The 144,179-nt window shown below is 38.4% G+C and overlaps 1 protein-coding gene across 1 annotated transcript; it reads left to right on the forward strand.

Moving 5' to 3' along the window:
• The first annotated feature begins 36,194 nt into the window (after nucleotides 1–36,194).
• On the forward strand, nucleotides 36,195–77,375 carry LOC148479279 (extracellular calcium-sensing receptor-like). Its single transcript, XM_088454695.1, has 2 exons — nucleotides 36,195–36,491; nucleotides 76,548–77,375. Exons 1-2 carry the CDS (start codon nucleotides 36,195–36,197, stop codon nucleotides 77,373–77,375), a joined length of 1,125 nt encoding a protein of 374 aa, XP_088310821.1.
• The last annotated feature ends 66,804 nt before the right edge of the window (nucleotides 77,376–144,179 follow it).

The raw sequence follows: 144,179 nt of genomic DNA on the forward strand, positions 1-144,179 counted from the left end.
CTTACCAAGAATTGCAAAAACAAAACAAGAGGTTCAATCAATTGACTGTAAATCAACTTGTGAGGCTGATTTGCACAGGAGCCACAAGAAAAAGGATAAACCGCGCTAATATAAAAATAGAAATTATTTAATAATTGGGTAGTAAATAAAGTCAAGACTTCAATAGGTAAATATCAAAATAAATGCATAAATAACAAATACATACAACAAATAAGGACAATGGTAGAAAGAATGAAATAATAATAATAATAATAATAATAATAATAATAATAATAATAATAATATTAATAAAACATAATAAAAATAAAAATAAAATAAATGGTTGGAATAATACAATGAAAAAGAAACACTTTGTGATGATTAAGTTCCAATACAATGATTATCACTGATGAATGGGAGCAGATGTATGGCCCAAATCTAAGGTTGGTTTGTAGTGTACACTGAAATGTAGCAGTAGACAAATAGAAGCAGCGCTCTGTAATATATGAATATTAGAATGTCACATTCGCAATAGAAGTGTCCATTAGTAGCAGTGATACCTGTATTGATAAATTGTATCCATTTTACTTCCAAAGTGACGTGGTATAAGGCTCTGTCCTTTGTAAGAAAAATCTCTGTGCCTGTCTATTACCAGGACACTCCAGGACACTCCAGAAAAAGTCCCAAGAATGGGATGAAAAGCGTTGCCGTTCCCTATTACTTTGCCCGGTCATTGTCGCTGTTGCCACCAGCTACCTCTGTGCACCTGCCGCCTCCCTCCACATTTGTTTGGTGGATTACCTACAAGTCATGGCCGTGCCTTACACACCTTGGTTTCCACCTTCAGTATTCCTCCAGGCATCCTATCACGAGCTGCTCTCTCACATACCAGTGAGTATACCAGAACTAGAGCCGGTCATCTCATGGCATTTAACTCAATGGTTGTATGCCATGAACAAAATTGTGGGGTACATAATCACATTCCCCAACCATAGACTGCACCCACATTCGGATCAGATCACCTCACATTAAGATATGGGTGTCAAACTTGACTCATGATACCTCTGTTGACACCACAAAGCGCTACTCATGCACACATTGGCACCCACAAAGTCATCGAGGGGACATTTGGGGTGCTCAAGAGCCGGTTGCATTGTTTGGACCGGTCATATGGAGTCCATATTTTTGATGCCTGGAAAGTAGGAGACCTAATCTAGACATGCTGCATGCTCCATAACATCGGCCTAGGTCAAGGGAATGATGACCTTGGGGACATTGAATCAGATAGTAGAGGAGCCAAATCCTATCCCATCAGAGGACGTGGGAACTACAGAGGTGGGGAATGAAATCTGCAGGAGAATAATTCACCAGAATTTCTATAGTAAGTGCGTATTTACTTAAATATCAATATAGGAACATATGATTATTAGTGCATATTAATAAGTACTACTTTTAAAATATACTTTCATTATAGGATAATTTTGAGAAGAGCCTTGAGATGTACTGGCATACGTTTTGTGGTCACTGAAAGTTTGGTAAGTGCTTTTAACGCAAAAAGCAAACTACTGTACATATGTGTTGTGTTTTGTGTAATATTTGTGCAACCAACTACTCTTTAGTACTTAGGGCCTGATTCAGCACAGATCACATGGGTGCGTTCGCATGCACCCGCTAGCTGCAAAAATATGCTAATGAATGCAATTATACGGCAACTGCAGCATTATACCAAGATGCCCATTACTGTATAAAGCTGCCCACTTCCCATGACATGCATCCACAAGTCAGTGAAAACATCAGTAACATTTAGTAACATCGGAACCATATGCACAGTTGTGGTTGACCTGAACCTACCTCACAAACTGCTAATCTTCCTGTCGCCATTTAGACCTCTGCCAGCATATGCAATTGCAGGGACTTAATTATGCATGCCCCTGTAATGGCGTTCAAACACACAGGCACGTCTGCATTCTGCCGACCTCCTCCCCCTCTCCACCCGCAAACGTTCAATTCATGTCAATTCGCTATGAGATGGGACTGCGTGCTCACTGCGATCACTTCCCAAATGCAATGGCTGGTTCATGCACTGCAATGCATATGCATGCACAAAGCACAAACATTGACCGGCTGCATTTAAAGGAAGCCGTGTGATCCAACCTGTATAAGGTCCTTATAACATAATCACTTTTAAAACATAATAAAAGAATATCAATGTTAACCCTTTTTGTATTTTTGATAGCCCACAATATACTGTTATTAATCTGTTTAAAAAAGCACATAACATAGATTTATTTTTTTTACTGTGACAAGCAATGTCTTTAGAAACATGTGACATTCAAAATATTTGTGTCAGCCACATAACTATAACAATTGATGACATACAATTTTACATATGTTTTTGTCCCAGAGGCTGCACACCCTACCTTGATCTTTACCTAGACCACCAGGAGTATGCAGTCTATGCTGGGAGGGCATACTAGGTGTGTCAGATACTGAGGATGGTGGCACACTGCTTACTGTGGATACCGATGGTGCTTTCAATGCAGCTCTTTGACCAACTAATTCATGATGTAATGTACATTTACAAGAGTTTCAATTTGTGCTTTAACAATTTGAGTGAGCTCAAGCAGGCACAAATCTATATTAATGGCCATTCTAATCCTAATAACCTGAGCTACTCTGTTGGCATTTGAGATTCTACATAGTTGATGGCTAATGCTATCCATTTGTTCCATCTGCTTTTTCATAAATGCCACTTTTGTATTTTGGAATGTGACAATTCCTCCACAGTTGGTGTATTCTATGGTGTGGGTGTGAGCTGTGGTGATGTGTGTTGTAATTACTGATTGCCACAGTTACCACATCCCTAATGTCTACTGCAGGCAGCACAGGATCCACAGGCTATATTATGATGTCCTATTGATCAGGGTCATCAGCATGGACAACTGGTGTTGGTGTAGCTGGTTTTGGTGGACGTGGCTGTGATTGAAATATATTAAAAGATTTCATATGAAATCATAATTAAAAAAAACATTTAACTGTGCCCAATATTTAAACCCATTATATCCTGGCTAAACCACAAATGTTTTCATAAAGAATTGGCAAAAGTGTGTGGCAAAAGTACAAAAGTGTGTGACAAAAGTACAAAAGTACATTAAATATTTTGCCTATATATCTTTGGTATTATTTAGGCCACATTATATGGTGTTACAGTTATGTGAATATATGTCATGATACTACCCTCATTACTGTTAAGTGACATAAGGAATGTATTTCTGTTGCATTCTAATCTACAAACTATATTTTAGTGCTCCCAATTTTTTTCTGAATGAGCCAGCAACCTCTTCAAACAATGAGAAAAAAAACATTTCTGGCGCTGAACTCAATAGTCCAATATAATAAAAAAGACTGCTACAGATATCAAACCCTGTGTTAGTTTGAAGAAAAGATCAGAAAGAAAAAAAGTGGGGAATCTGCACTCTTTATATATCTATATATACTGGTTAACTAATAAATGAATAATAACACAAGCAGATGGTAAATATTATTTTATGATTGGTGAAATCATTCACAGAATCTTGTGTGTTATATTCATTTTTGTTTTTTTATTTATATATTTAGTGTTATTGTTGTGTATTTTAATATGTATTAAATTTAATATTGATTCATGCTCTTATTTACCATCTGCTTGTGTTATTATTCATTTATTAGTTAACCAGTATATATACATAACTAAAGACAGCGCAGATTCCCCACTTTTTTTCTCTTCAAACAATACCTCACAAACATGCCGTGACATTGCAAACCAAAGTCAATGGTGAAAGATTGTAAGAATATGCTAAGATATGTTGTTTAACAACAGCAGGAGATGTTCATATTGGTGAGGCCTGGTATATTTGCAGCACAAACTGAATTTATTAGTTACAGATAATGTGGTGTTAAAATTGTTTAGATACTAAACTGATAGGTCCTGGGTTGGAGGTATGTCTGTGTCCTCTATGTGAGCCCCTGGGAGGACTTCAGGTGGAATGATCTGTTTGAGTTATTCTACATATGATGTAAAGTTGGTGGGTATTTGTCTGCCACCCCCTGTCCTGTTGGCCTGTTTCTGTTCATCTGCAAAATTCTGCTTTAATACATGCTTTACATTGTTAAATATTTTCTTAACATTGGCAAAATCATGCTAGATTGAGCTTACTATGTCAATGATATCCTCCCACATCTGTTTCCTGTGGGCCAGGGGAGTGCATTGTGCCTGGTCCCTTAAAAAGAGGTGGGAGAACTCTCGCCATTGCACACACTAGTACAAAATTCTCCTCATAGGTTATGCTGACATTTCTGCCAGTGCAGGTTTTCCCTGGCAATTGTGCATCAGCTTCTTCCTCCTCGTCCTCCTCCTCCACATCATCCTCCTCCTATATGACCACATCCACCTCCTGCACTTCACTATCACCCTCATCCTCCTAACTGCAAGGGTGACCCACAACATCCAACCTTCTCCCCCTGCTCCTCTCTGCTGCCTACCTACAGTAATGTCCTGGAAGACATGCTGCTGGCCTCAAACACACTTTGTCCTATCTCTCTAAGGGGTAAATATACTAAGATTCGTGTTGGTCCTGATTTGCATTTTCAGGTGACAGTAAATTCCCGATTTGCAAAAGAATGATATTATCATTAAAGTTGGGTGATTTGTGTTAGTTCTGGTGTTGAAATCGCATGGTTTAATGCTGCAAATTTGTCCGTTTTGAACAATAGAAATTATATCACCATCGGCTCAATTTGGAGGTACTTTTCACTTATTTTATCCAAATCGGGAATTTACCATTATTCATTTTGCTAAAGTCTGCCATTTTACCCTCAAATTGGGAACTCAATAGAAGTTTTCAATGCACCATCTCCTGAGCTGCGAGTTGACATTCAACATGCACAAATCCAAGTGATGTGTGAATTTTTATTAATGGGAAGTGTGTTATAAGGGTTAATTTAAAAATAAAATTACATAGGGTCCCCCCCAAAAGCCTAACAAGCCCCGTAATTGTCAGGCTGTCCTGGTACCTAAAATTATGGGGAACAAAATGAGTAGGGTACCACCATAATTAAGGTACCAGCACCAATCTGCAGGGCCAGTCCTGGTTTTATTATATGGGAAAAAATTGCATAGAGGTCCCCCTATAATTAAAAGCAGCACCGGACCCTTTCTTGTGGGGGGCTGATGCCACAGCCAGGGGAGCCCTTTCAACAGCCCCCAGCCGCAGCATCAGTCCTGACCGCTAGTCAGCCCAGGCCAGGGACCCCTGGGGAGTTGTAGACCCACCTAATAAAGGGGTCCCCTTCTCCAGGGCACAGCTGGCCTAGGCTGATTGCCCTTGGATATCTGTGCCACCCCTCGTTGGTGGGTGGTGGGTTGATAGTGAATGTGGTGTGTAAAATAAGAGAAGTATCAAAATTGTCTTTACAATCAAACTGCAGGTCAAATCAACCACAAGTTTGAGCATGCAGGACCTGTATTACCTGTAGTTCACCTGTAAAGAAATGTTTAAAAAAAACACAAAACACACACACCATGAAAGTACAGATTTATTACATACATATACACACATACTCACCTACATTACCAGGAAAGGTCCCCTTGTCCAAAGTAGGCATCCAAGGTCTTCTTAAAACAAAAAAATTAAAATCCCGATCCACGCAACAGATACCAACCAGGATGGTTGATATCTTCCAAATGAAATGCTCAGATGTAACTTCTGCCTTTATAGAGCCATATCTGAGTGTTCATTGGCTGAGAGAGGCGAGCCCCCACCTATCTCAACCAATGAACGGCTCCTCCATTGAAGTCAATGGAGAGCCTCAGGTTTTTAAACTTTATTCTGCAGTTCCCACCATGGACTTCAATGGAGCCAATGAATGCTCAGATACAGCTCTATAAAGGCAAAAGCCACATCTGAGCATTTCATTGGGAAATAACAACCAGCCTGGTTGTTATCTGTTGCGTGGTTTGTGATTTTTGTTTTTTTGTTTTAAGAAGACCTTGTATGCCTACTTTGGACAAGGGGACCACTCCTGGTAATGTATGTTACTATGTATGTTTGTGTATGTATGTAATAAAACTGTACTTTCACGGTGTGTGTGTGTTGATAAAACAGGAATATGTGGACGTACATATTCATTTAGCAATTAATTTCTTTATGCATGCTTATGTTACTTTATTTTCCTGCACTGAAATTTAGAGAATTTAGAAATGTTTGAGAATATATATATATGTTGTGCAAGTTGTGGAAGGCCACACTTGTCGAATGGCCTCAGACCTAGAGAGGATAAGGCCTACCCTTTCCTCCTGAAAGTAAGCAAGTGTGTGTCTGATGCAGCAGCCATCTTGTTTTATATTTTAGCTAAAAGCATGTTAAATGATGTATTAACAAGTGTGTAGAGATTAGTGTTTTATTCTTCTGCAGGTGCGATTAATTGTGGAGATATGTGTAGGTTAAACTGCTATATACATTGTTTTAGGAAAAAGAATAATAGATTTAAAATATAAGTTTTAACACACACAGAACAGCTGAAAGTAGCAGGTCTCAGCTTTTATATAAACAAATGACCTAACTAACATAGTATTTCACTGCAATATGCAGAAATGAAGGCTAAATGTCGGATTTTTACATGAGACCATGTCTGATGCTTACATGGGAACAGAAAGATAACATGGAATTTTGTCAATATTATGTCTAATGCAGATGACCAATGAGGACCTAGTACATACAAATATTAATTGGATTCATTTCACTAATTGAATGAATTGAAGGTATAAACAAAATTAAGATATAAATATGACCAGAGAGAGAGGGAGGGGGGGCAGTCAGATAACAGAGGAGAGAGCACAGAATAATTAAACATGTATACACTAAAATTAAGTACATAGATAGATATGGTGGGTGCAAAAACTGCCATGAGTTGGCTGGAGGCTTTACTTCTGGTCTTGTATAGCATTCGCACCACTCCAAAGTGGCCACTTAACCTGTCCCCTTATGAGCAGACATGTTGCTGTGATATAATTTAACTACAGACTATTTTATACAATACTCACAGCATCTATAGACTTTACAAGAAAAGCAAGCAAGCTTTGAAGGAACTCCCAGAGGGACCTTGCCACGGAGTCCAGTCTGGAGACTATGTAATCGTGAGAAAGTTTTTACATTCTGGTTATCTCATAGATCGATGGCAAGGCCTGTTCCAGGTCCTGCTAACAACCTCAACATCTTTAAGAGTGGCTAAAAAGGACAATTGGATTCACGCATCTCACTGCAAGAAGGTTTCCGACCCAGTGGTGAAGTCAGTTGAAGCAGGAGAAGACACAGATAAAGACATTGACTGTGATTTAAATTTAATAAACTTATTTGATGATAGGTCTAATCAGAGCCATAGTTCAGAAAAAATAAGGTCCACATAATCGGGGACATTTTTAGTGATGTTCTTGCGGATTGTGGGTAAAGAAATAGAAAGATTGCCATGTGTGAACAAGTCTCTGTGTATCCATTGATTGAGGCAGTTATTTTTGTTGCATTTTTAAACTTTTTATTTTTCTAGTGAATGGGGGCTATCAAGGACTGGTGGCTGGTGATGAGGATGGTGTGGAGAGTTATCCTAGGAGTACTGCTGGGGTCATAATTGTGGATTCCACTCCTGTTTTGAAACCCATGATTATTAGGGATAGTTTATTGATCACATGAATAGCTATAAAAGACACACCCACTCAGTTTACTACTGATACTCCCAGGAATAGGTACGGATCAGAGGATAGTCAGAAGACTAAGGTGAAAAATGATTGAAAGCCCATATAGAAAAATAATCAGAAGGTTTGAAAAATAAATACATTAAAGTAATAAATACAGGTAAATAAGGACCCATATACTGGTACTGGGTATAAGATACATCTGGAAAAATATCAGAAAAGATAAGCCATTATGGTAAGGAAAAAGTGTGGAGGTTTGTCCCAAATTCCAAAATGTATATGTGAATATTGAGGTCAGAGAAGAGGTGTATGGAATGGTGCAAAGACAGCACCTCTATACAAACCTACTCTTTTTCCCTTAACACTTATCATGAGCTGATAGGGAGAACAATAGGGTTGACTGATTTTTGGGTATGTAGTCACCTACCATATCATTCAAGGAATGTTGGGTTAATGGCTATCCCACTGCACTAAAATCAAACAATACTTCACTCCCTGTGTGGAAATCACACACTTGAACCTTATAATGTCACAGGCTCCATAGGTTTAAAATTAACAAAGCATCCAAGGTATTATCAGGACAACATCATGTGTATTAACAAAATGGTATAGGACCTGAAGGTACTTATTTGGGAAACAGTGTTTCTAACACAATCTTACAGAAAGGACCTTTTAAAGCTAAACTTGATTGGGGAAAGGCTCTTTTAGAAATTATTAAATACACAAAACCTAATAATGAAGAATGTGTGAGTGAATAGGTAAAATGTTTAATGACAGAAGAAGTGTTGGGGTACAATAAAACATGCAATCATTGTATTGTAGAATGTGCTCAGAAAAATGAAAGTATGGATGAAAAAGGTGCCCATTGTAATGTTTTGTATGATGCTTTTTCTAACACATTGTCTAATAAACCATGTACACTACCACAACACTGGTACACAAAATTGTGTATGTTTTGATTGTTGCATTTTAGTGTTTAGAAATGCAAATTAGTGACTGTATGAATATCTGCAAAACAAAAAAACACTAAACTGTGATTATTTGATATCGGCCTCAAGTGCTGATACACAAAACTGCGACTGATTAATTTTGGTTTTTAGCATTTAAAAACACAAATTGGTGACTCAGGACTTATTTAAAATCATCTTGTATAATATTTTGTGAATTTGAGAATTAGTACTTTTCCAGTTACAAGAGTTATTCCCATTAGGTGTGCCTGGGAACATTTCTTTCTTTCTATTGCATACCATTTTTATGATCTGTGAAAATCACTTTCGACCTTGGATGCCCTAGTAAGCATGGATCACAAATGTTCCATACTTTGATTTACTTCCCAAAAGTGCTGCCCATTATCTCTGTTAGTCTTTGTACTTTGTATATAAGCTCTCCTGTGATCTATAAGAACCAATTCAAATATCTCAGGCATACATGTGGGTGAAGTGTAGCATAAACTCACCTTATTTGCAGTTGTTAGCCACCATTTCTCACTTGGCTTTATTATTGCCTCATCTATCTGCAAAGTTTGTGGAGTTGTCCAACTTCAAGATTAATTTCTCAAAGTCCAGGGCTCTCAACATCTCCTCTTTCTCCTCTACATTAGCTGGCTTTCAATCTGCCTTCCCATTTTAAAGGTACTCATACCACATTAATATCTAGGGATTAAACTCACTAAAAATATAACACAACTATTTTACATTAAATGATCCCCTCTATGTCTGTTTTATTGATGACTTGTTTATCATTTGGAAAGGGGGTTTATCACAAGCACTAAAATTATAAAAGCTTTCTAATGGATAACTTTAGGATAGCCCCTATTTTGACATGCATCCACCACAAAATTTGGTTCTTTATGGAATATCTCCTGAAGTAAACAATTCCTATGAAATTAGTCCTTTGAAACATTGACTTTCCAGGGTTTATCATGTGTTCTATGGAAATGTAGATATGATTCAGGGCTAATAACTTTGATATCATTGGGCATATGAATAAGGGTGCCTATGGATTCAAAGGTCACATCCAGGATGTCAATGTGCTTCCGATCATCGGTGAATGTGAAGCATTAGAATTGAGAGAAGAAACAGTGTTGTGCAGAACACATGTCAAATAATTTTAATAGATTGTCAAAGTAGTGTTCATAGTAGACCATGGATGTCCCAAACCTGCCACCCACAAGAGATTATCTTACTCTCCCATGTAAAGGTGGGCACAGATTGGTGCAAACCTGGTCCCCATGGCTGTTTCTATGACCTGATGATAAAAAGTGTCCAACAAAATGAAAAAAGTTGTGAGACAGAATCAAGGAAAAAGAGGATAATAAAAATGATACTTGCCCCTGTCTTAGGTCCCCATCTCAGAGAAGCTGTGAGAAATTTGTTGTAAACCCAAAGAATAAGGAATATGGTATATAGGGATTGACCATCCAGAGTAATGAGTCCTTTAATAGAATTAATTGGATACACTGAATAAAAAAAATAGTGGTATCCCTCAGATGCCTCAACACAGGGTTGGAGATAACAGTATACATAGATATATAAAATTGGAGGTAAGAGTTGATACCAGAGATTATAGGATGACCTAGAGGAGATGTGAAGGACTTATGGGTTTTAGGAAGATTTACATAAACTATTTTAAGAGACTTCTAACAATAATTATATTTAAAGTAACTGAGCTCTTGACTCCTAGTAGGAAAAAATAATGTGCTTTTTACATCCATATATTATTTAATTTATGGTGAAATATGTGTCCCACCATGCCAGCATTGCCTCACTGTCAAGGCCCTACTGTCTCACCATCACTACCACCACTGTAACACCATGTCTGTCGCCACTGTCTCACCATCTCTGCCATCAATGTCTTTCTTTAACTGCCAATACTGTCTCACCATCTCTGAAACCACTGTTTCGCTGTATCTGCCACCAATGTTTTACCATCACTGCTACCAGAACATTTCTTTAACCTCCTGCTTTTTGTGATGGACATTCAATTGATCTCATCATCTCCTTATCACTGCCACCACTGTTTTACCATCTCTGTCACTGATGTCTCAACATTGTCTGCCACTATATCTCACCAATTCTACCACAAATGTCTCACAATTGCTGCCGCCACTGAGTCTGCCAACACTCTCTTACCATCACTGCAACCACTATCTCACTGTGTCTGCCACCACTGTCTCACCATCTCTGCCTCCACTGTTTCACTGAATCATCCACCACTATCTCACTATCTTTGCCACCAGTATTTTACCATCACTGTCACAGAAACATTTATTTAACCTCATGCTTTTTGTGATGTACATTCAATTGATCTCATCTTCTCCTTTTTTTGTTTAATCTCTACCTACAACATTTCAGCATTTCTGCTACCTATCAAAAATTTGCTTCACTACAGCCTCACATTACCTAATTCCTTTATTCTAATTCCACACAAATGCTTGCAGACACAATTTAATGTTTTGACTGTATTCATTTTGTATCGCTACTAAAACTACTATTTCCTATAACTACCCTGTCATGCCATGATAAGACTGACTCTTTCTACAAAAGTCAAATGCTCTTGCCCTACATAAAGCAGCTCCATCAACCAAATACTGCGTTTGGCAATCCAATCCTAAAATATGAGACACCAATCATATCCACTATCTATGAAAATGTTCCTGCAGCACTAAGCGCCACTGGAGCAAATACATATTTTTTCAATGTTTCATTGCCAGCTTTCTTCACTATGTTTTGTTAATTTTATGACACCCTAATGTTCTTTTACTTCACATTTATGCCAAAGTTGAAGACAATAAGTTTATGAAGAATTCAAACAAAAATCACTTTGGTCTGTGGAACAGAAACTGCAAATCACTGGAATTGTGTCTGTCATATTTAATTGCCTTTGTTATTTTCCATGAAATACATTCCACAGAATCTGTGAAAACAGGCTATAACTTTTCAACACTTTAGCATTATCTTTTTAAAGGGTATAGGATCATTAAATCTGGGTGCTTTATTGTTACATGTAAACCTACTCAGCTCAATCTAACACTGGGAATAGCAATTATAGTAAGGGATTCCTAATGTTAGACAAGATCTCCAGTTAGGATGTCATTTGCATAGAAAGGATCCATAATTTTTCTCTTTCACATCCTCTTTTTAATAAACATCTTCATGACCAAAATCAGTTAATAAACAATAATTGTAACTATTATACTGTCAAGGCTGGGGACACTGGTTTTCCCAAAAAATAGCTGCATAGAAGATTGAGGGAAGCTTGGGTGGTCTTTAATAAAGAAGGTCTTATATAACTCTTGCTCATAGATGTATAGATTAAAAATAGTAGGCAGTAGTGCAGTATAGGAAAACTAATGCAGTCAGCACTAAATAACCTGTGGACCCAGTCTAGGATTGAATTACGAACATACAATGGAGCTGAAAAGGAATTGGACTTCAAATATAAATGAGATCTGGAGTGAAGCCAGACTAAGAGTTCACAACAAAGCAGGAATTAATTTGAACTTGCTATATAACTGGATTCTGAGTGGAGCCAAACTGAGAGGTCACAAAAAAGTTGAACTTGATACATAACTGGATCCAGAATGGAACTTGACTGGAACTAAAGTTAGCAAATGGAGCCAGAGTGGGGAGTGGGACCTGATGAAGCAACTAGAGCTAAATTGGGATCAGACTTGGCAACTGGAGCTGGAGTTGTACTGGACTTAGCATCTGGCACCAGAGTTGGACTGAATTTAGCAACTGGAGCCAGAGTTGGACCAAACTTATCAACTGAAACCAGAGTGGGACCGGACTTAGCAACTGGAGCTGGAGTGGATTTCTTCCAAGCATCTAAGAAAACTAGCATGGGAGCTGGAGCCAAGGAGAAGTATCAGCAACAAAGCTGAAACTGCCAAATGTTATCAGGACCAGGAATATATACCCTGTGATCAGCAGTGATTAGCTGGTGAAGTCAGGTGTACACTGGCATGGATAGCATTGGTCACTTAGTAATCAGCTGACTGGTACCAACATGGGGATACCCAGTGTCAAGGGTTGGCAGGGATACTTTTAGGTACTCCATATCCATCAAGACCTCCACAACACCAAGAACCTAAAAACAACTCACCTAGATAAACAGGATCCACAATGGCCACATCCAATGCCCATAGCCAGAAGGAACACCACCAGTGCTCCAGATCCCTGGGACCACCTCCATGCAAGGAACTTACTGACAGCATACTCCATGCACCCCCAGCCCAGGCCACCTCCAGAACAGATCAGCACAACCCCAAGGCTAAGCCTGATTTCTGACATATACAGTGTGTTAATTTAATTGAAACTGAGGGGGTGATTCAGACCTGGTCGCAATGCAGTGCATGTTTGCAGGCATCAGGGGCAGGGTATGCAAATAGCACGGCAAGGCTTAAGGATGCCCTCTATGTCTTAGAGAGCGATGGCAGAGCAATTGCATGCCGGTGTACTGATGCCCACTTTTCTATACACACATCATCTCCAGGAAGTGTATGATTTATCAGTAACATGAAGTGCCATTGGAGCTGCTCGCAGCCCTTGATGTAGAACCTACTCCACCGCAAACACTGCGTTCACTGCATTGTTAAATACAAACAGGTGATGTGTAAAATAATGCTTCCATGCTAATTATGCATGCCCATAAAACTCCATTTTGATACTGAGATGTGCCTGCGTTCACTCAGCCACTAACCATTTTCCTGGACCTTCCTGTTACCACCCAGAAATGGCACTATCTGTCACTCAAAGTAGCGCTCAGTCTGTATACTACAAGTACACGATTCCTGATCGCAGTGACTGGTTTGCACACATGCACTGCGACGCATACAAAGAGTGTGAAAATTGCCCAACTAAGAATGCAGCCTAGCGAGTGGGTCTGAATCAGGCTCTGTGTCCTCAAATCTGGGTACTTAACTGTTCCTGGGATGCATGCATCTCCTTGGCTCTGCCTCCAAAATTCCACTTAAATAATGTTTACCAATACATCATAGTGTACTCTTAATATATTTTGTTTATTTATTTACAGTTATTTATATAGCACACACATATTCCACAGTACTTTACATAGTATATTTGGCCATTTATATCAGTTCCTGCCCCAGTGGAGCTTACAGTCTATATTCCATAATACTTGCATACACAAGCACATGGGGTTTTTTTCTGTTGGGAGCCAATTATCCTGCCATTATGGGAGGAAACCGGAGTACCAGGGGAGAACACAGGCAGACTATACAACCTCTGCACATTTGAAGCTGTGATGGGAAAGGTCACATACAGCAAATGATATTGAGATATATATGCAACTGGAAGCACCCTAAAAAGATCAGTGCCCAAAACAGACAAATGGCTGATAGACAAAGTAGGTATATGCCTGAGAGGTATATTTATCCATTTGCTTGTGATGATCTGGAGAGAGGTCTTTCTGACATTATTGACTGTGTCACAAGAATGTGAGAGAGGAATGATATTGTCTGGATTTCAGGTCTGGGCACTGATTATTTCTTTAAAAGTGTGGGTTTTATGTATAAAAGTGCATTTTAAATAGTATTATAAGTTTGTTATGTTCTTTTAATTTGAGATAAACATATTGCATATTGTGAAAAACAGTTTAAAAAACAATAATAATAATAATAATAATAATAATAATAATAATTGTACACATTGTATTATTATTTTAACAGAATACTCCATTGAGAATACAAACATCTCAGAGCTTTTATCTTAGCAATTGATCAGATTAACAGGAACCCAGACATCCTGCCCAATATGACTCTGGGTTATCATCTGTATGATTCTTGTGGAAAGGAGAATAAAGCTGTGGAAGATGTTTTCCGTATATTGTCTGGAGATAAAAAATGTATTCCCAATTACATGTGTATAGAGAAAAGCACAGTAGCCGGGTTTATTGGAGATCTCAACTCTCACACCACAATTCCAATGGCAGACATGCTGAATGTATTTGGTTATACACAGGTAAGTGCCATCAAATATTATTTAGAAATATTGATCCAATCAAGTTAATTATTTCTATAAAAGTTAAGGGATCATAGAACTCACTTTTAGGGAATCATGCAGAGGATCGCTAAGCCCATTTAGGATTACCAACAAGAATGAAAGGATTGTTACATGTATTCCAATATGACTATAAGGGATAAATGTAAATGTCTGCTGTAACAAGCCAACACCACGGGATTATTACCTTCTCAGGTTCTGCCAGTCGCAGGGCTATCAGGATGTCTTCTGGCCGCTGGGTCTGACACTCTCATTGGTCATGGAAACTGAACTGGGATGGCACCTGATGATGCTGGGAGACCAAGATGCAGAGCGGCCATGTGTACTGCTGGAATTGCCAGATAGCTGTACAATGCTGCAGTGCTTGCTGTTTTGGAATTTGATTGTCTTCACACTGATTGGTGGAGCTCTCTGTTAGAGGAATGCCAGGTCTGCTCTACCTTGCCCGTTATAGTTTATACCAGGTGTGTAGACTCTGGTAATTGTCCATACTCCTGAAAAATCTCTACCAGTCTGAATTCTATTAGACCCTGTGGACTTTTCCTTGTTTTTGTGTTATCAGTGAATTCTGCCCACAATCTTGCTGTTCCAATTTTACCACAGTGCTGTGGCTCCTGTCCGTGACCTTGTCACTCCATTGTCATCTGATTACTGTGATCTCTGCTGCAGCTTTGCTACTCCATACTATCTGGAAGCAGTGACCTTTGACCTTGGCATTGCCACATTTTCAGCCCATATACAGTGTCCTCAGTTCTTAGCCTTATTATGTCATTTCACCTTAGAGCCAAGTCTCTGTCTGCGGTCTAACCGCTCAACCTTAGTTATTCATTATTGCAAACATTGGTTAGCATCTCCTGTTTCTCATCAGTACTGACCTCCAGTCACTAGTTGCATATACTGATAGTGATCTTTTGAACTATCATGTAATCCATTACTGTCCCGAGCATAAGTCTAGGTTTCAATCAAAAGGGGCCTATACATTAGCAGATGTCTTTCTGAGTGATGAAAGACAAAATATATCCCTTGAAAATTCTGGTGGCTGTGGTGAACGATATCTGTCATGTATATGACAGATTTTACAAACGAGATCTCAAATGACGATTGATGAACGATATTTGGACATTTGTAGTTAAAATTACACTTCGTCGTTCATTGTTTACCGCATTTAAACTGCACGATATTGTTAATATCGTACAGCTATATGCAATAATTGACCAACATGTTGGAAAGATATTAGATGCGATTTATCGGCCGCGGGAGTTCAAGCGTTCATTTTTTCATCTAATGGATAGGCCCCATACGTACTGATGAGCATGTTCATTTCTAAGTTAACAATGTGGGGCAGTTATTTGCTTGAAGACAACACCAGTTGTGACTCTAGAGGGATTATTCAAGTGATCATAACATTTACAACATGCTGGTATCAAGTGTGATTCCTGTGAGTCTGCCTGTTTTTTTAAGTGCTAAGAGAAAACAAACATGGTTTTGAATTTTATATTTTTGGCAGTTTTTAAAAAAAAAAATGTGCAGACTCGTCGATGCCTGCATCTCGCAGGGTATTACATTTCCATCTAAATGTTTTATCAATCAACATTTATATTTCACAATACAAAACATTAAAAAATGCAATGAATTCCATATTACATTTTTTGCCAGGAACAAGGCAAGAAAATACATGAGAGTACTAGTCATGAGTTCAAACTAGCTATAACATAATTAAAAACTATTTCTTAAACAACTAGTATCCACTTTAATATTCCTAAAGTGTTTTTTAAAAGGGAACCATTTGAAAAGGCCATGACTATGTTTGTTATTGTCCTTAATAATTCAATTTACATTCTGTACACTCTTTTTAGTTGAAATGTCTTTGATTATAGGAAGACTCTAAATGATAACAAACTAAGTAACCACCCTTTGGAGCTCCTTACAATCTGACAGAGGGCCTGATTCAGCATAGATCACAAGTTTGCACATACACCCGGCCACCACAAAAATATGCTAATGAATGCAACCATGATGCTGACGCAGTACGATAAGCTGATGCCCAGCAATACATAATGCCGCCCACTCATATCTGCAATACCTCACTAGACAGTGAAAATATTAGTAAAATCAAGAACCATTGGACCCAAATGAACAATAATGGTTGACCAGACCTCACTCACAATCTGCTAAACTTCCTGGTTACATCTAGAGCTCTGGCTGAATATTCCATTGCAGGAGCTTAATTATTCATGCCCTTGTAATGGCATTCAAATGCACTGGTATGCCTGCATTTCACTGGCCACCCTGTCACTACCCCCAAATGATAACTTCCTGTCAATCAATGTGTGCTGATAATGCGTGCTCCCTGTGATCACTACCCAATCGCAGTGGCCGGTTTCTGCACATGCACTGCAATGCATACACAGACGACCAATGCATGCAAATTTGTGGCTGCTTTCCTTGCTGAATCAGGCCCAGAATGTACTTTCCAACCCACACCATGATATATTTGGAAAAAAATACTCTCTACAGCACATTTACAAAAATTCAGCAAATCTACAGCCTTCAAACTTTTCAAAAAGAAGAGTAATTGCTGCATTTTAGTTATAAAAGAAAAGTTGTTAGTAGACCATGAAAGATCTGCAGCGATGTCCACAGGAACTTAAAAGTGTTCACTGCCTCCTCCTTGCTACCATGTAAGATTAGAGACTGCAGATGCTTTTCCTTGAACAGCTAAAATGAATTATAACTTCTTTAGTTTTAGTATTATTGAGGTACAGAGGATTCACTTCACTCCACTGTGATAGGAGCACAATCTAGTATCTGTATGTAGACTTATCTACACCATTAATCAAACCAACAACAATGGTGTCATCAAGATATTTTACTATAAAGTTAGATTTAATAGGCATGATACAATCATAAGTGTAACGTGAGTAAAACTTGTTAATTAATTAAAATGCACCGTCAGGGGCACCCGCATTCCACAGGATTTCTGATGTAATTATCAGGCTTAACAGTCTGAGGGTCCTGGACAAATAGTCTAGAATCACTGCAGAGGTCCTTACTGTATATCTGCAGAGAGCAAATGTAAAAGCTGTATATCAGTCACAGGGGCCTGTTCATCATGACATAATCATCAATAGTGAGAATTAGGTTTTAAACTCACTGTTATTGAAAATATGTATATTCCAGAGGCATTAATCATGCCTCCCTAACATATGTATCACTTCCAAAAATCTGCTCTTTTTGAGAAGTCAGCTTTTTGCAAAAGTGATACTTTTCCCCTGTAGCTAAAGTATCTACAAGTATTTCCTCAAAGCTGCATGTCTCCCCCTCTATACCACCAACTTTCTTACAACCTCTCCCCCTTGTGTCCTCCAGTGTCCAATCTGACCCCCCTCCAACCTCAGTGGGTGTCAGATCCAGCCCCCCTTCCCCTTTGGGTGCCTGATATCCCCCTCTTCCTGTGGGTTTCCTAATGCCCCATGTTGCCTCATTTTCTGTAAGTGGCAAGGCTAGGATTTGTGTCCATGCACACAGTTTCCTGGCATTACAAGCCTGCCAGTATGCATAAGCTGAGGCTTACTCAGCTGGCTGGTGCCATCCACCAATGTGACCAATGATTGCAATGGTTATCCCAGCCTTTGACCTGGGATAACCATGTGCAAAAGGAGGTCATCCTGCTGCATTTGCATATTAGCATGGATGGAATTCCAAAGCTGGATTGTTTAAATGCAGAGCTGCATATAGGTTATTTGCCCAACTACCTCACATAAACTTGGAATATTTGCCAGATACAACTAAGGTACTGAATACTCCTGAGGGTAAATTTACTAAGATGGGAGTTCCATTTAAAAAGTGATGTTGCCCATAGTAACCAATCAGATTCTACTTCTCATTTATCTAGCACTTTCTAGAAGATAATACCTGGAATCTGATTGGTTGCTCTCTGAGGGTCTAATAGTTACACAAAATATCCTTTTCATCAATAGTGATGATTATAATTAAGTATAGGAATCTGACACAATATTTTCCTCTTTAATCTATTTTCACTGGCTGATATTGCAACATATATGACCCCCTAGATTATTTTATTATTCTTCCATACAGTATTCTTACATATTCCATCTTTTACCATAAAAAACCCAGACAGAGGGTTGCCATTATTACACTATGCATAACAACCAGAGCTCCATGTGATCTAAACATTCAAGCTTTTACAGGGCAACTAACGCCTAACTATCCCTTGGCTAAATCTATCAAGTCCCCTGATTATCTTACCCATAATGTGTTATTGCATATTAATTAAACCTTGAAATCATACTCAGCTCTAAAGACCATGTACATGATATAAAAAGTATTTTACTCCATAAACAGGAATCGCAAGGTAACAGATGGTTTACATGTGAATAATACAAAGAGATAATACAGTATACCGTAATAACTAAGAAATGAATTTCCAACTTTAATCCCAGTAATGATTTACCCCATGAAATTGCTAAATAAACTTCAATGCCGACAATGTTTAATCCTTTAAGTTATATATATTTATTTAAATGTATGTGTGTATGTAAGAAAGGTGTAGGCAAGTGTTATATAATTTTGCTCTTCTCTGTGTACATGTGTATAAGAATGTGAAGTAAGCACATGGCTGAAAGTAGTGTGAGAAGTGTACATGTGTGTGTATGGGGGATATATGTTGTGCTGTATGTATAATTAGGGAATAAATGTTCTCTAGAATTCCCAGTGAGATGAATAATATATAGATATATTGTGAATGGCAATCTATCAGAGAAACAATTATTTGTGTATGGATTTGTAAATGTGAAAATATAGCATGTGTGGGTATGAGTGTGCTCTGTGCTGCTATGTGTGGGGGATGGAATAGGCATTTGTGAGCATGCCTATGAGATAGAAAGATAGAGATGGTTTCAGATAATTATGTAGGCAGATTGCAGATAAAGTTAAAATACAGGCAAATAGTATTATGCAGGCAGAGAAAGAGAGTTATCTGGCACAGATAGAGAGAGAGTGAGAGAGTGTGTATAAAGAGAATAATGTGTTATAAGTAGCAGAAAGTGTGTGAAAAGAAAAGAGTGTGTTATATGGTTAGTACAGAAGTACATGCAGACAATAGTACAGACCTTATCAAGAAAGTTTGGTGTATCCAGATCTTAGGAAGCCTGGTGTGTGTGTCTTGGATAGCAGTGGCAAAGAAGAGACTGCATTATGGGATTGTTTCAAGTTATATACCTTTATCCAGCACGCATTACACCAGCTCAAAACCCCACACATCCATATGGCCTAAAACAAGAGACCCTGCTACGTGCTACTTCTTGTCTTTTTAATTAGATTGCTAGCTCCTATTATAGTATATGAGTTAGTTTTGAACTATTTCAAATCTATATCTTCTGGCCCTTATGTACCTATCTATTGGCACTGAGATTATGTCAATATTGGCACTCCTTCACAGGCAACATATCCACTTCTAAATCTGAACTGTTAGTAAATATTCCCCTGTGTATTCACATTTTTTGCTTTACAAATAAACTTTATACATTTGCACCCAGAACAACTTTCCACTTGTGCAAATAAACCAACTTTTACAGGCCAAATAACCTTATTCACCAAACCAACAAGACAGCCTCTGTTCTATGCCACACAAATCACAGGCAGCAGAAGGATACCATGAATGACACCATTTTGTAAGATTCTCCTTACAAAGAAACACCAGCAGTTGCCCTTGTCAGATGGCCTTCTACTGATGCAAAATGTTATATCACCACATTTCCCTCCCACATATGGCTCCCTGACACTAAGCTAAACATTACCAGTTCTCTATTACCTAGCCTACTAATTCAGCATTAGGAGCACCTTCCCCATGAATCTCAAAACATCACTACATTATATATAATCTTAAGCTATAGTAAAAATTCCAGAATAATAATTCAATAAACGTGAGAGAAATTGCAATACTCAGTTATATCCTTAGATACACAACAAACTGCAGGATACAACATTTCTGAACACATAGTAGTATATGAATAGTATTTAAGCCAGGTGTACATCTGCTAGCATTAATATGTAATAGCATGTATCCAGGATACTAAGCAGATGAAGGATCCAGCAATCCTTCCTAGGCAGCTTGCAAAAAGCTAGAACCAGGGACCAGGCAAGATATGAAATCCTGTGGGAGACTCAGACAACCCACAGAGGCCCAAGATCCAGCACCTGATTAAAACTGCTGGCAAACCAAATAGTTTACCAGGCCAATGTCCAGGCTGACTTCATCAGGAGTACAAGTCAGTAACCATTTGAATGATTCAGTCTAGACTCATCCAGCCAAGTACAGATATAACAGTCCACTGAAATGATCTGGCTCTCCATAGCCAATTTCAGTTGGGTTTCTCTGAACAAATTGATTCACTGATCAAGTACCAAGTTCAGCAATCCCTGGAAAAACTTATTCAGCTAGCCATATAAATAGATGGTGCAAAAAAGAAAGAAATATGGAGTAGGAATTGTCTCTACTTGCCCCACTTGCTGTCTTTACATCTGCCATGGAGGAAACACATAAGCCTATGCAAATTTGGGCACTCATTGCCGAGGAAAAAATTGCAAGACAGACATTAGGTCTATGACTATACTATGGGGCAAAGGTAATCTTACTCTTGACTGTCCTTGTAAGTTGGGAAAATACAGGTCCTAATGGATGAGGAAAGAGTTCATATAGATGTGTGTAGTTAACAAACTACATTACCCGGCGCTCCAAAATAAAAACAAAATTGATAATATTAATCATCCACCTGCTGGCTAGTAGCAATCTTTGATCTAGTAAAGACCAAATATATATACCTGGGGGTGAAAAAACACTATGTTGCTACTGCGCAAGGTAGATATGATGTTAAATGTATATACAGCAAATATATAACATTTGTGCTCTCTGAAAAAATGGATGGGAGACTGGATAGATAAAATATCTATTTAATATCCAATGATACACATATAAACAAACAAGATCACAAGCCAATAACTGATGGTTACTATAAATGACACTGTATATTGATATATCAATGTTCAGTGTCAATTGGCATAAATCACAATAATAAACAAGTAAATAAATAAACAAAAGTATTCTCAATAAAAGGTGCTGGTGTCCCAGCTTCAATGAATAAAATGGAATGTAAAACGTAGCTTAATCAATGTGTGGTAAACATTATATATATATATATATATATATATATATATATACAGAGAGAGAGAGAGAGAGAGAGAGAGAGAGATGCTATTTCCTATATCTGAACCATATTAAAAAATTATCCTGCAAAAAACAATCAAGAATCACTATAAAATAAGTAATAAAAATATAGGCAAGGGTTTCTAACTGATACAAACACAGATATTGATCTTCCATTAGAACAATGTACAGAACAAAAAAAATTAAAAATAAAAGGCCAGGGTTAACTAAACCACTTCATTTTGAAATCACCATTTAAACCACATAACTGTTGGGATTTTAACTGATAAATCTATTTTATTTCAGCATGTGCTAAAACTGCATTAAACTTTCCCTTTCTCCAATTTTGTAAAATTGTTCTATTACTTTGAAGCTCATTATATCATTTACTGAACAATTTTGATTAGTTTTAAAGTGTAATGCCATACAATGATTTTCAACCCCTTTACAAATATTTCACCCATCCATATTTTAAAAGGATGGCTCATTCTTCTGACATATTGTTTATTGCATTTGCATTGTATCAGGTAAACAACATTGCCACTGTTGCAAGTTAGAAAAAATATTTATTATATACTCCTTCTTTGTTATGGAAGGAATAAATCTGTAAATTTTGTTACCTTCTTTATTGTAACAATTTTTGCAAGCAAAGCACAGACAACAAGGGAATACAACTTTTGTGTTTATCCTACCATCTATTCAGTTAAAGGGGAAGAATTACTTTTAAATAAAAAGTTATTTAGATTTGGAGTTTTTTTTATGGTTTTTTAGGGAGCTTATTATTTAAAATAGGGTCTGCTTTAAAGCTGCTAAATGTTTTTTTAAAATATATTTCAACCTTAAAAATTTCGATCAAAGGTGGTAACAAATGACATTCAATTTTATTTTTGTTTTTTTTATTTTCTTTTCAAGAAGGTCATCTCTCTTGATGGCATACATATTATGAAGGGCTTTGTCTAAAAATTCTTCTTTTTATCCCTTATCTAAAAATTATTATTTTAAAGGGCGTAATTGCATTTTATATATCAATTGATTAGTGCAATTTATGTTTATGCATTGAAATTGCCCATTGGGTACTCTCTTCAGCCAACTAGGATGATATCTGCCATCATTACATTTAAATTAATTACTGTCTGTGGGTTTAACAAAAGTTTTTGGTACAGATTTTGGATTGAGCAACATACACAGTAAGGTCAAAAAAATTTACTTTGTATTATCAATGGTGTAATTAAGTACAATCCCATAATCATTATTCACACACTCCTTGAACTTGGAGACGGTATTCAAACCTCTACTCTATACAAAATTAACATAATCTATATACCGATGTTAAGACATGAAGCCCGCCTCCAGCTATTGCCAAACATGGTACTCCTCCCACAAGCCCATGAAAATATTGGCAATACTGGGGGAAAATTCTGTGCCCATCACAGTTCCAAAGTGCTTCATGTAATGCTTGTCCTTAAAGGCAAAGTGTTAATTTTTGTAATAAATTCCAAAAAATTTACTTTGTATTATCAATGGTGTAATTAAGTACAATCCCATAATCATTATTCACACACTCCTTGAACTTGGAGACGGTATTCAAACCTCTCCTCTATACAAAATTAACATCATCTATATACCGATGATAAGACATGAGGCCCGCCCCCAGCTCTTGCCAAACATGGTGCTCCTCCCACAAGCTCATGAAAATATTGGCAATACTGGGGGAAAACTCTGTGCCCATCACAGTTCCAGAGTGCTTCATGTAATGCTTGTCCTTAAAGGCAAAGTGTTTATTTTTTTAATAAATTCTATGCCTTCTAAAATAAATACTTGTGTATTTCAACAGAATTTCTTTCAATAGTGCCTCCTTAACCAATTGGAGACCTTTATCATGTTTAATATATGTATCCAAAATGAACAGTTGAACATTTTTCATTTATTTGGACCTAACCATCTTCTTTTTCTCATCTCTCATTTATGTGATATCCACCCTCCTGCAAACTTCATACTCTGAACTTTATTAATTCAACTTATTTAAATGTATGTGATATCCTCCCTCCTGAAATCTTCATACTCTGAACTTTATTCTTTCAACTTATTTAAATGAATGTGATATCTTAAATTTTTGCAATAGTAATTTCCTATTTTAAGATGTTTTATGTGAAGCTTAGTTTATGATGGCATACTGGGCTATTGTTTACATAGTCAAACATAGAGAGCTGTGCTTGAATGAGCTGTGTATCCCATGCATAAAGTATCCTATGCACAAAGTATCCAAAATAAACTGTTAAACAATCATTGAACAACATCAAAAAGCAGGTCTTTTCTAAGTGAAAATTATATTATTTTGTATTCTAAGAATTTTCTCTTTTTATTCAAAATCATCATTTGCCAAATATTATTCATTATCATTTCACTCCATGGCATCTTCTCTAGGGCTATTACATCCTTCATTCTCCCTGCAGCTCACCCCTCTGTACACATTGCAGCCTCAGTAATCTACTCCCCTCTTGTGAACACACATGAGCTATTTACTTATCTTAACAAATTGACAATAACATCCACAACATGTTGCCATAAAAAACTTTCATGCAAAACAAACAACTACCGTATATTTATATCTCTCTCCTTCTACTTTTATTAGCTGGTGACATATCACCAAATCCAGGCCCTAACCACGTGCCCTACTCATAACAGAATATAAATCTAGCAAACCTCAAAGAAATCACATGCCTCCCATCACCCTACAAAACACTAAAATGTGCCTTATGAAATGCACGCCCTGTCTGCAACAAACTAACATCCATCCATGACCTCTTTATTTCAATTAACCTCAATCTCCTGGCAATAACAGAAACATGGCTCAGACAATCTGACACTTACTCCCCTGTAGCACTCTCACATGGTGGCCTATACTTAACACACCTCCAGGCCTGGTAATAGTAAAGGAGGTGGAGTAGGAATACTACTGTCCCAATCTTTTACATACACAGTTATTCCACAGGTACCATCACTTACATTTGCATAATTTGAAGTACATTCTATTATTATCTTCACCCCTTTCTCTCTGTGCATTAGTGCTATCTATGACCCACCTGGACCACCCAATCAATTTCTTGAACATTTTTCTGACTGACTCCCTTACTTCCTATCTTCTGCAAACTCCACCATCATAATGGGTGATTTCAATATTCCTGGTGACAGCCCACAACCCCCTCTTGCCTCCAAACTTCTCTCTTTAACATCCTCTCTTGGCCTCAACCAATGGACTGACTCCTCTACTCATCACGATAGCCACTGCCTTGATCTTGTATTTATCAGACTATGTTTAGTTTCTGATTTCACTAATTCACCTTTCCCTCTCTCAGATCATAACCTTATCACCTGCACACTCTCCTCCATTACATCAATCTCAATGCCAAGTAAATCAACCAAGACTCCTCAAACACACAGAGGTATTAATGCTATTAATTTTGAACAACTGTCCACCTCTCTGCAACAATCACACTTACCTATTTCTAATTTCACTTGTCCTGAGACTGCTGAGACCCTAGAACTAGCTCTTGCTGAATTAGCTCCAGCTACCCATCACACTCCACCAGGGGTGTCTTAAGAGAGGAGGGGGCCCGTGTGCACTCACCATGTGGGGCCCCCTCCTCTATCCCCAGTGGCCGGCAGCCAACTAACGTGGCTAGCCAGCCACCGGAGCCTTAGCAGATTCCGGGCACTAGAGTGTGCCCAGAGTCTACTGCGCATGTGCAGAATGCCAGAAAATGGCTGTGGTGGCCATTTCCTGGCATTCTGCACATGCGCAGAAGACTCCGGGCACACTCTAGTACACAGAGTCTACTGCGCATGCACAGAAAAATGGAAAAATGGCCACGGCAGCTATTTTTCGGCATACTGAGCAGCGCAGACACCCGATGTGGGACCACGGACAGGTAAGTCTAAAATAAAATGGTTACATTGTGTGCGGTATGGGGCCCCCCTGGACCCAGGAACCCGTGTGCCCCACACACACTGCACCCAATATAGATACACCACTGCACTCCTTGTAGACTTAAACATCTACCGTGGCATTCCAAATTGACAAGACACCTACAAAACTCTCACTTAAAGTATAACATCAGTGGCAAAAGTCTCATACACCAAATGACTTCCTCACATATAAGACTATCTACCACTCTTATCGTAATGTACTGGACAATGTCAAACAAACAAATTTCCAATCTGTCATCTCTACCCAAGACTCTAACCCCAAGTGACTTTTGAATACATTTAAATCACTTTTTACCCCTCCATCACCCAATTCACCTGCTACTATCAGTGCACAAGATCTTGTTTCCTATTTCAAAAACAAGATTGATAATATCTGAAATGAAACGGTATGCACTTCCTCAGCCATGAACTTGTTCAATTCCCCACCTGAAACCAGTGGCACATTCTCATAATTTTACCTTTGATAAAGCTGCATGGAAACAGCAGCGAAACGCATTAGAGGTGGACTATTAAACCATCAAGGATTCATCAAGAACCTACCATTAAACTTGAACCAGGATTGGACCCTAAATCCACCATCACTACTCCAAAATTGGGACATTTTTTTGACAATCATAAAGGACTCTACCAACAAGACAACGCATACTGGTGGGGAGTACATAATCCTTCAATTATATTGGGATAACAACCACTATTGAATACGGGACTGTTCCTCCAGCGGTGTGAAATTGAGAGACCATATATGGAATGCAATTCAGCATGTTCACATGCCATTTGGCCTAGTGAGTAGTAACTATTCAGTCCAACCCACCTAATAGGAACAAGTGTTTGTAATATTGGATCTTGTAATATGTACTTATCAATTGATTTTTAAAACTTTTTATATTTATTTGTAATAAATACCATTTAACTGTAAGATATACTGTTGTGCATTTTGCTATCATAAGCGCTGCTTTTTTATTATTTTCTCATCATTTTACCCCACTAATGAAGATGAACTATCTATACTCTTCTATTCTTCCTATTCTATTACCTATCCTCTTGATCCTTTTCCCTCACAAATCAGTAAAGTTCTGTATCCTATTCTCATCCCACACTTAACTAAAATCTATAATCTCTCTTTCTATACTGGTATCTTTCCATCACTGTTCAAACATGCAGTGATCACTCCTTTTTGAAAAATCTAAATTCTGACCCTAACTCTCTCTCAAATGACTTTCCTATCTCCCAATTCCCTTGGCCCACCAAGCTACTGGAGAGACTTGCCTACACTTGCCTCACACACTTTCTTAACACTCACAACTTATGGGACCAACTTCAGTCTGGCTTTCATTCCCAAAACTCCACTGAGACAGCACTGACTAAGGTAATAAATTATCTGGTCACTGCTAAGGCTAAAGGCCATTATTCACTTCTAATTATTCTAGATCTCTCTGCTGCCTTTGACACTGTTTACCACTCTCTTCTCATACAAACACTACAATCCCTAGGTCTTCAAGACAGAGCCTTTCTTGGTTCTCATCCTACCTATCTAATATATAGGACTGTTGCGATATGGCACATAGTGCGAATTATAGTTTCATATCATAACAGATTGGTTCCTAAAAGGCATAGAATAACTGGTTTTCTAAATGTGATGGCAGGAGAGTGGACTGTCCTTGCTAGGTCATGTATCCTTTGATGTCCTGTTACAGGTTAATGAATAGCAGGAAAGAGGGGAAGCTAACCATTTGACATGCAAATGGAACCAAGCTGTGTATATTCCTGAAAGGGCATATTTTCACATTTCGGAGCCATAGCTTAATTTTAAGAATTGTTAAGTATAACATATGACTGTCACTTGATAATTATTCTTTGGAGTGTCCAAGGTAGGAGCCTTTTGGTTATAGTCTTGTTCAGGTAATGAAATTAACAGGGACCGGCTAAGTTCCCACTAGCCAGTTTATGAAGTAAGGAAATACTATACAGACTTGCCTTGCTTAGAACCCATCTGTGTGTCCATTCAATTATGGTACCATTGTCACCAGGACATGTGGATTGCTCAGCCCTTTGTGTATGCATCTACAGACAGTAAGCACCATAGGGGGTAAAACAAATAGTAACAAGGCTGACATTCAGGAGTGATGAGAGATGACCAGATCAAACAAAGTCATATTTGAAATGTTTTATCAGATAAAATTGTTGTATCAGTGATAGTTGTAAACTTGGAAAATTATACACATATAACTGGACTCAATATCCTGGTTGTGTGTGATTCCCAGATCACTGTGACATATAGTTTTAAAGATATGAGATATCTTAAGAAGGCATCATTGCAACCCCATCATATCTACACTCCTATAATAGATAAAATAAGGACCAGTATAATGAACACACAATATTTTAGGTAATCCATCCACAGGGGAAGTTATTAGGCTTATTCTGTTTTAAATTTAAAGGGATTTAGAAGCTGAGAGGTTCCTGCCCCCCAAGTATATAATCCTCCATTCAGATATGATTGGTATGACATCACCGGAGGTGTGATTCTCTTCTGATAAAAGGGATTGAAGTCCTGGGGTCTGTGTTCAACCTGAGGGGTCAATGGTACATTGAGGTTTAAACCTGCAGTCCTTGCATTTCTTACTGTCCCTTCCAGGCAAATTAGCTGAGTGTTAATTTGTAAGCATACCTTTTTATATTATATTACTATACATGTATGTACCTTTGTAACCATTCTTTTCTCTGTAACATGATTTTTAAGTATTGTACTCCTTTTTTAAATAAAGTATTCTTTATTAGTTTATTTCATATATGCTCCAAAACCTTGTCTTTGAGGAGATTATTAGTCTGCTAGGGTGATGGTACAACTATTGTTAAGTATGCGAAGCAGAGGGTTGGTCTTAGTGAACTGTGTGGTCATCTGGGATGCCGAGTCTGCACAATTGGGGAGAGGTTAGGCAAAAGATTAACTGTGTGGGAATCTTATTGCTGAGCCTGTGCAATTATTGGGATAATAGAGGACCTGTGACCTCTTTAAATCATTTCCATCGGTGGTGGCAGTTTGGTAAGGAAGGTATTTGTATGACAGCACTCTGTCTATAGCAAAGTTGCCCCCCACATCAGGGATACTGGGTACAGGTCCCTGACAAATGTTGGCAGCTTGTGGGATAGGAGACATTTTTATTTTCTGGAGCATCTAAGTATGAGGCTTAAAAAAGTATACCTGACACTTAGAATCAGTACCAACTGATTATATAAAGGAGACTCAATGCTCATAATTGGTTACAAAGTCATACATGCAAGCAATACCCCTTCCCTTCTCTTGATTTTCTTTTATTTATTTTTTATTTGGCAAAGTAACTGCAGAGAGATGGCAGCTACTTACAACTGACAAGATAGAGAGACACAGATAGACCTTGACAAGCAGCGAGGTCTGGACGGCCCATCCTAAGGATAAATTGGTCCGAGTGCTAATGGAATGTGATAAAGAGCATCATGATGATGGTGAACAAGTACACAAGAAGAATTCATCTGCCGGGCTGCTGTGGTTTACAAAAAAGAGAAGAAAAGGGTATTGTCTCTTTGTTGGCGCAAATAGAGGATAATTGTATATAAAATATAACTTTTATTAAATAAATTATTTAAAAAATGTTTCGCCTTATTAGTGAAATATTCCAAGAAAAAAATATAATAAAAACATTGAAACAAATGTGTGTCATCAATTGATATTAAATTATTAATAATTCATTTGTCTCTGTGTCCCTTTCAGTTATGTTTATGAGTAAAGATTCTATTAAATGTTGTAGTCTCCAGTGTCATTAATCATAACATATATTTATATAGTTGAAATCAATTGGCACTGCATGTACTACCCACAATTGTAATTAGATATACTGTGTTGAAACTAAACCAAGATATAAATTCCATTGGTGATATTATGCTGCCATCTATTGGTTATGGTAAGCCATTACACCTTTAGCTTTTAAATGTAGAAAAGAAACCAGGTTTATTTAATGGGTGCTATATTATGCACAATGTCCTCTATGAGGGCCACCTATTTGTATTCATGGAATATTGTCACATGGGAACATGTATACAGTTCCTGATACAAATCTTTGTGTCGCCTATTGGGTTAAGTAATAAACAATCAACTGCAGCAATCATATAAATTAATAGGATTGATAGTCTCTAAGAAGAGTTATATTGAGAAGTGTTAATAATCTATCAATCAAAAATCATTACCATTTGCGCTAAATGGTGTACATCGCATATTAAACCTCAATTTATATGATAAGTATGTTATACCTCTGTTGTAGTGTTTCCCATAAGGGTTATGAAGATTATATTTATATTATATTAACTCCTCTTATGGGGCTGCAAAATGCATTAATGAGTTATAATGCTAATTCAAATGATATATAGACTATCGGTGATTCAAAGGAAGCTGTAATAACTAGTATATAACATAATCAGCTTGATTAATAAGGATTGTATCTTACAGCTCCCCCTATTGGGTTCTATTGAATTGCATCACATTTAGCTGATTGAAATTACTTATTATAGCTCCCCCTATTGGATTACATCACACTTTTCTGATAGAATTGATTTATTACAGCTCCCCCTATTGGATTGCATCATAATTTACTGATAGAAATGTTATAATATTTGAAACTAATTAATATGCGGACATCTTAATGCCCTAGTTGATATTAATGCTTAACCCAAATATAAGGATTCCCTTGTATAGCTATAGGATTTATTCGTGCAGTATGGTACTGTATTTGGTTTATGCTCAGAATGTGACACCCCCTGTTGGTTTTTATTATACCTAGTACAATACAGTGCTATTGTTATAGCTCCCTCTATAGGGCTGCAAAATTGTTTAATAAACTGTTACTCACTCAGACTAACATTACTGAGTGTTTAATGTGGGTTCCTTATGCCCAGCTGCAAGGTTTAATCACAAGTAGTAGTATTGGAGTAGATTATATATATTCACACTACTTGCTCAGAGTAACACTATAACATAGGCCCTCATTCAGAGCCGTTCGCTATTTGCGGTCGTTCGTTCAAAAACAAGGGGTGGCTATTCAAATGATCCGTTCGCAAATTGCAGTCTGTTCACACCTCTAAGTCTGAACGAGCAAGCAAAACATACGCTCGTTTATTTGATAAAAACGCCCCCTTGCCGCTCGCACCATATGTCATGTCCGCTATTTATTTGATTAATCGAGTACATCGTACAGCGTATGAACTGCTCGCTATTCTTGTGGTTGGTTTTTTCAACCGCTATTTTGCGAGCAGTTCTGAGTTTAAAAAAACCAAGTGACTTGGTCAATGACGCTGCTGGATTAATTATGCACATCCTTAAAATGCCCGTTTTGACCTTTAAGCACGCCTGCGTTCGAATTCCACTCCCCCGTTTTCAAGCACCTTCCCCTGTTACCACCCACATACGCCTCATTCTGTCACTCAAAATAGCAGGCACTCGCTATATAGCGTACAAACGATTTTCGGCTGCACTGACTGGTTCGCGCATGCGTACTAAAAACCGTACGCATGTCGGAACGAGCGTACTGCCGCTAACGAGCGGCTCTGAATGAGGGCCATAGTCTGAGTACTAGGAAAGCATGTTAATGCATGCCATTTTCTTCACTGTGATAATCACATTTGCTTATACACACAGTGGATGCAGTGCTTTCAATTGCTATTAACACAGCATAGGACACTGTCAGCAGCAGGAGCTACAGAATGCCAATAAACTGTTACTCACTCAGACTGACATTACTGAGTGTCTAATGTGGGTTCCTCATGCCCAGCTGCAAGGTTTAATCACAAGTAGTAGTATTGGAGTAGATTATATATATTCACACTATTTGCTCAGAGTAACACTAAAACATAGTCTGAGTACTAGGAAATCATGTTAATACATGCCATTTTCTTCACTGTGATAATCACATTTGCTTATCCACACAGTGGAGGCAGTGCTTTCAAGTGCTAATAACACAGCATAGGATTATCAGCAGCAGGAGCTACAGAATGCCAATAAACTATTACTCACTCAGACTAACATTACTGAGTGTCTAATGTGGGCTCCTCATGCAAGGTTTAATCACAAGTAGTAGTATTGAATTAGATTATATATATTCACACTATTTACTCAGAGTAACACCATAACATAGTCTGAGTACTAGGAAATCATGTTAATGCATGCCATTTTCTTCACTGTGATAATCACATTTGCTTATCCACACAGTGGAGGCAGTGCTTTCAAGGGCCTTGAAGAAACATAACTTTTGTGAAACGTACGTCGGTTTTTTGCAGCTCCTGCTGCTGATAGTGTCCTATGTTGTGTTATTAGCACTTGAAAGCACTGCCTCCACTGTGTGTATAAGCAAATGTGATTATCACAGTGAAGAAAATGGCATGGATTAACATGCTTTCCTAGTGTACTCAGACTATGTTATAGTGTTACTCTGAGCAAATAGTGTGAATATATATAATCTACTCCAATACTACTACTTGTGATTAAACCTTGCAGCTGGACATGAAGAACCCACATTAGACACTCAGTAATATTAGTCTGAGTGAGTAACAGTTTATTGGCATTCTGTAGCTCCTGCTGCTGACAGTGTCCTATGCTGTGTTAATAGCAATTAAAAGCACTGCATCCACTGTGTGTATAAGCAAATGTGATTATCACAGTGAAGAAAATGACATGCATTAACATGCTTTCCTAGTGTACTCAGACTATGTTATAGTGTTACTCTGAGCAAGTAGTGTGAATATATTTAATCTACTCCAATAAAACTACTTGTGATTAAACCTTGCAGCTGGGCATAAGGAACCCACATTAAACACTCAGTAATGTTAGTCTGAGTGAGTAACAGTTTATTAAACAATTTTGCAGCCCTATAGAGGGAGCTACAACAATAGCACTGTATTGTATTAGGTATAATAAAAACCAACAGGGAGTGCCACATTCTGAGCATAAACCAAATACAGTACCATACTGCATGAATAAACCCTATAGCTATACAAGGGAATCCTTATATTTTGGTTATGCATTAATATCAACTAGGGCATTAAGATGTCCGCATATTAATTAGTTTCAAATATTATAACATTTCTATCAGTAAATTATGATGCAATCCAATAGGTGGAGCTGTAATAAATCAATTCTATCAGCAAAGTGTGATGTAATCCAATAGGGGAGCTATAATAAGTAATTTCAATCAGCTAAATGTGATGCAATTCAATAGAACCCAATAGGGGGACCTGTAATATACAATCCTTATTAATCAAGCTGATTATGTTATATACTAGTTATTACAGCTTCCTTTGAATCACCGATAGTCTATATATCATTTAAATTAGCATTATAACTCATTAATGCATTTTGCAGCCCCATAAGAGGAGTTAATATAATATAAATATAATCTTCATAACCCTTATGGGAAACACTACAACAGAGGAATAACATACTTATCATATAAATTGAGGTTTAATATGCGATGTACACCATTTAGCACAAATGTTAATGCTTTTTGATTGATATATTATTAACACTTCTCAATATAACTCTTCTTAGAGACTATCAATCCTATTAATTTATATGATTGCTGCAGTTGATTGTTTATTTCTTAACCCAATAGGCGACACAAAGATTTGTATCAGGAACTGTATACATGTTCCCATGTGACAATATTCCATGAATACAAATAGGTGGCCCTCATAGAGGACATTGTGCATAATATAGCACCCATTAAATCAACCTGGTTTCTTTTCTACATTTAATAGCTAAAGGTGTAATGGCATACCATAACCAATAGATGGCAGCATAATATCACCAATGGAATTTATATCTTGGTTTAGTTTCAACACAGTATATCTAATTACAATTGTGGGTAGTACATGCAGTGCCAATTGATTTCAACTATATAAATATATGTTATGATTAATGACACTGGAGACAACAACATTTAATAGAATCTTTACTCAGAAACATAACTGAAAGGGACACAGAGACAAATGAATTATTAATAATTTAATATCAATTGATGACACACATTTGTTTCAATGTTTTTATTATATTTTTTTCTTGGAATATTTCACTAATAAGGCGAAACATTTTTTAAATAATTTATTTAATAAAAGTTATATTTTATATACAATTATCCTCTATGTGCGCCAACAAAGAGACGATACCCTTTTCTTCTCTTTTTTGTAAACTCCTACTTATTGTCCTTGGCAGCACCCCATAGAATGATTTCATATGTACCACAAATTGTCTAATTGGGGCCATTACACAAGTAAATATACCTTCTTAAACCTAAACCTAGTGCAGAAGTGCTTTCCCAGCCCCTTATCCCTGATTTAATAATGGGCTGCTGTGGTAGCAGAAGGTGTGCTTCATTCAGGACTTTTACTTTCTGCAGATAGTAATAGTGCAAAGTTAAATTTTGATGTGGACATGTGGGGCCTATGGAGACAGCCCCAAAGTTGAATGTTATCCCTATGTTCATGGAATCTGCCAGAGCTGCACAGCTGACAGAGAGAGAGAGAGTTCCAGAGCACGAGAGAGAGGAAATAGAGTTGGAGCATGTCAGAGCTGCACGCCTGACAGAGAGAGAGCTCCAGTGTACATGAGGAGAGTTCATCTGGGATTGCTGCGGTAACCAGAAGTGAACTTAGTACTGGACATGTACTTTCTGCATAAGATAATAGTGCCAATGTGGATTCTGAGCTGGTTCATTATTTGGACTGTACTATCAAGCATGTGAGACCTATGAATGTGACCACAAAGTTGGGACTGATATGCCAGTTCCAAGAGGATGCCCGTGCCAAAAGGTCTGCAGAGCGCTGGGCTGAGAGAGAATTTCAGCTATAGATGGCACAGCTCCAAAGGAGGAATAATTCCCCCAAGCCCAGTGAGACCAGGGAGATTACAGTTAAACCTCGCCGGGCAAATTTCCCTACTTTGTCTAAGGATGTATATCTGGAGAGATTTGTAAAAACTTGCCATCAATTTCAGTTGCCACCAGTGCAATGAGCAGATCATCTGATTCCCTGTTTGAAGGGGGAAAGCTATTTAAGTATTTGCATCACTTTCCCAGGAGAATGATGATGATTATGAGGCTATAAAGCAGGCCTTAATCATGGAACTTGACTCAACCCCAGTTTTTTATCAGAAAAGATTCAGGAATTTACACCATGGAACTGGTGAGAGCTATTCTTATGTTGTGGATAAATTGCAGTCCACCTTGCATCAGGGACTGGGATGAATGGTTGTTAATACTTTTTATGATCTTGTGGACTTAACCATCAAAGAACAATTTCTGCCTATTTGCTCTGTTTTAGGGACATTGCCGGATTCACCACAGGTTGTATGTTTTGTTGATAAATTGTGCCATGACATGAGTTTGTGTACAGATTATGCGGTAAAATGAACTTCTGATGATTTATGTTTAGAGGTACAGCTAGAGAATAATGAGGAAATGTATATTGAACCTGTAAGAACTTGTGGGGAGAATGCTGTAAAAAATGTTCTAGAATGTGGGAATTCCCTGTATATAGCTGCTGACACGTGCAGTAAGAGGGCTCAGCCTGCACACCTGAGTCTGCAGACTGACCTTTCTGCTGACAGGGTAGCCCACAAGGGGGGCTAGCTGTTAGTCCATACCCTCACCAGAGTTCAGGGTTATATGAGAAAGGAGTTGATGCTTCACCTCTCCTGTACAATAGTGACCTTTGTCTGCAGACTGACCTTTCTGTTGACAGGGCAGCCCACGAAAGGGGGCCATTGGTGAGCTCCTACCCTCACCAGAGGTCACAGGTATATTGGAAGGAAGACTGTTTTGATACTACAGAATGCTGTGAGAGAGTTGAGATAGGAGATGAGGATTCTGCTCTCCTGTGCAATAGTGATAAGAGTGATAAGGCCCACAGTATTACTGTTGAATCCTGTAGTTGTGTGGAAAGTTGTGATAATGCTGACATAATTGGTAAAGCATTTAAAAACTACCAAAATGTAAAAGTATATGACTGTGCAGAGGTGTCTTATGATATTGCTAAGCAATGTTTTGTAAAGGAGGAGAATAGGTATGAGAGTGAAAAGATCACCTGCAACACTTGTGTGTCCTGCATGGTGGAAACCACTCACTCTATACTTGGTACTGATGTGGACAGTGAGCTAGTTACCGGGGTGAAGATTCTGCAACATTTAACCCAATAATGCCAGAATCGAGCCCTGTAGCTTGGCATAGCTCAATTCCAGATGTATGGTCGGCAGATGATGTACCTGCAGCTGTTGAACTATCGAGAGCATTGTTCTGAAGTTAGATTGCTAAATATCTCCCAGAAAGAAGAGCAGAATGAAACTGTGGGTCCTGTAGCACCAGATTTAGAGACCCCTGAAGTCTCAGTTGTTGAATATGTCCTAAACCTCAGAGAGAAAATGAAAGCTCCTACAGGGTTGGTGCAGGAGAATATGGCACAGGCCCAGGCTGACCAAAAACAGTGGTATGACTGCACTGCCAGGGAGAGAGTTTATGAGATGGGTCAGAAAGTCTGGGTGCTAGTCCCCATGACCCAAAATAATCCAATCAGACCAATAATTGATTCCAAACCCTAAGCCAATCATGTCTGATATAAAGAAGATCTAACAAGTTAAAGAGGACATTTTGATTAGCTTATTAAAATCACCACTTATTATTCATCATCTAATGCTATTAATCCTTATTGCTTCCACTGAGAGGATTTGTCTATATTTTAAACACTTAACCCATTTAAAGCTTTCCCTACTCAAATAACAGCATAAGCTCATTAGCCTTAATTTTTATTTAACGATGTAAATTAAATGGAGACCATGCAAATTATCCACAAACACCTGTGACATCACAGGCTGATGAATAAATACTGCCTACAGCAAGAAGACACCCACCAAACTCCCTAAGGAAGGCCACACAGCCAACATATGTAGGAGATTTACAGACACTCCAGTGAGTATTAAACAGGACACCTGGACACAGAACCGTAACTAGACTTTTTGGTGCCCTGTGCCAGAGAGAGCATTGGCACCCCCTCATTTTTCAAAGGGACATATTGCACCAAAAAAGGGCCATGGCTTCATGGGAAAGGGCCAGGGAAGAGATAAGAGAGACCAGGAGATGCTGGGGATGAAATAAAAGGTAGCCACATGTAAAAGTGATAATAAACAGAAATTTGACAGGCCCAAACAGTGCCCCCTCACCTGTGGTACCCTTTACGATCACACTGGCCACACTACTGTAGCTATGGACTTGCCTGGACAACACCAAGTCTCCTCCCTAATGAGGTGAGTAGCATGTGCAGACACCTCCAGAGCCCCATTGCCATCCGGACCTTGCTATCTCATGATAGCACTGTGTTGTCTGGGAGCGAAGATTTGTAGTAGACTGCGGGGACCAGGCTGGTGAGTAGCAGGTGTGCGCTCACCAGAACATGGTTTGGATCATCAAGAAGAAACAGAAGACTTCAGCAGGTGAGGCCTCACCAAAGACTTTGTATATTATAAGGCGGTTGCGGACATTTGCTTATTAACTCTTTGAACACCATGACTTTACTCTGGGCATGAGGGATGCCACAACACCCAACCACTCTCCATATTTACACTACACATAGCAGTTTAAACATTTAGTGTGGATATATTTTTTATCCAACACCACCAGGTATGCACAACTTTTTCCTTCCCTACCCCTCTCTGTTTTAACCTCCCTCCCCAAGCATATATGCGGTGCAATTTAAATCTATGTACATAAGCACACATATTTTATATAAAATACCCTTGAGCACAGTGACTCAATAAATTTGACTTGTTACATTAAAACTGTTTGTCCTCAATATATTTTGATAAACAATTTATGGCATTTCAGCATAAAAGGATAGGGATATTTAGGTGCTGACCTTCTGCATATGTTTACATATGCCCCCTTTATAGAATATGGCACAGGCCCAGATGACCAAAAACAGTGGTATGACTGTACTGCCAGGTAGATAGTTTATGAGATGGGTCAGAAAGTCTGGGTGCTAGTCCCTATGACCCAAAATAAACTCCAGGCAACCTGGGAGGGCCCATATGTCATGCACCAATGCATGAATTATGTGAATTATGTGGTCACTATAGACCATGTTAGGAAAAAGTAGAAAAGTTTTTCAGGTAAACATGATGAAAGCTCATATTGACAGGGAGTCTTGGGCCCTGCCAGTATGCAGCCTGATGGAAGAGGGTAAAATTGACACTATAGTGGACATAGCAGGATCAATAGAATATGCTGAATTTGGGGCCCAGCTGAGCTAATGCTTTTGCCCCCTTTCAGCCTTAACCTCCTTCACAGGGATCCCAAGGAATACTATCCCCGCTGTTCACTTCTTTGGAGTCCAAGGCAGGAGACTTTTGGTTAAAGTCTTGGTTAGGTAATGATATGAACAGGGACCGGACAAACTCCCACTAGTCTGTTAATGAAGTAAGGAAATACTAACCAGAGTTGTCAAGCTTAGAGACCATCTGTGTGTCCATTCAATTATGGTACCATTGTCACCAGGACATGTGGATTGCTCAGCCCTTTGTGTGTGCATCTACAGAAAGTCAGCCCCATAGGGGGTAAAGCAAATAGTAACAAAGCTGACATTAAGGAGTGATGAGAGATGACCAGATCAAACAAAGTCATATTTGAGATGGTTTATCAGATAAAATTGATGTATTAATGATAGCTGGAAGCTTGGAAAATTATATACATATAACTAGACTCAATATCCTGGTTGTGTGTGATTCCCAGATCACTGAGACATACAGTTTTAAAGATATGAGATATATCAAGAAGGCATCCTTGGAACCCCATCATATCTACACTCTTTTAATAGATAAAATATGGACCAGTACAATAAACACCCTATACTTTAGGTAATCCATCCACAGGGGAAGTTATTAGGCTTATTTTTTTTTAAGTTTAAAGGGATTTAGAAGCTGTCTGTGAGGTTCCTGCCCCCCAAGTATCTAATCATCCAATCAGAGATGACTTTTATGACATCACCTGAGGTGTGATGCTCTTCTGATAAAAGGGATTGAAGTCCTGGGGTCTGTATTCAACCTGAGGGGTCAATGCTACATTGAAGTTTAGACCAGCAGTCCTTGCATTTCTTACTGTCACTTCAAGGCAAATTAGCTGAGTGTTAATTTGTAAGTATTCCTTTTTATTTTATATTCCTATACATGTATGTACCATTGAAACCATTATTTTCTCTGTAACATTATTTTTAAGCATTGTACTCCTTTTATATATAAAGTATTCTTTACTAATTTATTTGATATTTGCTCCAAAACCTTGTCTTTGAAGACATTATTAGTCCGCTAGGGTGACACTGCGCCTATTGTTAGGTACGGGAAGCAGAGGGTTAGTCTCAGTGAACTTTGCAGTCATCTGGGAGGCCAAGTCTGCAAAATTGGGGAGAGATTAAGCTAAAGATTAACTGTGTTGGAATCTTATTGCTGAGCCTGTGCAATAGTTGGGGTAATAGAGGACTGGACTCTTTAAATCATATCCATCGGTGGTGGCAGTTTGGTAAGTAAGGTATTTGTGTTACGGTGCTCTGTCTATAGCAGAGTTGTCCCCTAATATCAGGGATACTGAGGCTGATCTTTCTCACAAAACGTTCAGTGTCTGCTGATCCACTATATCAATCCCTCCTTTGGCTGCCGGTCTTCTAATGTATTCAATTTAAAATACTTACACTGACACATAAAGCTAATAACCAAACCACACCAACATACATCTCTTCACTTATCTCAAAATATCTTCCAACCCAACATGTCCACTCTACACAAGAGCTGCATCTCTCATCCCCACACATTACTTGTTCCCATGCATGGTTACAGGACTTTTTTCGGGCTACACCCTGCCATTCCACCCTGTGGAATGGCTTCCCATGCACAATAAGACTTTCCACTATCTTCCAAATATTCAAGCTTTATCTGAAAACTCACCTCTTCAGACAAGCTTATCAGATTCCAGGATCGCCCACATAACCCTTAATAGCTTCCATATGTAACTCTCTTCTTATAGTACACACCTATCACATCTTCTCTTTCTTCAATTTAACATCCTCCTAACCCTAGGCCAACTTTCCAGTGTGATTGGCTTATACAGCCCACCAGAAACATCTACATTTGGGCTGGACCAATTTGCAATGTATAGCACCAATCCTTGTGTATCAGCACCTATTTCCCTATAGAGTGTAAGCTTGCGAGAGGGGACCTCCTTCCTTTATGTATGTCTTTTACAACCCAGTAAAATGTTAATTCAAATTGTAAAGAGCAATGGAATTTGCTGCGCTATATAAGAAACTGTTAATAAATAATAATAATAATAATAATAATAATAATAATAATAATAATAATAATAATAATAATAATAATAAATACATTAGCTGTTATCAACATGTTCCCATTCATGTCATTATACCTCCTTTGGTTTGTTAATTATTGTATCTCTCAGATATACTTTGCCTTTACAGACAATGGGTTTGTAGGAAGTAGTCTATCATCTGTGACAGGTTACATGTAATAGATCTTATGGTGGGACATAAATAACAATAAGGTTATTAGGCCCTTAAAATCCCTGGTGGGTTATATTTTTTCTTTGCTGCCAAACATGATGTAAGCATTTAACCTTGCAATGAAAAACACCTATTGGTTACCTCTTATCTAGGTATAGTTTGATCACCTTAGGGAAGCAACTATCTTTTCTTAGATAGATCTGTGGTGTTCATATAATCTTATCGAAATGAAGAGAAATATGAATGGAAGATGGCATTCAATACCAACATTATATTGGTATTACGAAATAGATATTACGTAATGATACTGGATCAGAACCTCTATACACACCTTCCTATGCCTTCTAATATCCTGCCTATACCTTCTAATATCCTTCCTATACCTTCTAATATCCAGCCTATACCTTCTAAGGATGATGCTAATTTGTGTATGCAGTCATACAGTAAATAAAGACTTAAGACCTGGAATCTGTGGTTCCAAAGCACAAGCATTATTCAAGTAAAAGTACAGTCTGTTACATGCTATTGATCCAGACACAATTTAGGTGCAAAGGAAATATACAGACCCAAGTACAGTATACATATGCAGCGCCTCCGGTTCCAGATGTCAGGCATCAGCAAGAAATCCCTCGTCTATCAGCATTCAGCACGAAGACTAAAGACCCAGTGTTGGAGCCCACATATTTATACCCCCCAGGGATAGACAAAACAATAGAGACTCATCCCAGCCTCTTACAACTGGGGGTCTCTGCCCTCCCACCCCATGCAATCATCCTAACAGTTGTTCATATAATAAACATTTTGTTGCTTGAAGTCTCTGCGGTCCATAAGTTGAGAATGCATGATGCGATCTCCCCACCGATAATACCGGAATACTGTGGAAAGAGTACGCATCAGTACGAAACCAAACACGGCTAACTTAGCATGTATTAAACCTTAGTTACCAAATATCTTTATTTCACAGCATTTATTCTAACTGAACAAACTTAAATCTTATACCTTAAAGCTAATGGAACCTTGTAAGTGAATATGTAATGTGTGAGTGTACGGGGTTTGATATGAAGACGCTAGTTAACTTGGAACAGATGCATGTACATTTAGCTACTAAACATTTTTTCTTATGCATTCGCTAATATGCAACTAGTTAACAGCGCTATTATGCGTATTATTGTGTATATGAGAAATGATGGAAGATGCAATTGCATGGTGCTAATAGTAATCTCGCAATATGTCCTTAATTGTGAGTTTATCTAAAATGGCGCTTGGGCGGTCATTCGTAAATTGGCGTCTTGCTATTTCATTTCCAAGATGGTGTTTTGCAGCCAGTCGCAAGATGGCATCGCCTCGATTCAATTTTAAACTGAACTTGTCTCAGCAAATTACTCAACTTCGACAGTCCACCCTTTGATAGCAAACAACATGCTATCACAATCTACTCATTGAATTTAATTTAGGCTTACATTTACATATTATTTAGTGTTATTGTGGGATCGCACAAGGTGGTTCTTAATCCATCAATAATGTGTCTCTGGGTGGGGACATAAAACTACTATTATACGCACACCGCAGATCTTGGAAGATCATGTGAAAGGTGTGGGAATGCACCAGTCTTATAAAAGCAGTATTGAAAGGGAATTTAGACTTTACATTATCTAAGGTTTTAAAAAAAAAACATTTCAATAATACATTCTATGCATGTCTAAATGTAATACATGAAATGATGGTATTTCCTAGTTCAGGGTTGTAATGCAGTTCTATATATACCTCGGTATTCATATTTTCATTACTGACCACCATCATAGTTTCATTCTTGCGTTTTACTCTATTTTTACATTTTCCACACTTCAACACAATAGGAACACACCGGAAGCATATGCCAGTTACTATGATGACAATTAGTATAAGGATCAAGAATTTGCCTATGCTGGCGATCACTTCCTGGACCCATTCCCCTAGACCTGAGAACCATTTTACTGGGTTCAGCCATGAAATCCATCCTTCTATCTTTTCCCCTACTTAAGCCACTGAATCATTATGGTTCTTACAAAACTCCCATTTTAGCTGCAGAATTTCTTCTATCTTTCGGTCTATCACCTCCTTGGGGTCGCTAGTATCATTGGTGACATAGGTGCAACATTTTACTCCAAATTGAGTGGCCAATGTTACTCAATACCCTCCAGTAACAGCAGTTAAATAATTCAACACTAGTCTGTGTTGCACCAGTTCTTTCTTGTACGCTTGCAATTTTCTCCCTGTATACCTGAATGTGTCATCGTACATCTCGGTGATATTATATATCAATTTAGCAAGTTCCAGGATATATCTAAAATTTAATGTTCCCCGAGCAATCCTGGTGGGATCCAATGAGACTAAAACTTGAAAGCCAGTTGTCTCACTGATTAACTGAGTTGCTTTATATATGTCACGAGGTATCATATTTCTTTTGCCTCTGTGTTCATATTGTGTGTGAATATATGGTGACGGTGTGTTTTTATGTATACCCGGCATTTCAACATGTGTGAGGGTCATAACTTCAGGGACTACTCTTCCCAGGTAACACAAACCTTTGGAACTCAGGGAGAGCCATTTATACGCTTTTCTTCCACATATGAAATATACATTATCAGGGAGAACATAAGGAATGGTATGCATCATTATCATTAAGCACATTTCCCTTGCAAACAATCCTATTTCTGGGTCTTCCATCTGGTAGACGCAGGTTTCTGGCTGTATTATTTTAGCACAATAACCATTTGGCACCTTACCAATCATTTCGTTGGTGGAACTCAATGTATAATGATACCTAAAATGTTTCCCACCAGACTTAATGGAGATCATGGTTTATGGATTCATTATCAGCTCTTTGTGAGATGGTCATCGTCAGATTATGCCCCGTCACTTCCCAACTCCCAGGTTTATTGGGGTTGGTTATGTTTAAACACAAAAGTGATCTATCTACTTGGAATTGATAGAGTTTGAAATGAGGTGGTTTCCAATGTTTTCCATTTTTGTAATTCTAAAATTTATGTGATATTCAGCGGAAATGGCACCAACCCTACGTTATGCTGTTCCTGTGGCACATGTGAACACACCCAGCAATCAGTTTGATTTAACACTTTGCCTACCATGCTATGATAATCCTCTAAAGTATACCCACCCCAGTACAGGCTATATTTAGGTTGGCACCGTTGGATACAGTTCTCATCAACTAAGGACCCACAAAGCTCACAAATACAGTAATCTACAGACGATAAACCTCCACACCTTCCCCGAGTGTCCGGAATGATAGCTCTCTTAACAATAACAATACTAAGATTGGTCAGACACTCCCCTGATTGGCATTGCACTCCTCCTGACTCCACTCCATCGGCACTGCCATCAGCTCCCATTTCCTCGATCGGTCTCCCATCACAGAAACTGGATGGTGAAAACTCTAAAAGAGAATATGAAAATGAACACAGCAGGCCCATCCATTGTCACAACAAGACCTGCAGATTTCATTTAGTTCAGGTATCTCACTACAAACTGTTCAATCCTCCCTGAACAAGCTCGCGAGCGACAGGTCCACACTATCAGCTTTGTCTCCAACTTGTTTCTCCACCGGTTGATTGACCTTTTTGCAGTGATTGGAATGGACCCAGGTATCTCTCTCAGCCACCTTCAAAGATGTAGTACTCGTCAGCAGCACCTGGTATGGACCCTAACACCAATCAGTCAAACAACCTGAATGCAAGAAATTTCTGATCATTACATATTCTCCTGGTTCAACATCATGACAGTTAGTTTCAGGCATATCATTAGACAACAATTTCAGTTTCTGCTGCAGTTGCTTTAACTGCTTACTCATTGATATAAGATACTTTACAGTTACCTCGTTGTTACCCTTCAGGTCTTCCTGTGGACTTATAATCAAATGAGGTTGTCTACCAAACACTATTTCAAATCAGGACAGATTCAGAGGAGGTCTAGGAGTTGTCCTTATGCTATGTAGAACCAATGGTAACGCTTCTGGCCATCCTAGTCCCGTCTCTGCCATAATTTTACTTAACTAATTTTTAAAAGTCCCATTCATCCTCTCTACCTTGCAACTGGCTTGCGGTCGGTAGGGGGTATGAAGTCGGCTATTAATACCCATCAGCTTACACATATTTTGAAAAAAATCACCTGTGAAATGGGTACTCCTATCACTCTCGATGATTTTAGGGATACCGTACCTGCATTCAAATTCCTGAACTATTTTCTTGGCAGTAAACAAAGCAGTATTAGTGTTGCTGGGTAGGCCTCAACCCAGTTAGAAAATATGTCTGTGCACACTAATACATACTTAAGGTTCCTGCAGGGTGGTAATTGGATGAAATCAATTTGTATCACCTGGAATGGTCCATCAGTCAGTGGAATGTGGGATGGTTTGGTAGGGATCGCTTTCCCTATGTTCTTTCTCAAGCAGGTCAGACAGGACATTGCTATCTTTTCTGCTTGTGAAGAAAAACCTGGTGTGCACCAGTATGCCCTCACCAACTTGCACATACCTTGTTTAGCCAGATGATTCAGACCATGTGCTGCCTCAGCCAGGCTTGGGTAATATGCCTTGGGGGCTACTGGCTTACCTTGTCCATCCCTCCAGAGCCCAGAGGACTCTTGCCCACATCCCTTGGACTTCCAAATTGATTTTTCCTGAATTGAACACAATTAATTTCAGCATATCAGTTGTTTGGAAAGACATAATTTTCTCAGTTGGGGAAAACATTTTTAACCCTGCTACCCATTTTGCAGCTTCATCGGCTCTGTTGTTGCCCAGTGACACCGGATCATCCTCACACGTATGGGCTTTACATGTAATTACTGCCACCAATTTGGGCAGTTGGATTGCTTCTAAAAGATGTTTTATGTGTCGGGAATGTGCAACTGGTGTGCCTGCTGCTGTCATAAAATTTCTCAGATGCCATAGAGCACCAAAATTGTGCACCACCCCGAACGCGTACCTCGAGTCAGTGTAATTATTAGCAGATTTGCCTGCTGCCAGTTCACACACTCTAGTTAGTGCTACTATCTCTGCCACCTGGGATGAGTGAGGAGGACCAAGAGGTTTAGCTTCTATGATGTCTGTGTCATTTACAACAGCATAACCTGTACATAATTCACCTGTGTCTGTTTGTCTATGACAACTCCCATCCATATAAAAAGTCACATCCACATTCTCTAAAGGTTTGTCATGTATGTCAGGTCTAGCAGTAAAGGTCTGATTCAGAAATGTCATACAATCGTGCGTATCATTATGTCTGCTGAACTCACCTCACACCAGCAACTTGCCTCCTTCCACCCTTTGTATATCATGTTGTACATATATAAAATACGTTGCTGGATTCAGCATGCTGCAACGTTTAACAGTAATGTTTGCGGGTGCGATTAGAGCTAGTTACCATTTGGTAAACCTAACTGAAGAGACGTGTCTGGTTTGAGCTGAGTTCAACAGAGCAGACACAGCATGGGGAGTGTAGACAATCATATCACGACCCAATACTACATCCTCACTTTTACTTACCAATAGGGTGGTAGCTGTTACACTTCTCAAACAGGTGGGGAGTGATCTTGCCACAGTGTCCAATTAAGCACTGCAGTATGCTACGGGCCTACTGGCATCACCATGTTTTTGTGTAAGGACACCTGCAGCACAACCATCGGCTTCCGTAGAATACAAATCAAAAGGTTTTTCATAATAAGGTATTCCCAATGAAGGAGTTTTTGTCAGACTATCCTTAAGATTAAGGAAATCCTGCTCTGATTCCTCTGTGTGTATGACACGATTGAGCTTTGAGGAAGAGACTAATTCCTGTAAAGGTAAGGCCAAAATAGAAAAACCTGAGATCCACATTCTACAGTATCCACACATTCCCAAGAAGGTACGAATTTGCTGTTGATTCTGTGGCAGTGTCATGTTTTGTGTGGCCTGGATTCTATCCATTGTGAGATGTCGTAAACCCTGGGTTAGGCAGTGTCCCAAATATTTTACTCTGGATTGGCACGGATGTAGTTTGTCCTTAGCCACCTTGTGTCCTCTATGCGAGAGATGAAGTAACAAAAGTTCAGTATCATTCAAACATGACATAAACGAGTCAGAACATAGCAATAAATCGTCCACATATTGAATTAGAACAGATCCATTGGCAGGTTGAAATGCCTGGGAGAAGATACTGGGGCTGTCTATGAAACCTTGGGGTAACCGTGTACATGTGTATTGTAAACCTCTGTATGTAAATACGAATAGATACTGACAGTCAGGATGGAGAGGCACAGAGAAGGAAGCAGAACAGAGGTCAATGACAGTGAAATGGGTTGCATTTGGTGGGATCTGCATTAGAATGACAGCTGGATTTGGCACTACAGGGAATTGTTTCTCTACTACCTTATTAACACCTCTAAGGTCTTGTACCTGCCTATAACCCCTCCCACCACTCTTCTTCACTGGAAAGATGGGACTGTTGGCTACACTAGCTGTACAAACTAAAATTCCCTGTTGCTCAATTATTGGAAAAACCACTAATTCTACCTCCTGTTTAAGTGGGTACTGGGGAATTTTTGGAGCTTGTCTACCGTTTTTTATAAATTTACCATTACGGGGCTTACGTTTGCCATTAATCCAGTTTCCTGTCCATCTTTAGTTCAAAGGGAATCTGGAATTTGGGACAACATTTCATTTATCTGAGATGGATATTCATTTAAACTTGTAGAGGGATACATTATCCTTTGGGGAGTGTCCAACATATCCCACATCTCGTGTGCAACTCTCTCTGGGATATCTAAAAATACACCATCAGGGGTGCAATATATAACACATCCCATCTTACATAACAAGTCTCTACCCACAAGGTTAGTAGGAGCCGCAGCAGCCAGGAGAAAAGAATGGCTGGTATGCAACAGCCCAATAATAACCTCTGTGGACTTTGTTAAAGGATAATGTTCCACTTTACCTGTTACACCCATGGTTGGTACTGTCTTGTTGGTCACCTGCAAATTAACGGGAGATTTTATCACTGACCTGGTCACCGCTGTGTCTGCAAGAAAAGAATATTCAGTACCAGCTACATCAACCATCATGACCAGTTCTTCCCTAGTACTTCCCGTTAACCTGACTATCTGTAGACTACAGGTATGACCTGACCCCTAGCGTTGGCTACCATTCTCATTTATGGCCACAATTGGAGCTGGTGCCTGCTGGACATTTGCTGGCCTCTGTGCATATCCCTTATGGGGATATCCAGGTCTTCCCTGATTTGGGGTTCCTACTCTTTTTACTCTACAGTTTCTACTTAAATGTCCTGGTTGTTTACAGTTAAAACATGTTCGTGGATCTGGTGAAGACATGTGTTGTTGTGAAGTTTGAGCAGAGTATAAAGGTGGTGGATATGGGTAAGGATAGGGAGGGTAATGGTATTGAGGGGGATAAGAAGTTTGTGAGTAGTATGGGATCTGTGGTTGTATCGGGTTGGTGGGATAGAGTTGTGTTTGTTGTTGCATGGGGTTAGTGAGGGCACATGCTTGTTCAGATGTAAGTGTATGTGCAAGTACAAGTGTGTCGGTTGGCTGTGATGTTACCATCATTCCCTCCAGAGCTTGTATACTGACAGTCATTCATTTTTCGCTCTGGGCTTCTCTCTTCTTTGAGATGTTTTTATCATGTTCAATGGTGGGTTCTATGAGGGTATCTATTTTGAGTCCCCGCCAGCCAGGCTGTGAGGTCTGAACCCGAGTTTTTAAATTCTTTTTCAGACCGTCCATCAGTACCATGACTATCATTCCCCTGTGGTGAGTGCTATCTTAATATTTTCTATCCCAGTGTACTGGGTGATAGCCTGCAGAGCCCGGTCACAATAACCTTCTGCAGTTTCACTCTCCTTTTGCTTAATGGTGAAAATTTTATTCCAGTTAACTACTACCAGAAAATATATACCCAATTAAGTTACAATGTGGGAAATGTTACCTTGGTTTACTTGGTCTGTTAAGGGAACATCACCATCCAAAACACAATCCATGATAAATTTTGTCACGTCGGTATTGCGTGGTAGACAGGCCCTTAACACCACATGCCAATCTTTATTAGTGGGCTCATGTGAACTTCCCAAATTTCTCAAAAATCTTTGACATTTGGCTAGTTCCTTTTAGGGATCGGGGAAATCATTTATGATGGAATTTAGTTCTGCTCTTGTCCAAGGACAATGCATTACTACTTCCCTCGTGGGCACTATACCGTTCGCACCTGCATTTCTATTTGGAACGGTTATTGTCCGAATGGGATGCAGACCGGTAGCGCTGCTACCTCTGACCTGGTTACCTGGCTGGGGGTTTAGTCTGCTACTGCTACGTATGGTATGAACAACTTCCTCTATGGGTGCAGAGGGAGTTAACACTTCTCTTTCTGTTACCGATGGAGATGGCGGCACCACTCGTGATTGTGGTGATGCAGCATTTATCATCTGCACAGCATGGGAAATGGCAGACATTACAATAGGCTCATCATCCACATCATAAACATTTTCTTTATGGTTGCTTAAGAGAGGGTACAAATTGCTTGTTACATTTCTATGAGTATTTTTGGTAACTGTACTTGCACCTCCATCCACATAAGGTGGGGGAGGTGAGCATGAACTGCTGGCAATACTCTCCACAATGCTACCTTGCAGCACGTGCGCTCCATTTTGTGGCTCGCCTGTATTGCAATTTAGCGTCGCGGATGTATTCTCTGGCAATGTGCTCGCAACACTAGTTTGCGTCGTTTGCACATTTTTAAGCCACGCATCCCCTTCATGCTGCCATAGTTTTAAACATTCATAATATTTAACCATTTTCTCTCGGGAGCGCATCAGACTGATGTGATCCCGGACATTATCTAATATATTTTTATCAAAACTACCAATTCTGGGAAATGGTCTAACACTCTTCATCGTCATTTTAAACCATACATCACAATACCTTATCGCATAAGTACCATACTTAGTATGCATAATACGACGAGCTGATCTGATCACCGCCTCCATTAGCAGCACATCATTGTCTAACATCTCTACTGTTTGCGCGACTCCCATTCTGAGACAAAATCCTACGCTTTTCAATAAAGGTTTAAACTGGTGAAAGACAATCAAGATACTTTCACTTGCCTGTGGACGATTTAAGTCGGCAGCGCCCACACACCTGGATAAGATTTGAAAAAGGCAACTTCCACACCCGGATAAGATTTAGTAAGGCAACTTCCACACCTATGGAAGTTTGTATGTCGGCCACTTCCACGCACCTTTCTACAACAAAGACAACATGTACACCTGCTACTGTGTATAGAATGGTAAAGCTGCTTACCAAGCAACTAGCACTTAGCCCTTAAAGGTCATACGGTACCTTTAACTGTAGGGAACAAGTTACCCCTACCAAAAAAACACTCACTGTTACACACTTTTTTCTGCGCAGAAAAATAAACATTAACCCAGATATTGATAATAATTGAAAAATGTAAACCTAAACGGCTTTATCTAAAACACGTGGCAGCACAACCGGAATTGCGTATATGCTATTGTGCGACCAGCCGCATACACAATAATGCGACTACCACACAACCATATGACAACCTTTAGCTGCGTACACAAAAGTGCATCTTTGCTGTGTGCAAACCTGTGACTCAGCCGCATACCCAATACTGCGGCATCCCTTTAAACATTAGGTTCTATCAACAGAGGAAAACAAACTTTTTCCTCTCTTGTCCCTGGATTCTAGTCAGCATCCTTAATTCACACAGAGATGGATAGCGATCTTTTAGCACAAAGCGATTGCAGGAAAACCCTGCATGTGGCCATTCCACCCTTTGCTGAAATATGGATAGCCGTATGTACCATGTGAGCAGGTGAGTGACTTCAATATAAGCCCCCAACTAACGATACTGGATCAGAACCTCTATACACACCTTTCTATACCTTCTAATATCCTTCCTATACCTTCTAATATCCAGCCTATACCTTCTAAGGATGAAGCTAATTTGCTTATGCAGTCATACAGTAAATAAAGACTTAAGACATGGAATCTGTGGTTCCAAAGCACAAGCATTATTCAAGTAAAAGTACAGTCAGTTACATGCTATTGATCCAGACACAATTTATGTGCAAAGGAATTATACAGACCCAAGTACAGTATACATTCGCAGCACTTCCGGTACCAGATGTTAGGCATCAGCAAGAAACCCCTCATCTATCAGCATTCAGCATGAAGACTAAAGACCCAGTGTTGGAGCCCACATATTTATACCCCCCAGGGATAGACAAAACAATAGAGACATTTGTTGCTGATGCAATTGGTTCCCAAGGGGGATCCATCTGTTACTGAGCATTTAACAGGCTGATTCAAATAGACTCATCCCGGCCTCTAACAACTGGGGGTGTCTGCCCTCCCACCCCATGCAATCATCCTAACAGTTGTTCATATAATATACATTTTGTTGTTTGAAGTCTCTGTGGTCCATAAGTTGAGAATGCATGATGCGATCTCCCCACCGATAATACCGGAATACTGTGGAAAGAGTACGCATCAGTACAAAACCAAACATGGCTTACTTACATGTATAAAACCTTAGTTACAAAATATCTATTTTTCACAACATTTATACTAACTTAACAAACTTAAATCTTATACCTTAAAGCTAACGGAACCTTGTAAGTGAATATGTAATGTGTGAGTGTACGGGGTTTGATATGAAGATGCTAGTTAACTGGGGACAGATGCATGCTCATTTAGCTACTAAACAGTGTTTTTCTTATGCATTCGCTAACATGCAACTAGTTAACAGTGCTATTATGCATATTTTTGTGTATATGAGAAATGATGGAAGATGCAATTGCATGGTGCTAATAGTAATCTCGCCATATGTACTTAAATGTGAGTTTATCTAAAATGGCGCTTGGGTGGTCATTTGCACAATGGCGCCTTGCTATCTCATTTCCAAGATGGCGTCTTGCGGCCAGTCACAAGATGGTGTCGCCGCAATTCAATTTTAAACTGAACTTGTCTCAGCAAATTACTCAGCTTCGACATACGAAAACCTAGTTATGCTGTATTGTTCTTCCAAAACACCACCCACTGTATTCCAATAACAGATAAATGCTGTCCTTCATGAATTGGAAAAATGTATTGTAGTCTATTTAGATAATATTTTGATCTATAAACAGTCTTTGGAGAAGCATCAAAGCCCGGTCAATCAGGTTATGGGAAAACTCTGTGAGCACCATTTGTATGCAAACCTCAAGAAATCTGAGTTTAGGGTCAAAAAAGTTTCTTTTTTGGGGTACATCATCACTTCTAAAGGGTACTCAATGGATCCTAGTAAACTTCAGTTCATTATTGACTGAAAACAACCCACTAACCAAAATGTCATCCAAAGGATTTTAGGCTTCATTAATTATAGGCAATTTATTTGTTCATTTTCTGTGCTAGTTGCTCCAATCACTGACTTAACTAACAAGAAAGCAGATACCTCTGTTTGGTCTTCACAAGGTTTTCAAGCCTTTGAAGCTTTGAAACAAGCATTCATCTGATCTCCAATTCTTCACCATCTGAATCATGACTTGCCTTTTATCATCAAAGTGTATGCTTTTAAAGTAGGTATTGGAGCAATTCTCTACCAGAAGGACTCTGTGGATAATCAGATACATCCTTTCGTGTCACAGAAATTATTTCATGCAGAAGCTAATTATGATGTAGAAAATGTATTATCTACTTGCCATCTCAATGGCTTTGGGGGACTGGAGACATTGGCTAGAAGGTGCTAAGCACACAGTCTTCACAGACCATAAAAATCTATTATACATTGAGTCAGCCAAAGACTTAACTAAATTAAAGATAGGCATGCTGGGCACTGTTATTTACCCATTTTGATTTTATCATTACCTACATACATGGGTCTAAATATGTCAAAGTGAATGCCTTATCACATAATTTTCTTAGGGAGTATGAGTCCACCAATACTAAAATGCATATATTATCTGCAGCATCCATTCATGCTGATCTAGTATTGGATTTCTACACTCAGCTTCAATCTATGCAAAATCAGTCTCCTTCTGAGACTCATCACGAACATTTAAAGGGTACTGTTTCATTGTAAAAAAAAGTGTCCTGGCATCCATGACATTCTATACCTATGGAAATATTGTCTTAATCTGTTTGGTGGCCTACTATCACTGAGGATGTCAGAGAATATGTTCAGGCCTGTGGAGTCTGTGAAAAGAATAACACTCAAACTCTACCAACTAGAAAACTCCTTCCTTTGGTCATTTTCACCAGGCCATGGTCACATATTTCATATTGCCTGTTTCCTCTGGTTGTAATGCCACCTGGGTGCTCGTGGATCATTTTATTCCTCTGACCAAGCTTCCCAGTGCTAAAGACCTTTCTACATTATTCATCCAATATGTTTTCAGGTAGCATGATTTGCCTTCAGACATTGCATTCAATAGAGACACTCAGCCTGCTTTTGGAAATCTTTCTGCTCTTCATTGGGTATTAACCTTAGTTTGTCTTCTGGAAATCATCTGTGGTCTAATGGTTAAACAGAATGAGTCAACCAATCTTTGGAACAATACTTTCATTGTTATATTTTTAACATTCACAACAACTGGGAATAATTTTTGCTGCTATTGGAATTCACTTACAACAATGTTTGACACTCTGCCACTATCTTCTTTTTTTGTCTGTATATTTGTATATCACCCCAAAGCATAATTATTGTCTTCATTTGGGTATGCATTCTGCATCGCGGTGGTCAGATTGCTGATGCTTATATTACTAATGGCAGAATAATGATGCCACACAGAACCCCAGAGCCAGCATCCCGACTGCCAGGATCTTGAAGGTAAGTAACAAGACTGTAGGGATGGTTAGGTTTATAGTAAGGGTTAGGCACTAAGGGGGGGTTTGGTGTAGGATGTGGGAAGAGGGAGGTTTGGTTTAGGCACTGGGTGGAGGTAAGGTTCAGGCACCAGGGAGGGAGAATTAGGGTTGGGAGAGGGGAAGGATTAGCATACCAACCAACAAGTGTTGGTATGTTAATCCTTTCAGGTTCCTGGCATCAGGATTCGGACTACCAGGTTCCTGTCTGTATTTCATAATTTCCCTCATTAGTACCTGTTGATATGCCATTAAATTTAAACATTGCTTATCGCCTCAGAGCCATTGGAAGAAAGTACACTTCACCCTCAGCAAAGCCTCTTTTTGCTGAATTTTTTTTCATCATAGACATTGTATGATTTAAGTGGGCAACAAAGTATGGTAATCCACCTGTAACATTACTTTGTCAAACATCAAATAAGTTTGGGCTTAAGTACATTGGTTCTTTTTAGATTGTAAAATAGGTGAATTCCATTGCTTTTCACCTTAAGTTGCCCAAGTCCTTGACATATTCTAACACCTTCCATTGCTCTCTGTTTAAGCCTGTCATTACTTTCAAAAACATTCAAGTTTGTATGCCCTAGAAAACCATATCCAGCCCTGGTTCAAAGTTAGCAGGAATTCTTTGTGGAAAAGATTCTTGATTCCAAGAGAGTTCAAGGACAGGTACATTTCCTTGTCCATTGCAAGGATTATGGATCTGGGGAAAGATCTTGGATACCCAAAAGGAATTTGCATACGGAAGAACTGAAGCATGACTTTTCAAAACATTTCCAAGACACTGTTACCAAGACACTGTGTACCAAAAGCTACAAAGGATGATGGTCCCAACTAGCACTTACCAAGTGGAGCCATGGTAAGTTGATTGGTTGTGTCCATGCTGACTTATTGCAGCCAGGACACCTTGCTATTAAATGTGGAAAAGCACTGCTTGTTGTTACAGAGAGAACTTAGATTTAATTGGCTTTAGTTTCTGATAAAATGGAGGAGGAATTAGACTCCCTGCAAGTTATAGCTGTTTGCATTGAAGTTACAGTAGTTTGCTAATCCTGGTCTCATTGGAGCCATTGGATTTCCTTATAGCTTTGTGCCTAGCCAGTCTGGTTCTCCTGCAACCTGCTAATATATCTAGTGTTAAGAATATATTTACTTACTTTTAAACAGTGACTTTTTGGTTTATCATCATCTGCTATAGTCATTTGTTGCAACACTTGCTGGAATTGTTTTCACTATTATCATCTATTATAGTCATTTGTTGTTACACCTACAGTGATTGTTTACACATCATTGAACAATTCTATAACATTGAATTCAAAGTGTTTATTCAGTGTTCCAATTAAATCATGTTATCACCGGCCTTTTTGGATATACCTCTACTATTTTGAGTTTAAGACCTGGCAGCCTCTCAGTACCATTGAGAGTGTTGTTCTCTAATGGAATAAAGTCAGTTGTTTTAGGTGGATACCCTCAGCTATTGTCCAAGAGACTTTATGCACAATATGTAGTTGTATCATAACAATTGTTTTGCACTTCAAACATTTGGCAGTGAAGGTACTATTTTTTATATGTTCACTACTATATAATGTGGTTTCTACATTATTCACATACTGCTTTTTTAGTGAATGTACTGTTTTTAAACACCAGTAAATTTGTACAAGATTCCTAGAGCAACACTACGGAGGTGTTCACCTTTAAAAGCCACCAATTGTTCACTTAGAAAAGGACTCTCACCGGTAGTTAGGATACTGACAGATCTAAAAACTCAGAACAGTAGAAACTTATACAATATTATGGTGATCACAGAACAATTGGCTGGAGCAGTCTAAATCTGAAAATAAACAGAGAAAAATAGGACATAGATGCTGAAAGTAACTACAGGGTAACTATAGAGCAGTTCTGGTAATATAGATTGCAAACAAATGGTAACACAGCAGAGGTGGATAATACTAATTAGCAGGTGTAACTTGAAATAATAAACAACATGCTGTGTGATAAACCCTTAAGAGTAGGATATATATATAAGATACTGTACAGATACTGTACAGTTTCCAAGCAGACTGGGGGACTCCAGATACACAGATCATGCAAGGTGCATGCAGGAAAACTCACCAGTACACAGGAATCAATAACAGACCAGAGGCTTATACAGGAGTTCAAAACTATCACTGGCATTGGTGTGCAGGTCTGGTTGGTTGCCTTTTAATAAGACCTGCACTAAAAGAATATCTCCAATGAGCCCAGCCCCCAAAATGATCATTCCGTGCAGCCTCTAAGCTCAGCATTTCGACTATCTGTCTTAGTCAGGACCACAATACTCTGCAACCACATGGCATCCCCTTGTTGCATAGCAATCAGCAGAACCATCTGCTTTTGTGGCTTTAGAGATGCAGCATTCTGGTTACCTAGTTCCAGCTGGGACCCATGCCTGTAATGAGCCACAATGGCAGCTCATAACATGTACACCTTCAATACACACTGGTCTACTGCATGTATGGCTACCCAAAACATGTCTACTGTTATGTTAATTAATGACTGTATATAATTATCTTATGCTTACTTTGGGGGAGGGGAAATGGAGGACACACCATGGGACTTCTCTTTTTGCTACTTCACTGTAAAGCACTTGCCCAAGCTGCATGCATAAAGGTGCACACAAACTCACATTTACTGTCCATTTGAATACACAAACAAAGCTGCAACACACAGCACAAGTCACAATGCACCCCAGCAGCAAAAATGCAGTTTGATCTTTCATTAAAATGAGATGCATTAATGTTCTACCATTTGCAGGGTATTGCTGCATAACTAGCTGCATACTATGGCTACACACAATCCCAAAGCCTTCATTTCAAATGCAGAGGCACAGAGAAAGTATTGCTGCTAAATACTATTGACATTGGTGCCAGCACATTTTTCTCAAAATTAAGCTAATCAGTACACATACTGTATAACATGGAATTGGTGGTGGTGTAAAGATGCACTTTCAGCTTTCAATAAAGGAGACTCTGACCTTTGTAGTGTCGTATATTCCTGCCTATAAGAAAATACACAATACAAAACAAATACAGTGGGCAGATGTTGCAGCCACAGGTACTTTACAAGTTCCTGTGGCCAAGGCTGCCAAGAACCAAGCTATGCCAGGCCCTGGTGAAGGGGGCATGGCCTAATTGTGGGAGTCATGGCCACACCCACTTAAGAAGAAAAAGTACATTATTGTGGTGCTGCACACTGGGGAGGGGTGCTGTGAGTCACTCAGCCCAGTGCATATCCATGGGGGCATGATCAGGCTGATTGCTTCCAGCCACAGGCAGAGGAGACTGAAGCAGCAAGCAGCAGCATGAGTTGGGATGCTCAGCTGACAGGAAGGAGGCAACAGCGTCATACCCAGCCCCACTGCGATCTTTCAGAAAGCTTGGGCTTTGCTTATTAGTACCCGCTCATCCCCCCTGTTTGTGCCTTTGCCTGTGGCTAAAACATTTGCATGCTGTATGCAGCACTACACACAAAAAACAAACACCACTACTGAGGGGCACAACTATTACTAGTGACATTGCATAAGTGGCACTACTACTGGGGGTATTCAGGTTCTTATAGAATGGAAAGGAATGTTCCCAGAGTGATGAGAAATGGTGGTGTTACATGTTCACATGCCGCAATTTTTCAGTATACATGACCATTGCAGCATGTGGCCTTGCCCACTATATTAGCGTGCATGCCTTGGGCGCATGCACATAGTTGAAGGGCACAATTTTTTATCTTGCCCTGGGCTCCAAACACCCTAGTTATGCCACTGCTCAAATAACTTTTATTTTTACACTTTTATTTGGTTTAAGTACCTTGCTTACACAATAATTATATTTGACTTGCAATAAGATAACATATCAACCATCAAACTATATCATGGCTGGCTATTCAGTATATCAGTGTTTTCCAACCACAGGGACATATTAGTGTGCTGTGAGCAGTTGTCAAGTGTGCCATGCGCAATCAGTGCTGTCTTCCTTTGTACTGTGGGCCTGTGCTCTTCTGGGAGGCTCAGACATGCCTGGGCCATGACCTACAGAGATGTGGTGGCATGACATCATAGGTCATACATGCCTCATTAGCCCGCATGCACACCCGCTAACCAGCCCATCTGCAAGCTGCCCAGAGACTGAATACACAGTGCCAAGCTGAGTGTGACAGAAGCAACCCCAGCCAATAAAAGGAAAAGCAGTGTTAGCCTAAGGGGTGGGGCTACAGCACAGTCCAAAGTTCAAATAGGAGATTCACACCAACTGCCATTGTGTCTCAGCCATCTATGTTTGACAGCATTTGAAATGCCTGTTGGTCTGGTTTCCCTGTTTGAATTTTGGACTGCGCTGCAGCCCCACCCCTGGAGCAGCCACTGGATGACAGTCTTCGATAGTGACCGATAGGATCCATTGACTGTTTTTTCTTATTCTGTGGTAGTAATGTGATTTTTTTTGGTATGTTAGGAGCAAAGTGATGGTTTGATTATTTGCTTTTTCTATGGGGAAAAAAATCTAGTTTTTTCAGTGGGGAGCAATGTGATTGTTTGTGTTTATGTAGAGGACAATGTATATGTGTTGCTTTTTTTCCCATGGGGGACTGAGGGTGTGCCTTGGCAATTTTAAAATCTTGTTCAGTGTTTTGTTAGTTAAAAATGGTTGAAAAGCACTGCACTATGGGCCTGAAACAGCAAGGATTGATGATGCAATTGTGCACGCAGATGGACAATAGTTGCTCAGGGTGCATGCATATACTTCTCAATGTGCATGAGTGAATGCTCCACTGTGATTGGACAGCAATGACAGAGACTACACAGAGCAATTGCAGGGTGATTGACAAGATGTCAGCATTTGGGATTTGTGATGGGGCATGGATGGAGAAATGCAGGCATGCCAGTGCGTTTGGACACCCTTACAGAGGCATGCATAAATTAGCCAATATGATGGCATATGCAGCTTAAGTACTCACTGCGTGCAGGAAAGTTAGCAATTTATAAGTGAGGTCAGACCTGCTGTAAATGTGCTAAAGGCTCCGATGTACTTTGATGTTACCAATATTTTGGCTTGATTTCAAGGTATTATGGATGTACGAGAGGGGAATTGGACGTCTGCATGGTTTCCATGTGATTGCACATATTAGCATACTTTTGCAGAAGACCTGTGTATGCAATTGCAGCCTCAATTTCATCAGTGATCCTTACTGAACCAGGCCCTATATGTCTTGATAGGTCACTGAAGCATATCAGTCACTTTTACTTCATTTGGTGACATAGCATCGTATTTACTTTGGAGCTACTGCAATTTTCCACATGTGGTTGCTGAATGCAGAAAATTGGTATTTTGGAGGCAATGGAATTGAAATGGAATTTAAGAGCAAAGGGCAAATTGTGATGCATTGATGTCATAAATCGGAAGCAGTGCTAAGGCTAAAATTGATGTCATGGGTTCAGTGATCCACTGTGCAACAGGGTGCTGAAATAATGCTTTTTCTTGCAAATTATTTTTATATCAGACAATTGTGAAAAAAAATTATTAGTCTTGGTCCCATTTAGTAATGATTTTTCACCCCCAGCAGCTGAAGCAGTCCTAGTACAAACTGCATTCTAAATATAATAAGGAGGTCGCTAATGAAGGTGTTGTACATGAAGATTGCTTATGGTATCAATCCCTGCTAACAATCAATGATGCTGGACTCCTTGTTACTACAGTATATATGATTTATCAGAATTTCATGAAACACTGAAATGAATTTGTAGCACATTACGAAACAGTGAATAGATACATAAATTGTTACCATCCTAACCCCTAATTTCTTAGACATGACTAATATTGTCTCAGTTATTATAAAATATTTCCACATGCTAGGATTTTTTGTCTTTTCCTAAGCATGATAATTATGGTCATGAAATGGTACCACTGGATTTTGCCTTGATACTACTCAATCAACATCATCCTCATTGACTTTTTCCAACCATAACATATTCATAATAAGTATCCTTATTTTTGTTAGAACCACAATTATCCCCCTCATACTATTGAGGATTTTCCAAAATATAATCCTCAAGTTCGAGTATAAATCATCATCATCATCATTTCTACTCATCTTCACTTATACAAATGGTTGAGAACCTGTGGAAGGAACTGCTCAATTTCAGTATGAGGATCTCAAATATCAGAATCACACATAGATCCCAGGACAAACTTAAACTCTCCTCTTCTGAGAACACCCATTTTTTCTTCATATTTTGCTCTATTTATGCACTGGTGGAGCTGTTTTGTACTTGACATTACTATAGAGTATAGTATCCTCTCTGGTGCACAACAATTAGGGATCAGGCTTCCCAAGACACAAAAATAATGGGACACCTCACTCCTTATACAAATACCTCCCCATACTGGGTATAGTAAATAAAGTAAGTAAAATATAACCTCATTGTCGTGGGGATCGCGGTGCTAAATGTAAACATTGCAACTTCCGGTAATTAGCCGGAAGCTGTCACGCTGCCACTCTCTCCTTTAGAAAAACTCAAGCGGCCAATTCTAATGTTGGTTCCGCCTCCCATACATGTGGATGACTTCACGTGTATCTATCTATAACCACTGCTGTGTCTAAGAGGTCCAAATGTTTTAAAGATACTTCCAGTGAAGACCCCGGAAGTAAACATCGAGGATACAATAAACAATATAAATAAATAAATAGATTATAGGGGATTAAAAATCAGTGGAAATGGCATACATGTTAAAATTACATTAGCAAATAAATAAAATCAGTTTGCATTAAAAGCAAATAAAATTAGAATTAGAATAAAAGTTTAGGGAGGATGTGATAGATCAAAAATTAAAATTATTTAAAAAACATTTTAATTCAAATTCTTTGCTAAAATCCATAGGTAAAATGGTGTTTAATCTAAAAATCCAAGACATTTCTGTCTTGGGTAACATCCCTTCAGTGTTCCTATTTTTCCAATTGGCTTGTATGTTCAGACACCCTAGTCTTCAGAGCCCTAGATGTATGCCCTACATAAAATAAGCCACAAGTGCATTCAATTAAATATACCACATTGCTAGTATGACATGTGATGAAATTATTTATTTTGTATTCTTTCCCATTGACTATAAAATTTGTAAATTTGGAAACTTTACTGGGTACTAGTTACAGAAATTACATGTCCCACATCTATGAAACCCCTGTGTTCTCACGGGATTATTGGATTCATATTCCAAAGCACTTCTGACCATATGGGGCCTTTCAGTACACAAAATTCGGTTTATTAATGATTAACTTCTTCAAAATTTGGTCCATTTTTAATAGATGCCAATGTTTTCATATTATGCACTCAAGTTTTTTATGGTTTGAGCCAAAGGTAGTTATAAATGAAAAATCATAGTTGTTTTTATCTTTTTTAGTAGGAATTATCTTAGGTGCCAACAATGACTTTCTGTCTATCTGGGATACCATTTGCCTTGTTTTCTCTTGTTCAGGTTTGTCATGTTCCTGGTTAAGGAATTTCCTACTCATTTTTTGACTCTGCAGCATAAATTCACTATCATTGCTGCAATTTTTCCTTAAACGTATAAATTAGCTTTTGGGTATGCCTTTCAGGAAATTCTTATGATGTAGACTGGTTTTTTTAATATAATTTTGAGAGTCAATAGGCTTTGTGAATCCTTTAGTTTCTACCTTTCCATCCGAGACATATACTGTTAAATCTAAAAAATTGATACTTTTTTCTTTAATGTCAAAAGTAAAGACGATACTATCCTCATTGGCATTAAGAGAGTTGCAAAAACTTCTCCAAATCCTCCTTGGTGCCATTCCAAACACATACCACATTGTCTATATATCGGTACCACCTGACCAAGTTCTGTGCCCAGCTTCTAGCCCAAACTGCCATCCATTCAGAATATGTCATGAACAGGTTGGCGTAGCTGTGCACGAGCTTGGTCCCCATGGTGGTACCGACTAACTGTAGATATTAGTCACCCTCAAAGAAAAAATTATTATTTTTCAGTATAAACTCCATTCCCTCAATAATAAATTCCTTTTTATCCTCAGGGAGATCTGTCTGATCTAAAAACCATTGCACTGATTCTACTCCCTTGGTATGGGATATAATTGTATAAAGTGATGCAACATCCCCTGTCATCAAGAGCATGGACTCCTCCCATTTTACTTCATTAAGTTTATTAATAATGTCGGTAGTATCTTTTATATAAGATTTGTTCTTAACTACTAAGGGCTGGAGATTATAATCTATCATTTCAAATAAATTTGTAGTTAGTCCTCCCACACCTGCCATAATGGGTCTTCCAGGTGGTGTTGTTGTACTTTTTTTAATTTTAGGTAAAATGTAGATCGTGGGAGTCTTTGGATGGTTTATCAACAAAAAATCAAATTCTTGTTTAGAAATTGTCCCTTTCTCCAAGTACTTATTAAAAAACTTATTCAAAAAAAAGAAATTAGTCTTAATTTTTTGTGTGGGGTCATTGTTGAGTTTCTGATACATTTTGCCATCTTGGAGTTGTCTATAGATTCCATTTATATATGAATCTTTTTCTTTATTTCTTGTTCTTCTGTACTGTTGTCCTTAGAGGCAAAGAAGAAGAACAAGAAATAAAGAAATTTATAAAAAAATCCTCATTTTACCCCACTCATGTCAAAGGGGATTTTATAGATTGTTTCCAAAAATTGGTTGTGAATGATTTAAATGAAGCGAAAGGAGATAGAATGAGCAAAAACAATTTGACAAAGAAAGAGATTAGAGCAATAAAAGTGCTAAAGCAAAATAAAGGAATAGTAATTAAACTTTGTGACAAAGGGGGAGGAGTTACCATCATGGACAAAGATTCATATATAAATGAAATCTATAGACAACTACAAGATGGCAAAACATATCAGAAACTCAACAATGACCCCACACAAAAAATTAAAACAAATTTATTAAAGTTTTTGAGTAATTACTTGGAGAAAGGCACTATTTCTAAACAAGAATTTGATTTTTGTTGATAAACCATCCAAAGACTCCCACGATCTACGTTTTACCTAAAATTCATAAAAGTACAACAACACCACCAGGAAGACTCATTATGGCAGGTGTGGGAGGACTATCAACAAATTTATCTGAAATGATAGATTATTATCTCCAGCCCTTAGTAGTTAAGAACAAATCTTATATAAAAGATACTACCGACATTATAAATAAACTCAATGAAGTAAAATGGGAGGAGTCCATGCTCTTGATGACAGGGGACTTTGCATCACTGTATACAATTATATCCCATACCAAGGAAGTAGAATTGGTGCAATGGTATTTAGATCAAACATATCTCCCTGAGGATAAAAAGGAATTTATTATTGAGGGAATGGAGTTTATACTGAAAAATAATTATTTTTTCTTTGAGGGGGTCTACTATCTACAGTTAGTCGGTACCGTCATGGAGACCAAGTTCGCACCCAGCTACGCCAACCTGTTCATGGCATATTGGGAATGGATGGCAGTTTGGTCTAGTAGCTGGGCGCAGAATTTGGTCAGGTGGTACCAATATATAGACAATGTGGTATGTGTTTAGAATGGCACCAAGGTGGATTTGGAGAAGTTTTGTGACTCTCTTAATGCCAATGAGGATAATATCCTCTTAACTTTTGACATTAATGAAAAAAGTATAAATTTTTTAGATTTAACGGTATATGTCTCTGATGGAAAGGTAGAAACTAAATGATTCACAAAGCCTACTGACTCTCAAAATTATATTAACAAAACCAGTATACATCATAAGAATTGGCTGAAAGGCATACCCAAAAGCCAATTTATACATTTAAGGAAACATTGCAGCAATGATATTGAATTTATGCTGCAGAGTCAAAAAATGAGTATGAAATTCCTTAACCAGGGATATGACAAATCTGAACTAGAGAAATCAAGGAAAATGGTATCCCAGATAGACAGAAAGTCATTGTTGGCACCTAAGATAATTCCTACTAAAAAAGATAAAAACAACTATGATTTTTCATTTATAACTACCTTTGGCTGAAACCATAAAAAACTTGAGTGCATAATATGAAAACATTGGCATCTATTAAAAATGGACCCAATTTCGAAGGTTAATCCCTAATAAACCAAATTTTCGAAAGGCCTCTAACCTTGAAACACATCTGGTCAGAAGTGCTTTGGAATATGAATCCACTAATCCCGTAAGAACACAGGGGTTTCATAGATGTGGGATATGTAATTTCTGTAAACTAGTACCCAGTAAAGTTTCCAAATTTACAAATTTCATAGTTAATGGGAAAGAATACAAAATAAATAATTTCATCACATGTCATACTAGCAATGTAGTATATTTAATTGAATGCACTTGTGGCTTATTTTATGTAGGGCGTACATCTAGGGCTCTCAAGACTAGGATGTCCAAACATACAAGAAATATTAAAAAGGGGTTGGAGACACATAGTTTATCAAATCACTTCAAAACCACACATCAATGCAATATAAATGGAGTGAGGCAAATCCTTGGTATACAAAGAGTAAAAGCCAATTTGAAAAATAGGGACACTGAAGGGATGTTAGCCAAGACAGAAATGTCTTGGATTTTTAGATTAAACACCATTTTACCTATGGGTCTTAACAAAGAATTTGAATTAAAATGGTTTTTAATTTAATTTTAATTTTTGATCTATCACATCCTCCCTAAACTTTTATTCTAATTCTAATTTTTATTTGCTTTTAATACAAACTGATTTTATTTATTTGCTAATGTAATTTTAACATGTATGCCGTTTCCACTGATTTTTAATCTCCTATAATCAATTTATTTATTTATATTGTTTATTGTATCCTCGATGTTTACTTCCTGGGTCTTCACCGGAAATCTCTTTAAAACATTAAGACCTCTTAGAGACAGCAATGGTTATAGATAGATACACGTGAAGTCATCCACATGTATGGGAGGCGGAACCAACGTTAGAATTGGCCGCTTGAGTTTTTCTAAAGGAGAGAGCGGCAGCGTAACAACTTCCGGTTAATCACCGGAAGTTTTAATGTTTACATTCAGCGCAGAGATCTTCGTGGCAGAGTGATAGCTTCCGGCTAATCACCGGAAGTTGCAATGTTTACCATGAGGTTATATTTTACTTACTTTATTTATTATACCCAGTATGGGGAGGTATTTATCTTGATGATATGACATACCAGGATGAGGGTAATTTTAAAACCAAAACAGTTGAGAAAGGAGATTGTGAATGAGTGGATTTGGATATCAATTACTAACAGGAAGTGGTGTTTTGACTTCTGGGTTAGGGGACCTATAAATAGCAGATAGTGAGCAGATAATCCCATACAGCCTTGAGGAAGAGTATTTAATACTCGAAACGCATTGGCAGCAGGGATTTATTTGCTCTCAACATATTGGAAACCTGGAACTATTTCTGGCTGGCCAAACCAGAAGCTTAAAGGGACAAGGGTGATTATCCAGAAGTCTCCAGTTTTTATGTCTTCTTGAAGCACCGAATCTGGTGCCATACATGGTACAGTTCCTACCTTTTTATATATATCTGGATATCATTTGCACCTTGGGTGATCCCAGAAAGTGTTTACATTGTGTATTATTTTATTTCTGTGGAAATCTTTATTTGAAATATTTTGTTTGTGTATTATTTTATTTCTGTGGAAATCTTTATGAGAAATATTTTGTTTGAACCTTTTTTTCTTTTTTCAATTAAATTGTGAAATATTACACCATATTGCAGTCTCCTCTTTTCCCCTTTTTGTCTCCCTTTCATATGCTTTGGATGAACATGGAACTGGATTCACTGCATTAGAAAAAAACAAAAGATCAACAAATTAAAGGAGAAATATAAGAGATACTTTTTTGGACATTCCTTGTTTTTCTCTATTCTGCTAATTTTTGTTTTTAGTGTTTAGATTTTATTTTATTTCATTTTTTTATTGCATCAGCGCCTTTGTGTAATATCATTTTATATATTGCATTTTTTCACTACTGTTCTCATTGGGAACATTGGTTTTTTTATACTTTGGCAGTGAGCTTGCGTCAGTGTGTGCTCTTAAATTTTGTTTTATTGTATAACTGGAAATGACGCATGTGCTCCATTTGTCAAATTCCGGTTGTGTTCCAAATAAGATAGACTTATGTGTTTCATATACTCAACTTCCATTCCATATGGCTGCCATTTTATTGAATACGTCCGCTTTGCATCCCGGTGCACTATGAACTTTGATGCTACTCATTTTGATGGCTTCTGGAATTACTTTTCAACATGTTCCCCAACTTCCATTACCCTTATACTAGGCTATACTTAGTATTCCAGCCAACTCCATCCCTGTTACCAGAAGTGGGGAACTATCCATAATTTACTTATATAATAATTTCTCTCTTTTTTATATTTACATGTTATATATGTAAATTATGGATAATTCCCTACTTCTGGTAACAGGGATGGACTTGGCTGGAATACTAAGAAAAGAGCTAAATTATTAAGTAATATTAACATAGAGAAATATTTTAAAATATTTAAATATATTTTTTCACTATATGTTAGATCACTATATACAATCTGAATATAAATAAATGTTAGATCACTATGAATAAATGTGTTAGATCACTAAATACATTACAAATTAATCTAAAAACCATTTTAACTCAAAATCGGAATTATGTCAATTCTTATGAAAAATATTTAAATTAAAAATCCATATCATTTCTTTTTGAGCTAACTTAGTTTCCACATCTTTATGCCTCCAATCGCTTATCAGCTGTTGGATGCCTAAACATCTAATAATGGCTCCCTCACATTTATCATGAGTAGTGGATACATTTTTGGAAAGGGGATGACTGTTTAGCCCCTTCCAAATATTGTTTACATGCTCTATTGACCTACATTTCAGACTTCTCAAAGCTTTACCTATGTACATTTTTCCACATTTACATTCTAAAAGGTAAATAACATTCCTAGAGTGATATGTAATGAAATCTTTTTATATATTTTGCCATTAACATGAAACTCAGTGGTTTTCCTTGTCACAACTTTATTTGTAGTAGTCATGCAAATCAGACAGGATCCACAATGGTGAAATCCTATTGTTCTCACACTGGGATCTTTATCATTTTGAAGTGCACTCTTTACCAAAATTTTCTTTAAAGAAGGGGCCCTTTTATATATGAATCTCAGATTTTCTGGTATCACTTTTCCTAGACCTGGGTCATCTCTTTGAATTTGCCAGTTCTTTTTGATGATACCCTCTATCCTTCTATAGTGTGCCCCATGTACAGTAATAAAAGCCCACTGATGGGTATTATCATTTTGTTCATTTCTTTCTTCTATTGTTTTATCTTTTACTGGATCCTTTCTCTCTATTTCATGGACCCTAAGTTTTGCTTTTTCCAATACTTCCTTTGGATGACCCTTTTGTTCAAAGCATATAGTCATCTTTTCTATTTGTTCCTTTAAAGTGCCTTCCTTAGTGCAGTTCCTCTTTAAACTCATATTGTCCAACGGGAATATTCTCAAGCCACCTTCTATGATGTTCACTTCTTATATCAATATAGGAGTTAGAATCTATCGGTTTCATATTTGTCTTTGTGCAAATAATATTTCCTTCAATATATAGCACCAAGTCTAAGAACACTAATTCTTTATTGCTAACGTTAAAAATTAATTGAATATTAAAAGTTATTATTCAAAATACTGCAAAAATGATCTAAAGAGGCTTTTTCTCCTCTCTAAAAAAAAATATGTCATCTATAAACCGCCACCAATATATGAGGTTTGCCCCCTCCACCAACAAGGTGATAATGATGGATATCTCCCAGTAGGCCATAAATAAATTGGCGTAACAGGGGGCAAACCTGGTGCCCATAGCAGTACCCTTTATTTGCATGAAAAAAGTGCCATTAAAATTAAAATAATTATTTTTAATAATAAAATCAATTGCTTCTATTATAAAAATCTTAAGATCTTCAGAATACTCACTGCAATTTAAAAATAATGTAATTGATTCTCTTCCTTTTTCCCATTTGATCACAGTATACAAACTGATAACATTAGCATTGGCTAAAAAACTATTTGTGTCCCAATTAAAACCTTCTAAATTCCTAAAAACATCCCATATATCTTTTAAAAAAGATTATGTTTTTGAAACCAGGGGCTTTAGATAGAAGTCTATCATAGCATATAAATTAGATGTGATACTATTGGTCCAGTAATAATGGGGCAACCTGGGGGTTAGTGAGATCCTTGTGGATTTTTGGAAATAATTAATTGTGGGGGGTGGAGGGGTTGTACACATTATTAAAATCCATCTCATCCTTGGAGATGGTGCCTTTTCCAAATGCCCTATTAGAGAATTCCAAGCTTTTTTTGTGATACTTGCGTTGTGACGACCCCTAAGTTTTTATAGGTCAACTGGTCTCCCAGCTGCAAATTTATCTCCTCTATATAATCACATGTATTCATTCTTTTCCTTGCTTCTTTGAGTGTTATATGTATATAATCAACTTTGGCTTGTGCTATTTTTATGGTTTATTAAATAATATTCATCTTTGCACATTCTAATCACAATATTTGTTTCTAATTGGTTCATTTGATAAAATATATAGACAGCACCAATTTGTTTCTTTCTTTTATTTTCATCTTAAGCTTTTTGCAGTGGTGCCAGGGTGCTCCACCCAGTACCAGCATTTGCTTGTGCATGAGCCCACTACAATCATTTAAAGGGTGAGAGATTTTGGAGTCCTTGGAAAATTTGTTCTCCATCATATATGTATCTTCTATTGCTTTGGGAAGTATTTTGTTTTTTTGGATTTTGTTTAAAATGTGTTTTTTAATATTTTTAAATGTTTTTATGTGATCTATTATTAAAAACAATAATCTATATTATTCAATGTATTTAAATCTTATTGGGATCATGGCACCCATCAAGATATATCATTATTTCCCATTTTAAGTAGGGGACATTACTCCCAGAGATAAGTGGTGGTGCAATGCAAAGTTATAGAAGCTACATGACCAGAAGAGGGTACACTTTTGCACTGTGCATTATAGAATGTTTAATAGCAGCAGCAGGATCACTACAAGCAAATCATCAACATGGTCTAAGCTTTTCCATCTCAATGCAGGATGGGATGTTCGATATTGACTATACACAGCTAAGTTGCAAAGGCAATATACTGTGTGTTTACCCACTCTGATTACATTCTCTTTGTACTTCACACAGAATCTCAATGCATTTGTAACTTCTGCATTAGATTCTAGATATAATATTACATTTTGTCATTATCCTCCACAATTTGACTAAGACACTGAACACATTTTAACCAATCACAGCAGTTATTATAAAAAATTTCATCTTTCCATATATTACTGTGTGAATCTGCTCTCATTTATTACCATCAAACTATCATTGGATCCATCCAGCTCCCCCTTATATATCATTAACTTCTGTTCTCTGCTCAGCAAATTTACTATGATTTCTTGCATTAATAATCTAAAATACAATATCCCCAGCTCCTGAAATCTGGAGGGCTGTCCATTTGAAAGCAAAGGATCCCGTCTTTTCCCTGCAGACATGTTATCTCTACCATTGCATGGAATATCCACTTCAAAAGGAATTTCACACTTGTATTTTCACACCTACACAATGGTAATAGCTCCTAAAACCTTTCCACAAGCCTGCTTTATCCTTGAATAATTTGTGTGACTATAAATCACCAACTGAGAAGAAGAGTTAGCTTATTTAGCTACTCCTTGTTAAAAGTATACATTTTGTACTAGAGGAAGCAACTGAACAGTTTAATAGCCAAAATAAATTAGACTGTGCATTAATAGCCAAAATAAATTAGACTGTCCATCCATTCCATAGGGAATGGATGGACCTCTGAGCACAGAGCATGCTGTGTGCCTTTAACCTTGTGCAGGAATGCTAGTTTAACTTCTGGATCACACACATAATTGAGAAAAAAGTAAAATAAAATTTTTAATGATATTCTGTCATAAACAAATGCAATTCATACTAACTCTTCCTTGACGAACCAATGTATTTTTAAATCTCCAGCTTATGGTTTCACTCCACCCACCCTGTGTGGCAGTTACAATTGATCCAGCACAGGCTTCTATTCTTAAATTCCTTGGCAAAACTCAGCAGGGAAGTCATGGGAATAGAGGTAAAAAATCTGTTATCTGCTATAACCACCCAAGTTCCTTGCCTTCAGGCCCACCAATTTCACATAGGAGACACATAGAAGTGGTACAGTACTTAACAGATGGCCATATGTTTGGAAGAATAGTTCTGTAAATATTCGCTCTGTGACTGACATCCCCAGAGCTTCCACAGTCAACATAAAAGAAACTACAGGTCTACTGGTATACCCAATCAGGGACATCATTTGTAATGCTATATCTATAAGATCTATAAGAAACAAGACTGATACAATTCCTAATCTTATTAAATCTTCAGATCTTGCCTGTATCAAAGATACTTGGCTAGATGAAAATGCAGCACCTATCTTGGAAGCTGTATTTTCAATAAATTACTTTGTCATTCACAACCCAAGACTTAATTGCAGGGGAGGGGGAGTGACCATCTGCTTTAAAAAAGAGCTTAAACTTAGGGTCCACCCAAGGGAAATTAGTAAATCATTTGAGTGCATTACTGGTTAGAATTCTACAGAATTAGGATTCAGAGTACAGCTCATTTACCACCCCACCTGGAGATGTTAAAATATTTCTACAAGAATTTGCAGATACAGTTGCTGTACTAGTTCTGGAGCATCAAAGATGGCTGATCCTTTAGGATTTCAATGCATGGTTTCAAGAATTCTCACACCTTAGCCAAGATCGTCTATGCACAGGGCCTTACACAAGTCATCCCTTCTGCTACATATTAAATTGGTCTTGTCTTCCAGGTTGGATTAGAGGTCTCTGACCTAAATATAAAACCATAAAACCAGGCACATGTTCAGACCACCAATCAAATATCTTTTCAGTCACAATTCTCCAAAATAGAACTTTACCCATAGAATTGACAAAGGTATTATCCAAGGAGGGGTCTTGGCTCTTGCAGCAAACCTGCATATCTCTGTGGTAATGGGGCCTGTGAAGATCCTAGTTACCTAGTCCATTACTATAACAAGGATGTGACAGCTGCAATGGATATTATCGCTCCTGTGCATAACCGGCCCTGCATACCACACTATCAAGCCCCTTGGTTTACAATAGTGTTAGTGAACTCAAGAAAAGGGGTTGTAGACTTGAAAGACAATGGAGGAAGACAAACCTGGTAGATAATAAGTTAAAAATAGTCAAACATATTGGATAGTATCAGTCAACAATCAACAGTAAGAAAACAGAGTTCCTTTCAAATGAAATTAAGGCAGCAAATAAGAGGCCAGCTCAGCTTTTCTGTGGAGTGGAGATGTTTTGCAAACCAGCATGCTTGCAGTTTGATGAAACCCTCTCCCAGTCAAGATGCAATGAGTTTTCAAAATTCTTTGCAGATCAAGTATCCTGCATCACCACAGTGCCATCAAAGGTGTACCAAACTATCAAGCCTGCCAAGGTAAGCCACCTATCTTCATGGAACAGAATTGACATAATGGATGTAAAAGACATTGCTAAAATTATCTGAATGTTGCGTTCCACCACCTGTAATCTGGACCCTCCCTCAACCAAGCTTCTCATAGAGTGTATGGACATGAATGGCCCTGAAATGGCAAAAATAATCCAAAGCTCTTTGCAGACAGGCATTTTTCCAGAACCACTATAGGAAGCAAGTGTTAGACCACTTTTGAAAAAGCTAATTTAGACCCTGACTGCATTACCAACTACAAACATGGTTAAGAATTTCCTTTTCTAGGAAAGGTCATTGAGAAAGTGGTCGCAATGCATCTGGAAACTGCCTGTTTATCCATTATATTTATGATTCTTTCCAGTCTGGATACAGGACAAGACATAGCACTGAAACAGCCCTGGTGTGTGCTTAAAGACCTTCTGGTGGCAAGAGATAGAGGTGAGTGTTCAATCTTAATCCTTCTGGATCTCTCAGCATCATTTGATACCATGGACCTTGGGATTCTAATTGAGTGCCTAAAATTTTCTGTGGACTGTATGGTATAGTCCGGAGCTGGTTCAAATTATTTCTCACTGTCAAGTCACAGAGAGTTTCTTCTGGTGTAAACTGTTCATCAACACTGCCACATCCATGCAGTGCCCCACAGAGTTATATACTATCTTCCATGCTTTTTGCAGTATACATGCTATCACTGTGTGAAATAATCAGAAGTCATGGCTTGGTCTACCACTGTTATGCAGATGATGCACAACTGTACATGTACTTTCTTCCAGGTACTGAGAACCCAATAACAACTTTAAATGGCTGCCTAGCTGACCTCCAGGAGTGGATGAGTGCCAGTTGGCTGTGACTGAACCCTGATAAAACAGAGGTCCTTATGATATGTCACAGGACAAGTCTGCAGCACAGCCAACCAAAAGGACTTACACTTTTGGGTTAAGAACTACAAAACAAAGAACATGTGCAGAGTATTGGTGTTGTCCTGGATAGTGGCTTGACATTTAAACATCATGTATCAGCCGCAATCAAATCCTCATTCTTTCATCTGAGGAACATAGCCAGAATCAAGCACTTAATTCCCTCATAAGATCTGCCAAAGATCATACATGCATTAATATAATTATGCCTATACTACTGCATTGCCCTCTACCTTGTTCTCCAAGGAAAAATAATGCAGCTGCCAGGCTATTAACCAACCAGCCCAGTTCCAGCCACCTAACACCAATTTTCTGCTCCCTTCACTTTCCGCCTGTCAGATGGTGAATTGTTTTCAACATTGGCTTACTGACTTTCAAAGTTCTACATGACCAGGACCCAAGGTACTTGAAGCAGCTTTTGAGCCCTACCATCCCACTTGATTACAGGGGGTAAATTTACTATGAATTGAGTTTGGGAGAGTTTGCAAATTCTGGAGAGTTTGGGCATTTTTTCCCACTCTCATATTTACTAATGTTAAACTCGGGAGAGAGATCTCCATTGCTGTGGGAAAATACTGGAGAGTTAGCAAACTCTATTCAATTCACCATCAGCAAAACTCAAGAACCTTTTCACTAGTGAAGATAGGATTCAGGAATTAACCAAACAGATTCTAAATTCTCATGAAAAGTGACAACACTCCATGAAAATCTTATGCAAAAAAAATTCACCTGCCTGCGATCTGCGAGTTTGGCAGAAACATATACAGATCACTGTGATCCATATATGTTTCTGCCTCTAAATAGAAAAAAATGGGTTCATTTTAAAAGAAAACTTACATGAGGTCTCCCCCAGAAGCCTAACCAGCCCTGAACTTGTCAGCATGTCCTGGTGCCTAAAATTATAGGGAACAAAACAAGTAGGGATCCACCATATTTTAGGTACCAGCACCAGCCCGCATGGCCAGTCCTGGATTAATTATATGGGGAAAAACAATGCATAGGGTACACCCTATATTTAAAACCAGCACAGGAATCAAAACGGCTGGGCTGTAATGCCACATCCCAGAGAACCTTTCTCCAGGGCTCCGGGGCCAAAGCATTATCAGGCCAAGCTGGTCAGGCCAAGCTGGGGATTTCAGGGGAGGTGGGGACCCCCAATAAATGGGGTTCCCCCTCTCCCTCATCCACCAGCTTGGTTTGAAGCCCGGGGCTCTTCCCCGCACTCCTGGAGCATTGGGTACAGGGGTAATAAAGTGGGAAATATAAATAAACTGTTGTATTTTACAGTGGGACTACTGGTGCCAGAAAGCCTGCCCTTTATACCCCAAAAGTTCCATCTATTTGGAAGAATATGCTGCTACCACCACAACTGCAACTGTGTTTGTGTTTAGATAAATATTTCATTGAACAAGCTAAACTTCTGCAGTGGTCATATGATCATAAGTCTGTGATTAGCTGAAGGGTTTAATTAGACAGGTAGTGGTTAGACTCCATGCCAGTGTAGGGATATCCATCAGTGGGGTGTCCATCAACTTTTACCATCTATAAACCTGTAACACACTTAGGAGCTCATTCAGACCAGGTCGATTAGCTGCACTGTTTCACTGGCTAAAGGGGGGTGGGTACGCAAATCCCACGATTGCACTGTCAGGCTTAAGGATGCCCTCTATGTATTAGAGAGCGACCACAGTGAGCGCACGCTTGAGTATAAAGACAACCACTTCTCACTCTTAGCACACGTCATCTCCAGGAAGTGTGTGAATAATCTGGAACATCGAGTGCCATCGGAGCTGCTCACAGCGCATGTGGTAGCCTTACCCCACCACAACAGTGTGATCAGGTTAGCCAGAAATGCACCCAAGTCAAGTGTATGCTACTTTGCTAATTATGCACAACAATAAACTCCATTTTGATGATCAGACATGCCTGCATTCACATCACCACTCCCCTGTTCACAAGCACCTTCCCCTGTTACCACCCACAAATGGCACAATCTGTCACTCAAAGTAGCACCCTGTCTGTGTACAATGAGTGCACAATTGCCCATCACAGTCACTAGTTTGCGCACTGCAACTTATATGCATGTGCAGATGGGCAACCATTGCCCCGAAAGAGCGAGCGCAACTTAGCAACCGGGTCTGAATGAGCTCCTTAGTGTTAGCAGAAATGTAATGGGCCAGAGTATGGGATTTAGAAAGACCTGACATATGATTATGTTATTGTATATAATTAATCCATTTATTTGTATTATTGATATCCAGTATGATAAATTGTTTAGTGAAAGCCTTTATATTGTAAAGAGGTGGGGCAATTTATATACATATTTGAGCAGTGTGCACTAAATGGGACATCGCTGATATTATTCTGGATGCATGTAGAAGGATTTAGAAATGGCTTGAGAGTGGATCATGCGGTCAGTGGAGAGAAAGGAGGACAGCATGCTATGGTAGTTGGAGAGCAGTTGGGGTTTCCCTTTGAGAGCCTACTGACCTTTATCTTTATAGCCAGATTACTAGAGGGCTTGCTAGCGGTGGCTGAGGGGATAGGTTTTTGGAGCCAGTGAGGGCATAGTGGCAATGGGAGGTTCTCGATCAGAGGGGTACCCAAATAACCAAGCAGCAGCAGAGAGACACCTCAAGTGGTCTGGTGAGAGCAGCCAGGGAGCACTGCTGCAGCCACTTAGTACTGACAGGAGGCAGTCCTGAGGTGAGACTTGGAGGCATCACAGAACCTCGGCTCTGATTTAAGGCAATGATGGTCAGTGAAACTGATTACCATAGCCCAGTCAGTAGCCAGTCACTAGTCTGCCACTTTTGAATTAAAAAGCTGAGTTGTGTGAGTAGATCTTCAGCTTAGAGAAGGAGGTGATCGCGGACCTATAAGGGCTTAATATAGTTGCCATATTTACAATCTGCAAGCATCATTTACTGACAATTAGAAGAGGCTACTAGGACATTACTAGGAAATTATTTCTACCAAAGAGGGGAAGTTGAGGGACATAGCACCTTCTATACATTGTCAGCAACCATATTACTTCATTCCAGTGTCTATAGACTGAGACGGCAGAGGAAGTTGAAAGATTATTGGGCAAGTTCTTAAAGAGAGTGGATCGATACTTTCACTAAAATCCAAGAGAAAATTATATGATATTTATATTGATGTGTTGCCTACCACTAAATTATTAATGTTTTACCAATCGCCTGAGAGTGATATGTAAATTATATTATCAGAAATTGAATGACTTATTATTCTGGTGATCCTGCACTATATGTATTTTATTTTAGACTGTCAGGTTTTGAATTGACTCTCTCCCGGTTTATCCAATATAACATCCACAATTTAATGATTACATCATCTACTGGAGGAAGAAGTTTCATTTCAGCCAAATTCAAGATCAATACAGTACTTACATTATAAGTTCGGGAATATTTTTCAGCAAATCAGTCATACTATTTCTTCTGAATTAGCTAAACAGCTACGAAGACAGTGAAGTAGTATTGTAAGGAATTTAAATAAGGAGAATGAAACTTCCTTTTCCAAGTGAGAATAGACAACTATAATCTCACTAGTATAGACATTGGACACACACAACTGTGATTATTGTATTGCAAGTATAATCTGCAAGGCATTGTATGAGATATGGTAGTTGTTTGTACACGTATTTTATTATGTCTTCCAATGTCAGTATTAACATATTGATTTCCATTGTAACTTAGTATTTTATGTTTCATTTACTAAATTGTATTGTCTATTACACTTTCTACATGATATACAAATTAACCTATACTTATATTAGCATAGAGTGGTTATCTAAGGATGAAGAGCCCTGTTTGCTAGTGGTCATGGATCTGCAAAAGAATGACAAAAAAGAATAAATGGGTATTTATGGTGAACTATCAATTGTTTGCACCACATCGATGGCCATCACTACTGCGGTCACAGTTTGCCATGGGCCAAACAAAACAGGGTATGTGGCTTAGTGACTGCCAAGGGGTGGGGCTAAGCTCCATACTGTCAAGGGAAAAAAAAACATTAGCACCCACTCATCCATCGATATTGGAGAACAATTGTTTCTCTAGCACAGATGGCAAAACCAGTTAACATTGGGTGGCCACTATTGATGTTTTGAAATCATTGAAGGTCGATGACCATCCCTATGCCAGTGACAGTTCCTGCTACAGTGTTAACTGCCTTTGCACCTCTGGTTCAATTAATTGCTTAACTTGTTGTGTTCTCAGCACATTTAGCACATGACACAAACAATCCCAATGTCCTCTTACTTTGATAATTTACAAACATTGGATCTGGTCCAATAAGCACTACTTGGAGAGAATACTAAAGAGTTGGCTCTAACCCAGGATTAAAAGAGTATGAATATTTTGTAGTGACTGTCTTATGTTACCATTATCAACTCTGATCCAGGAACTTGGTGTACCAAGTATTTGTGCAGAGAAACTTAGAAAACTGAAATGTGCTCCTTTATTTGTTTAACCATATTCCCCTGTAGAATTAAAAAACAATGTTCCAGTTTTTAACACGTTTCTGAAAATAAAACTGTTTGTTTTAATTGATTATTTTGTGTCAACTAACTATAAATTAATGTTCATGTTAGATCAGTTATGGAGCAAGAGACCCTCTGTTGAGTGACAGAAGGATTTATCCACATTTTTTTCGAACAATTCCAAATGACCAGATGCAGTTTTTGGCAATTGTAAAGTTATTGAAACTGTTTGGCTGGAACTGGGTTGTGATAATTTCATCAGATGATGACACTGGAGAGCGGGAGCTCCAACAGCTGAGCAGGGAGTTAATCACTCATGGGATATGTGTTGAATTTAGGTTAAAATTTTTTAATATTGATGGCAATTTTAAAACTTCATTAATGGAGAATTTTTCGCATTTTACTGCTGAGATTGTAATAATTTGTGGCACATATACCATGTACTTTTTACTTTTTATCCTCAGAATAGCTCAATTTATTGTCAATAAGACTTTTATTCTTACAACTTCATGGTCATCATTGTTCAACTTTGCTTTTCACTGGAAATATGGAATTCCCATTAATGGCAGCCTTGCGTTTTCACTTCCTGTATGTATTATCCCTGAGGTAGAAATATTTCTAAATAATGTCAGTCAATCAAATCAATCAATTGATCCATTACTGGAGGATATCTGGATAACTCAATTTCATTGTTGGTCTAAAAATATTAGAAAGAATTTGCTTATTTCAACAATATGTAACATTACCCTTAGAAATTGCACTAATAAGAAACTTCAAAGTCTTGGCTATCATCTAGAAGATCCTATTGCCTACCGTGTGTATAGTGCTGTGTATAGTCTGGCTCAAGCTTTGCATGATATGTATTTATTTTTAAGCAATAATGGAATGAGAAACAAATATAAAGTAAAAGAGAACCATGTGAGTTTATATTATGAATGAATATTATTATTATTATTATTATTATTATTATTATTATTATTATTTTACATTGCACTGAATAACCACAACATACAGTAAGTGTTACTATTTATTAAATCTGGAGTATAAATAAATCTGGATGTTTAAAGGGACTCAGGTAAAAGGGTCAACTAAACTTCAGTTTGGAAGAGATGCAGTTTAAATTGACTGATGCTGACAGAAAGACATGATCACTTATAGACAATAAGTAACAGTCAGATACTCAGAAGGACTCACTAACATTGCACTTTGGAGCAAAATACAGTATGCAATAATTTATACTATCCAATAAGGCACCAGTATTCATTGGGGTAAATGTAATAGGATTCAAGTTTGTAAAAACAATGCCATTTTTTGCGGGATACATGTGAGTATGCATTAAACCAATGTAATTGTCTATGAAAACATGCAAACTTGCAATAAATTATCATCATCCCTGCTTACTATGGACAAAATGCCATCCAGATGTTTTCCATGTTAAACATACAACTCTCCGGATGTAATAGGCTACGAGTCCTAAACTCATGCAAAAATCGCAGAAACAAACTCATAAAAGAATAGACTGATTCTAGGATGGAGTTCAATGTGCGAGCTTAGTGTAAATCAATATCTGAAAACTAGTAATATACAATATGGTCATTTACACTAATCAAACCAATATATTCTTGATAAACATTGTACACAGTTGCAAATGGCAGTTTCTCTGATATGGTTCCTCAAACTCATCAGGGTATTGTGTGGAAATTACCCCCAATTGTTACAGTATAAGTTTATCAAATTGTAACAAAATGTGTAAGTGTATGTTAAGAATGAATTATGATTTTACACTTAAAACATGAAAATATTGTTTATAACTCACTAGCTGCTACTTGAGTGGATGGATGGTCTGTGTTATCAATATGGGTGCCTGGGAGGGTTTTAGAGGGAATAACTTGCTTCAGTTCCTCTTCAAAGGAAGTGAAGTGACTGCTGGGCCACTCCCTGTTTTACAGGCTTTATGTACTGTAGCTCCTCTGCCATTTGGGTTTGAGAACCATCTTTACATCAGAGAAGTGCTTTGTAACTGAATTCACTGCATCACACCTCCCTGCCATGAATTCTTCTCCTATGGCAGGGATGTGTGTTGTGATCGTCCCGTAGCAGCCACTCATGTATTGGCATGATTGGATGCACTAGTGCAGTTTCTCTTATTGGAAAAATACACATTTCACCATGTTCTGGTCTTGTCTAGGGCACACACTGCAGGCTCTTCCTCTGCCTCCTTCACCACTACTAACTCAGAGGCAGACCCCAATTCCTAACTGCTGATCTTACCCCAAAACATCTTCCTACATGCCATCCTGCACAACACAATACACACACAAACACTGATCATTTATAAAATAAAGATGATTTACCACTTACTAGCACACACCACTTACACAGCTCACACCAATACAGGTGTATTTAATGACAAGAGTGAACCTAGTTCTAACTTTGACGACAATAATATGGATTCATTGTTTTGGGATTTAGAGAAAACATTGATTAAAGAGGTCAAATTACAGTGGGAAATGAAAGTACATGAGCATTTCCTCAAAGTTTATAGGGTATCTAGAGGACTAAGATTTATAATAAAATCTCACCTTTAGTACAGATAATGCCCATTTTATAGAGGAGTGGGATAAAGTTCTACATAATTGCTCTGTCAATTTGATTAATTTAATTATTTAAGAAAAAAGAAACTGCACTCTTATTGAAAAGAATTATAAAACAAGGAGTCCCTTATTAATGAACATAAGAAAAGGTATTCAAAATAAAGTAGATGTTATGAATAAGAAAAATGAGAGTATTTAGGAAGTGGAGGTCATAAGAAATAAAGAGAAAATATTTTTCAGAGGTAGACTGGATTATGAAAAAAATTTAATTAAAAATTGGTCCTGCACAAGACTAGAGATCCCATTGCTCTTTATACAAGTCTCAACCAACAAGCATGGAATAAAATGTTCCACAAGTTTAGAACCACATATAACAAACAACAATCAAGAAGGTATGAGCTCCCCAAATAGAACAGACTGGGTTCATCAAGCAAAAGCAATTATTTTATCCCCCACACCGGTCAGTACTTACAGGGTTCTGAACCGAAAAAAAAACAGGGAGAATATAAAATCATATCTGGAATAGATTTATTATGGGTACCTTTTTCAGAATATGTGGATGTTTTCCTTGGCAGCTATCTTAAGAAACTTATCACCTACTTGAAAGACATGACTACAGTAATAAATTGTATAAAGAACAGAGAAAGGAAAATACTCTATCTGGGCCACCATAGATTTACAATCACTATATTCAGATGTGTCCAGATAAATCTTTGTAGATCTCACTACAAATGTGTGCATGAATCGGGCTATGTGATTAGCCGTAGCAGCATACGTTATGGTACGCTATGGCAACAGCAATCGCACCATTCAATCCAATGGAGGCGTTGGTGCAAATGCAGTGCAAGTATCAGCTAATGGGTGCAGCAATGATGTAGTAGGACACATTTGTACCTCAAAACACATGGAAAAGTTATCTAAACCTGCAGGGAAACCCTGGAAAGGGACCCAGACCTAACCTTCTCCCTTATTTTCTAAGTACATTAATACATTTTATCCTAACCCACAATAATTGAAAGTTTTTAGATCAATTCTATATTCAAACCTGTGGGACACATGGGTACATTCTTTGCACCTAGCCATGCAAACATCTTAATGGGATGTAGGAGAAAAAAATATATTTATTGTAATAACTCATTCCTAGTTAATATATGTATCTATAAACAACATAATAATGACATTGTTATTATTTGGGAGAGGGATGAGGATATTTTAAAAAGTTCATTGACTTGATCCATAACAAAGATTATAATCTTAAATTGATGTATCACATCAGCAGTTCTCAGGTGGAATTTTTGGATTTGATCCTCACAAGTGAAGGCAATGAAATAATCACCCAAAATTACATCAAAGAGGTCACCACAAATCTTAATCAGCACATCCACTTGCCAACCCAGGAAAGACAGTATAATTATGACATCATAATCATACATCATTCAACATACCCTGCAGTGCCTACACTGAATGATAAGACATTCAGTGTATGCACCCTCCATCATCCCTGAACATGGTCAATCTGCCATTATCGGCAGAATGACCAGCAGATTCGAGCAATGATTGATGTCAGAAACTACCAGCAGGAGTGCACATTGCTGGTCTTTTCTGACATGGTAGTGACCGATTAATGCACAAATTTATAAGTAATTGAACGATAACAATATTATTATCATTCAATCGCTCATTAAAATTGGCAAAGGGGTGGGCGACTTTAGTATTTACTATAAAAGTGACCATGCAAAACCCTGGAAAAATAAAATCCCCTACTTTAAATTCTATAGAATTAAGACGAATTTCAGTAAACCTGAAGTATACAAAGAACAAATTAACATATATGCTGATAGATAGAGGATATCCATAAAATAATATTTCTAAAGCCATCTACAGGAGTGAACATCTGAATAGAAAGCAATTACTCTGCAAAACTAAGACTCAGGTCGATAAAGAAAAGAAAAATTAGTTTATACCCTTTTTTACACAATATGTAATTGTGAAGAAAATAGAATTAGAAAAACCCTCATCAAAAATGTTAATATTTTACAAATGTATCCCATTCTGGCCAATATACTTCCCTAATAAACTAAGTCAAGAAATCTTAAGGAATTTCTAACCCCTAGCAGGTGTAAGGAGAAGTATAGTGGAACCATTCAATAACCCATTGCTAAATGTGTAGGATTCTATAAATGCGGATATCGCAATATCTGAAAATCTGCATACCCAACATATGATAATTCCATAACTTTGATAATACAATGGAACATAAACTAAAGTGCTTTACTAACTTTAATACTACCTGGTTATATATGTATATAACATAATATATATATATATATATATATATATATATATATTAGGGATGAGCAAGTCCAGTTCTCTGAGAACTGAAGCCACCTGAACTTAGTGATTTGAGCTGAGATCTGAGTCAGCTTGGGTTTTCCCACCTGACTCGGATCACAAAGTGAGGCAAAACTTAATCATCCCTATGCTGGTATGTATAAAGATCCCCCTTCGCTTGCTGCCATTTTCATTCTGGCTGTGGAGACTGAGTGAAGAGGATGCAGGGGAGGGGTTGTACTGCTGCTGTGCATAGGGGCCTGCTGCTATGCATAGGGGCTGACTGCTGTTGTCATAGGTGCTGGCTAGCTGTTGTCCATAGGGGCTTGCTGTTGTCCATAGGGGCTGGCTGGGCTGTGCTGTACCTGTTGGACATAAGGGCTGTGTTGTCTATACTGTGCTGCAGACAGAAGAGGGGGGATTATGTGGCTCCTATGACACTGCAGTCCATAAAAGAGGTTCTGCAGTGTTCTCCAGTGGGTGCTCTGTCCAGCAGGGGAGCTTTTCACCCCAAGTGTGAAAAAAATAAAAAAGTAGTTTTTTCTGTGTGTGTGTGCACATTAACCACACTTATCAGCAATGTACTTGTACAGCGGTGCTGCCTGTGTCATTTATCAAGGGGCTGCTGCCTCATTCAGGGGTGCTCTCGACCTCTAGTGCAAAAAGTAAGAAGTTTTTTTTCAGTGTGTGTGTGTGTTAGCCACACTTATCTGCAATGTAGCTGCACAAAGGTGTTGCCTGTGTCATTTATCAAGGGGCTGCTGACTCATTCAGGGGTGCACTTCCCTAGTTTAAAAAAAAATATTATTAGCTGCACAGGAAGCTGCCTGTGTCATTTATCAAGGGTCTGTTGCCTCATTCAGGGGTGCTTTTCACCAGTTTAAAAAAAATAAATACATTTGTGTGGTTGTGTGAATTAGCTGCAACTTAGATGCACTATAATTGCTTGGTGACACTGCTGTAGGACTGCAGTGAGTAGGGAGGACAGTAACAAGTGAGTGTGGAGGACAGTCACATAAAAGGAGAGCAGGATCCACATACCAGTCTTGAATCTGCCAGCAGCAGCCATGATGACGATGCAAGGTTGTCATCATAATCTATGAAGGCCGATGCACCAGGGCTTAAGTCAGGCCATATAAAATCAACTTCTACCTTGCAAAAGAAAAAAAAATCTAAAGCAAACTTATCTTTAGAAAAACAAAAAAATAGCAATATTTCATTCACTACTCGAAGTCACAGACAAATCAACTAAATCTGTCTTGTCATCACTGAATATTTAATGTAAGGGCTTTTAGTTGTAGCTAAAATGGCATTTTGCGATCAGTTGCAAAATGGCATCTTGTTTGCCATTAGCAAGATGGCATAGTGGAGATTCCGATTGTAACAGATTCGACAGTCCACCCTTTGATAGCCAATCATTTGATAGCCAATCATTCCTGGACAAAGTCCAGGAATGATGATGTTTGTCCATGCAAGATGACATTTTGCCTCTTTCTGATTGCCATTTGTTTTGAGGGAAAAATCCGAACTCGGCATGCAAACTCGAACCTATCTGAGCCTGCACATCCCTAATATATATATATTTATATATATATATATATATATATATATATATATATTCATGCACAACCAAACAAAATCTGGATCACATTATCATAGGGTACATTCTAATTCAGGGTTGTAATACAGCTCTTCCTTAAACTTGGTATCCATATCTCCATCGCTTACCACCACCATCTCAATTTCTCGGTTCACCTAGTACGTTTCCTGCACTTCAAAACATTGGGAACACATCTGACACACAAGCCAATTACTAAGATGACACTTATTATAAGGATCAGAAGTTTACCAACTGCAGCAACCAATTTCTGGACCCACTTTCCTAGACCGGAGAACCATTTCACAGTGTTCAACCAAGTGAACCTCTCTTCTACCTGTTCTACAACTTCAGTCAATGAAGCATTATGGTTCTTTTGGAATTCCTACTTTAACTGCAGAATTTTGTCCATCTTCCAGTCTATCACCTCCTTGGGATCACTGGTGTTCATAATGTGTGTGAAGATATGGAGATGGTGTGCGTTTATGTATACACCAATCATTTCACCAAGTGTAAGGGTCATAATTTCTGGAAGTATCATTCCCAAATTATATAATGCTTCTGAACTTGGGGAAAAGCACTTCACACTGTCTCCAAGATCCAGGTATTACAAATCTCTTAACAATTACTGTACTAAGATTGGTCATACACTCCCCTGATTGGCATAGCACTCCTCCTCTCGACTCCACTCCATCAATACTGCCATTAGCTCTCAACTACTCTATCGGTCCCCAGTCACAGAAACCAGAAATCCCCAAACAAACCAGGATGATGGAAACTTTGGAAGAGAATACAAAAATGAACATAGCAGACCAGTCCATTGCCATAGCAAGGATCTACAAATTTCTTTAGCTCAGATATCTGGGCAACCTTTTAACCCTCCCAGAACAAGCTCGCGATCGACAGGTCCATGTTTTCTGCCTCGTCTCCACCTTGTATCTCCACTGGTTGGTTGACCTTCCTGCAGTGAGTAGAATGGACCCAGGTATCTCTCTCGGCCACTTTCAAAGATGTGGTACTCGTCAACAACACCTGATATGGACCTTCCCACCAATCAATCAGACAACCTGAATGCAAGAAATTTCTGATCATAACAAATTCTCCAGGTTTAACATCATGACAGTTTGTTTCTGACATATTGGGTGACAACAATTTCAGTTTCTGCTGTTCCTGTTTTAGCTGTTTACTCATTTTTATAAGATGCTTAACAGTAACCTCATTGTTACTTTTCAGATATTCCTGTGGACTTATAATCAAATGAGGTTGCCTACCAAATAGTATTTCAAAGAGGGACAGGTTAAGAGGAGGCCTAGGAGTACTCCTAATGCTATGTAGGACCAATGGTAATGCTGCTGGACATCCCAGTCCAGTCTCTGCCATGATATTACTTAATTTACTTTTGATAGTACCATTCACCCTTTCCACCTCCGCACTGGCTTGCGGTCGTTAGGGGGTGTGAAGTTTACTATCAATTCCCATCAACTTACACATACTCTGGAAGACTTCACCGGTGAAATTAGTACCCCTATCACTTTCAATAACTCTAGGGATACCATATGTGCATACAACTCCTATACAGTATTTTTAGCAGTGAACACAGCAGTATTAGTGGTAGCTGGATAAGCCACTACCCAATTAGAGAACATATCTGTACAAACTAATACATACTTGAGATTCCTGCAGGGTGGTAAGTGGATGAAATCAATCTGTATTACCTGAAAAGGTCCATCTGTCAGAGGGATGTGGGATGGTTCAGTTGGTATTGTTTTTCCAGCATTCTTTCTTAAACATGTCAAACAGGACATTGCTCTCTTTTCAGCTTGAGAAGAGAAGCCCGGTGCACACCGTTATTTCCTGACAAACTTACACAAACCTTGCTTTCCCAAGTGAGGCAGACTGTGTGCTGCCTCAGCCAAGCTTGGGTAGTATGCCTTGGGTGCCCCTGGCTTACCTTGTCCATCTCTCCAAAGTCCAGAGGACTCCTGTCCACATCCCTTCCATCTCCAGACTGCCTTTTCCTGAATGGCACACAAATTTTGCATCTAAATTAATTTCTGCATATCAATCAATTGAAAAACCATCATTAGTTCACTAGGTACATTGATTTTCAAAGTATGGGGGAGAAGAAGAAAACTCTATTGTTGGGGGCACTCGAATGTAAAGGTTATAATAAGAATAATATATAAAAAATAACTTTTATTAGATATATTTTAAAATACCAAAAACAAGTCTGAGCCTGTTACTTATTGGCATTACTGTTGGAATAACAGCTATAAATTATCACAAGCAGAACACGAACATACATAGAACATAAGACAACATATAATACAATACTTATCACAATTATGTGAAGCTAAGTGAAATATTACAAATAGGTCTATAATTCTCTGTCTCATACAATATTGAGACCTATATAAAACATATACTAGTTCAATGACCTCAGAATGTCGTCATAGCACAATGGCTAATCAGAATTACGGCAGAAGCATACAAGGAAATCTTCTAGAAAAGAATGTGATAATAACCATACAATATTCAATACAGGTTACGTGAGATATCACAGCACAATAACACTGAACAGTAATCAGAGAAATACAATGATAAGGGGGTCAGATGAAATAATAGCTGACCCTGCAAATATCAAAATGAATATAAGTAAATCACAGGTTGTAATGAGAGGCAGATCACACGTAGGTCGCCTGTGATGCCACCCAGGTACTTGTAGACAGTAAGGTTATAGGAAAAAGTAAAGCTACTCCTTTATGTGGAGTTTACAAAATAGCAGCTGCTGCATGCCATTGTATAACCATTGAATGGCATGTGAGCGTACTATAAAGGTACTCCCAGGGTAGGGAATAAGTACAATGAGTATCTGCTGTTGGACTGCGTTAAAAAGAAGGTCCTGGTGTAAACATTGCAGGAACCTCTAATAGGCGCACCCCAATGAGAGTACTCATAGAGACAATAGTTATCGTAATGAAATAACACAGCATAAGTTTGCGATCTGTGCTGCTGCCAGTCATATACCAAAGGTAGTGGTGAGTGGTGGGAAACCCAGATCGCATATGCAGTGATAGGAAGAAAGAGTATGAGTGTAGCTGCACTATGGCTAGTACAGGACAAGTGGAGCTCTGTTGCCCTAAAGGTATTGCAGGGTCACAAACTTGTCTCTGTTAAATAAAGCCACTCAGTGCGCTAAAGAAAGTGTAGTATGAAAATTACCTGAGCGCTCACCTCCAGGGAGCCGGTGTGTAGTATAGAAAATCTGCCACTAGAAGAGCCTATCAGTATGCTGCCATGACGAATCCCGCCTGTACACAGCCGGATTCTCAGGTCTGAGATGCGCGTTTCACTGTCACTTCCTCAGTCAGATGCATGTGGACTGTGATACACAGGTGATCTTTAACCTGCATTGTGACCAATGGGAGAGCAGGTGCTGTGTGTTGCAGATGCAATACCCTTGTCAATAGGTCCAAGTGTTAACTCCCTCTATTGGTCCACAGCAACAGGAGGGAGTGAGTCATAGGAGGGGGGAGTGTTTGGGTTAGATGAATCTCATAACGATCAGGCTAACAGGCTAAGGTGGAAAACCTGACTAGTAGCTAAAGTGTCTGTCTTGCAGCAAAAATAGTTATGCAAAAATGCTAATACCAAACATACAGATATATAAATAGTAGATATAAATAAGTGTGTATAAAGTGATTAGAATAAAGAAAAAAGAAAATGTCACTTCTTCAGTCAGATGCATGTGGACTGTGATACACAGGTGATCTTTAACCGGCGTTATGACCAATGGGAGAGCAGCTGCTGTGTGTTGCAGATGCAATACCCTTGTCAATAGGTCCAAGTGTTAACTCCCTCTATTGGTCCACAGCAACAGGAGGGAGTGAGTCATAAGAAGGGGGAGTGTTTGGGTTAGATGAAGCTCATAACGATCAGGCTAACAGGCTAAGGTGGAAAACCTGACTAGTAGCTGAAGTGTCTGTCTTGCAGCAAAAATAGTTATGCAAAAATGCTAATACCAAACATACAGATATATAAATAGTAGATATAAATAAGTGTGTATAAAGTGATTAGAATAAAGAAAATGTCACTTCCTCAGTCAGATGCATGTGGACTGTGATACACAGGTGATCTTTAATCTGCATTATAACCAATGGGAGAGCAGCTGCTGTGTGTTGCAGATAGAATACCCTTGTCAATAGGTCCAAGTGTTAACTCCCTCTATTGGTCCACAGCAACAGGAGGGAGTGAGTCATAGGAGGGGGGAGTGTTTGGGTTAGATGAAGCTCATAATGATCAGGCTAACAGGCTAAGGTTGAAAACCTAACTAGTAGCTGAAGTGTCTGTCTTGCAGCAAAAATAGTTATGCAAAAATGCTAATACCAAACATACAGATATATAAATAGTAGATATAAATAAGTGTGTATAAAGTGATTAGAATAAAGAGAATGATACCAAAATAAAGTAAATAAAAATAAAAATTAAAAATATTAAAGATAAAAATAAAAATAAATATAAATAAAAATAAAAATAAATATAAAGATAATTAAAAAAAAAAAAAAATAATAATAATAATGAGTAGATAATAAATAATTAATAAATATATGAATATGAATGGTGATGTGATGACAGTGATATATTCTACAAAAGTGTATACAAATGTGAATACAGATTGTGTGCAGAAATACCTTGACATAAGTTGACATGAAGTATAAGGTAAATACCAAAAGGATATGTTGGATGTATAGAGTGATCAGGAATTAAGGTTATAAAATTGATGAAACATCAAAGTGATGAGAACATGGCTAAGATAAACAAATGAGAAGACAAATGAAAACAGTGTGGGGTAATGAGTATTCAATAATAATGCTGAGATATGTATTTATACAAAGAGAATAAGTGTATGTGGAGATGGTGGGAGAGAAAAAAGTGTAAAAAAATGTAAAAAATTATATATTAAGAAATATGTGAAATATCAAGTTTAAGAATTGGTCACTAAAATACTAAAATGATGTCTGTGTTGGAGTTAAGCTTCCAATGATCGTCCATTGCGGCTTGCTTATAAAAATTAGTCAGACATGACATAAGTTTTAATGAAAAAAGACCTCTCAGAGAAAGATACTGTAGTTGATCATTTCATTGAGTCCATTAGGGCTCACAGTATTGAGTCTAAAGGTCCAGTTGCTTTCCCTCTGTAGTAATATTTTTGTCAGGTTGCCACCTCTTATGCCCAATCTAATATGTTCTAGCCCAAAGGCTTTCAGATCTTGTGTTGTTCCATTGTGGTATTTTAAGAAGTGTCTGGCGACAGATGTCAGTTTCTTCATTTTAGTGAGGTCGCTTCTTGCATTTTTGATATTCCCCACGTGTTCTAAGATTCTCAGTTTAAAGATGCGACTTGTCATGCCTATGTACCTAAGGTTGCAACTGCACTCCAAGCAGTATATAACCCCCATAGCATCACAGTTGATAAATTGTGTTAGCATGATAGTCTGGCCATATCTATCGATAACGTTATCTTTTTTGGTGATATAGCCACAGGCTTTACACTTACCACATGGGTAAGTCCCTTTTAATTTCATCTGCCTTCTGGGATTTCCTACAAAATGGCTCTTTACCAGTCTATCCCTGAGATTTGGGGATCTTCGCCAGCTAAAGGTGGGTTTACTCTCCAGAGAATTTCTCAGATCATCATCCATGAGTAAGACATGCCAATGTCATGTGACGATTTCCTGCAATTCTAGCCACTCATTACAGTAATTTGTAATGAAACGTACTTGGTTTTTTGTTTCACTAGATTTGTTGTTGGAGAAGATCAGGGTCTGTCTATCCGTTTTGAGAGCCTGGTATTGGGCACTCTTAATCATTTTCCTACTATAACCTCTGCTTAGGAGGCGTTCAGAAAGATCTTGACTTTTGCGCAGAAAGGTCTCATCAGTTGTGCAATTTCTTCTGAGTCTCAGAAACTCACCCTTAGGTAAGTTTTTGATAGTAGGCGGAAAGTGAGCACTACTGCAATGAAGAAGACTATTCGTAGCTGTTTCTTTTCTGAATAGTTCTGTTTGTAGGTATCCATTCTCATTAGTAAAGAGGTGAAGATCAAGAAAGGTGGCATTATCTCTGCTAAAGGTATATGTAAGTTTCAAATTTATTGAGTTTTTGTTCAACTCCTGGATAAAGGTAAGTAGGTCGTTCACATCTCCCTGCCATATCATAAGGATATCATCAATATATCTTAGCCAGGTGGTTATATGGCTGGTAAATCATTCATTCGACTCTTTGAAGACAATTTCCCTCTCCCACCAACTGAGGAACAGGTTGGCATATGTCGGTGCACATGCTGCACCCATCGCCATTCCTCAGGTTAACACAGGTTAAAGATCACCTGTGTATCACAGTCCACATGCATCTGACTGAGGAAGTGACATTTTCTTTATTCTAATCACTTTATACACACTTATTTATATCTACTATTTATATATCTGTATGTTTGGTATTAGCATTTTTGCATAACTATTTTTGCTGCAAGACAGACACTTCAGCTACTAGTCAGGTTTTCCACCTTAGCCTGTTAGCCTGATCGTTATGAGCTTCCTTTGGTATATGACTGGCAGCAGTACAGATTGCAAACCTATGCTGTGTTATTTCATTACGATAACTATTGTCTCTATGAGTACTCTCATTGGGGTGCGCCTATTAGAGGTTCCTGCAATGTTTACACCAGGACCTTCATTTTAACGCAGTCCAACAGCAGATACTCATTGTACTTATTCCCTACCCTGGGAGTACCTTTATAGTACGCTCACATGCCATTCAATGGTTATACAATGGCATGCAGCAGCTGCTATTTTGTAAACTCCACATAAAGGAGTAGCTTTACTTTTTCCTATAACCTTACTGTCTACAAGTACCTGGGTGGCATCACAGGCGACCTACGTGTGATCTGCCTCTCATTACAACCTGTGATTAACTTATATTCATTTTGATATTTGCAGGGTCAGCTATTATTTCATCTGACCCCCTTATCATTGTATTTCTCTGATTACTGTTCAGTGTTATTGTGCTGTGATATCTCACGTAACCTGTATTGAATATTGTATGGTTATTATCACATTCTTTTCTAGAAGATTTCCTTGTATGCTTCTGCCGTAATTCTGATTAGCCATTGTGCTATGATGACATTATGAGGTCATTGAACTAGTATATGTTTTATATAGGTCTCAATATTGTATGAGACAGAGAATTATAGACCTATTTGTAATATTTCACTTAGCTTCACATAATTGTGATAAGTATTGTATTATATGTTGTCTTATGTTCTATGTATGTTCGTGTTCTGCTTGTGATAATTTATAGCTGTTATTCCTACAGTAATGCCAATAAGTAACAGGCTCAGACTTGTTTTTGGTATTTTAAAATATATCTAATAAAAGTTATTTTTTATATATTATTCTTATTATAACCTTTACATTCGAGTGCCCCCAACAAGAGAGTTTTCTTCTTCTCCCCCATACTACATTTATCTATACTCTCATGGGGAGCACCTCCACACTTTACAATATTTTTGCTTGACACCTATACTAGGGTTTGATATTTATAATTGTGGATTTTCATTATTCTTTTGACTGATTATATCCAATATATTATATCCTGTGCTCAAACTATATCCCCCTATTCCCCCCTTCCCTGGTCATTTACATTGATTTTCAACCCTGCTGCCCATTTGGCAGCTTCATCTGCTCTATTATTTCCTAGTGACACTGGATCATCTTCACATGTGTGAGCTTTACATTTAATGATGGCCACTCCCTTTGGCATTTGAATCACTGTCAGTAGTCCTTTTATATGTTGAGAATGGACTACAGGTGTGCCTGCTGCTGTCATAAAATTTATCAAACACCATAGAGCTCCGAAATCATTTACCACTCAGAACGCATACCTGGAGTCAGTGTAAATGTTAGCAGATTTGTCTGCAGCCAATTCGCAGGTGTGAGGAGGACCAAGAGGTTCTGCCTCTATGATGTCTTTGTCATTTACAACAGAATAACCTGTACATAACTCTCCTGTATCAGTTTGTCTATGACAACTCTTGTCCATTTAAATGTACATATGGTAATTACGTAGCTGGATTTAATGTATTACACCACTTAATGGTGATGTTTGCAGGTGCTATCAGAGCCAGTTCCCATTTTGAAAACCTAGCTGAGTAGACATGTCTGGTTTGGGCTGAATTAAACAAGGCAGATACTGCTTGGGGTGTATAGACAATTGTATCATGCCCTAACACTACATCCTCGCTGTTATTTACCAACAAAGTGGTGGCAGCAACACTTCTTAAACATGTTGGGAGTGATCTTGCCACAGTGTCCAATTGGGCACTGTAGTATGCTACAGGTCTGCTAGCATCACCATGTTTCTGAATGATGGCAAATGCTTCACAACCATTGGCTTCCGTACAATACAATTCAAAGGGTTTTTCATAGTCAGGTATTCCCAATGCAGGTGCTCTTATCAGACTATGCTTAAGATTAAGGAAAGCCTGCTCTGTTTCCTCTGTGTGTATGAAAAACCTGGGATCCACATTCTGCAGTATCCACACATTCCCAAGAAGGTACAAATTTGCTTTTGGTTCTGCAGCAGGGTCATGGTCTGTATGGCTTGGATTCTATCATTTGTCAGGTGTTGTAGGCCCTTGGTTAGGCAGTGTCTTAAGTATTTAACCTTAGCCTGGCATGGCTGTAATTTGTCTTTAGCAACCTTGTTTCCTGTTTGTGAGAGATGAAGCAACAAAAGTTTAGTTATCATTTAAACATGACATAAATGAATCAGAACACAACAATAAATCATCCATATATTGTATTAGAACAGATCCATTGGCAGGTTGAAAAGATTGCAAACAGTCATGTAAGGCCTGTGAGAAGATACTGCGGCTGTCTATGAAACCCCGGGGCAATCGTGTCTATGTGTATTTTACCCCCTTGTATGTAAAAGCAAAGAGATACTGACAGTCAGGATGTAAGGGGACAGAGAAGAAAGCTGAACAAATGTCAATGACAGTAAAATTAGTGGCCATTTTTGGGATCTGCATAAGGATGACAGCTGGATTTGGCACTACGGGAAATTGGCTCTCAACCACTTTATTAATTCCTCAAAGGTCTTGCACTAGCCTAAAACCCCTCCTCCCAGCCTTCTTTACTGGAAAAATGGGACTATTAGCTACACTTGCTGTATGTACTAAAATCCCCTGCTACAATAACCGTTTAATGGGATAAACCCCTAATTCTACTTCTGATTTTAACAGATAGTGGGGAATTTTTGGAGCTTGCCTACCACTTTTTAGATGTTCCATTACGGGAGCTATGTTTTCCATTAATCCAGTGTCCTGTCCATCTCTAGTCCAAAGGGAACTTGGTATCTGTGCTAACATCTGTTCTACTGGTGCTGGAGTATTATATGTAACTGTAGAGTGAAACATTAGCCTTTGTGGAGTGTCCAGTATTTCTCTCACCTCATGCACAACTCTCTCTGGGATATCCAGGAATATACCATCAGGGGTACAATAAATGACACATGCCATTTTACAGAACAAATCCCTTCCCAATAAGTTAGTGGGGGCCGCTGCAGCCTAGAGAAAAGAATGCCTGGTATGCAGCAGTCCAACAGTAACCTCAACAGATTCTGTTTAAGAATAATGCTGCACTTTACCTGTTACACCCATTGCTGGTACTGTCTTGTTAGTTACCTGTACATTGAATGGAAAAGTTAAAACTGACCTGGTCGCCCCTGTGTCTACAAGAAAAGAATGTTTAGTACCAGCTACATCAACTGTCATTACAGTTTCTTCCCTAGTACTCCCAGTTAACCTGACTGGCTGTTGAATACAGGTATGACCTGACCCCTAGAGCTTTCTGTCCTCTTATAAAACAGCATTCATGGCCATGATGTGAGCGGTGATTGCTTTGACTATCCTGTTTGGTGTGGGTGCCCCTCCTGTTGGCACCTAGGGATTCCCTAGCCTACTTTACAAAAACCTACTTATATGGCCCTCCTGAATACATCTAAAATACTTCCTTATGTGACGTGTGTTGAAAGGTTGTTGTTGTGTAGGGGGTGCCAAAGCCGGATAATTGGTTGAGACAGGATTGGTTTAAAATTAGATCGGGGCAATGCCATTTTGTGAATGGCAATGAGACACCATTTTGTGACTGGATGCCCAGTGCCATTTTAGAGAATCAAACCATTATAAGTACATATGGCAATGCCATTATTTAGCATCATGCGATTCCCCCACAATAGAAAGAATTTAAAGGTCCTCACCATACAAATACAGACAGTCATTAAAACATATAAAATGATTATCCCTGCAAAACATGTACCATGGTGTACTCCACAAAACACATAGTCGCACAATGCTAACTAGCATCTTTTCCCAATTCCCCAATTCTTGCACACTAACATAAAAGGTTCCCTAGCATTAAAGTGTACTCTCCAAGGTTTATGCAGTAATTTTTAATGTTGTGTAATAAAGGTTATTTGATATCTAAGGTTTAGTACATGGTAAGCAGACCGTGTTTGGTGTTGTACTGATTCACTGTGTCTCCACAGATTTCTGGTAACATCGGTGAGAAGATCGCAACATGCGTCTGCAAACTATGGACTATAGAGAGTTAAAACATTATAATGTACTCTGTAATGTTAGCAGCTTATATTAACATGCAGCAGGAAAAAGGACAGAAAGGGTTGTTAGAGAAAGTTCATTGACCTATGAACTATCCTGTAACAGAAGCACCATTAAGAAGAACCAATGGAATCATGTCAAACTTGTCTATTGTATTGCCTATCCCTGTAAGAGTATATATGTGCGCTCTCTAACCCCAGTCTTGAGTATTCTTGCTGTGCAGTTGATGGAGGTTTCTATGCATTACTTTCTCCCACTCATGGTAACAGGACTTTCTTCGGGCTGAACCCACTTTACCACACACAATACGACTTTCCTAAAGTCTCCAATCCTACAAGCGATCCCTGAAAACTCACCTCTTCAGGCAAGCTTATCAGATCCCAGAACCGCCCACACAACCTTCATAGTTTCCATATCTAATTACATCCCCTTTTACAGTCCACACACAACCTCACACATCATCTTTCTCTCACATCCTCATGACATTTGGCTGACATTCCTGTGTGACTGGATCATGCAGCCAACCTAGAAACTGTGCATTGTGGCTGGACCAAGATGCAATATATAGCACCTATCCTTATGTATTACTGCCTGTTTCCCTATAGATTGTAAGCTTGTGAGCAGGGCCTTCCTACCTATATATCTGTCTGTTATTACCCAGTTTTGTTCTATCAATGTTGACAATTGTAAAGCGCAATGGAATATGCTGCGCTATATAAGAAACTGTTAATAAATAAATAAATAAATATTGCTGGTGCCGGTATCTGGGCCCAGAGTGCCTGCGTATATAACAACTGTACCTTGGATCTGTATGAATTAGTTGCGCTAATTGTCTGTAGATCACAGCATGTAACCATCTGTTTTAATATTGAATAATAACTTTTTGTGCTTTGGAACCACATTCAAAGTCTGAAAGCATTTAATTACTGTGCAACTCATTACACTAAATTGCGACAATTTTAAAAGGTATAGACAGGATTGCAGAGAGGTTTTAATTAGGTATCCATAGTTCGGGGCTCGCAGTGTTATTCATGCTACCGGTCACTTGGTAACACTCAGTAGCAATCTCTCAGCAAAAGTGTGGAAGCGCCATAGCAGGAGAACGCATTGTGCCTTCAAAATCTGCTACCACTTTGTTGCTGAGAGTCTGCTACCTATTATTGTGGCTTAGAAGCGCTGATTGAGAATCAAGGGACGGGGGAGGAAAAAGTTTGTTTTCCTTCATCGATTGCTTTTTGTGTATGCTACCAGTTGCACTATAGCGTAAAAATCATAATACGTGTTGTGTAGTATACGCAATATTGTGTATGCGACTAGTCGCATAATAGCGTATACGTATTTCCTGTATTGCTGCCATGTGTTTTAAACAAAGCCGTTGAGAGTGCACAGTGATATAGATAGATAGCATTGTTGTAAATACATTGATCAGTGTTGCCATAGTCTGGGAAAACGTGTATTTTTCTGTGCAGGAAAAGGTCGTGTAACAGTGAGTATTTGTTGGTAGGGACAACAGTTCCCTAGTTAAGGGTATCGTAGGATCCTTAAGGACTAGGCGCAAGGGTCGACCTAGTAGCTTGGTAGTAGATACTGTTCTAACATAAAGCAGGTGTAGTTGTTGTCTTTGTTGTAGGTTCAGCTCCCAGTGTGATAACAGTATTCAGTAATCAGTTAGGGTTATTTGAGCATTATAATTGAACCACACAGTTTTGGCTAAATTGTGATTGCGAACTGGAAAGAGGGTGGATGAAATCACTGAAAAGGGTAGGTGTTATTGGAATACCTACATGCTAGCAGTTGAAAGGTAGTCAAAAAGGGATTAGGTGCATGGAAACAGCCTGGTTATTCTTCCATAAGTTTGTGGGTGCATCCTGTTAAGACATCCACTGGTAAGTGAAAGTATCTTGATTGTCTTTCACCAGTTTAAATCTCTTTTGAAAAGCTTAGGGTTCTCCCAGATGGGGGCCAAGCAAACGGTAGAGATGTTAGATAATTGTGCTGCTGTTGGAAGTGCCACTTGGGTCGGTACACCATAAAATATACATACTAAGTACGGTGCTTATGCAATTAGGTACTGTGATGTATGGTTTAAAATGACGATGAAGTGTTAGACCGTTTCCCAGAATTGGTAGCTTTGATAAGGAGGTATTGAACAATATCCGAGATAGTATCTGTATGGTGTGTTCTTGAATGGAAAAGGTAAAATATAATGAGTGTTTAAAATTATGGCAGTGTGAGGGGGATGCGTGGCTTAAAGGTGTGCACGCAATGCAAATTACCATCGTGAGCATGTTACCAGCGAGTACACACACAGCGCTAAACTGCGGTGCGTGCGTGCCATGATATAGCGCACACATGCTGCAAGGTAGCGTTGCTGAAGATATTGCCAGTGGTTCACGCGCACCTCCGCCACCATACGCGGATGGGGGTGCAGGTACAGTTGTTGAAACAACCAATAAAAATGTAACAAGTAACTTGTACCCTCTCTTAAGTAGTCATAAAGAAAATGTTTATGATGTGGATGATGAGTCTATTGTTATGTCTGCCATTTCCAATGCTGCACACATGTTAGATATTCCACCACAACAAGCACAAGTGGTGCTGCCATCTTCATTAGTGATAGTACAGGAAGTGTTAACATCCACTTAGAGGAAGTTGTTAACCCTATACGTAACAGTAATAGACTAAATCCCCAGCCAGGTAACAAGGTCAAAAGAAGCAGTGCTGTCTGGTCTGCATCCCATCTGGACAATAATGGTTCCGAATGGGAATGCGGATGCAAATGGTGTATTGCCCACAAGGGAGGTAGCAATGCATTGTCCTTGGACAAGAGCTGAGCTAAATTCCATAATGAATGATTTCCCCAATCCTAAAAAGGAATTAGCCAAATGCCAAAGATTTTTGAAAAATTTGGGTAGTGCTCACGAGCCAACCAATAAAGATTGGCGAGTGGTGTTAAGGGCTTGTCTTCCATGCAATACCAATGTGACAAAGTTTATCACAGATTGTGTATTGGATGGAGATGTTCACTTAACAGACGAAATTAACCAAGGTAACATTTCCCACATTATAACTCAATTAGGTGTATATTTTCCAGTAGTAGTTAACTGTAGCAAAATATTCACCATAAAACATAAAGAAAGTGAATCCGCAAAGGATTATTGTAACCGAGCTCTGCAGGATATCACCCAGTACACTGGGTTAGAGGATATTAAAGATAGCACTCATCACAGGGGAATGATTGTAACTGTACTTATGTATGGTCTAAAAGAGAACCTAAAGACCCAAGTTCAGACCTCACAACCTGGCTGGAGGGGAGTCACTGTAGACACCCTCATAGAATCTGCTATTGAATACGATAAGAACATCCTTAAAAAAGAGAGACCAAGAGAGAGAAACTAATGGCTGTTAGTATTCAAGCTCTAGAAGAAATGACTATAACATCACATCCAACAGACACACTTGCACCTGCACAGCTACAGGTCCTCACCAATCCTGCACCACCTCAAATACAACCCTACCCCCTTTATCACACACAGCCAAAAATCCCATACTATCCACAACCACCATATTTCCCTCAATATCCTTACCCACACCCACCATTTTTCCCTTCCGCTCAACCCACACAGCAATCCTTTCACCCACCTCACTCACGAAGGTGATTTAACTGCAAACAAATGGAACATCTAAGTAGGAAATGTAGGGTGAAGAAGGTAGGACCCCCTAACCAGGGAGCAACTGGATATCCCCATAAGGGATACACACAGAGTACCGGAAACCTACAACAGTCACCAGCTCCATTTGTGGCCATAAATGCTGTATTGGAGAGTGAGAGTCAACGCTAGGGATCAGGTCATACCTGTAGTCTACAGATAGTCATGTTAACGGGAAGTACTAGGGAAGAACCGGTGATGATGGTTGATGTAGCTGGTACTAAATATCCTTTTCTTGTAGACACAGGGGCAACCAGGTCAGTGATTAAATCTCCCGCTAACTTACAGGTAACCAGCGAGATGGTACAAGCAATGGGTGTAACGGGTAAAGTGCAACATTATCCTTTAACTAAATCCACAGAGGTCACTATCGGGCCTTCGCATATCAGGCATTCTTTCCTCCTGGCAGCAGCAGCTCCTACTAACCTACTGGGAAGGGATTAGTTATGTAAGATGTGATGTGTCATATATTGTAACCCTTATGGTGTATTTCTAGATATCCCGGAGAGAGTTGCACATGAGTTGAGGAATATTTTGGACACTCCCCAAAGGAAAATGTAACACTCTACTGGTTTAAGTGAAAATCCATCTCAGATAGATCAAATGTTAACCCAAATTCCAGATTCACTTTGGACCAAGGATGGACAGGACACTGGATTAATTGCAAACATAAGTCCCGTAATGGTAAATCTAAAAAGTGGTAGGCAAGCTCCTAAAATTCCCCAGTACCCATTACATTAGGAGGTAGAATTAGGGGTTTATCCCATAATTGAGCGATTGTTATAGCAGGAAATTTTAGTCCATACAGCAAGTGTAGCCAACAGTCTCATCTTTCCTGTGAAGAAGAGTGGTGGGAGAGGTTATAGGCTGGTACAAGACCTTTGAGGGGTTAATAAGGTGGTAGAAAGCCAATTTCCCGTAGTGCCAAATCCAGCTGTCATTCTTATGCAGATCCCACCAAATGCTACCCATTTCACTTTCATTGACCTCTGTTCTGCTTTCATCTCTGTACCTCTTCATCCTGACTGTCAGTACCTATTTGCCTTTACAAACAGGGGTGAACAATACACATGGACACTATTTCCCCAGGGTTTCATAGACAGCCCCTGTATCTTCTCCCAGGCCTTACACAACTGTTTACAATCTTTTCAACCTGCCAATGGATCTTTTCTAATACAATATGTGGACGATTTTTTGTTATGTTCTGTTTCATTTATATCATGTTTAAATTATACTAAAGTTTTGTTGCTTCATCTCTCGCAAACAGCACACAAGGTTGCTAAAGACAAACTACAGCCATGCCAGTCCAGGGTTAAATATTTGGGACACTGCCTAACTCAGGGGTTTCAAGATCTCACAAATGACAGAATCCAGGCCATACAGAACATGACACTCCCGCAGAACCAACAGCAAATTCATACCTTCTTGGGAATGTGTGGATACTTCAGAATGTGGATCCAAGGTTTTTCTATTTTGGCATTGCCATTACAGGACTTAGTCTCTTCCTCAAAGCCTGATCATGTCATACACACAGAGGAATCAGAGCAGGCTTTCCTTAATCTTAAGGATAGTCTGACAAGAGCACCTGCATTGGGAATACCTGATTATGAAAAACCTTTTTATTTGTATTGTATGGAAGCCGATGGTTGTGTAGCAGGTGTCCTCAAACAAAAACAAGGTGATGCCAGTAGACCTGTAGCATACTACAGTGCACAATTGGACACTGTGCTCAATTGGACACTGTGGCAAGATCACTCCCAATGTGTTTAAGAAGTGTAGCAGCAACTGCTCTATTGGTCAGTGAGAGTGAGGATGTGGTATTAGGCCATGATATGATTGTCTCTACTCCCCATGCTGTATCTGCTTGACCTAACTAGACATATCTCCTCACCTAGGTTCGCAAAATTTGAACTAACCTTAATAGTACCTGCAAACATCACCATCATAATGTGCAGTACGTTAAATCCAGCTATGTATTAACCATGTGTGCAACATGATGCACAAAGGGTGGAGAGAGGTGAGCCGCTGGCAACAGGTGAGTTCTGCAGTTATATTGATGCACATGATTGTATGGAATATTTGTATCAAACCTTTACTGCAAGACCTGACATATGGGATACAAATTTAGAAAATGTAGATGTGACATTTTACACGGATGGGAGTTGTAATAGGCAAAATGACACTGGAGAGTTAGGTACAGGTTATGCTGTGGTAAAAGACGAGGACTTTATAGAAGCTGAACCTTTAGGCCCACCACACTCGGCCCAAGTGGCAGAACTGATGGCACTAAAGAGAGCATGTGAATTAGTGGAAGGTAAATCTGCTAATATCTACACTGACTCTAGGTACGCCTTCAGGGTAGTACATAGTTTTGGTGCCTTATGTCATCTGGGAAAATGTATGACAGCAGCAGGCACACCAATTGCACATTTCAAATATATAAAAGGACTACTAACAGCAATCCAATTGCCAAAGGCAGTGGCAGTAATTAAGTGTTAAGCCCATACATGTGAGGATGATCCAGTGTCACTGGGCAGCAACAGGGCAGACAAAGCTGCAAAATTTGCAGCAGGGTTAAAAATGAATGTACCAACTGAACAAATCATGACTTTCAAACAATTGATATTCTGAAATTAATTGAGATGCAAAATGTGTGTTCTATCCAAGAAAAGTCAGTCTAGAGGTCCAAGGAATGTGGGCAAGTCCTTTGGACTCTAGAGATATGGACAAGGTAAGCCAGTGGCTCCCAAGTCATACTACCCAAGCCTGGCTGAGGCAGTGCATGGTCTGACTCATCTGGGAAAGCAAGGTATGCGTAAATTGGTGAGAGCATACTGGTGCGCACTGGGTTTTACTACTCAAGTGGAAAAGAGAGCAATGTCCTGTCTGACCTGCTTGAGGAAAAACATTGGGAAAACGATCCCTACCGAACCATCCCACATTCATCCGACTGACGGACCTTTCAAGGTAATACAAATTGATTTGATCACATTACCACCCTGCAGGAACCTCAAGAATGTATTAGTGTGCACTGATGTGTTTTCCAATTGGGTTGAGGCATACCCAGCTGCCACTAATACTGCTGTGTTCACTGCCAAGAAAATTGTTCAGGAGTTTGCGTGCAGATACGGTATCCCTAAAATTATCGAGAGTGATAGGGGTTCTCATTTCACAGGTGATGTTTTTCAAAATATGTGTAAACTGATGGGTATTAATAGTCAACTTCATGCCCCCTACCAACCGCAAGCCAGTGCCAAGGTGGAGAGGATGAACAGTATTATTAAAAATAAATTAAGTAAGATCATGGCAGAGACTGGACTAGGATTGCCATAAGCATTATCATTGGTCCCACAGCACTCCTAGACTCCCTCTAAATCTGTCCCCCTTTGAAATACTGTTTGGTATACAACCTCATTTGATTATAAGTCTGCAGGAAGATTTGAAAGGTAACAATGAGGTAACTGTAAGGTATCTTATAACAATGAGTAAACAGTTAAAACAGCAACACCAGAAACTGAAAATGTTGTCCCATAATATACATGAAACAAACTGTCATGATGTGGAACCTGGAGAATATGTTATGATCAGAAATTTCTTGCATTCATGTTGTTTGACTGATCATTGAGAAGGTCCATATCAGGTATTGTTGATGAGTACCACATCATTGAAGGTGGCTGAGAGAGATATCCAGGTCCATTCCACTCACTGTAAGAAGGCCAACTAACCGGTGGAGAAACAAGGCGGGGACAAGGCAGATAACGTGGACCTGTCAATTGCGAGCTTGTTCCGGGAGGGTTAAAAGGTTGCCAAGATATCTGAGCTAAAGAAATTTGCAGGTCCTTGCTATGGCAATGGACTGGTCTGCTATGTGCATTTTTGTATTCTCTTCCAGAGTTTCCATCATCATGGTTTGTTCGGGGATTTCTGGTTTCTGTGACAGGGGACTGATAGAGGAGATGAGAGCTAATGGCAGTATTGATGGAGTGGAGTCGAGAGGATGAGTGCTATGCCAATCAGGGGAGTGTTTGACCAATCTTAGTACAGTAATTGTTAAAAGATCTGCTATTTTTGATACTCAGAGACAGTGTGAAGGTCTATCATCTGAGGATTATTGTATGTGTGAGTTATGTCGGTCCATAGTCAACGAGAGATGCATACAACAGTACCAACCTAAGTATAATCAGTATTGGGGTGGGTATCCTTTAGAGGACTATCACACCATGGTGGGCAAAATTTTAAACCAAACTGATTGTTGGGTGTGTTCTCACATACCCCAAGGACAGCATAATGTAGGATTAGTGCCATTCCCATTAAATGTCTCTGAAATTATAGAATTACCAAGAGGACATGCACTAGATGGAAAATTTCTTAATACCAAACCACCCCATTTTAAACTCCACCAGTACCAGGCAGATAAAACACTTTTATGTTTAAACATCACCAACTCCAATGAACCAGGAAGTTGGGAGGTGACTGGGAATATTCAGACGAAGACATTCTCACTAAGAGCTGATCGTGAGCCTATGAATGATGAACTGTTATGCACAATTAGGTCGAGTGGAAGACACTTCCGGTATTAATATACACTGAGTCCCACCAAAGAAATGATTGGTAGGGTACCAGAAGGGTATTGTACCAAGATATTACAACCCGAAACTTCTATGAGTCAAATGGGAGAACCTGAAGTAGGATCACTTGCCAGGGAAATGTGTATGATGATAACAATGTTTACTATTCCTTATGTTCTCCCCGATGATGTTTATTTTATATGTGGAAGAAAAGCGTATAAGTGGCTCTCTCTGAGTGCTGAAGGTTTGCGTTACTTGGGAAGAGTAGTTCCTGAAGTTATGACCCTCACACATGGTGAAATGCTTGGTATTCATAAAGACACACCATCACCATATCTTCATACACAGTATGAACACAGAGAGAAAAGAAATATGATACCTGGTGACATGCATTAAGCCACACAGTTAATTAGTGAGACAACTGGCTTTCAAGTTTTGGTAGCATTGGATCCCACCAGGATCGCTCTGAGTACACTAAATTTTAGATATATCCAAGATCTTGCTAAATTAATAGATAATATCACCAAGATGTATGATGACATGTTCAGGTATACAGGTAGGGAGTTGCAAGCTTACAAGAAAGAACTCGTATAACAGAAACTAGTGTTAAATTATTTAACAGCTGTCACCGGAGGGTAATGCGTAACTTTGGCCACCCAATTTGGAGTTAAGTGTTGCACTTACATTACAAACATTACCAGCACACCCAAGGAGGTAATAGACTGGAAGATGGATGAAATTCTGCAGCTAAAATTGCAATTTTGTAAGAACCATAATGCTTCAGTGGCTGAAGTAGAAGAGAAGGTAGAGGAATGTGTTTCATGGTTGAAGCCAGTGAAATTGTTCTCAGGTCTAGGAGATTGGGTCCAGGAAATGATTGCAAGCATAGGTAAACTCCTGATCCTTATACTGGGTCTCATCATAGAAATTGGCATATGTGTCAGGTGTGTTCCTATTGTGTTGAAGTGTGGAAAATGTAAAGATAAGGTTAATCAAAGGAATGAAATCATGATGGTGGTCAGTGGTAACAATATGAATACTGAGGTAAATGTAGGACTGCATTTTAACCCTGAACTAGAAGGTACAGTCATATAATGTATAAGATTTAGACATGCATAAAATTTATTATTAAAATGTTATTTTAAACCATCTTAAATAATGTAAGTCCCTATTCCCCCTCAAGACTTCATTTATAGGATTGGTGCATCCCCACATCTTTCCCATGATCTCCCAAGATCCGTGGTGTGTGTATAGGGGTAATTTTATGTCCCCTCCTAGAGACACATTATTGATGGATTAAGAACCACCTTGTTCCATCCCATAATATAACAATAAATAATATGTCATAATGTAAGCCTAAAGTAATTTTAAAATCAGAGTATGATAGCATGTTGTTTGCTATCAAAAGGTGGACTGTTGAAGCCGAATATTTGGCTGAGACAGAATCGGTTAAAAATTAGATCAGGGTGATGCCATTTGGTGACTGACCACCCTGTCACCAAATGGAATGCCAAGGCATTGAGGGGATTAACCCTCATGCCATTGCACCATTTTTAAAAGGACAGTGTAAAAGCACACTGCATATGGTTTATAATAATCTGTATTAAAGTATATATGTAGTGCTGTAATGCACTGCAGCTGATCTGTAATGCATTAGTGCATCAAGCAACGTATGTTTAATAGGCTCTGCACTATATGGTTTAAATGTATATTTTGTAGAGAAAATGCACTTCTTGAATATATGCCTGAATATGACATGGCCAGCCTCTGTGTCTGCAGAAACTAGCAGGAGGTCTGATGAATAGGAAGACCTGTTTTGGTCAGTGAACTCTGGCTGGAAGGTTACTGTTTGAAGGTGTGAATGGTGTCATATAGCCAAACACTGCAGATACAGAACTTACTTTTGAAAAGACAATTTGTTTTTAAGAAGATCCTTTTGGATGCCACTTCTAACAGCTGAATGTGTTAAGGTTGGAAATGCCAAACTGATTGATAAGGATGATTGTCATTTACCATTTCCTGTGAAATGTTATATCAACATTTTAGTTACAGTATAAAGTATGATAAATCAGTTTGTGTTTAAAGTTTGGATGGTGGATTAGGAAGGAGGATATTGAGAGACTCCTTTGAAATGTAATATGTTGTTAATTTATGTTTTCTGAGATAGCCTGATTGGCTAGAAGGAAGACAGGGTGGATTTGCCCTCCTGTGATGTTGTGTGTAAGAATGACATAAAAAGAGGGACTGTGAGCCCTGTATGTGGTACAACCCTGTAACTTATTTGAGGAGAAGAGCTGCTGATAAGATTCCTGTGGTACATCTTTGGAAATCCTTTGTGGAGCATTGCTGTTTGATTTCTGTGTGATATTCCCCTTCAGGCGGAAGGGAGGGTCTTCTTTAAGACTTTGAGCAATAAACATCTTGCCTGAATTCAATTGTATCTCAATCCTGCAACCAACATAATTGCACAAAACGCTATTCATTTCTCCTGTTGTTCAGGGTAAGAGCTCCATGTCTCCAAGTTCAAGCCCTCTGCCAAGCTACCATGCAGACCTGGTCAATTGCAAGGGATCAGGAGGATACAGCCAACACCAAACAGGAGGTGTGTCCACATTTAGTCAAACGCATACGCAGCAGAAGTGGTTCCAGGTGCCTAGGCAGGAGCCTGATTGTACGTAAAAAGCGGTTCCAAACACTGATGGCAGAGTTTGGAGGTGGCAGCATCATTACATGCCCACGGCGCAGTGGGCGGAGTCAGTGACAGGCGGTCACTGACGGTGAGTGGGATTCCGAAAGTGCTAACCCGTGACCAGGGACGGCTTAGGCGAAAGGCGTCCGGTCACACACGCCATTATAAGTACATATGGCGATGCTATTATTTAGCTCTGATGAAACGGCCCCTCTGATTGGCCGAGAAACGCGTCAGGTGTTTTCCTTGTTTCCTGGACACAGATACCACCTGATTGGCTGCACACTCTTCTCCAGCTGCACTGCTCCGGCGAGCACATAGACGGACTCACTGTGACCACCCAGCCGCCTGCACAAGCCCACCGCTTCCCTTCCAGCGTCTATGAATTTTCACATTGCTCGGCCGAGCATAGACACGGACACGTTGTGGTGTCACAGCTTCTGGGTCACCCCACAGAGTCGCCGCATATCCACGCACTGGCCCCGTCTGCCGCCTGCAACCCCACGGTGATCACACGGTGGACACGTGGGCACCCACTCACTTTGGCAGAGCTTCACACTGGACATTTCATCCTGGCACTTCAGTCCCAGCCGTCCATCCAAGAGTGACTACAGTTCTACCCTTGCCAGTCGGTTAACCCTTGTTTTTCACATAGCAGCTGTGACCAGCAGCCGATACCACCTGTTAGTGTGCCGGGACGCCGGTTACCTTTCCAAGGTGGTAAGATCCATCTGTCAGTTGCCATTTGCAAAGACGTGCATTCCTTTACTCTCCAGAGCTCTTTATAGCTGGAGCTATTTTATGCATATTAACTCATTGTTATTTACATTTTTGATACATGCACACTCTTTAGTACCCGTGTGGAATATTTGAGATACTTGGGTATTAACCTGTGTCTGCACATATTGCTTGGTGCATGTTATTATCTATATAAGATTATATTCTTAATGTGAGATCTCAGGTGGTTCTACTATCCAGGATTTATGCACATTGATTGTTATATGTCATTTTATATGTCAGTTTTTTAATTTTATGTCTTGTCAATTTGAATATTAAATACATTTACCTCTGTCCAGTGGTCTCCATATACATTTCTTCCTTTGCTTATTATTTTGCATCATGCGATTCCCCCACAATAGAAAGAAGTTAAAGGTCCATACAAATACAGACAGTCATTAAAACATATAAAATGATTATCCCTGCAAAACACATATCATGGTGTACTCCCCAAAACACATAGTTGCACAACGCTAACTAGTGTCTTTTCCCAATTCCCTAATACCTACACACTGCACACTTACATAAAAGGTTCCCTAGCATTAAAGTGTAATATCCAAGGTTTATGCAGTAATTATTAATGTTGTGTAATAAAGGTTATTTGATATCTAAGGTTTAGAACATGGTAAGCAGACCATGTTTGGTGTTGTACTGATCCACTTTGTCTCCACAGGCTTCCGGTATCATCAGTAAGAAGATCGCAACATGCATCTGCAAACTATGAACTATAGAGAGTTAAAACATTAAAATGTACTCTGTAATGTTAGCAGCTTAGATTAGCATGCAGCGGGAAACAGGACACAAAGGTTTGTTAGAGGCTGTTTGTGTCCATTCGAATTGACCTAGGAACTACCCTGTAACAGAAGCACCTTTAAGAAGAACCAATAGAATCATGTCAAACTTGTCTATTGTATTGCCTATCCCTGTAAGAGTATATATGTGCACTCTCTGACCCCAGTCTTGAGTCTTCTTGCTGTGCTGTTGACGGAGGTTTCTATTGCTGATGCCGGTATCTGGGCCCAGAGCATGTGCGTATATAACAACTGTACTTTGGGTCTGTATGATTTATTTATGCTAATTGTCTTTAGATCACAGCGTGTAACCATCTGTTTTTATATTAAATAATAACTTTTTGTGCTTTGGCACCACATTCAAAGTCTGAAAGCATTTATTTACTGTGTGACTCATTATGCTAAATTGCGACAATTATAGAAGGTATAGGCAGGATTTTAGAAGGTATAGACATGATTGCATAGAGGTTTTAATTACCGTAGGTATCCATAGGGGAGAAGTATGAAAATATTGAGAATGGCATGAGGATATGAGTTTGAAGGTTGTGTGAGGTGTGAGTAGTTTGGCCGTGTGTGATAGGAACGTTGCAGTTGTATTTGCATTACTTCCAGAGCTTGGATACTAATGGCAATTAGTTTCTCACTCTGCATTTCTCTTTTCTTAAAGATGTTTTTGTCATGCTCAATTGCAGCTTCCCTGAGTGTGTCCACAGTAATTCCCCTCCACCCAGGAAGTGAGGTCTGAACCCTGCTATTAAGGATGTCTTTAAGACCGTCCATAAGCACTGTGACTGTCATTTCCCTGTGATGGGTATTATATTTAATATATTTTATGCCTTTATATTGGGTAATAGTCTGCAGAGCATGGTTAAAATCTTCTGCTACAGACTCACTCTCCTTCTGCTGAATGTTAAAAATTTTACTCCAATTAACTACTACAGGGAAAAATATTGCCAATTGATCTACAATATGAGTTATATTATTTTGATTGCCTTCATTAGTTTTGGGAACATCTCCATTCAATACACAGGTCATGAAAAACTTTTTCATGTCGGTATTGTATGTAAGACATGCCCATAATATTTGCTAAGTCCTTCCTAGGGTCTGGGGGAAATCTACAATTATGGAATGTAACTCTGCCCTCATCCATGGACAATGCAATGCTACATCCCTTGTGGTCACTATACCCTGTGCATCCGGATTCCCATGGGGAACAGTTATTGTCCAGATGGGGTGGATGCCTAATGCACTACTACCTGTGGAGGGTTCAGCCTTTGGCTACTACATATATCGGATTCTCTGTAACTGTAGCTGTGGGAGTCAATATTTCCTTAACTATCAATGGTTAGGCTACCTCCCTTGCTAGTGCTGGTTGGGCCAGTACATGTAACATTTGAGCAACATGGGAAAGAGCGGACATTGCAACAGGTTCATCATCTGCAGTATAAACATATTCCTTATGGTTACTTAGAAGAGGGTACAATTTACTTGTTACATTTTTATGAATTTTGTGATCGACTGTACCTATACCACTATCCGCGTAGGGCGACAGTAGTGCTTGTGTGCTAACAGTACCTTTGGCAACACTACTTTGTAGTGCGTGCTTGTTCCCTGGTGTCATGTGTACAGCGCTGTTTAGCATTGTGCATGTGCTCCCTTGTGCCATGCTCGTGCCGCTAATTTGCATCGCATGCACTCTGCTTTTCCACATGTTCCCCTCATGCTGCCAGAACATCAAACAATCAATAACCTTTACCCTTTTGTTTAGAGACCTCACCAAGCAAATACTGTCTCAATCATTGTTCAAAACTTCCACATCAAAATGATCTATCTTGGGAAAAGGCTTTCTACATTTTTTTGTAATTTTGACCCATATGTTACAATATGCAGTAGCATATGCACCATACTTTTTAAACATAACATACCTTGCTGACCCTTGTGGCCCTTCCATCCACAGCGCTTCATTGACCATTACTAGAGATTGCTTAGCACCCATATTAGGACAAACGCTTAGCAATTTCTGGAAGACGTCAACTGGTGAATGATTTTCAGTGAGCTATGTTTACACACTCCCTCCCGCTATGCACAGCAAACCCGTCTAAAGTTACAGTCGGCTTGCACAACGAGGAGCAGGATAACCACCTTCTATAAATAATCCTACTTGTGGCTGCATTACCAAGCTTCAACCATTCGCTTCTGCACCTACACACCGGTTTCCCGCCTTTAGGGATCATTTGTATTGCCAAAAATGAGGAAAGAAAACAACTTGCTTTGTGAGTTATTTCTTTTTCTTCATGGTGAATCAACTCAAGCTTTACCACACCACTTCCTACTTTGAGTTTACTCCCACGGGTAGCATTTAAAGTTCCAATTATTCTTAACCTTGCCAGCAGTTTCACTCCCACGACGACCCACTTCACAATCACAGTTTTCACAAAACTATGCGGTTCGATCGCTCTGCCGAAGGACCCTAAATTATCAATGGACTTTGCGATTAATGGGTGTTCAGACAAGAAGAACTCCATGTTTCTCGATAACCACAATGTACCTGCTCTGTACACTGGCCCAGTAGTTTGCTAGGCCTCGTCAGGCACCTACTGAGTTTAAACTTTGAGGTTTGACCAGACAGTAATCTCCACTAGGCTTGACCAGAACAGTAGCCATAGCTTACTCTGGTTTTACCAGACAGTAGACTTCATGCACATACACACTTCAATCACATACCCTACTTCTGCGCAGAAAAATAAAACCTTTTCCCAAAATATAGCAGTATAATTCAGAGGTTTGAACAGGTAATCACACTTACAAAACACAATGACCTTTTAAACATGCGGCAGAAATACAGAAAACATGCAGATGCTAATGTGCGTCTTAACCCCTAACACACTGTTTTTTAATCAAAGGAAAACACACTTTTCCTTCTTCATCCCTGGTTCTAATCAACGCTCCTTGATCTTACATGGTGATGGTAGCGCTCTCTCAGCAACCAAGTGGTGACAGGCTTTCGAAGGCAAAGCGTTCTTTCCCACTTATGGTGCCTATCCACCTTTTGATGAGAGATCGCTAAATGTGCGTTACTGTGTGAGTAGCAGCGTGATTTCACTCTGAGCCCCCAACTATGGAATCTTATTTAAACCTCTATGGAATCCTGCCTAAAACTCTATACCTTAGATGATGCTATTTAGCGTTATGAATAGTCACACATAGAAATAAACACTTTCAAAACTTGAGTGTGGTTCCAATGCACAAATGATAATATTAAAAAAGAAAAAGGTACTTAGCACTGTGATCTAAACAATGAGTGCAAATGTTACAATCATTATGGTACAGTCGATACTTACGCTAGCGCACCGTTCCCAGTTACAGTCATCAATACGGAAGCCTGCAGTCATCCAAGTAGAAGAATGGCTCCTAACTGCGACTAGGATACAGGCTATTTACACAAACAGATCATTATAACAGCAATGTAGACAGACAAACATAATTCTATTGGTTCTTGCTCTTGGTCTTTGTAGTACTCTGTAGTTCATAGGACAGTTCCCTAGGGGTATGTCCCACCTCTCCAGATTGCATTGTCTTTCTTTAATTGATTTAAATTAACCATAGGTTCAGCGTACAGAGTTTTATATTTCAAGCAATATTTCACTATGGTCCATAACTCCCGAATGCATGATCCAGTTCCCTTGCCAATATAACGGGGTATCTAGAAATAGACAGGGTATCAGTACAGTACCAAACATGAAATGTCTACGATGTTCTATACCATTAATATCAAATATATACATTTTATATCATAATTAATAACTTTAATAAACCATAATGTGCAGGAACCTTTTATGAGTGCATGTGTATTTATGATTATATGTAAGTATGTGTTCTGCATCAGAGCACAGCGTAAAAGGTGCACTGTGTGAGTGTTTATATCTGCAATAGCAACTGTGTATATATGTGCACGCATTGTGGGTACACATGTGATTGCCTATGTGTATGCATGTATTTATCATGAATTAATATATATATATATATATATATATATATATATATATAATGTAATCCATGCCATTTTTTGATATTACTTGTCTGGACTACATAATTACAGGCAATGAGTTTACACAGGTGGCAAAATGATGCTTGATGAAATCACAAATGTAAAAGCTAGTTTATTTAAACATTAGCCTTTAAGACAATGGTTTATTTAGAATACAATTTATGTCTTCTTAACCACATCAACATTAGATACCAGGCCAACAATGGCTAACGATAGCTTAAACGTCTAACAATTGTTCCTGAATCCACTCCTTCTGAGTATATCAGTGTCTGTATTATACTTCAGTTTTCATAGGCATAGTGTTCTGTATGCAGAGCAAATGCTCACCATATCTTTGTGTATTCTTTAATTATTCATCACACACAAATCAGCAAAGCCTGTCTTGTCATCACTAAATATTTAATGTAAGAACTTTTAGTTATAGCTAAAATGGCATTTTGCGATCAGTTGCAAAATGGCGTCTTGTTTGCCATTCGCAAGATGGCATCGTGCAGATTCCGATTGCAACAGATTCTGTCTTAGCCAATTATCCGGCTTTGACAAATCCCTTTGTTGCCATGCTTGGTCAAAGGACCAAAAAGTAAATTTCTCATGTGTGGAATTAGTACCACCCAAATCTGGATAACCTATGCCAAGCCATTTGTAACTGTTGCCAAGTAACAGTGAGTAGAGGTAAGGACCTTAAACATATAGGAACTTCCTTCCTGATACGTCACTTTCAGCATATTCAATAAATTGAAAAGTGATTTTCCAAGTTAGATACTTTGGCTAAAAAAACAAAATGACAATTGGTCCAGTATCACTAAGTTGTTAACTTCTCCCTGGATATAAGCACCTGCAATCTCCACCACAAACACCTGCATCATCATCAACATCCTCAATCATGATCGGAAGTAGTCCTGCATCCAATTTCATAAGCATGACTGACTCCTATCCTATCCATGATTCCTTAGAAGGATCCTTGAGTGCTACGCCTGTTGCTGCCACTGGGGGTGGATCTTCATCCCAGAAAGAGACCAAGAAAACTACTACTAGTAGTAATTTAAAAACAACAATTAACTATTAAACAGTCCTTTGATAGAGGAAGCAAGTATAACTGCTGTCACCCAGTTTCACAGTGGATCACTGATACCATGATGGCTGTGCTAGTATTAGATGGTGAAATAGTAGAAAATGCAGATGATAAGGTGAAGGAAGATCAATAGGAGGATGAGGGGGAAATTTGTGTCCTATCTGATGCTAATGAGGATGTTGATGATGAGGATGTGTTTTGCGTAAATCTTCCACCAGTGCAGCAGTTCTTTCTCATGATAAAAAGAAAGCCAGAAAAGCCAGGTTTTTTTTTTTGTGGAATTATTTTAATCTAAATTCTGACAACATTTGTGAAGGCATCTATTCCATTTGTAAAGTCAAAGTTAGCAGAGTAAAGGATGTTACCCATCTAGGTACCTCCTTCCTGTTATGTTAAATTATAATAATTTGTAAATTAATAACAAGCAATCCAGTATCAGCTACCACCAGTTTGGACTAGCACATGCAATCTCCACCACCAACACCCTCATCATCAACCTCCACCTTAATAATTGAAGGTAGTCCTTTAAAAAATGTTTTGTGGGGGCCCAAACAAACCAAGGAGTTCAGCCACAAAAGTGTCAGTCCTAGTCAGTAGAGTGCTTGGTTTGTTAAACTGTGCATGTCCTTTTTAATATCCCACATAAGAGTGGGTGGGAGGGACAATTCCATCTTGCATCATATTTCTTTACATTTTGTACAATTTGGAGCATTGCCTACTGGCATTATTATAGTTTATTAAACTTCCATCCTGTCTGCCACTGCTGTTTGGCAATGTTTTATAGATACAATAAACCAAAATTCTAATTCTTAGCACTAATTTGATGTTAAAAAACAATTGGAACAAATATGGATAGATAATGGGTGACTTTTATATAGAGAGCGTCAATAAAATCTTTCTATTATAAGCAGCAGATTGAATCAATGAGCCTGTGGCAGCACATTAAATACACCTGGACAAACAGCCAACAGCTAGGAGTCGAGGCAGGATCGAGACGCGGCCGGACAGACACTAACAGCATCTGACTTGTAAGGAGCCGCTTATGACTTGTCTCTCTGCTGCTTACAGCATCATAATTGAGCTCATTTTGTACATTTTTGGTACACCTGGTCTCTAGGTGTATGTTAGAGTGCTGCCACAGGCACATTAATTCAATCTGCTGCTTACAATAGAAAGATTTTTTGATGCTATCAATATAAAAGTCACCCATTATCTATCCATATTTGTTCCAATTGTTTTTTAACATTATATTAGCGCTAAGAATTAGAACTTTGGTTTATTGTGTCTACACTTTTTGTGGTCGTAATTGGTTATACCTTTTACTAGCTTCTTTAGCTGCTCTATTCAATCTTGTACTTTTTAAAAAAATCATACAGATTCAAAATATTTATATATTGAAAGAGTTTCCATTAGGAGGATTGATATGGCAGAATTTATGTGTTTCTCTAACCGTTTGTCTAGGAGGGAGCTATATGCCCAATCGAGAGAGAATTTAAAAACTTGTGATGTAAATGTAGGCCATATAGATGAGGAAGTTATAAAATGTTTTTATAAACTTGAAAATCTCCTAAAGGATGAAATGAGACACTGGTGGGATAGTTTATCCCTGAAAAAATATTTAGACAACAAGCAGATCCCTCATGGTCATAGAATATTTAAAACACTAGCTATTCGAGATAATATTGACTTAACAAATACATGGAATTAGACCTTAGATGAATGCTCTTATAGATTGATTGAGTTACTTATCTCCTATAGGGAGCAAAACATTTTGGAGATTGGTCAGAAAATTGATGAGGTCAAAGAGACCTTGATGAAATACAGTGATAGACCGATATTCAATGAGAGGGATAAGATCACAAATCAAAAGGTAGAACGATTTGAGAAAGATCTAGCAGAAATTAAAAATAAAAAATTGGCAAGAGATGATTGGGATTATAAAGAAAATAGGGTAAGAACATACAGGAAACACACTATTCAATATGTTCCACCAAATGTTATTCCTGATACAGACCAAGGGACCCCTAGGATATTTAGGAAAAGGTAGGTTGAGCCCTATCCCATCATCATGCTATTAACACTGCACTGAATCATACAGAGCACCACAACAGGTGGGATCAACAACACAAGAAGAATGAAGTGTCACCTCAGACCCAGTGGTGGCCACTTGGTAGTAGTTTTAAGAGAAAACTTAATTAAAAAACAAGGAACCAATTCTAGAGCTTCTTTTTTAGGACCAAACAGGGTGGTAGGATTCACAACACAGAACAGGTTCTCACCACTAGCCAGAGACACCCCCAAGTTCTTAAGAGAAGTAGAGGAAGAAGAGGGGGAGAAAACTACATAAGAAAACCAAGATTAATGTAGAACAGGAGGTTATACTCATAGTGACGGGGAAAGAATTGTCAATAGATCAAGTCAAACTTTTGAAAAAAGGCTTAAATTTTGCACCTACGCAGAACCCCAATTTGTTTGACCTATTTGTTGAATTTAATTATTTTGTACATGATCTATGTAGAAAGCGTTATTTTGCATCTAAAAAGTTGGGTGATAAGTCCAAGAGTCCAGTCATTTTAGATGACATGGATATAGACACACTATTGACTTTGGAAAACTTATGGGATGATAACCATGTACAGATTGAAAATACACCTATTAAGATCTTTGATATTCAGGATCAAACTAGTTTGTTGAGAGATGGGAAATCCTTTAAAAATAAATTTCAATTCTACCCTGTCTATCATAAATCCCCCACATTCTCTTCTTCTATAAAAAACAATGGACGATTTTCAAAAAATTTGTAACAAAATATCCAAATGGTCAAATTTGACCAAATGGGAGTTTTTGGAGTTGAAAAAATTTTAAAGAGATCATTCCATAATCATAAAAAATGCTGATAAAAGTGGGGAGATAGTTTTATTAACACATGATATGTACCATCGAGAAGCTTTGTCTCAGTTACATGTCACTACCTTCTATAAGAAAATAAGAGGAGATCCCACATTAGAATTCTCATTGAAATTAAAAGGATTTCTTCAAGAAGCACTTAGAGGAGGAGTCATATCCAAGGAGGAATTTAATTTTTTGCACATTGATTTTCCGTTTATACTTTTATTTTTCATATACCTAAAATTCACAAATCCCTCACAGCACCCCCGGGGCATCCAATTACTTCTGGCATTGGGTCCCTCACAGCTAATTTGTCATAATTTCTTGATCATTTTTTTGCAGAAGTATGTCATCTCCCTGAAATCCCACATCTCAGACACCACATACCTTCTTAATATACTTAAAGATTTCCAGTGGAAGTCTGGCTATGCTTTTGTAACTATTGATGAACAAGCTCTGTACACTCATATACCTCATATCAAAGGGACAAGAACTGTGGAGTGTTTTTTAGATAAAGACGTGGGGATTTCAGGGGGACTTTAACAACTTTTATTCATAGCTATCACTTTTATTTTGGAGCACAAATACTTTTTATTTGAGGGTGAGTTTTATATACAGGTACTTGGGACAGCCATGGGCACTAGGTTCACGCCAAGTTTTGCCAAACTTTATATGGGTGCATTTGAGGATGAGTACATCTGGAAGGGTCAATTTGGCATGAACCTAGTGCACTATGGCCGTTACATAAACAATTTATTTATTATTTGGGATGGGGATGAAGTTTCAACACAATCATTTATTTTATCTCAATGTTAATGACTATAATCTTAAGTTCTCTCACACATTTAGTCACACAATGGTGAATTATTTGGATTTAACTATCTCCTTTCTGGGGGAATCATAAAAACAAAAAATTTAAAGAAGCCAGTAGATACCAACAATTTTCTTCATTTCTCGAGTAGCCATTACAAACCTTGGCTACAGAATGTCCCCTATAGTCAGTTCAGTAGGCTACGCAGAAACTGTTCTTCTACAGAAAATTTCAAACTACAAGCTGAACTCATGTTTCAAGATTTTTCTTCCTGAGGTTATCCCTTAGCTCTTTTACAGACAGCTTATAAGAAGGTGGAAAATAGCTATAGAACACAACTTATTAAGATGGGAAACAAACCCACATCAAATGAAATGCATGTTAAATCTGGAGTGACTCAAATGAACTTTATTTCAAAATGTAATAATCAATCGACCACTATTACAAAAACTATACAAGAGAATTATAAAATCTTACAACAAGATCCTATATTACAAACCACTTTATCACAAGGGCTAAGAGTAGTTTTTAAGAAAAACAAGAATTTATAAAATATATTGGCACCTAGCATGCTCAGGAAAGCCCCGAAAGAGAAAAGCACCACCAAGACCCTTTCATGGTTACCTATGCCCACAGTAGGGTGTTTCAAATGTGGGAAAACAAAATGCTTGACATGCATGCACATCTCTAATAGGAAATTAGGTTTAATACCAACAAAGAGATATTTCCTACTAATGAATTTATAAATTGCAACACCACATATTGTATATACCTACTGCAGTGCCCATGTGGCCTGCAGTATGTGGTCAGAACCACTCGGTCTCTTAAGACCAGGTTTAGAGAACATAGAAACAACATTAAAAGGGGATACACTAAACATAGTGTTTCCCAGCACTTTCTTAATACACATGGCAGTGACCCGAGTGGTTTGGTTCTAATAGGTCTACAACATGTGGCTAATACCAATAGAGGCGGGGATAGATTCAGGTACTTATGTGAAAAAGAAGCACTATGGTTGTTTAAAATTGGTACTTTATTTCTGTTAGGTCTCAATGAGAATATAGATTTTGAATCATTTGCTTAATCAGATGGCTATTCCCTTGATATGGGTTTAGGAAACATTATATCCATCAACCCCTTAGACACTGGAAAGATGGATAAAATTATCTCTTTATATACAATTTTAAAGACTAAGCAATATTGGTTGCTGACTTATTTGTTAATTGAAGCTCCTATTCACAATTAAGGTGATAATGGATCAGATCTCTAGATTAATTTCAGAAACATAAGAATAATTATTCATATATTGATAGTGTTCAGATTTAAATTTCATTAATAGGGTTTGTATATCTTTCAAATTATTCAATATTTTATAAGACTGACCAGTGGTTCTAGGTATAGTAATACACATGAGATTCACATTTCATTATAGATTAACATTTAAAGTTCCATATCATGGTTGACAGGCTCACAGTTACCTTTCTAGATTAGATATTAGAAGTAGTGCAGAGGTAGTGTAACGATCTGTGATACATAAAGGTATAGGTTCGAGACACACTGGGCCCATGATAAGGATCGGCAATTAAATATTTGTTTAGTGATAAATCTATTATATGGAGTATTTATATTGTTTGACCATATCAACTCCATTAATGTTTAGGGAATTGAGATATATTTTGTATTGTGGTAACAGTGGAGCAGATGTATAAATTAATTAAATTAAAACATAATACTGCCTATACAATATTTTGTAAATGGAATGTTTTACAGTGTCTGTTCTACAATGGTGAGATCAACATCATTTATAAATCTCCTAGATTAAGATTTTTAACATCAGTTCTGTATTTTTAGGTAAAACAACCATTATGAGACCGAGATATATGTGTGTTTATGTATGTGTATGTCTGTATATTTATGTTTACATGTGTGTGTATATATATATATATATATATATATATATATATATATAAACATGTATATACAGTATGTATGTGTTTTTATGTATATGTGTATAGAGAGGAAATATTTTGTAGTTCAAACAACGGTTGACAGGCTTGGTATTTCACCTTTAGAGATAAGCTATGAGCAATATTGTAGAGGTAGAGTGATGGTTTGGGATACACTGGGTCATGGGTTCGATACTCATTGAACCCAAGATATAGATTTCTATTTGATTTGTTTATATTAATTTCATTGTGGTTTTAGGCTATTTAGGGATCTGTATTAAAGATAGCAGATATCTTATAATTTATCTTGGCTATTGGCAATTTATCTAGTGGTATTTGCAGATTTATACATAGGTTTTTAGATGTGTATATATTTTTTAATAAATTTGAGACTATAAAAAATGTGTATCTGCTGGGGGAGGTGGACAGGACATGGATCGTATGCAATGTGTTAACAATTGTCTTAATTGACATACCAATGAAATTGAGCAGCCTGCTTTTAAAAGGGGTCCATGTGGAGTATGTTATTCACTCTTTGAAAAAGCCCCAGATTTTTGGAGCAAAACATGTCAGAGGACTCACTCTTTGGACCCATTTGAACTTTCTATTTGCACCTATTATTAAATACATCATTTTCTCATCGGTACATGAGACTTGTGGTCTTGCTGGACAAACAGCCAACAGCTAGAAGTCGAGGCAGGATCGAGACATGGCCGGACAGACACTAACAGCATCTGACTTGTAAGGAGCCGCTTATGACTTGTCTCTCTGCTGCTTACAGCATTATAATTGTATTTAACATGGATCAAAGGATTTGTAAGTTACACGTGACAAGCTTGCTACGAGTAAGGACACAGGCTACTGTGACTTTGTAACAAATTGTGCATTATCTCCGGTGAGACTGAGGACTATTTAACATAGATATGAACAGTATGGATTACTATTTATGTTTTTAAAAATATATTTTTTGGATCCACCTCCTCCAGTGATTTTTCTGATTATTACTTTTATTTTTGTGAGTTATTTTGGGATAATATAGTAACTTAACCGCCAATTAACTTTTAACATTGCAATTGCTTATTTTGTACATATATATATATATATATATATATATATATATATATGTTTTATTTTAATTTCTGTTTTATTTTCTTATTTTTGACCGGTCATAATGAATTTATCATAGTAAAATTATTTTTTATATTACAATTTTTTGTTTGTATGGTGTTCTGCTCATATCATCTCTTTTGTAATCTCTATTCTTCATATTCTACATATTATTAATAGCATTTCATAGCGCAGGTATTGAGATCATTTTGTGAATGTCTCATATATATACTATATTTTTTTTAAACTGCTGTGCATTTGTGCCATTGCTCTGTTGCTTACTTTAGCCATCCAGCTCATTGTAGGCCTTTGACCTACTGTATATTGGTTAAAAAATAGTGAAATGAATATTGTGAGCTGTGAGGTGGTTAAAAATGCCCGACAGTAATTGTCATTAAGGTTAATAATACTGTTGTGAACAAAAACAGGCCAAAATTATGTGGTTTTAGCTGTTTATATAATTTTTTGGAAAAAATACAGATCCAAAACCAAAAAACAAATCCAAAACCAGATCCAGATCCAAAACTAGAGATTTGCGCCGACCTCCGTGTTTTGGTTTTGGATCTGTGTCTCCCCTGGTTTTGAATCTGGATCTGGTTTTGGATAATTTTCCTTGATGTTTTGTTTTTAGGTTTTGGATCTGTATTTTTTCCCAAAAATTATATAAACAGCTAAAACCATATAATTTGGGTCTAATTTTGTTTGTACAGTATTATTAGCATTAATAACAATCATTTTCAGGCATTTCCATGCATTTTTAACCACCTCATAGCTCACAATGTTGATTTCACTATTTTTCACCAATATAGACCAAAGGCAGCAGCGAGCTTGCTGGCTAAAGTAAGCAAAACAGCAGTGGCACAAATGCACAGCAGTTTAGAAAAATATAGCACATCTATGGAACATTGCCACACTGAAGTGGCAGACAGGATGGCAGTTTAATAAACTATAATAATGTCAGTCAGCAATGCCCTAAATTGTGCAAAATGTAAATAAAAGAGGTGCAAGATGGAATTGTCCCTGCCACCCACTCTTATGTGGGATGTTAAAAAGGACATGCACAGTTTAACAAACCAAGCACTTTAGCAACTAGGACTGACACTTTTGTTTATGTACTCCTTGGTTTGTTTGTCTGGGCCCCCACAAAACATTTTTTTAAAGGACTTCTTTAATTAGTGGTGGAGATTGCATGTGCTGGTCCAAACTTCTGGTAGCTGACACTGGACTGCTTGTTATTAATTTACAAATTATTATAATTTTGTTAAACAAATTGCATGAACTCGCTCCAAATAAATTAACAGGTAGGAGGAGACTAGATGGTTAACATCTCTTCCTCTGCTAAATTTGACTTTACAAATGGAACAGATGCCTTCACAACTGTTGTCAGAATTTAGATTATAATAATTCCACACCCAAGACGTTGCTTTCATGGCTTTCTTACTATCATGAGCAAGAACTGCTGCCACTGGTGGAAGATTTATGCAAACCACATCCTCATCATAAACATCCTCATTAGTGTCAGATAGGACACAAATTTCCCTCTTATCCACCTATTGATCTTCCTCCACACTATCATCCTCATTTTTTATTATTTCAACATCTAATACTAGCACAGCCATCATGGTGTCGATGATCTGCTGTGAAACTGGGTGACAGCTGTTATACTTACTTCCTCTATCAAAGGACTGTTTAATAGTCATTTTATTTAAATACTGCTAGTAGTAGTCTACTTGGTCCCTTTCTGGGATGAAGATCCACCCCCAGTAGCAGCAGCAACAGGCGTAGCACATAAGGTTCCTTCTAAGGAATCACGAATAAAAGAGGAGTCAGTCATGCTTATGAAATTGGATGCAGGACTACTTCCAATCATGAATGAGAATGTTGATAATGATGCAGATGTTGGTGGTGGAGATTACAGGCGCTTGGATCCAGATAGATGGGAGCAGCTAGGTGACACTGGATTGATTTTTTGTTCACTTTTTTGTCCCCAAAGTTTTAGAATTTAAAATTTCCTTTCCAATTTGATGAATGTGCTTCAATGATGTAACAGGGAGGGGTTCCAAGATGGTTAAGGTCCTTACCTCTGCTCACAGTTACTTGGCAATGGTTACAAATGGCTTGGCAAAGGTTGTCTGGATTTGGGTGGAAATAATTCCACACAAAGGAAGTTGATTTTTTGGTCCATCATCATCATCAACATCTTCTTCAAACTTGTTGTTATTGTCAACTACATAAATATCCTCCTCATCCTCCTGGTGCAATTCCACAGAAGCATTCTCGATTTTTACATCAGCATATTGACTTGTGCTGCTCATCTCCACATTAGCAGAGGGCACACAAATGGTGGAAGGAGGATCCTCTTCAAGTATGGTATTAGAAAGATCAGGCTTACACATGGCAACCATGGACACACTTGGACTCTCCTCTTGGATTTGTGATTTTTCGAAGCACACTGTTGGTTCCAGTTTCAAACTCATCTTAACAATTTAAATTTGCTTTGTACCTCTCCTACAAGCAGAGGGGCTTAAGTCATCACTAGAACCACCAGTCTTAAATAATAAAGGCCAAAGGCCTTATCCTATCCTTGATACTTCGTGTAGTGAATGGCATATTGCCAATTTTTTGTTTCTCTAAAGCTGACTTAGCTTTAGATTTTTTTTAACAGGATAAAAGTTGATTTAATATGGCCTGACTTTTTGGCCTGACTTAAGCCCTGGTACATTGGCCTTCATAGATGACATTGATGCCCTTGCATCATCATCATGACTGGTGCCAGCAGCTACAAGACAGGTATGTGGATCCTGCTCTCCTGTCAAGTGACTGTCCTCCATACTCACTGTGTTCTTACAGCAGTGTCACCAATCAATTATAGTACAGCTTTTTTCACACTGGGGAGAAGAGCATTACTGAAAGAGGCAACAGCCCCTTGACAGACAGCAGCACAGCACCCTTCCACATCTATGTTGATAACAGATGTGGTTAACTTGCACTTAGATTTTTTTTTCACACCGGGGTTGAAGAGCACCCCTAAAAGAGGCAGCAGCCTCTTGACAGACAGCAGCACAGCACTCCAGTGCACCTATGTTGATGACAAGTCTGGCTAACACACACACATATATTTTTTTTCACAATGGGGGTGAAGAGCACCCCTTATGGACAGAGCACCCCTTGGGAAACACAGCAGAAAAGCCAGCCCCTATGAACTACAGCCAGCCAGCCCCTATATATGGAAAACAGAAAGCCAGGCCCCCTGGATTGACAGGACAGCCTCAGTCACAACAACAACTAGCCAGCCCCTATATGGACAACATCCTGCCCCTATGAACATTAAGCCTTACAACTGTAGCCAGCCCCTATGCACAGCAGCACTGCACAGCAACCAGCTCTCTCCCACTTCACTCTCTACAGCTGGAAATAAAAATGGTGGCAATCATGGGACCTTTATAGAATCTAAAAACTGTGATGATCTGACAACAGGATGATGATGTTTTGCCTAGTTTTCAAATCCGTATCAGGTGGGAAAATCCAATTTGACTCGGATCTGACTCGGATCCCCTAATTTCGGGTTTGTTAGGTACTCAGGGAACCAAACTCGCTCATCTCTATCCAAAACACAAGGAGATACAGATCCAAAACCAAAACATGCACACATGTCTAATATATAAATATATAAATATATATACACACTACCATTCAAAAGGTTGGGGTTGCTTAGAAATATTCATTATTTTTTAAAATATATTTTTTTTAAAGAAACACACTGTTTTTTTCAATGATGATAACATTAAATTAATCAGCAATACACTCTATACGTTGTTAATGTGGTAAATGACTATTCCAGTTCAAACTTCTGGTTTTTAAAGGAATATCTACATAGGTGTATATATAGCAACCATCACTCTAGTGTTCTAATGGTACATTGTGTTTGCTAAGCGTGTTAGAATACTAATGGATGATTAGAATACCCTTGAAAACCTTTGTGCAATTAAGTTAGCACAGCTGAAAAGTGAGTTGTTCTTTAGATAAGCTATAAAACTGGCCTTCCTTTGAGCTAGTTGAGTATCTGGAGCAACACATTTGTGGGTTCGATTATACTCTCCAAATGGCCAGAAAAAGAGAACTTTCATGTGAAACTCGACAGTATATTCTTTTTCTTAGAATTGAAGGCTATTCCATGCTAGAAATGTGGATGTGGCCTTAAAATATCCCCATTTTTGTTATATGTCAACTAGACAGGAAGAAACAAATTAAGGAGATGATATGACAGCTTGTGGTCCCAGATCCTGTAAAAAAGTAGGTTCTAGCTCTAGCCCTTGCAGTTTCTTGGGGTGGTCATTTGGGATGGGAAAAGAAGGTGAAGAGAATAACCCCCCAGTTCTATTTGCCAGTTGTTTATGCTGAAGTCTTACAGTTTTGTTTCACTTGCTCAGAGTGAAAAGACATCTGTGAACTGACAATTTCATGCCCTGATGATCCCTATTCAAATTGTAGGGGTCCCCTTTAAAACAATAGGGGCTGATTTAGTGGGTCTGTTTGATCCATGGTGAAAAGGCTTTAACTTCATTTTAGTTGTGGTTTATTATGCCAAACTGTATCTGCAGGCATTTCCCTAAAGCGTCACTACTGCCAAACAGGTAGTGACTGAGTTATTGGAGCTGTTTTCCAGGGTTGGGTTACCTAAAGAAATTCTTATCAACCAAGGGACAAACTTTATGTCCAAATTAAAGCAGGTGGTGTTAATGTTGTTAAAAATTAAATCTATTACAACTTAAGTATATAATCCCCATATATAATGGCTTAGTCAAAATATTCAACTCTAAACTAAAGTCTATGGTAAAGAAGTTAATAGAAACAGAAAAAAGGTGGGATGATCATTTACAATATTTGTTATTGGAAATCATGAAGTGCCCAGGCTTATACTGGCTTTGCCTCATTCGAGCTTCTTTATCAGAGGAAGCCACTGGGTGTTCTTTACCTTCTGCAGGAAGCATGGGAAGAACAACCAATAGAGGGAGAAAGCATCCTTCAATATGTGATCCAGATGTGTAATTGCATTGACCTACTAGGTAAATTAGCAAGGGAAAATTTGGCAAATTCCAAGAAGGCTTATTTATAACTATAAAAACTAAACTCTATTTTTTTACACACGGGGATAAAGTCATTTTGTTGTTACCTACTCAGGAAAGCAAAATACTAGCAAAGTGGCAAGGGCCATTTGAAGAAATTAGAAAGGTTGGCAGAGTAACTTATGAAGTCTCTCAACCTGACTTAGATGGAGGTATGCAGATCTCTCATGTTAACCTGTTGAAAGCATGAAAAGAGGAAGTAACAAGGAAGTACTAGATATGTTGATGTTAGGGGTAATTGTGGAGTCATCTAGCAACTGGTGTAGCCCCATTTTCTTGTTCCTAAAACCAGATGGTTCTACAAGATTCTGCATATACGTCAAAATTATTGGAGTGTCCAAATTTGATGCATAACCAATGCCAAGGGTCGATGACCTGCTTGAAAGATTAGGTTTAGTCAGATATATTTCTACCCTTGATCTTATGAATGGATATTTGCAAATTGAGTGGCCAGAGGCAGCTAGGAAGAAAATTGATTTTTCTACTCTGTTGGACGTCTTTCAGTTGCAAACAATTGCTTATGGCTTACAAGGTCCCCCAGCCTCTTTTCAGAGGTTAATAGACAAGGTGCTTTGTCCTCATCAGAATTATACTGTAGCATACTTGGTCGATATTGTCCTATATAGTCAGCATTGGAATGCCTGTTTTAAGTGGTAATTTGAAGAAATGTGTTCGTGGTAAAAATAAAACAAAGTAATTAGTGTATGTTGCGGTGTCTGAAGCCCCTTGTAAACAAAGTACAGGCACTAGTTGATGTCCCGGTTACAACTACCAAGAAAGAGTTAAGGTCCTTTTTGGGTTTGGAAGGCTATTAAAGGATTTTTTTTGCCTCAATTTTGTACCTTAGCAGCTCCTTTAGCAGATCATTTGAAGAATTCTTCCCCAAGTAAACTTGAGTGGTCTAGGAACTGTCAGTCTGCATTTACCAGAATTAAAAATTTTCATTTAAAGGCCCAGTTTGAAAGTCTCCAGATTTTAATGTCTTTTGTCATACTTACAGAAGCCTCATATGTGGGCTTGGGGGCAAACGGAATGATAGAGCAATCATTTGCCCAAAGAACTCCCATTATCATGAGATCAACAAGATCATTAAACAACTTCCAGATGAAGAGCACATTTTCCACAGTCTCAGCACATTTGTGACTTAAGATGAGTGTGAAAGTGTGTGCTATCTAGTTGAATTTTTGCACACCATCATGATGAGTGGACTTCTGTCTCACATTCTACAACTGACAAAGGGACATCAGGAACCTGGACACAAGAAAAGTTTTAGTCAATGGCATACTTATGATCATAACTTTGCTCTTCCAAAATACAATTTGTGTGGTAATTTTGTACAAAAAAACATAAGGGGTCATTGCACATATTGCCACGCATTCCGCTAAATCCAAATGACATCACTTTCCCTTTTACGATCAATCGGATTAAATTTCCAATTGGATTGTCCTTGAATAAGACAATGAATATGAGTCAAGGATAGACACTTGCCAAAGTCAGAATATACCTGCTAGAACCAGCCTTCTCACATGGTATGGTCTATGTTACTCTATCTGGAACAAGATCAAAGGATTCTGCTGCACTAAAGATCACTCCACACAGATGCACCTGGAATATCTGCTGCAAATTAATGGACTCAATACATTGGCTTTACTGATGTCTTTTAATTAATTTGTTACATCTATTTGTTAATCACAAATAAAGTTTACATTATTTGCTTGATATGAGTTTTATCTTGTTTTTTTTTAACTGTCAATTTTGATTAGAGATGTGCGCAGACCCCCGTGTTTTGGTTTTGGTTTTGGATCTGGATCTCCCCTGGTTTTGGAGCTGGATTGGTTTTACCAAAACCTCACCTCCATGTTTTGTTTTCAGTTTTGCATAGGATCTCGATTTTTTTTCTTAAAAAATCATAAAAACAACTAAAATCACAAAAAAATGGGCCTGTTTTTGTTCCTACTGCATTATTAACCTCAATAACATTTATTTCCAGTCATTTCCAATCAATTCTGACCACCTCACAATATTATTTTTTTCATCTAGTTAAGGCCAAAAGGTTGCAACCAGCTAGCTGGCTAACTAAGCTAAGTGGCACAGTGGGCGGCACTAAAATGTGGTAGCTCAGCTTCCAAGTTCCAACACAGATACAGTGTGTTATACAGTGTGGGTTGGATACACCAATAGTGCACTTACTGTGATAGCAGTGTGGTGTGCTGGCGGTGTCCTCAGTGAAGGGTACCGGTGGTGTTGGCAGTTCAAGGGTGCCAGCAGTGTCCTCAGTGCATTTGTGCTAACAGTGTTGGCAGTGCAGAGGTGTCTGTGGTGTCCCCAGTGTGAGGGTGCCAGCATTGTCAGCAGTGTGGGGTCCTGACAATGTCCTCAGTGCAGGGGTATCAGCAGTGTTCTCAGTGCTGGTGGTGTTGTCAATGTGGGGGTGCCAGCAGTGTCTTCATTGCAGGTTTTCTGGCTGTGTCGGCAGTGCGAGGGTTGCTGACAGTGTCAAAAGTACATGGAATGGCAGTGCTGCGGTGTTGGAAGTGTCCTCAGTGAAGGGTACCAGTGGTGTTGGCAGTGCAAGGGTGCCAGCAGTGTCCTGAATGCATTTGTGCTGACAGTGTCAGCAGTGCATGGGTGCTGGTGGTGTCCTCAGTGTAGGGGTGCCAGCGGTGTCCTCAATGCATTTCTGCTGACAGTGTTGGCAGTGCAGGGGTGCTGATGCTGTCCTCAGAGCGGGGGTGCCAGCATTGTCAGCAGTGTGGGGTTGCTGATGGTGTCCTCAGTATGTGGGCTCTCAGTGCAGGGGTGCCGGCATTGTCGGCAATGCGGGGGTGCCATCGGTGTTTTCAGTGCAGGTTTGCTTGATGTGTCAGAAGTGTGGGAGATCTGACAGTGTCCTCAGTACATGGATTGGCAGTGTGGCAGTGCTGGCAGTGTCCTCAGTGCAGGATACCAGTGGTGTTGGCAGAGCAGTGGTACCAGTGGTGTACTCAGTGCAGGTTTGCTGACTGTGTTGGCATTGAATGGGTGTTCTCAATGCAGGGTGCCGGCGGTGTCAGCAGCATGGGGGAGCCAGTGGTGTCAGCAGTGGGGCTGCAGCATTGCCAGCAGTGGGGGTGCTTACAGCTGGTGTCGGCAGCGGGGGTGCCAGCAGCGGGGGGTGCCGGAAGCAGGTGTATTGGCAGCAAAGGGTGTCGGCCGAGGGAACCAGCACCATCCTTTTTTCCCCTGCATTCAATGGGCTTAATGCTGATTGGCCATGACAGACAGCTCTGTCAGCCAATCAGCGCTTTGCCCATTGAAGGCAAAGGGATTTTCAAAGATGGCCACTTGAGGCATAACCTCAAGATCCGACAGCAGATTGTGAGGTTTTGCCACGGGAGAGGGATCTGGGGCAGGCAGGGAGATCAGAGCTTTGCTCGGATCACCACAGATCCTTGAAATTCGGGATCTGTGAGCTTATCCCTAATTTTGATGATTTCTACTAGTAGCATAATAATTTCAGATAATCTTTATTATTACATACTGATCATAGATACAGTTATTACATAATGATACAACACATTCCTGTGTGACTGGATCATGCAGCCCACCGAGAAACTGCATTCTGGCTGGATCAAAATTGTAATATATAGCACCTATCCCTGAGTATCAATGCCTCTTTCCATGTAGATTGTAAGCTTGTGAGCAGGGCCTTCCTACCTACAGTATGTATATATATATATATATATATATATATATATATATTATATATATATATATATCTGTTATAACACAGTTTTGTTCTATTAATGTTCTCCAATTGTAAAGCGCAGAAGAATATGCTGCGCTATATAAGAAACTGTTAATAAGTAATAATAAACACTTGCATATTGTTGTAACAATGTATGTATCTCTAAGTATCTAACTATCAGGTACATATTGCTTGTTTCTCAGAATATTAGGTATTGTTCTGGTTGTAAATCTGTTTGTTCACAGTAGAATTATTCTGACAGAATGCTTGAATCATGCAGATAGGCCATGTTCAACTGTCTGTGCCGTATTTGCCATAAATTGACAAATGCTTCTGACTGATATTAGAAACTTAGTAAATTCAGCAAACATTTGTGATATATACCCTAAATTCCAAATTATTTTATTAAAGAGAAGTTTCACATAAATCACTGTTCCACTTATGTATTCATATATCCAAAGTGGTAAATTTCTGCTGAATATAAATTGTAAACTAGGCTATATGCTAATAAGTATAAATAGTTTTTCTGTATAATAATGTCCTCCATCATTGCTATGTCTTAAATCTATATCAGTCTGCTGTATTATTTCACTTAAAATATATTTTATTATGCTCATAAATGACTATATTTGTTCATGTCCATTCTCTCTTGTTTTTCCTTTGAAAGTTTCACAACTACTTCAAAAAGGTTCATTATAATGATGAATATGGTAATGAAAGCTTTTTTGATGAAAAAGGAGAATTATCTTCAACATTAGAGCTTGAGAATTGGGTAACATTTAATTATACACAATTTGGTCGAACTTATAAAATAAAATTTGGAAAATATGATGGATCTGTTTTAGGTGATAAACAGTTACATGTTGAGCCATGGAGACTACATTGGAAAAATGAAATGGTATGTTGTATGATAACACTGACATCTTGTTTTTAAATGGATATTCATTTTAACCTTCAGTATGTTCATCCAAAATTTAAGTGTAAACTTTAGAAACACTATAATACAGTATTCAAGAAACAACAAAAAGTATTCCCCCAGCACTCAGAATGAAATCAGCAATAAGATTTGAAAAACTACATGGTGGTAGATAATTCAGAGATCTCAGTTGCATATATTTGCAAAGATATGGCTAAGCCTCCGGGCCGCGTCTAGTATAGTATAGGATTAAAGGAAAAACTATGTGTTAATAAGTGAAGGTGTAATTAAAAAGCTAAGAAAAATATATATATAAACAAAATATATTGGAAATTGTAAAAGTGCTAAATATTACCTATTCAGTCTCTCAGTGGTGTGCTTCGCTGGGGTGGCAGGCTATCGCCAGCTTTTTTGGGGTTCTGCACCCCAGATTCTCACCAAGTGATAGGGACCTCCGGTATCAGAGACACCGTGACGCGGCCCGGAGGCTTCGCCATATCTTTGCAAATATATGAAACTGAGATCTCCGAATTATCTACCACCATGTAGTTTTTCAAATCTTATTGCTGATTTCATTCTGAGTGCTGGGGGAATACATTTTGCTGTTTCTTGTATAGACTAACCCCTCCCTTACATGCACCTGAGTGATATTACTGAAGTGATTGAGCAGCTTCCAACTTGTATTTCTATAATACAGTATTCCCCATGTGCCAAATCTTATAATCACTTAAATGTCTGTTATATGCACAATTTCCCATATGATAATAACAATAAATCTACTTGAAAAATGACTCTTCAGAACCTTATGCAGAAATGTATCCATGATAAATGGTAGGAACATATTAAGGGGAGTAAATCTGGTCAGTTTTCATAGATAAAAGTTCATATAATAAAACAGAAATAAAATATTGGCATGCTTTTACCCTGAACTCTGGTTTTTGTTTAAATGAAGATTCAATTTTCATAATTTAATTACTATTAACATAAAATAAAAAGAGGGTGCCATGATAAGGCAATATAACAATTAAATAAACTGAACTCCAGGGTGTAATGTAAATACCGAAGAGTTTACTAAGACATCAGTCAAAAAAAAATACTACTGGATTATACCTTGGAGTGCCATATTTTATTATTATTATAATTTTGCATTATTTATTTCCTTTGTTGCGGTATTCATTTTTTTGTGTTATGATGCACTATAGGTGATTTAATTAATTAATTAATTAATTAATTAAGTATTCTTTTTATATGGATATACATTTTTATTATTTAGTGATTATTGTGTTGAAATATTTGGGTGGGAATTGACTTGATTGACTACTGGGTTTTTGTAATTAGTAATTTTGTATGTTGCTAATAATGTTTTGTTTATGTTGTGAGTATGCGGTGTGGTTACCTTGGTGACTCCCCTTTAGACTGGTACTTATTACTGTGAATATAGGTCATTATAGGTGGACATTTGTCGCCTTGGGATGCAGGAGGGAATGATGCTTTGATCCTGTTTGGTCATCAAGGTGAATACCTGCTTGAACAGTTTGTCTATGCCTCTGAGTTTTTATAAAGTTGGTTGAGGATTGCTATAGGTTCCTTGATCGAGTAGCAGCCATTCACTGGTGTATTAATGGGCAATTCTTGTTTTTAGCATCACTTCCGGTTGTTGTAACGCATAATAACTACACTTCCGGTTTGGTGAAGCACATAAACATCACTTCCGGTTTGGTGGAATGCAAACCATAATTCCAGCGGCCACAATTTTTATATCTATTTAATGCTAGTGGAGTTTGTTCCTGTGGGTATGCAGTGGATGGCTGATTCTTAATTGACCGTAACAGGTAATCAACATTGGAGTGGTCTTAAGTGATGCCCAGGGCTGCTATAGTAACATAGATTTGCCTAATTGCTTAATGAGGGGTGGAGTTTATTGATACCAGTTTGGGTATATAGTGGAGTTACATGGCAACACACAGCATACAGCTGTCTCACATGGTGTGTGGGTATTATCCTGAAGGCTGCTGAACCTAACCCGAAATGTCGATATGTGATACTTTTTTTCATGAGTAAATAAAGCAACTTATTCAGCTTTATGAAGCCCTGGTGATTGCACTCTTTTCAACATTTTTGATTATACTAATGTGACCGAGATTGGAATCATTGGGTATGCACCCCAGGTGGATGGATTAAGTGGATTGCATGTGCCAACCTACTCTGTGGATTATATATATATATATATATATATATATATATTCACACATTCACATTCACACATTTGTGATCTTCCACTTAACAAACACTAATCATCTGTGGCATTATTTTGGTCCACATCCCAGTGATCTTGTAAGCTGTTTTCATCCCAGTAAACCTGTGTACCTGGTTCTGCTCTGCATCCCAGCAATCTTGTATAGCTGGTCTCATTTTAGTAAACCTGTGTAGCTGGTACTGCTCCACATCCAAGGGATCCTACAACTAGATTCATCACAGTAGACCTGTGTAGCTGGTTCTGCTATGCATCTCAAAAATCCTATGTAGCTGGTTCTGCTCTGCATCCCAGCTAAACTTTATAAGCTATCTGCTCTAATTACAGAGCTGAACTATCTGGGCTTCTCCCCTTGCCAACTGCTGCATGAAGAAGAACTGTATCAGTTATACCAGCTTTTGCCTGAGCTTTCCAGACCCCAATGCTATAGCACAAGCACCTGTTAGTCCAGATTCAGACTTCAGCCCATCCATGACAGTTTACATTACAGTTAGTACTGGCTCAATACATTTGTCAGGCAGTGCTGTATTAATCTCTGACTTGCTGCAAACGACAGAATCTCGTATGGATGGTCTATAAGTAACACAAAGGCAATTTATTTAGGGCCTCCATGATTTCTCTATAAGTAAAGATGGTCCTCAGTCTGCTCTAACAATTACTCAACTTCCAGGTTCATCATCTAGTCCTGTATCTTCAGCTAAATCCTCTGGCATTCCTATACATTTGCCCACACTGGAGAAATTTGATGGAACCCCAAGTTGTGTCAAGGTTTTCTTAAACAGTGGGACATACATTTCACTCTCAAAGCTAATAACTTTCCCTCAGCAAGAACCAGATTAGTCTACATCATCTCTCTTCAGACCAGACATTTCCTGGAATGGGTGTTATCTCTTTGGGATAGATCAGATCCAATCCTAGATGATTATACCAAATTTATTGGGTCTTTCTTAAGGAATTTTTATGAATCTGGTTTTTCTACTTCTGTCTCTATTGATATAATGTAGATCCATCAGTTAGACAGATCAGTTGTCCAATACATTGTACAGTTTCAAACACTTGCTCCTTAACTGCAATGGAAGGAGGAGGTTGTGTCAGCTGCATTATGGAATAGTTTGTCTGATAAAATATAGGATGAACTCTTCTTTAGGTATATTTTACCTAGCCTTAAAGATCTCATGACCCTGTCTTCCAAGATCGATCTTCACTTGAGAGAGAGATCTCAAGAGAAATCCAAAATAGAACATTTTAAACAGCGTCCTGCTCCTCATGCTGGTTCCCCTGCCTCTGAAATTGGACTGATGCAAGTCACTAGGTTCAAGATTTCTTGTAGAGCATAACAAGGAAATCATCAACAAAATTTTTGCATGTACTGTGGAGATGAAGGACATGTACTTACCTCCTGTTCTAAGCATTCATGAAATAGAGGAACCTAATTTCTAAAGGAGAGACACAATTACAGACATTGAGCATCTTGCCACATAATAAGGATTCCATTCTTCTTGTTTCTTTTGAATTTCCTTCTGGCTCAGTTTAAATCCTATCCATATTGCACTCTGCTGCCGCAGCAAATTTCGACATGGAAGACTTTGAAAGACAGCATAAGATCCCCATCATTAAGCTGAATCAAGTCATCACTTTAATGGCAGTGAATAGTAGCCTAATTCATCACTTGTGAGACTAAACCTCTGCTTTTCCGTATTGGAGCCTTTACATTCTGAGTCTATTTCCTACCTTGTTATTCAGAAGGCCTCTCAACCAGTTGTCCTGGGATTACCCTGGTTACAGCAACATAATCAGCGTTTAAACTGGACTAACATAGAAATCTTATGCTGGGGTGTAGCATGTTATTCGAAATGTCTCCAGAAGGTATTTTCTCTTCAATTATCAGAACCTTCCATTGCCAATAACTTGACTGAACAGTACTGCCAGTTCCAGGATATATTCAGTAAAGAGGAAGCTTAGAAACTGCCACCCCTTCGGGTATAGGATTACCTGATGGACCTTGTCCCTTGCAAGTTTCCTCCAAGGGGTTGCACCTTTCCTTTATCTATCCCAGATACGCTTTCATGTCTGAATATATAAAGGATAATTTTTCAAGGGATTTATATCCCTGTTTTCATCACCCACTGGAGCAGTATTCTTTTGTTTGTTAAGAAAAAAGATGTCAGTCTTTAGCCATGTATAGACTACAGGCAGTGGTGGACTGGAGCATGAAGGGCCCACAGGGGAATGTAATAACAGAGGCACACAAAAGGGTGTGGTGAGTCACTGGAGGGAGTGTATCTATCTATCTATATCTATGAAACAATCCTTGGGCTGGAACTCCCAATAACAGTGTTTTAACTTCTGTCTGGGCCCTCACAAAAAGAATGTACAGTGCAAAGGTGCAGCACTCATGGCATCTTAGAATGAAAACTCAGAGATAGGCTGGTGCAGATAGGTAGTGGTGAGTATTGAGAGGTCAGGGAGGTAGTTCAGATAGGTAGTGGTGAGCATGCAGTGATCAGGGGATAGTGCAGATAGGTAGTGGTGAGTATGTAGTGATCAGGGGATAGTGCAGATAGGTAGTGGTGAGTATGCAGTGATCAGGGGATAGTGCAGATAGGTAGTGGTGAGTATGCAGTGATCAGGGGATAGTGCAGATAGGTAGTGGTGAGTATGCAGTGATCAGGGGATAGTGCAGATAGGTAGTGGTGAGTATGCAGTGATCAGGGGGTTGTGCAGATAGTAAGTGGTGAGTATGCAGTGATCAGGGAGGTAGTGCAGATAGGTAGTGGTGAGTATGCAGTGATCAGGGGGTAGTGCAGATAGGTAGTGGTGAGTATGCAGTGATCAGGGGGTAGTACAGATAGGTAGTGGTGAGTATGCAGTGATCAGGGAGGTATTGCAGTTAGGTAGTGGTGAGTATGCAGTGATCAGGGGGTAGTGCAGATAGTAAGTGGTGAGTATGCAGTGATCAGGGAGGTAGTGCAGATAGGTAGTGGTGAGTATGCAGTGATCAGGGGGTAGTGCAGATAGGTAGTGGTGAGTATGCAGTGATCAGGGGGTAGTGCAGATATGTAGTGGTGAGTATGCAGTGATCAGGGGGTAGTACAGATAGGTAGTGGTGAGTATGCAGTTATCAGTGAGGTATTGCAGATAGGTAGTGGTGAGTATAGAGGGGTCAGGGAGTGAGTGGTGAGCCACCCAGTAACCCTTGCAATGCTGGTCAGTTGTGAATAAATGAGACCTCTACACATGTTCTAACCTTATGCCACAGTGTGGTGCCCCACATATTATGCCACAGTGTAGTGCATTTACATTATATCATATGTAGTGCCCACACAGTATGTCACACTGTAGTACATGACACATTATACCACCTGTAGCGCCCATACATTACACCACACTGTAGTGCCCCCACATTATGTCACACTGTAGTACATGACACATTATACCATCTGTAGTGCCCATACATTACACCACACTGTAGTGCCCCCACATTATGTCACACTGTACTGTACACACATTATACCATACTAAAGTGTCAACACAGTATGCTTGCTGTAGTTCCCACATATTATGCTACACTGTAGTCCCCACACATTATGCCACCTATATTCCCCACACATTATGCCACATGTATAGTTCACAAATTATGCTACACTGTAGTCACCACACATTATGCCCCCTATAGTGCCCACACAATATGCCAAATATAGTGCCCACAAATTATGCTTACTTGTAGTGCCCCCACATTATGCCACCAGTAGTGCCCACACATTATACCACATCTAGTGCCCATAAATTATGCCACCTGTGGTCCCAAATCATTATGCCACCTGTACTGCTTTTGGACATAACTATGTACTTTGGTCTAAACTAAAGGCAACAACATCTCTACATTTATATGTTGATTTTCCATTTACCATCTGTATTTAAAGCACATTTGTATCCACTTTAAAATAAAACTATATACAAATGACACACAACGAAAGAACAAAGAATTCTGCCACTAAAATCTGTATGCCACAAAGACAAAATAAAAATAATATGATGAAGTTTGCAAATCTCATGGGTAACTTTTCTTTCTGCTTTAGTTTTGGATACTTAAAGTTTCACAAAAAAGAAACTTATGAAAAATGATGATTTATTTCTGCAACTGCGTTACTTAAAAAAAAATTATTTATCCAGTACCTTTCTGCTTGCCAGTATATCTGCAGATTGGTTATACTGATCATAAGCTGTTAGAATTAAAAATACGGGTACATGATAAAATGTTTTGTTAAACTGCAGAACCTCATCTCTCTGTTTCAATAGATTCCACATGGACAATGTTCTGAAAAGTGTCAGGATGGATACAGAAAAGCACCAATGGGAGGACACCATGCATGCTGCTATGACTGTGTGCCGTGCTCAGAAGGAGAAATATCCAATAAGTCTGGTATATGTACAATATTTTACTAATTTGTTTTGGAATTAGAAGCAAAGGAAAGAATATGTGAATTCACATCAAACTTTAATCCGTATCAGCACCCAGCACCTTGTAACCTTATTATGTTATGTGATTTAGATCTATCCTCATACACATACCCTCAATATGTCTGAATAAGCATGGCATGAATGGGCCACCGGGTCTCATGTGACTCTGTATGAGATGAGCTTCTTTTTTTCCTGCAAATGCATCTTGCATCATAATGTGATGCAACTAAGAGCATCAGGAGGTTACACTGATGAAGGTGATATGAGACACTTGTATTTATGTGTGACTGAGGGCCATATTCAGGTTGGATCACAATGCTGCATTCACATACAACCGGCCACTGCGAATATATGCTAATGAATGCATTTGCAATGCCATCATAGCACAAGATGCAGATGCCCAGCCCTACATAATGCCACCCCCTTACCCTCTTCCCACATCCATAGTAATGTGCAAGTATGCAAAATCATCGGTAACATTGAGTAACATAGGAGCTGCACGCACATTTGTGGTTGACATGACCCTGCTGCAGAAGTTGCTAAACTTCCTGCATGCAGTCATTACTTATGGTGCATACACACGATCAGATTTTTCCTTCAGATATGAACGATAACGATTTAAAAATCATTCAGTCGTTCATATCTGATGGAAAATCGTTCATATCTGACATGCCTGAATGATGGACGATCAACGATGCGCGTTCCCGATGGTCAGATAACGATTTCTGACATCTGATGTGTTTGCAGTCAGACTTGGACGATTCCATTCACTTTAATGCAGTCAAAAATCGTTCAATTGTTCAAATCGTTCAAATCGTTCAAAACTTTGGTAAAATCGTTTAATCGTTCAATCGTTCATCTGACAAATCTGACAAGTCTGACAAATCTGACCGTGTGTATGCTCCATTAGACTGTGTATGAGTTCTCTGTGAATAATTTATTCATGCCCTTGCAATGGCGACCAAATGCACTGACACACCTGTGTTCGCACAAATAGCAGGGGTGGCTTCATTGTAGTACAGTACTTCGTCTATAGATTCAGACTTAGGTCTATTTCAGCAGCGATCACAAGTGCAACTAGGTTTGCAAATCAAGCGATTGTTAGCCATTGTTCATGCATATAAGCCACACTGTGCATGTGCTAAGATCGCAATATGAATATGCACACACAGAGGAATACATTGGATAGTGAATGACAGGCTGTGAGCAATTTGGAGTTGTGATGGGGGAGTGGTCTGAAAAACTCAGGTGTGCCTGTCCATTTGAACATCGTTGCCTAGGTGTACATAAATCAGCCACTGTGATTGCATACGCAGCTTGAGAGCTCACTGCATGCAAAGATACTTGTAGTGTCTCAGTTTGGTTAGACCTGCTGTAAATGCTGCATGAGTGATCAATGTTTGTCAATGCTACCGATGTTTAAAAAGAACAACAGTGGATGGATATGATAAATCAGAAGGGGGCATCTTTATGCTGTTTGAGCATTGGCAGGCATTAGCATATTGTTGCAGCTGTGACCACAATTATGATCCATACTGAATCTGGCCCTTAGTCGCCCACAGTTATCAAATTAATTAGTGCAGTCTACTGGTGCATTTTAGTCACATTACATTGTGACTAAAATGCCATTTTAGTTGAAAATGGTACCAAGTGCTAGCAGGGTCGCACCGGACCTGGTGCACCGAGGGGAGCTGTTTGGTGCTACTGCAGCAATAATGTATGAGGACGCTTCTGTATATAATATCCAATATTATTAAAACTCCATACACAGCCTGATTCTGAGTTGTGCACATTAGGCTTCATTCTGCACATTAGGCCTGGTTCTATGTTCTGCACATTAGGCCTGACTTTGAGTTCTGCACATTATGCCTGATTCTGAATTCTGCCCACTAGGCCTTAATCTGATCTATTAACCCTACAACTGCTGCTCCAGGAGTGTGGGAAATAGTTCTTGGTCTGATTTTTTCTAGAGTGTAGGACCTGCATTCTCATACATACTGTATATAAAATTCACCAAGAGAAATTGGACACAGTAACATCATAGGAGTAAATTTACTAAGCTCCGTGACTCATCGATATTGACATCAATGGTGTGTTTGGCCATTATTTACAACTCAGAAATTTAGACAAACTTTGGTGAGAAATCATGAAACTCTCATAAAACGTAGGTGAAAGCACAAATAGAAATAAATACACCATCAGCCAAACATGCAGATTCTTTTCATAGCCAGGAATACAACATGGGTATTTACCAAGAATCGTGATTATAATCACGGGTATAATTTTAGCAAACATGGTTCTAAAAAAAGGTTTAAATAGACTACCTCCGGAGCATGTTTGGGTGTGTTTGGCTGTGGTCAGACACAGGGAACATGGGTAGAAACATGATCTGATACACCCTAAAAAAACACAATTCAGTAAATCACGATTCTTGGTAAATTTGAGTGTTTCAGCTGGCAATCTTTTTAATTTGGGGTCATATACTAACAAATGTCTTCAACCAGCTGATAAAGGTGGATTTATAGTTTAAAAAAAATGCATGTTATTATAAGGAAGAAATTGTTTGACAATTGTCTGATGAAGTGTTTTATTGCTCTTTAACTTCAGTTACCACAATGATTTTTTTTCTGAGGAACTTTCTGCTATTCTACAGAAGGTAGTATATAGTGATATGATCTCCCAAACCATATATCAGGGTTTGATTTCCTCTCAGCACAATTATTGTATACCCTTCCTAATTTGCACAAGTCTTTAGCACGTCCTCCAGGACATCAAATTTTTGCAGCACATTGTTCGCTTTTATAGCAAGTATCTGCATATTTGGATGCCCTATTGAAGCCGTGCATTGTAATTCATCAGAAGTATTTACTGAAAATAATTTCTCTATTAAATAAATCAGAAGAATTATAAATTATTCCAGCTGGTTCCATTTTGAGTAGCAAAGACATCAAGTCTATACACTGTTATTCCTTACAGTGATGGTTTGCATGTAGTCCACTTATTGTTGAAAGATAACCTGGTCTACACTGGACTAAACGTTGGGTTGGTAGTGGAATTGTTTAATTTGTTTTTAATTTTATCTGTTTTTATTATAATGGCAGTTTTTAGTTACAGGTATCAGGGTGTGTGATGAGGTCCAGTGTGCCCCATCATAATCACATGTCTATATGTTTGTAGACAAGCAAGACATTTTTTCTGCAGGCTGAGATATCTTCTTAAAACATTTTTTTTATTCTAGATATTTTGATGACCTGCTATTAACATAGACAGGATCCAGAGATGAGTTTACCTCTATTTTAGAAGGGCACAACTCTTCCTTTAGTCCTATCACATTAACTTACTGTATTGATTCAGTGAAATTTAACTTTCTGGATATATGTAATACATTATGGCATAAGAAAATTATTACTGGCTTATTCAGTAAATCTACTGTAAGACATACTTTACATCATGCCATCAGTTTTCAACCAAAACCTTTCAAATTTGGCCTAAACTACTTGCAGCTTTTATGTGTTAGACACATCTGTAGTGGTGATCTAGTGGCAAAAGATGAACTAGATTTGATGATAATAAGCTTTGTTGTAAGGGGTTACAAATATCATGATCTACTAGTCTCATAATACAGAGTAATGGCCTTGCCACGTAAAGGATTACTTAAAGCAGCTCTTTAGAATCCAAAGTCTAACCACATACTGTTCCCGGTATTAAACATTTGAGTCCTGCCAGCACTCACGTTAGATTCAGGTAGGGGTTTATGGCCTATTCTAAAATGTGAAAATTATTTGAAATTACAGGAGATTGACATCATGTCCTACTACAATAGGGATAAAATATATGCAACTGTTTTATGAAGACAGATGTTCTGAATCTAGGGAGAGAACGGTATCAGATCGTACATCTGTATTCTAATAGAAAAGTCTTCTGTTGTTGCTGTTTATTATGCTCCTTGATCAAAACAAATCTTCTGCTTATGTCAGTTTGTGTTTGAAAATGCTGATGTTTAAGCCATGCGCCTATTTGAATGGCTTTATCTGTGACCAGTGCCCTAATCACAAAAATAAAAAAAATATGGAGCCATTTTTCAGAGAATTAGTTTTTAATAAGATCAATAGGCTCTCCTCTATAGACATACTGTTCTCAAAATTTGTTGAGGCATGTAGATGATCTCTAAGGGTGGGAGGGTATTACAGATTGGAGGTTCTATGTCCACAATATTAGAGCATGATCAGATGAAGCCATTGCTTTGGTGGAGGATAAGCACTGATCTTCAATGAGAATGAGAGCAATAATTATGCAATGGTATAATCTCAACCACTTGAGTCAAATTCTCCAACGCATCAACAAGGTTAAATTCTGCCAATAGCCTATGAAATGCTAAAGAGGAGCCAGCTGCAGTATGAGTATAATGACCAGGAAACAGGTGGAATTTGTCTCATTTAGAATTGAGAACAAGATCAGTGTATTCCATAAAAAAGTAGTTTGCCCCATCTTTTCTTTGAATTTTCAAGATGACATCTCTGATAAAAGACATCTGATTAGAATTGTGAGCACAGAGTTATGCTATCTTAACCTATTATTAATCCCATTACTCCTCCATAGTTAGCCTCAAGTTTAAGGATGGCAAATGACAGGCCACTGACAAAGTAGTTTAAAGTATATTTTTGGTCCTTAAAGACCAGAGTTCCCAGGGAAGATAAGTGAGTCTCCTGCAAGTATACTACAGTAAATCAGCCATATGTTTTGAAGAGTAGATAGGTCCAACATACTGTACACTTATTAGGGAAATCAACCCCTTAACATTTAGTGAGTAAAATTAAAGTGTGATATTATTATTATTATTATTATTATTATTATTATTATTATTATTATTATTATTATTATTATTATTATTAGTAGTAGTAGTAGTAGTAGTAGTAGTAGTAGTAGTATTTACAAAGCACAAGAATATGTATACAGTGTTGCACAATTAGGGGTAGAGCATAAGATAAAATAATACACTTTTCTTGTTTGAAAATACAGACCAGAAAGTGATGTTTGCACACAATATGAGCGTTTACCTCATATTTAACATATGTCCACATATTGAGTAACAAAGGAGTAATACATATATTCTGCAATGTGTGGTATATGAGGTCCTAATGGCAAATTATTGAAAGCATTTTATCTATTAATGTACAGATGGAAAGAGCAAATGAAAGAAATGAATAGAGAGAAAAGTAACAATGTAAGGAGAGATAGAGATCTGAGAATAAAATTGAAGGTAAATAATATTTACATTTTTCACTTTTTTATTTAATAGACAATAAAAATTGTGTGAAATGCAGCAACACTGAATGGCCAAAAGATGCAAGAAACCAATGTATTTCCAGAATTCAAGAGTTTCTTTCATATGAAATGGAAATAACGTCTGTGTTTTCTGCCACTGCTATATTATTTTCTGTTATAATTATAATTATAATTGGAATATTTATTTCCTTTTGGAACAGCCAAATTGTCAGAGCTAATAACCGGAACCTCAGTTTTACTCTCCTCATATCTCTAAAGTTAAGTTTACTTTGTGTATTCCTTTTCCTTGGTCGTCCAGAGCATATAACCTGCATGTTGCGCCAAGTCTGCTTTGGAACTATATTTACAATTGCTGTGTCTTCTGTACTGGCTAAGACCATCACTGTTTGTATCGCTTTTAAGGCCACAAGACCTGGAAGCTACTGGAGAAAATGGATGGGAGTCAAACTACCTAATTCTTTACTGATGGTCTGCTCATCTGTCCAGGTCCTGAATGGTGTACTTTGGTTGTCAGTTTCTCCTCCATTTCAAGAATTTGACATGTACTCTTCCCCTGAGAAGATCATCATCCAATGTAATGAGGGTTATGTGTTGGCCTTTTATTTCATGTTAGGTTACATGGGGTTCCTGGCAGCTGTGAGCTTTGTTCTGGCTTTCATGGTTAGGACATTACCGGACATCTATAATGAGGCCAAATACATCACATTCAGCATGCTGCTGTTCTGCAGTGTTTGGGTCTGTGCCATCCCAGCTTATCTGAGCAGTAAGGGTAAAAACACTGTAATTGTAGAGGTGTTTGCTATATTAGCTTCATGTATTGGAATTTTATTCTGTATATTTTTCCCTAAATGCTACTATATACTGATGAGATCCAAAATAAACAAAAAAGAACTAATTATCCGTAGGAAAAAAAATAATAAGATCTGATATCCTGTAATATGATAGAGACACCTCAAGACAATGGGCCTAAAGTTAAAGGTGCATACACCCACGATTTTTTTAATGATTATCGATAACTATATCGGTTATCATTCAATCATTGAAAAATCGTTAACTTTCCGAATTAAAACGATGAACGATTATCTTCATGCATGTTCAGATTTTTAGTTTGTAGTTCAGTTAGACTGACCAACTCAATGATTTTCAGTAAGGGAATATACAAAAATCATAGTAGTTCAAAAAAATCGTTCATTACATTTATTAAATGAATGATTTTAGTAAACGCTTTTCGTTAATTTTTTCTTACTAAAATCGTCCATTGTGTGTATGCAGCTTTAGTTTTCACAATTAGCTTAATGTGTGTTTAAAAGAAGCACATGCTAAAGTCTCAGATTTTTGCACATATGCTGATCCATGTACATCTTGGGATCCATATGCTCTGCTCTTTCAACTGATTTATGCCATGCACAAAAATGGAACATTTATGTTCAGATGAAAAGCTGGAAATATGTTTATGTTTCTGAAAGAGATGCATATGGTTTATTACATCAGGCACATTTACATCTAGGTATAATTTTATACCTAAATTTACATCTAAGCCTGCCCAGGACAGAAATGTGCCTACAGAATCAGTTTTGCTCATTAAAGAATAAACACTTCTCACACTTACTAAATTATATTAATGCTTTTTACATTTACACTTTATATTGTTGCTGTATGGCCACATTTATCTTATTATATGTTTGAGAACCAGGTTAGAATTGCTTTGTTATGTAAAATTCAAACCATTTATAATCACCATCATTGGTCTCATGAGCATATGACTTATTGTCTATAACACATCACATGGGCACTATGTTATTTAACCAGGATCTATTAATTTATTCCTTGTTATCCAATACTATGTCAGCTCTATACTCAAGGAACACTACATTAGTAAAAACTTTTGGCGATTGTTAAAATGTCCTTATATTAAAATTTGAAACTTATTTAATCTGTTTATTTGCAAAGGTGTCAGTAATAAATTTATTTACTTTCTCTGTGTATCACCATTGCCAATGTTATGTTATTTTCCCCATCTACAACCATGAGAAATGTTTGCAACTATTACCCCCTCTTTAGCTACATTATTATACTTTATTTATATGAAGCCACAAGGGGTCTGCAGCACCTTACAAAGTACAAATACAGAATGAGAAAGACAAGAGACAAAGAAACAATTTACATTGCATGACAAGGACAAGGTTTACATACATTGCTAAATCAACAGTCATAATAACCAAATAGGTAGCAGGGTGGCAGAAACCAAGGGTTAGTTGCCATTGTAGGCAGTGGGGAGGAGATGATAGTATAAGCAAAGGAAGGAAATGCACATGAGGGCCCTGCTCATTAGAGCTTACATTCTAAAGGGGAGATGCAGCGAGAACAATAAATAAGATACAGGTGCCAATCATTCATTTAGGGTACTCCACTCTAACTATGCTAAATTGTCCAGTGACTATCTCAGATAAAATCTCTGTACTTGGAATGCTAAAGATGTAGGGGAAGAGAAAAAACAGCAATATTAATTCCCTCAAATGGAGAGAAACAATAATTTCTTATATAAAACATAAAATATAGATATATGAAAACCATGATATAAATATCAGCAAAATTGTGTGAAAAACACTTGATATAAAAGCATATTTAGGTCCAGAAGTCATAAAGCTCCGGCTAACCAGCAGTGTAGTTCTGTTAATCATGTACAATGTTGCAAAAATAAGTTCTGCAGACTCAATGTTAAAATATGGCTGTTTTGTTTAAGATGATTCACTGAGCAGTCCAGAAGAAATGTAATGCACAGATCAGATAAAGGTGTTAGAACATTCTTACCATGCCTCAGATGTGCTGTGTAGTTACACTTATGACAGGTGGAAATAATTAAATAATAGAAAGATAGAGTAGCTGGCTAGGCTACTATTGATTCCTAATAGTCACTATTTAGTTGCTTAAGAAAGAATTGCTTTCCAGTTCAATCGTGTAGTTCCAAAGCACAAAAAGTTATTTATGTAAAGAAAAAGTAACACGATGAAAGATTTAACAATTAGAGTAAAAATCAATAAAAAACTACAAGCCAATACAGACACATGTGCACTGGTCCCAGTATACAGTCATCAATCCAGAAGCCTGTGGTCATCAAAGAAGATGTCTCTACACTGAGGTCGGGGCACAGCTTATATACCTTACAGGTTTCAATGTTAACAAAGGGACAAATTGACAGATTCTCATTGGTTCTTGCTTCTGGTCAATCTGGTCATTGTTCAATTCATACGGTGTCATCAGGGGTATGGCTCAGTCCTCAAATTATCACATTGTGTAGTTTCCTGCCAAACAACTGGTTAAAACTAGCTACAACCCTGCATACAAGTAATAGCAATCTATGCAATAACTCCCTATCATCCATAATTAGCAGATGCAAAATGAAACTTCTTTGCCGATAAGAACGGATGTCTGCAAATTAACAGGGATTTAGTAAGATACCAAACATGACATGTCCACTGTATTCTAAACTTTAGATCTCATTTAAGTACATATTACATCATAATTATTAGTTAGTAATACTTTTAATAACTTTTTATTAACTATAGTGTGTGGGAACCATTTTATACATATGCATTTGCATATGTGCGTCAGTGCAATGAAATAGGAAAGGTTGGTATGTACATATGTGGATACACATATGAGCATCTATGTGTATGCATATATGTTTATGTGCATGCGTTATGTGCTTCAGTGTATGTGTGTGGTGGATTCGTATTTGTGCGCATCAGATTGTGCCAATGCAGAGTAGCATCCAATTTCCTCACCATCAGACTATAGAAGACTAGATCATCAGATAATAATTGCAAGCGATCATATCCAATTATTTGACTTTGACAGTCCACCCTTTGATAGCAAACATAAAACTATCACATTCCATTCTTAACCTTTTTAGTCATGAATAATAAATTATTATTCAATGTTCTGAATGGTGTAACACAAATCTGTAATTGAACCATGAATAGTGCATCTCCGGAAAGGGTAAAACAAAACTTATACACACTCATCGGATCTATACGGGATCATTGTTAGGATGTGGGACCTCATCGAACCTATAAAGGAAGTTTGGGGGATTCAAGACAACATTATCTATGATGTTTAAAAGAACATTTACACTAATTATTATTATACATGACTTAGCCTATTCACATATTATTATCTGATGGTTTATTCAATTTCAGGATTGTAATGCAGTTCTTTATCAACCTTAGCCCCTATACCACCACTATTCACCACCATCACAATTTCATTTTTCCTGTTTACCTTGGTGGTACATTTTCCACATTTCAACACAGCAAGAACACATCTGACACATAAACCAATTACTAAACTGACAATCAGTAT

This window comes from Taudactylus pleione, unplaced genomic scaffold, assembly GCF_031769625.1.
Source record: "Taudactylus pleione unplaced genomic scaffold, aTauple2 ptg000627l, whole genome shotgun sequence".
Lineage (NCBI taxonomy): Eukaryota > Metazoa > Chordata > Amphibia > Anura > Myobatrachidae > Taudactylus > Taudactylus pleione.

What these genes read in the sequence shown, in the direction of transcription:
- LOC148479279 (XM_088454695.1), top strand. Translation starts at nt 36,195, where the DNA reads ATGTATGGTCGGCAGATGATGTACCTGCAGCTGTTGAACTATCGAGAG. An exon ending in AGATGGGTCAGAAAGTCTGG is followed by an intron (nt 36,492 to 76,547) that starts GTGCTAGTCCCC and finishes TGTTCATGTTAG; the next exon opens with ATCAGTTATGGAGCAAGAGA.